This window comes from Lethenteron reissneri, chromosome 51 (assembly GCF_015708825.2).
Source record: "Lethenteron reissneri isolate LAM-NWPU_2019-01 chromosome 51, ASM1570882v1, whole genome shotgun sequence".
Lineage (NCBI taxonomy): Eukaryota > Metazoa > Chordata > Hyperoartia > Petromyzontiformes > Petromyzontidae > Lethenteron > Lethenteron reissneri.
In genome coordinates this window covers 10,056,875-10,167,907 of record NC_083829.1, presented here as the reverse complement: position 1 = coordinate 10,167,907, position 111,033 = coordinate 10,056,875, and the positions used below count along the sequence as shown (strand labels likewise).

General features: G+C 47.8%; 1 protein-coding gene across 1 annotated transcript; it reads right to left on the bottom strand.

Annotated features, from left to right (window-relative positions):
• Nucleotides 1-28,840: 28,840 nt before the first annotated feature.
• Nucleotides 28,841-102,724, bottom strand: LOC133355583 (caM kinase-like vesicle-associated protein). The gene is made up of 10 exons (XM_061572928.1): nucleotides 102,585-102,724; nucleotides 58,207-58,338; nucleotides 57,156-57,230; nucleotides 51,012-51,150; nucleotides 50,276-50,396; nucleotides 39,450-39,525; nucleotides 38,366-38,502; nucleotides 33,910-33,988; nucleotides 30,583-30,670; nucleotides 28,841-29,443 (listed from the first exon to the last, which is right to left on the bottom strand). Exons 1-10 carry the CDS (start codon nucleotides 102,674-102,676, stop codon nucleotides 28,961-28,963), a joined length of 1,422 nt encoding a protein of 473 aa, XP_061428912.1. The 5' UTR covers nucleotides 102,677-102,724; the 3' UTR covers nucleotides 28,841-28,960.
• Nucleotides 102,725-111,033: the final 8,309 nt, after the last annotated feature.

Below are 111,033 nucleotides of genomic sequence, written 5' to 3'. Positions count from 1 at the left end.
AATGCAGGACCTCCTTGAAAAATAATCCTACGGCTTTAGTGTGGCTTTCCTGGATATATAAATCATTACTATTTATTCGTGATACCCAATAACCCATAGAGACCCATAGAGTCTTATATAGATGCAGAGAGACCCATATACATACAAAGATATGCATAGAGACCCATAGATGTAAATTAAAGACAAGCCACATGTGCGATTGTGGCCATGTAACCAAAAGTAAACCACTTGTCTGAGCTCCTTCAAGCGAGAAGGAATTATAAAACTACATGAACTCTTTTTGTTTTCACTTGATACAGCTTTCGTGCTGTGACGGTTCCACCTGAAGACGGAAGCTTGTGTTGCCTCCGAAACGTCCTGATTTTTTTTTTATTTTTTATTTAACTTTTATTAATTTAAATTTTTTATCTACGTGACTTTACCGAAAAAACCTAAGAATATACATGAACTCTGGTCGTCCTGCGGATAGACTCGCCCCTGCCATAGGAACGTGGACTTTCCACCCCTGGCTCAGGGCTGTAAACAGGAGATGACCACATTCTTTAATACTCACTTGAGCCAGATGTCACTTTAATTTTTAATCGGCCTTGTGCCTTCTCGGCCAATGTTTTTGCGGCAACATTTGCTTGTGCATGCAAACTCTGGGCCGGTTTCAATGCTGTGACTCTCATTAAGCAGGGAATGCTATGTGGAACAAATGGTACTGGATTTTCAGTCGCCTTCTTGTTAATAAGACTCAGAATGTCAGCGAGACAAGTCTGGAAGGTTGCCTGCTAAAGCAACACGCTGTTTGTCGATAGTGATTGAGAATGCCCCATAAGCCGATTGCCTTGATTGTGTTATTTTTCAGTAATAATGTTGCTCTATAATCAGGGACTATAAAACGGTCCCGGTCAAAATTCACACCACTAGTTTGGGGCTACCAGTGGAGATGAGCAGCCTCTGACATTCAGCATTTGGGCACAGAGACACCATTCAACTTTTTTTGTCCACTTCATAAAGCCCGCTGAGCTATATTGCTCAGCGAAGTGGCTTATTACGTGGATATTTATAGCAGTAAAAAATACTCTAAACGCGTGTTTATAAACGTGGAGGGAAAAACCGGAGGATCGGGAGAAAAATCCACATGACCACGGGAAGAGAAACACGCAAACTCCAAATATACAGCAGGCGTCAGGGTCGGGATCGAACCCACGACCTCCTGTATACCGGGCGAGGTAGTTAACATCTCGCCAACATCGAACTGCAGTCCTCACCCGCTTCTGTGGTTAAAACTTTTTTGGAAAATCAATATGATGGATAAAACATACTTCCCTTAAATATGTACCCCCAGTGAAGACCAAAACGTACACGTCCTGAATGTTATTATGTAAATAATTCATTACGAATTATTTATAGAAACGGACGATGCGGTGTGTAGATTATTAATTTTATCAACGAAGGGTCTTTATTCTTTAAAAGGAGTAATTTGTATCAAACAATTTAAGTACTTATATGTAAATGCTGTTGAAGTTTTTTCATACTCCTGAGCCAGTACAAATTAGAGACACTGATCCAGTACAAATTCCGCATTCCGAAGTTGGGTAGTAGTATGACTCCAAAACAACCACTGTTGACTTTCCAAAAAATGGTATCTATTTTATCGACCCCATGAGTATGATTGGCTGAATCAATCCCCAACCAGTAATGATTGAACTCACATCCTTCTGACTGTGGGTCCCGGCGCTTAAACCGTGGCGCCATTGTCGCGAATTGCATTTGCTCCAAAACCAATCTTGTAGGGTGATGGTGAAACAGCGGTCATCTGCTGATGCGGTGGGTCCTGTTGATGGGTCATATTTTCCATGTCTATCTGAACACATTTCTTCTCCGTAATAGAGCGTTTTTTTGGGTTAGATCGCGTAAATATGAATGTGTCGTTAAACCCGCCACCGACTGACACAGCCAATTAGTAAAGGTTTCTCACGTAAACAAAACATGACAATTCGTTACTCGTTCAGCACACCGGTGTGTTGGAGAGTAAACCCACAACATTCATGTTTAACGCGATCTAACTAAAATAAACCTCTATTATGGATAATATTGGTCGCAAAAGCCGACGTGTTAAACAGTTAAACTATCATTTCTGCTGTTATCCACAGATGAACCGAGATAATAGGATCATTGTACGACACTTCTGCAACTTCTGTTATCTGCGAATTTAGCATGGATAATTGGATCAACTTTGCACACCTTTTGGGTTACTGACTCCTCTTAATTCATGAATGAACACGTGTAACTAAATCAAACTGGGGCACCCAACAGATCGCTTCCAAATTACTTCCCTGATTAATTCTAGATTTGAAGCTTTCGTGACTGCAAGGATTCATATTCTTAGGTTTTTTCGGTAAAGTCACGTAGGTAAAAATAATTAAAATTTAAATTAATAAAGTAAAATAAAAATAAAATAAAATAAAAAATATAAATCATTCATTTTATTTTTTATTTTATTTTTATTTTACTTTTATTACTTTTTTTACCTACGTGACTTTACCGAATAAACCTAAGAATATACTTCCCTGATTGGCGGATACAAGCAAATGGGATTAATTTTACACCACTTCCAGGAGACCCCTCTTACCAACAAAGAGGTGTGGGTCAGTCACGTGCGGTCAGGGGAGGCAGGGGAGCCTCACCTGTAATACTCCAATGAAAATAGCTGTTACGGAAAGTAAAAAAAAAACATTCAGCTTTTTCCACTGATCTGTCTAATAAATGTCATCTCTGTATGATTCCAATAATTTTTATAGTCAAAATCGCCAAATTTGTGGAGCTCCGCTGCAAATACAGGGAGAGGCGAGAGGTGAGCCTGTGGGTAATATAATTTTCTATGGGCACGGATAATAAGACGAGCTGATAATAGAGGCATGGAAACGAGGAGTGTCACTTTATGGAACTATAGTTTAGTAACGATGGATAACGGGGGGAGGGAGCGGTGACGCGGTGATTAGCGGCACTGCGCTTTGAACCAAGCGATTCGAGTTGAATTACTGTCTGCGGATGAGATCAGCGGCGATTGATATTTGAGCAGGTCCCGGAAGACTTTCTCCTTAATGAAGCCACACAGACCAGCGTGCGTGGTGAATGCTGTTCAAACAACCCCGATGCCTGACGTGACATTCCGAAAGGCTGTGATCCAGCGGTTGATTGACAAGTCGCCTTAAAATATCTATCGATCATTACTACATAATAACTAACGATGACGAGAAACATTATGTTTGCCAGGCTTTGGCTACGTATACGAGACGTGTGCCAAAATGGATAGGCGGCATACATCAAACAGACGCTGATTGATTAACGTGTAGGCATGGCACGCTGCCAAGTGGCAAATCGCCAATGCTCGTACATCGAGCGGGTCGGGGGAAGATCTACAAAAAAAATGAGGACAGCAAATTGTGGCCCCACTGGGACGTGCCCAGTGCGTTGGAGTTGGGCTGCCCACGGGAGATAATTATTATTATTGCGGCATGAATCCCGGGCAGGCCACGTGCCCCTGGGTGTCAGTGGGTTCACTGCACTCTCACAATAACGGTTTAGACTAGCACCCGCCACAGGAATGTGGAATGTGTCCCCACTGGCTGAGAACCACCAACAGAGATCACTACCACCCTGTTGGTTATTTGAGCAATATTGTATACGTATATATATATATTTTAGTTTTTATTAAGTACTAGCTTTACTAGCTGGCTTCGTCCGGGACTTGGATTCACCACACACCAGTTACTCGTGTGAGGCTGAGTCGACCTAGGGGAGGCCCAGAACCGGTTCAGACAATCGTCACCGGTGGTGGTCGTGAGCGGGAATCGAACTCGGGTCGCCGGGTTCGTAGCGCAGCGCGCTACCCACTACACTACAATGCGTTACGCTTCCACGTACGCGGGTCACGTGACAGATTTGACGTCACAGCTCATTTGCCGTGCAAAAAAATCTATGCATTATTGAGCTCCCCCCCACAAGAAAAAATAAACAAAAGTGTATTTTTATAAATTTTGCATGGTGTAAAGTCTGGAAAGTACCCACATGGCAAATTTGCAGTTTGTTGCATGTCGGGAAGTACGCTAAACATTTTGAACAGACACATACTCACAACTTTGCCTTATATATGGAGATTAGTTTTATTATGTATATACATTTCCAATACTCTTTACTTCTTTCGGTAAAGTCTATTTTTTCCGCCTGAGGACGACCGCTTGTGTTGCGATCGAAACATCGTGATTTAATTTATTTTCTACCTACGTGACTTTACCGAAAGAACCAAAGAGTATTGATTCCTGCAGTCACGAAAGCTTCAAATCAAGATGTACATTTGCTGTTCTTTAGTTGTATCGTGAGAGCTGTCGGTGTGGAGTTCTGGATTTAGGCTGCCGAGTAATCTCACATTCGATGAAACAGCCGGGACGCATGGAGTTTAGGGTTCAACTCCTGCAGCCCGTTATGTCATGTCGAGGAGAAATTGCCAATTCTTGTGTCGCGTGAACGCTCCAGACTTCGGGAACATAACTTATAACTGCAGGTCATTATGAGTGTCTATTATTAAAATTCCCAACAAATATACCATAATATACTCCATGACCATTCTTACATCTTTGATATGTGTCATTTATAACCGCTGGGTTTTTCATACAATATTGCGTGCATTTAAATTACTTGTTAACTTTGATGAATGCCACTGCATGACTGTGTTATATAAAGAACGCTGGCGTTTTTGAATCTTAACTTAGAGCTTTTGTGACTGCAGGAATTCATATTGTTGGGTCTTTCGGTAAAGTCACGTAAATAACATAATTATTTTATTATGTTTTATTTATTTTATTTCATTATTTCCATTCTACGTTACTTTACCGAAAGAACCAAGAAGATGAATCCCTGCAGTCACGAAAGCTTTAAATCAAAATGTTATTTTTGGTTATTTTCTTTGAACCTATCTTCGTGACTTTACCGAAAGACCCAAGAATATGACTGGCGTTTTTGTGAAAAGAAACAAAGCATGCTTCAAGTGAAAGTGAACTGCTGATGATGAGGATTTAGTACAGCCGATGAAGATCAACCGATAGAGATACCACCCGCCTTTTGGCGTCATCTGGTCCAACACCAATGGAGACTAGGCTCTAAGAAGAGCTGTCTCGGGTGTGGACCAATCAACTTCAAGAACAGTGCACACATTATCATTATCAGAGTTGTTTCTTTTGGTTTGCATTTTGACTGCTTGTGTTGTGGTTATTGCAAACATGATCCGTTGTATAAAGGTGTCAGTTTTTGTACCAGTTGAAAGGGTAAACACCTATTACTATATGTTAGAGATACAGTTGTAAGTGATTTAGCCATCCAATGGCTTTGTCTGAGAGTTGGTGGTGAATTGCAGATACACTCGCCCACCCACTCAACTATTCACTCACACTCACACACCCACCGCCTTCCATTTTATATTTGGGGGAGTGCGACATCACGTGATTCACGTCTTGGTGTTCGTAGCCTCAGTCGCACACAGGGGAGAGAATTCTTCTTTATTTTCCACTCGTGCATTGGGTATCCACGTGTTCTGTGGTTTGTGTGGATCCGGTAAAACACTGCCCGTTGTGTCCGTGGAAAATGAAAGCCAGGTGGTGTGGTGGTGGGCTCGCTGATGAGCTGCGTGTAGAAGAAGCTGTGGCAGTGTGGTGGTGGGCTCGCTGATGAGCTGCGTGTAGAGGAAGCTGTGGCAGTGTGGTGGTGGGCTCGCTGATGAGCTGTGTGTAGAGGAAGCTGTGACAGTGTGGTGGTGGGCTCGCTGATGAGCTGCGTGTAGAGGAAGCTGTGGCAGTGTGGTGGTTGGCTTGCTGATGAGCTGTGTGTAGAGGAAGCTGTGGCAGTGTGGTGGTGGGCTCGCTGATGAGCTGTGTGTAGAGGAAGCTGTGGCAGTGTGGTGGTTGGCTCGCTGATGAGCTGTGTGTAGAGGAAGCTGTGGCAGTGTAGTGGTGGGCTCGCTGATGAGCTGTGTGTAGAGGAAGCTGTGGCAGTGTGGTGGTGGGCTCGCTAATGAGCTGTGTGTAGAAGAAGCTGTGGCAGTGTGGTGGTTGGCTCGCTGATGAGCTGTGTGTAGAGGAAGCTGTGGCAGTGTGGTGGTTGGCTTGCTGATGAGCTGTGTGTAGAGGAAGCTGTGGCAGTGTGGTGGTGGGCTCGCTGATGAGCTGTGTGTAGAGGAAGCTATGACAGTGTGGTGGTGGGATCGCTGATGAGCTGTGTGTAGAGGAAGCTGTGGCAGTGTGGTGGTGAGATCGCTGATGAGCTGTGTGTAGAGGAAGCTGGGGAGTGTGGTGGTGGGCTCGCTGATGAGCTGTGTGAAGAGGAAGCTGTGGCAGTGTGGTGGTGGGCTCGCTGATGAGCTGGGTGTGGAGGAAACTTGGTAGTGTAGGGGTGAGGTGCAATGATCAGCTGAGTTTGTTGGGTACGTTGTTTAAATCCAAGGAATCGGTCCATGCCGTTTTGATGCTGACATCTGCATCACACAGAGTTCGTGCCACGTGTTTCCAAACCGACTGAGTTCTGTATCTCAGCTGTGGATGTGGGGCCGCTGGTCAGATCATCGTTGACCGGCGGGAGGTTTTGGTCGACTTCAGCTCGGCGAAGCGTTGCAGCGTCTCCGCAAAATATCTGGCGGCGCGATATTTGACAGCGAAGGAAGGTCGAGGCAACGGCGTAGGCTTTTATTTCAGCTCCTACGAAAGTCGGCGTCGCGATGTTCAGTTGGGTTGTCTGTGAGTCAAGTGCGGCAGCTTCATGCCCTAATGGGGCGCAGTAGACTCTGCGGTTATGTACGCCACATGTCCAAAAGCACAGAGGCATCTTGCCCTTCACCGTGTGACTGGATCATTATTGAATGAGGTTCCCCCTTCGTTTTTTCAAGTCGACTGACAAAACGTTCAACGCTGAAACGACGTCGGGCACGCGCACATTTTCCCGAACGAGCATCCAACGCAATTTTGTGAAATATATAAATAGTTTTTTTACGTAAAATAAAATATCGCCATAAATTGCATTAATATTATGGTTTAAGGGATGTTTGTTAATAATGTATGCGCCACGCTGTGGAAGAAGTCATCAACTGCGCTAATTAAATTTGCAGCATTTTGGCTCAATGGCCACGCCGCTTGAAAAATGTGATCATTATCGCGCAGGAGCGAGCACGCGCGCTTGTCAAGAGCATCTGCTGCTCTCAACGGAGACAAGATGAGGCTTGGCAAATCTGTGCAACGGGGGATGGCGAGAAAAAAGAAAACAGCATCAGACGAGCACCCAATTAGTGGTAGGGGAAGATGTGCCCATTTGTGAAAGTATGATATCTCTCTCATTCATGAGTGGCACAGTCAGCAAAAGAATATATTCTTAGGTTTTTTCGGTAAAGTCACGTAGGTAAAAATTTTTAATTAATAAAAGTAAAATAAAACATAAGATAAAAATCACGACGTTTCTCTCACTTGATACAGCTATCGTGCTGTGACTGTTCCACCTGAAGATGGAAGCTTGTGTTGCCTCCGAAATGTCGTGATTTTTATTTTATTTTTATTTTACTTTTATTAATTCTAATTTTTTACCTACGTGACTTTACCGAAAAAACCTAAGAATATGAATCCTTGCAGTCACGAAAGCTTCAAATCTAGAACAAAATATAGTCCAGTAAGAGGGAATTTTCTGTCAAAGTAGCCAGGAGGCACAGTGGGTTTTGGCGAATTAGGAACTGCAGTCGGAAAGGTTACACGTTTGGGCTTGTCTGCCCTCCTGCGCCAGTCAAATTGGTACATTGCCACTTAGTGAGAGGTCAGCTGTGGCCATCTAATATAAAAACTGGTCTCTCCCATGGCAAGATGGAAATTTCCTCCACTCGCTCATTGCATCAGGAAAATACGCGAGCCAAAAACGTCGCTCGTTTGGGCAGCAAGGTGGCACGTTGTCTTTTATATTGTTTCTACCTCAGGTGCTTTGTGTTTTGCAAAACATAATTCGTTGCTTCAGTACTCTCACCCGATTACAAACTAAAATGCTCTCACTGACTTGAATAAAACTCCTCGGGAAAATAATTTACCAAATGCTCAAACGTCGTTTTGAGTGACTTTGAGCATCGGGGCTTTGGGACCGAGCCAGGAGCTGCCAAGCTCCAGTCAGCAAAGCTCCACGAACTATCGAAGCCACCAATGAAAATGCAGCACCGTGATCTGAGACCATGGCTTGCGATGAGAAGCATAAGTTTGTTGTCCTTCCCCTGCACTTCCGATGAGCATGATTGGACACGTAGGGTGCCAAAGAAGTTCAACATACATGCAGACGTACAAGCTAAATTGGCCGTCAGGAGTCTACTGAAATCTTTCATCAATCAGAGCTCAATAAAATTAGTATCTTCTTGGTTCTTTCGGTAAAGTCACGTAGAAGGGAAGTAATACAATAATAAAAATAAAACATGATAAAATAATTCTCACGACGTCGTGACGTAGAAGGGAAGTAATAACGACGTCGTGAGAATTATTTTATTATGTTTTATTTTTACTATTTTATTACTTCCCTTCTATGTGACTTTACCGAAAGAACCAAGAAGATGAATCCCTGCAGTCACGAAAGCTTTAAATCGAAAATTAGTATCGCCTTGCGAAAAACTACAATAATGGGCGTTGTGTGGATAGACCTTCCCCCTGCCATAAGAATGCGGAATGTAAATCATTTTCTGAGAGCCACAAACAAAACAGTGAGAACCATCCCATACTTGTTTGGGAAACCACTTTTGTTTTTATTACCTCGGAAAACACAAATGATATTACCCAAATTAGGTCCACCGTTGAGTTCATTTAGAATCCCAGAGGCATATCCAAATCTTCAAAATGATCCTTGTGAAACGAAACGTGGCAAGTGAAAACACAATACGAGATATTTAATTTGCAACTTGGCGTTGATAACAACAAAAAGCGACGGGGCATATACAAGATGCGCGATCTGGTGATGCACATAGCGTGAGATAAAGCACACTTGTGTGCGTGACCGCATTGCATGCCGTAGAAAATTGAAATTTATTTTCATCATATGTTGGCTGCTCTCATGATGTGAGCAGCGAATAAAAATTAAACAGGGCAGCGTGTCCATAAGATGTTTTTTTTGGGGTTAGATCGCGTAAATATAAACGTGTCGTTAAACCCGCCACCACCCGACACAGCCAATTAGTAAGAGTTTGTTTGTCGCGTTAACAAAACATGCCAATTCGTTACTAGTAAACCCGCAACATTGACAATTCCAAAGCATGTTATGCCAGGAGGTTTCCATTGAGGCTGTGCAGCTGGTAGTGTGTCCCCCTGTTTCAGTTCAGACCCCAGCAGATGCCATCATCAAAGTACTTTCGAATTAACGTCTATATTTATCAGAAACTTTAATATTCCCCCCAATCCACACAAGGGGGTGACCCCTCTTAATGACCTCCAACGAGTGTTAATTGCACGTCGATCACATGCTTAGGTCTCAGACCTGGAATAAGCTGAATTAAGTGAAACTCCAAATGTAATATCATGTTTTGATGGAGTCGTTGGTGACCAGGCCTAGACCATCAACTCATTGCAGCTGACAGGCCTAGTTTTCTCAAAGGAACCTGATACGCGTGTTCAAACTCTATGGTGCTGGCCCTGACAGAAGATGTATATTTTACAGGTAGGAACAACAGTTCCATACTGCCCACCAGGGAACACGTTCCTTCAGAGTGGGCAGGTAGCAACTTGGTTGGACAGCGCATTCGTGCACGACAGAAAGCTCGCGGTCACGTGACGCACTTCAACCAATCCGGGAGCGTATATGTTTGGGAGGGGCTATGCACGACAGACAAATAATCCCTGGTGGGCAGTGTGGAACTGTTGTTCCTACCTGTAATATTTGTCTGTCGTGCATAGCCTCCTCCCAAACATGTAGTACGCTCCCGGATTGGTTTAAGTGCGTCACGTGACCACGAGCTTTCTGACGTGCACGAATACGCTGTCCAACCAAGTTGCTACCTGCCCACTCCGAAGGGACGTGTTACGCACACACGCGCAAGTGTGTTTTTGTATATATTCTGCTCAGAAATTAAGTGATCTATTTCCAAATGGGCCTGGGTGCAATGCTCATTCCCATCCATGGCCAAGAGCTAACAGTTGCAAATTCAACATTCCAAATCGCAGCAGCCATTCCCACAAAGTGATGTTCATTTTATCGACCCTGGCAGGAAGTTGAGATGAGTTTACCCCTGACCAGGATTTGAATTCATAACCTTTCCACCGGTGAGTCGCGTGCCCCATCCACAGCTTCACCCAGCAGGATTTGATTGTCACCAACGTCGCATTTTAATTGTGCCGTGCACTCTGCCGCTTCACCGCTCGACGTGCACGTGTGCTCACGGCTTCACGCGAGGTCATCGCTCTCGTTCCGTCTCCTTGGTACCTGCCCCCAGGCTTCGGATGCTCGGCAGAATTCAGGCCGACCCCCCGTTGCGTCGTTCAACGTACATTTCAGGCCTTCGGCGATGACATTTGATCACATGTGTTTCGCTAGTCGGCACGCGCAGTAACAAGCTGTTAAGGGAAAGCGCTGCTGCCTACGGGCCTGAGTTATCATGGCAACGCTTTCACCACGGCAACCCATCTCACCAACGCTGCAGTTGCCCAATCATTGCCGACAATTCAGTCCGAGGAATTTGAATGCTCCGATGCGGTGCCTTTGGGTCAATTGCTCCTCGAGAGGATGAATTTTGCGCTCCGAATTGTATTGAAATGGTAATGACCCTCCATTATGTAACCCTGTATAATGCGATGTAGAATACGAGAGGCATGACAGCCGAGCTTATGTAACATCAAAGCCTCTGAATGATGTGGTTATTTATGTGGAAGGGAAAATGTACGCTCTGGTTTTTGTTCGACAAGTCGTGATTTTGGGTTTCCATCAGGCGTCAACTCTTACCAAAGGCCATCATTCCGGGCGTGGTAAATTGAGTACCAGTTTAACACCTCGGCTTTTGCGACCAATATTATCTACGAGTCGTTTGTTTGGGTTAGATCATGTAAATATTGATGTGTCGTTAAAACCGCTACCACCCGGCACAGCCAATTAGTAAGGTTTGTTACGTAAACAAAACATGGCAATTCGTTATTAGTTCAGCACACCTGTGTGTTGGAGAGTAATTGTACATTTTGTGGGTAAACTCTCGAACGCACCGGTATGCTGGACTAGTCACAAATTGGCAGGAAACAAGTTAGGCGGTGCACATAAAACTGGGGCTTGAAAGAGATTTGGCATATATCTTGCAAACTTTTATATTCATAGACGTGTTTGATTACCAACGATGTATGGCTTCTATTTTCACGTGTTTGAGAATCAAGCAGAGGTGGGACAAAGTCATTGTTATGCAAGTCCAAGTCGAGTCTGAAGTCATCAAATTCATGACTCGAGTCTGACTCGAGTCCAAGTCACATGACTCGAGTCCACACCTCAGAGGTGGGACAAAGTCATTGTTATGCAAGTCCAAGTCGAGTCTGAAGTCATCAAATTCATGACTCGAGTCTGACTCGAGTCCAAGTCACATGACTCGAGTCCACACCTCTGGAATCAAGGTTGACTGAAGTCTTCAACAGTAGGCTTTGTTTTGCTGGAGTTGAGGGTAAAAGCACAAGTCCCTGTGGGTGCCTTTGTGAACCAAAGTACATGCTCAGGCTGGGGAACATGAGACCATTTTAGTATTTTTTGAAGTTTAGTGGCCGGAATCTCAGCTCCAGGGAACTGTGTTTAATGCCGCTTCTGTGAGTGAGTCCAAGTCAGATATTTGTTTTAAGTCATGTCACCCAGACTTGTATTACTCAGCCGCTGGCTCTCCAGGATTTAACGATGCATTTGTTCTGTCATGGCTGGTGAAGAAAAAAATGGTTCTGTCGCATGGACAGTGTGAGCTTGCATAGGATTGATATTCTTGGGTTTTTTCGGTAAAGTAAAAAAAATCCCAAGAATATGAATCATAGCAGTCACGAAAGCTTCAAATCTAGAATTGCATAGGATTCTAATAAAATACTGAAATAACTCATTGGTGGATCCAGGATGTATATCATCTTATTTTAATGTTTCCAGTAAGTTCAAATTTGCAAAGATGATACACTTCAAACAGATGCTTTGAACACTGGAGCGGTTGCTCACCGCATTCAACTCGCTACGGTTGGGAAAGTGGCATTAACTGCCAAAAACCTTGCGAAGTGGGCCCATGTCCTGGCCTTCAACTGGTTGTAGGAGTGTGACTTTTAAAAAGTAATCCGCCTCTCATTTGCTAATTACTTGAGATGTTTTTTTACATCACGATGTAATCAATTTTCTTTAATTTTCGATTTAAAGCTTTCGTGACTGCAGGGATTCATCTTCTTGGTTCATTCGGTAAAGTCACGTAGAAGGGAAATAATAAAATAATAAAAATAAAACATAATAAAATAATTCTCACGACGTTTCGGCCACAACGCAAGCAGCCGTCCTCAGGTGAAGACCAGGTCTGTCGGGGAGACTGAATTATTTCCCTTCTACGTGACTTTACCGAAAGAACCAAGAAGAACAATTTTCTTTAAGTTACGCAAACGGATTGAATCGTGTTTACGACCATTTGGTTTTCATGAACGTATCAGCACAAACACAAAAAATGAACCCTTCGTCCTCAACACTACGTTTAAGAAGACTCCCGTTTCAGACAATGGGCATTCAAATTATTGTATTGTTTTTAATTTGTTCAAACGTGAAAAGATGGTACACTTTAGCAGATGGTTCGTTGGCTGCTGAATCCACTAGAATGCGATCGGAAGTGGCATTACCTTGTACAGCTACCAACACAGCGCCTTACATTTAAATGAAAACACGTTATGTTGCCTTTAACATCAGTAGGAACAGCCCAAAATACTGCGATCGTAGCCTTTTTTATCCTCATATTAACCCGAAACTGCGAGACAAATCATTTACTTAATCCCAATTGTTCATGGCATTATTTTCAAACGTATAAAAATGAAAGAATCACGAAAAAAAGTCATCCGGGATGTTATATACAACTACATCTGAATGCACATGCAGCAGTAAAACATGACAAGTGGTACCTGACTTACAAAAAACACATTACTTCGTTAACATATTACTCTCTAACGCTATTTAAACGCCACCCTCCTGAATTAGACTTCAAGCCACAAAGAGGCGTTGTTGGTGGTCCCCTTGACAGTGAATACAGCACATGCATCTCGAAGCAGACGAGTGATTCGTTAAAGGTACGGTCAATTGTGCTTTGCATTCACAGACGAACGAAGACCCATTTTCCGCCCCCCCATAAAAAATATACCTCTAGCAATGGTCTCGCGTCGTCGCATTCAATAAGGGGGGTTATAAAATGTACAGAATCGCGTGCAAAGCACAAAAGCATTCCCAAAGCGTTGCAGTCTATTTAAATTACACAACAAACAAAAAAAACCACCACGGGCTTTCAATCCAAATGGCATGACACCCGTGGTTTTAAAGTACACGCAATGTGAACTCACTAAATCTCTAACAACACGAAACCAGTGCCGATCATGAACCTTGCCTTGAGTAAGACAACATGTGTGGTGGGTGGTGGGGGAGGGGAGGCTTTCGAATCAAAATTGGAAAGTTGTGGAGGTCAAATCGTGGTCGGATATCTGTTCAACCTACCATCATCTCTCCAGGGGTCATTCAAATTTCGCAAAGCTTCGTTGTATTTAAGGACTTGTCTCTAGGAATTTTGCCTCACTTTATGCAGTAATTCATCTTCTTGGTTCTTTCGGTAAAGTCACGTAGAAGGGAAGTAATAAAATAAAAAGAATATTTATTTTATTATTTAATTTTATTATTTTTCCTATTTTTATTATTTTATTACTTCCCTTCTACGTGACTTTACCGAAAGAACCAAGAAGATGAATCCCTGCAGTCACGAAAGCTTTAAATCGAAATTTATGCAGTAAATATAGCTGCGACGGTCCCACCTGATGACGGAGACTTGTGTTGCCTCCGAAATTTATTATTTTATTTCAATTATTACTTCTATTATTTTATTATTTATTTTTATTTTTACCTACGTGACTTTACCGAAAATAAAAAAAAACTAAGAGTATACTTCGTGGCAAGAATAAGCAACGTTTCCAAGTGAGAAACTGGAGTGCAACTTGCCTGCTGAAACTTGCTTTGCCACGACGACTTCAGGGCAACCAATGATGGCAGGGAAAGCAGCGCCCTGCGCTAATTTGAGTGATCATACTTTAACGGAGGCCTTGAAAGCACCGAGACATTTGGAGACGGTTTAAATGCAAAGTATAATGTTGGCGTACGTCGATTAGTAAAGCGTTATATCGTGCAATGCAACCAGGGCAATTTGCCGCATTAAGACTATTTAAAACTGCAAATAGGGAATTCGTGCAAATCGTGTACCTTTTAAGGATTTTAATTCGTCAATTTCCTCCTTGTTATCCAAAAAAAAAAATCTGCCAATATAAAACGGCTTATAAATCAGCAGCACCCAAAACTTTCCTGTATTTTCCAATGCCATGCAATAGTTTTGAGCGAGTGGCTACCTGCAGTCCAACCTCAAGACGCTGAGGTTACACCCAGCGGCCCGTCGTCTCCCTGTGGTGTTTGCAAGCGAGTACCAACTTCGTTTTGTTGCACCTCAACAGAGGGCATGTGATTGAAGAAAGTGACCCACACTCACGGGAATCTGCAAATTCCACGAAAAGGGCTTCGCGGCTGCCGACAGCGACAATGAACGTTGCGGTTTATCTCACGTGAGCGGGGGGTGGGGGGCACTGCGACACGGTCAAACGCTGTCTCCCATCTGACCAAAAAATTAACCCGTAAAAACAAAGTTTTTCACTATAAATCCTTTATATGCGTGGCGGCTAAAATCCTCTCGTCCTCTGGCTTGAGATGGCTGCCACCTATGGGTCAGATGATTGCCTGCCACCATTAAGCAATTGGTAGTTAAATATAAAAAAAAAATCCTAAAAAGTGTAAAGTTATGGAAACAAATTTTCACGAAAATAAATTGTCACGCACAACGAGTCTGTGTGCAAAATGTCAGCTCGATTGGATCACGGGAAGTGGGTTAAAAAACGACCGAAAGATTTGCACGGTCGTAAGCGCGCAAGCAAGCAAGCAAGTGAACTTAATATAAAGGATTTAAAAGGACAGTCTGCCTGCGATCTCAACGATCGCTGCCTCGTTTCGGGATGGCGGTGAAGCGGTGTTTTCTGGGCAGTGCTTGAAACCGCCCACTGTATGTGAATGAAGCCCCCCCCCCCTTTCAGCCTTTTCCCCTCCGTTGCGCATCGGCACTCGGCATCACAATAAAAGGGGGGGGGGGTGTCTCGGGTCGATGTCACAGAATATGAAACAACCTCGAGGGTAGCGCGAGGCATTTACCACGCGCCGACTCCAGTTTACCGCAACACGCATTCCGACTTTTCCAACCGGATATTTCTCGCAGTAAGCGACAATATTTTTCGAAACGAATACCGTGCAATGCGTTTACTGAAAGTGTTTTCGCTCTCTCTCTCTCGCTCTCATCACCAAGGTTGGCAGAATCTTGACAGGACAGTAGTTGATACATTTCCATCGCATTCATAGAGAGAAACCCGTGGACAAAGTGGCAGCGTTTGGCTGTGCTCACCTCACAACCAACACAATGTGTGGTGAGCACGCCCGCTCCGGAAACATCAGTGCTGCCGTACAATTGTTATTTCACACCCTGAAGATGTTGAACGGAGACGTTCACTGCCATCGCAGCGCTTTCAGATGCCCTTCTGTGGCCGTCTGGAACGCTCTTCCTTCCGATATTAGGAAGCCACTGGAGCTATGCAATTTATCATCATCTAGATTAAAAACTAATTTCTTTCGAAGTGTTGTTTGTGTTGTCCTTCTCGCACACCTCCGATTATCACGATTGGATGTGTACGGTGCGAAAGAAGTTCAACACACACACATACATGTACACACACCCACACATATACAAAAGACCCCCCATATAGCGTTAACAGACTGTAGGGGCAAGTGCTGTTAGCGAGCACCTATGAAGGCCGGAACGGTACACGAGGGGGTGGGTGGCCAGCACCACGCCTGACCGCCTTTGTCTCCCCAGTGGCGATGTTTACACACCGCACCAGGTACTCATTTGAGGCGGAGTCGACCTAGGGGAGGCCCAGGACCAGTTCAGATAATCGTCACTGGTGTTGGCCGTGAGCGGGAATCGAACTCGGGTCGCCGGGTTCATAGCGCAGCGCGCTAACCGCTACACTACCGCTCCACACACACACACTTACACACACACACAGTCACACACACACAGTGACACACACACACACACTTACACACACATACATGCACATACACACATACATATACACACACACACATGCACACATACATACTAGTACGCGTGGCAGAGCTCAGCATAGCTCCGCTTAGCGACAGGCAATATTTTGTTCGTTTTATTCCAGACAGTTCTGCTTGCGATGAAAGGTGCAAAACTTAAGCTTCGTGCTTTGCCCGTGGTTTAAATATTTTTTTTATTATCTTCGGACCATTAACTGCCAAGTGCAATTTTACAATGCTCGCGAGAGATTCCAGGGCAGTTAAGTGTCCAGAGGGAAATGTCCTAATGCGCGCGTTGGCTGAAGCAACACAATCAATCCTGCAGACGAAAACAACAATTGGATGTTTTCATACGATGACGCCAACTCATTTCAGCACGGGGGTTGGAAAATTTGCCGAGGTCATGCAAATGTGATGCTAATGTTGTTCTCTCCCTGTCGGCAAGCCCCTGTAGTCATGCCGTGACTCCGTTCACTTAGGAAGTCTCCCGGAGCACGGTAACACTTTGTACGGCGAGTCAAAAGTGCTCCCCTGGCTCGTGACGATGAACGTGGAGCCGGCGGGCTGAAGTTCACAGTGAGAGAGGACTGAGACCACTCAAAGGAATGTCGACGCCCTGCCACGTGGTCGTCGCCCCCTCCTCCCCCCCCCCCCCCCCCCGGTGATCCGTGGATCAAACAAATCACTCGAACGCTGACGCAAGAGGTCACACATTTTGGCGCAGCGGTCCTTTTGCCGACTTAGCGCGGCAAATGAATGAACATCGTGGGGTCAGACTTATCTTCGCTCGCCACGAAGTGGTACCTGTTTGCATTGACCCTCCCCCCCCCCCCTCCCTCGAGAGACGACGAGTTGATTCGAGATGTTTTCTTGTTCATGTTTTAGTTTTTTTGTTTGTTGCGGTTGCACTCGATTCAAGAGCCGAATGGCTCACAGGGCTATACCTAATAAATGAACTTTGAACTTTGAACCCTCTCCCCCCGCCCGGGATTTGAACTCGCGGCGATCCGATTGTGAACCCAGAAGAAGTCTGGGCTGAAATGCTACGCAAATTGGAGCTAAGCGTTCAAAGTAACAGCCATCCCACAGTAGCCGCCTTCTCGTCCAGGGTGCAGCTGCGAGGAGTTCTACAAGAACCCCATGGGCCCAAAGAGGCATTTCACATTCATCCATTCATACAAAGGCCCCACAAACATTTGTGTTTGAAATCCTATACAGAGCTCTAAGTGTTGTAAAGGCCCCTCACTTAGAAAATGATGTCTGTCCACAGGGAGGCAGCATGCGGGTCTCTGAAAGAAGAACCTTCTGCAGTATTAAAGGGCAAAGAGAGATGCGCTTTCGTGATGCACTTACAAAGCTCCCCATCGTGTGTGAACATCTACCACTGCAAAACGACGTGACGCATGCGGGTCTGGGATACAGGGGGAACTCTGGCTCAACACTGAACGCTTAATACGGGAACCGTTAGGCGAAACATCTAAAACGTCTCCATAGTAAACCAGGACGTACACCGCTCATGAATAGAAATACTTTTACAACAACAACAACGACGAAAGTCAAAGTGAGCTCGGTACTCAAGCGAGCATTGGAGGGCAGTGGTGGAAATTCCACATTTCTATGGCAGCAAACAAAAAAAATCTCTCCATCGTACAATCACAAAAGTTTACCTTCCCCACAAAGCAGGACTTGTGTTTTAGTGGGCACAGGTGATAATTGTACGGGGTGAATATATGTACACGCATAACTTGCTTTAACCCCGCACTCGTTATGGCATTAATCTGATGTGCTTTTTGTGCAAGAGACGTCAGTATTTTGACAACGGAACGAACATGTTACGGCCATTCACTGCGATTTTTAACGATATTTTTTCTTCTCGAACAAAGTGTGGGTTTCATCCCCGGTCGCAAACGCTTTGTAAAATCAAACACAAGAGTGCATACGAAAATCTAACAAACTTCCAAATAAGACCCAACTCAAATTACCAGAACACTCAGTTGTACATTGAGATGTTTTATATATATATATTTGGGTCACACTGAATGAGAAATGTCTGCTCTTTATCAGACTCAGAATCTTTATTTATCCTAGGGGAGGAATCTGATGAGCTATTAAGCTCTTTTTCACAGATGCCCAGGAGGGGAGGCTCAACACGTCACACCAACACGTGTAATTGCAACCCCAGTGCATCATAGTGGCAGTGGGAGACTCTCTTAACAGGCCATTAGATTGATGCACATGCCCAACATGTATCGTGTTGCAGTGTTGCGAACATTAACATCGCTGTACATTTCGATTTAAAGCTTTCGTGACTGCAGGGATTCATCTTCTTTGGTTCTTTCAGTAAAGTCACGTAGAAGGGAAATTAAAAAAAACATAATAAAATAAAACAAAATATTATTTTAATATGTTCTTATGTGTTATTTTTTATTATTTTATTATTTCCCTTCCACGTGACTTTACCGAAAGAACCAAGAAGATGAATCGCTGTACATGTTCTATTAGCACGCGGGTTTTGGATGTTTTCAAAGCCGTCTTAGTGTGAGCTTACTAAGTAATGCACTTTACTGTTGACAAAACATTTGACTCTTTGTATTTGAAGCCCTCAATATGTTTATGGACAGAAATGCTAAATTGAAAGTCAATTGGTACCAGTATTCGTGCTCAAAGGATTGTTGAGGTGGTGGACCATCTCTGTTGAGGATCTTAAGCCGGCTGTGGAAATTCCACATTGCTATGGCCATGATTAGTCTATCTACAAACCCCGAAGGGATGATAGGTTGAAGCAACCCCCCTTCTGAGTGAGAGTCAAATGCTTTACCAATCGTGCCACCGAATGAAAATGATACTTTGTGTTTGTTGATCATAAATTATGAATATCAGTGTTCTGTGTAAACATTGGTATTTTATCATGAAACAGAGTGATGCAATCTTCACGTAGAATCTGAGGATTCGTATTGACAGGTTGGATTTTGCTGTGCTTTGTCATGGTTTGAAGAATCTCCAGGCGAGACAGTGTTCTTGACCAAACCGTCATTCATAATTGTCAAAATTATTGGAAAAACGACAGCCAAGGTGGATCGGTGGCACAGTGGATAGTACACTGCGCTCATAACCCAGTCGGCGGAGTTTCGATCCCAGCCACAGCCAACATTGGCGAGTCGAGAGCGATTTCTTGAACTGCTCCTTTACAGCCTTCTTCGCAAGCCCGCACTGACCAGCGTGGTGAAGTATGGTTAAGGAACCCCCCCCCCCCCCCCCATTATAAAAATACCTCGTAAATACACAGAGCAGTGCACTATTAGGCTTGAGTAAAGAGTTTTAGAATTCACATTCCGAATGGGATGCATAAAGCAGGCGTTCGTATCATCCGAGCAAAAAACCGTCCGTTAAAATATTTCTATGGCAACTTGAATCCCAGTATAGTAGTCGGTTTTTACCCTTTAAACTGGTACAAAACTGACACCTTTATGCAAGGCATCATGTTTGCAATAACCGCAACACAAGCAGTCATATGCAAACAAAAAGAAACAACTCTGATAATGGTAATGATATGCACTGTCCTTGAAGTTGATTGGTCCACACCCGAGACAGCTTTCCTTAGAGCCTAGTCTCCATTGGTGTTGGACCCGATGACGCCAAAAGGCGTACAACTCAAAAACAGCGCACTATCAGAGTATTGAGAGCTCGGGGTAAGCATTTACACTATGAGACAACTTGAATCCCATGCAGTGTTATGTAATTTCGATGGACAGCGACACACGGATGTTCCAAAGACGGCCAAAACCCAAGAGACCTCCAACGCAAGGTCTACCACGACATTGCACAACGCTGCAACAGCACAGATTCAGAAACAGCCAGGCGGCGTTTAACAAACCGAAAAGTTTCGATTTAAAGCTTTCGTGACTGCAGGGATTCATCTTCTTGGATCTTTCGGTAAGCTGGGTTGGAGGGGGAAGAGCGTCTCAACCCAGCTTAAATATACGCTCCAAGCCTGGGGTGTTTCATTCAGACGCTGTCTTCCCGACAGACCTGTTCTTCACCTGAGGACGGCTGCTTGCGTTGTGGCCGAAACGTCGTGAGAATTATCTTATAATGTTTTATTTGTATTATTTCCCTTCTACGTGACTCTACCGAAAGAACCAAGAAGATGAAACCAAAGAGTGCTTCGGCCACTGAAATTCCCGTTTGTCACGCACCACATGCTAAGTGTCTGCAAACGCAGAGGCAGCGGTGTACACGTCTCAAGCGTGTGCGCGTGTGTGTGTGTTCGACCTGATGGGAAAGACGAGAATTCATTGATTTATTAATAATAAAGAACCGGACGGTGCGTGCGTCGTTGCGGCAGAGTTTGCCCCTGAGTCCGAATCTATCGTCGCATGCAATCGTATCCCGGCGGTCGAAAACCTTGCATACGCACGGCAACACACGAAGAATCCACGACGTCTACCCACGAGCACGAAGAACTTGAAAAGAACCGCGGTTTTACGTGAGCGAACAGCGGCTGAAACAGGAACGCTAGAAGCTAGTGCATCAGAGGGCTCCGTGTTTTTATTTTTTACGTGTGTGTGTGCGTGTTTTTTTTGTGTGTGTAAATAAATAAACTCGTACATTTTTACACGTCGGCTTTCGCGAGAAAAAACATTTGCGATTCACGATCGGGTTAGATCGCCGTACGCGTGCGTCGGTGTTAAACGAGGCGACTTCCACCATCCCCGACAGAGGCAATCAAAGCGAGTTGTGTAACGGGTTGGGGGTAGGATGCGTGCCACATTCTGCTTAGCTCTACCACGTCGCCTTTTTGCGCTAACAGGATAAAAATCGGCACGTTTTAGCCCCGAGTGACAACTTGCTTTGCGTGGGTTTCGTCAGGTGGTGGGAAGCTAAAATGCTCAAATCGTACGCGTGCGTGTGTGTGTATGTTGAACCTCTTTCGCGCACCGTACTTAGCCAATCGCTGCTAATCGGAGGTGCGGGGGAAGGACAACAAACTAAACACAGGAAACAAAATAACCTCGTACTTGTACGATCTAGCCCCCCCCCCCAAAAATGCATGTAAATCTACAATAAGGCTCACTTGCCTCGATATGACACAGGACACATTAATATCCTCCAATGTTAACCGCATCCATTGGGTACAATTGTCCGACGTCAACTTCCTTGCATCGATACAATGTGCCTTGTGATGCGACCCATCGGCGCGTAGGAAAATCCAAACGAAAAGTGACAACTTCCACGTGGTGCATGCACAACGCGGGTTCACAGCACGTGACTAGGAGGGTGACGATGCCCGTGAGACGGTGCAATGTAATGCTGATATCCACGTGTTCGTCCTTCAAACGTCTGCGTGATGCGAACACGTATCGAACGGCTCTCACACAAAACTCGCTATCGTTTCACTAAATACGCACGTTCGGAGTGACGTTTTGCTATTCACTAGGAGACACACACACACAGACACAGACAGTATAACGTACATACACACAACGGCTAAAAATATATGAAAGTATTTGTCTCTTCTATGTACACGTTTAAAATTCATTCAGGTCTGTCCGTCACAGTTCATCTGACCGGAGTTGAGCGGCGTGCTAGAGAAAAAAAAACAGCAAAGTGGCTATCACCGTCATCCGCACGACTTATTTGCACCACGCAACACGCCTGGCTCAACGCAGCAGACCAACTCCCCGGGCGCACATCGCGTCCACCGTTTCATTGTCGCAAACTAAAAAAATCTACAAATCGCCACGGAGATCACCGACGCGTATGGGGATCTCCGACGAGGCCGGCATCGCCATGCAAGCCGAGGCTTTGCATTGCAAAGATGCCGTTTACAATTTTTTTTTAACCCACTTTGACCCCTGAATTACTCGACGCCTTCCAAAATTAGCGCGACCGCGACGAACACGCGTGCGTGTGTTTGGACGTCGAACGCCTTTCGCGAACCGTATGTGGCCAACCGTGCTTAACGGAGGTGCAGGTGGAAGGACAAGAGACTAAGCACAGAAAATAAAAATAGCACTCGTACTTACACACACTGATGTGTTTTCAAATGACTCATATTCACTTTAAGATGTTTTTTGTTCGTGTTTTTTGTTTGTTGCGGTTGCACCCGATTCAAGAGCCGAATGGCTCACAGGGCTATGCCAAATAAATTAACTTGAACTTGAATGAGGACGATAGTCCGACAATAATGTCGTGTGGATCTGACGAAAACTTGGGACCAATTTTAGCGGTCTTCGGTCGGACGAGTCCCGAGCAGCAACGCAGCTTTTTTGTTGACTAAAGTTCGGTTCGTGTTGGATCACCTCCGCGTGACTTATCGTGGCCGACCCGTCACGAGAAGAGGACCAGGGCTAAATGCGTTAACCATTGTTGGAAAGCGTAAAAAAAACCATCCCCCGGGGTCTCATTCGTACAAAGAAAACGGAGATCAAAGCAGTATTTCGTTTTCGTGCCGCGCTCAGCTCAGAGTTGAACTCGAGGCGAGCGCGCTCCGCGCTCCAGAAAACTCAAGAGCTGCCGTAAGATTGTTATTTCACAGCCTGGAGATGCTATGAGACATCTCCTTTACCAGTGGCAAAATATAGTGATAGGTTTTTACCCTTTCAACTGGTACAAAAACTGACACCTTTATACAAGGCATCATGTTTGCAATAACCACAACACAAGCAGTCAAAATGCAAACAAAAAGAAACAACTCTGTTTGCATTTTGACTGCTTGTGTTGTGGTTATTGCAAACATGATGTCTTGTATAAAGGTGTCAGTTTTTGTACCAGTTGAAAGGGTAAAAACCTATCAATATAGCCTGGAGATAGTTCCATCGAACGCACAACAACCACACACCGCTACACGTGGTTACTGGCTTGCACAGCTCCGATTAGCGGCAATGTTTTGCCCGAAACACTCCACGCAGTTCCGCTTGCGATGGAAAAGGCGCGGAACTTAAAACGTCGTGCATGGGCGTAGGTTTTTTTTCTATTACAATTTTTTGGGGGGGAATCCAAAGATACAAAAAAGTATCCATTGGGGCATGCACTCAGTTACACTGGGGGCGGGGGTGGAGGACGGAGGGGGTCTGTGGGGTCCTCAACCAAGCGGTGAAGAAACTTTGTAGAGTGCAACCGTTGATGTTGACTCCCCTCCGCACGGTGACACTGAATTTGAACGACCCTGCCCCACCCCCCCTCCAAAATAATTTCTCGGCTCGGTCGATCCACTCCCCCGGCCCTCCTCTCAGCGAGTCTCTAATTCTTTTGCTAACAAAATGCTGCTGCCTATCGAACTCGGGGCCCAATGATTATGGACGTGGCATCGGGCGGCCGTGGGTCAGGCGAGGTCGCGATGACCCACGGCTACTCAGCTCATCGATCACACGCGGTCGTGGTGGAGGAATCTGTTGTTAGCTACGGGCGCTAATTATCATGATTGTTGGCGGACTCACGGCCCTCGCGCGAATGGTTTGCGTGCGCGCGCAAGTGCAATCGTTTCTCCGCTATTTCATTTCAGCGAGTGCTTTGTATAGAGGATTTTAATTGGCTGTTTTTGTGTTGTTGTTTGTTAATATTGTAATATATATTGCGCCAGTGATTACATTTTCCCAGGAGGCACAGCTGGAGATTATCCACTTTCCTGGGCGGGGGGTTGTTTTCTTCTCTGCGTGCACACATTAGCTGGAGGTTGTCCTTACAATAAAAAGAGTCAATGAGGGCAACAAAAATAAAAATACGTCAACGTAATCGACCGCAACAGCCGTTAATTGGCCGATAACGCCTTCATATGTAGGGGACCGCAGAGCTTGGGAGTTTGTTGGCGCCGTCACGTCACCCACGGCGCCTCTTTCGAGTCGTTCTCTCTGTTCGCGAGCGAGAGAGCGAGCGCCGTGTGGCTGCGGCGCATTGCAAGTTGATGTCATCGTCATCGTCGTTATGATGATGATGACTGCGATCACATCGGCAGCATCGCCCTGCGGCAGAAACACTGAGGCCTGCTGCTGCCCGACGGCGAGGCATGCGAGTGGGGCGCTAAACAAACGAGGTTCCTAATAAAATTATAATAACAGGGCTTTTCCCCTTTTTTCTGGCAACAAAACTGAAACCTTTTGACAAGGATTCATGTCTGCATTAATCACAATACTTGCAGTCAAAATGCAAACAAAAACACACTATGGTAATATATGCATTGTCCTTGAAACTGATTAGTCCATACCAAGGGACGGCTTTCTTTCGAGCCTCGACCCAATTGGTGCTCGACCAGAGGACGCCAAAAAGCGCACAGCTCAAAGACAACGCACCATCAAAGTAATGAGGGCTCGGGGTGAGCATCTACATCATTAGACCTCCTTTGCCAGTACCAAATCCTAATAATAGGGCTTTTCCCCTTTTTTCTGGCAACAAAACTGAAACCTTTTTACGAGGATTCATGTCTGCATTAACCACAATACTTGCAGTCAAAATGCAAACAAAGCTGTCCCTTTGTGTGGACCAATCAGTTTGAAGGACAATGCATATATTATCATAGTGTGTTTTTTGTTTGCATTTTGACTGCAAGTATTGTGGTTAACGCAGACATGAATCCTTGTAAAAAGGTTTCAGTTTTGTTGCCAGAAAAAAAGAGGAAAAGCCCTGTTATTATATTTTGCTACTGGCAAAGAAGGTCTAATGATGAAACGAGGCTCCGTTCGTTGTGGTTAGAATCCACGTGCACGTGACCCAACACGATTGCGACGATGACAGCCCGAACCCGCCGCATTTTCATCGCAGTCGCCCTCATTTTGGAAGGTGGCTTAGTTTGAGTGAACATCATGCACAAGTGCGTTTACAAAATAACACGGTATACCTTGGTATGTACACACATCTCACGTTCTCGAAAGCTACCTCTAGATACGATACGCTCTATAATACACTCACTACGCTGAAACATCGTGTGCATGCCTTCTGAAATTAGCTGCTTAAAATATATATATATAAAAGAAGTATAATCAGGCTATTGTGTTGGCATTTTGTTCTTACGACGTAAAAAAAGTGAATTTTAAACGTACAGTTTTACGGTTAGTCACTTTCAAACGTAATCAGTCTGCAATTACCGATTTACCAAGGTTTTTAGAAGTAGCGTAACCCTCTATTTGGTGTCTTCACAGGAGCGTCATACAGTCACTTGACTACTCTTGAATACGTGCTTCATTTAACGTACAGATGGGGTGGAGTGGTGGCGCAGCGGTTAGCGCGCTGAACTACAAACCCAGCGACCTAATATTCCATTCGTGGTCATGGCCAACATCACCACCCCCTTCACCGACCCACACTCACAAGTGTGGTGAAGTATGGTCAAATAACCCCAAGGACGCTCAAGCATTGGCAAGATCACCATCCATCAATGTCAATTATCTTAACCTCGTGATCTTTAGCGCCATGCTTTGACTGTATGATCTTTAACGAATATCTACGTTCATGGGCTGCTACTGCTGCTGCTGCTGCTCTGTTAGCTTCAAGCCCGTGCCAGTGACACGACTGAGTGATTGTAAAAAGAGTAACCAGCCGGTGATCGCCACGTACAAGGTGACTTGACTTGTTTACACGCTGAAAATGGAGTTTCATGCAGGATTACCGATATACGCGATACTTTCTTCATCCAATTGCAGGAACGGATACTTAGAAAACGTTGCCGCTAACAGTGCTTTGATATATGACCAGTTGCCTTTGTGTTAGAGGAACACCGATTTTGTACTGTCACGTGGTATAGCGTTATAAACATTGCTGGTTTTGATATATATACATACATATTTCCACGCCTTATCGCACACGGGTTAACATTTCCAAATGAGACAGAACGTAAACTCCCTCCTCTATTTTGTTCTAAGTACAGTGATTAATAATAACGATAATAATACATACTTAGACATGCTCTTTTGTAATAGGGTTAAATATAAGGTGGTCCCCGATCGGTGAATCTACAACCGCGCGTGTCAGTGCATTTACGTGGACAGGCAATCGTGTCTCTGTTAACATGAACGCTACGGTACACAATATCATTCCTTTATATTCTGCGCGAGTTTTGAACGGAGATTCACTTCCTTGCCATTGGCAACACGAGCAATTCCAGACGGGACTAGGAACACGCGTAACGTATTTTTTTTTAGGACGTACACATTTCAACCAAAAACAACTTTGTACAAGCGCCGCCGTTTAAATTTTGACGGATGCAATGATTCATCCCTAACCGAAAATGTAAAGAGTTACGGGTTCGGGATCATTTGAACACGTAGGCTTTCGAGACCAACATCATCCATAACACACGAGTTTTGGGTTAGATCGCGTACATACATAAATGTGTCTACGCCTCTATATAAGGAACGAAACAGGTGGACTTCTCCACAAATCTGGCTGTCGCCTGATGAAGCTGGTTGTAATTACTGGCGAAACGTCATAAATGTTGTGGCTTGGCTCTCCAACACACCGGTGTTGTACCGGCACGTTCTGTTTACGTGACAAACCTTACTAGTTGGCTGTGTCGGGTGGTGGCGGGTTTAACGGCACATTTATATACGGATTCGAGATCATGATTTCGGTCCCAAAAAACATCTGTTGTGTTTTTTTTCGGGCCGTAGACTCTACGGCGGGTACGATGTGTATCGAGCCAAGCTGTGGCATGCGGGAGACTTCAGGGCCAGATTCACCTGGTCACGTAGGCCGTCATTTCCTCCGGCTTTTGACAGAACGAGGGCTCCTTTTGATATCGCAGTTTTTTTTGGGGGGGTTTAGATCGCGTGAATATAAACGTGTCGGTAAACCCACCACCGCCCGACACAGCCAATGAGCAAGGTCTGTCACGTAAACAAAACGTGACAATCGGTGGCTACTTCAGCGCACACTTTCGCTGGAGACGACAACAAACAGTTCTAGATTTGAAGCTTTCGTGACTGCAAGGATTCAAATTCTTAGGTTTTTTCGGTAAAGTCACGTAGGTAAAAAATTAAAATTAATGAAAGTAAAATAAAATTAAAATAAAATAAAAATCACGACGTTTCGGAGGCAACACAAGCTTCCGTCTTCAGGTGGAACCGTCACAGCACGACTGCTGTATCAAGTGAGAGAAATTCCAAGAACACAGTATTTGTATATATACTGGTTGAGGGTGGAAGGAGCCAAGGTAGGCCCTGAATAGTATTATAACATCGTGATTTTTATTTTTATTTTATTTAACTTTTAGTAATTTTAATTTTTTTACCTACGTGACTTTACCGAGACAACGGCTTCGTCGTGCGATGAACCAGATTTGCGCACGGCCCTGGGAATAAGAATCCACGCGCGGTGGTGAACCCCGCCACCGCGTTGCGCAATCACGGAACGACCCGACGACGGGAGGGGAGAGGGAGGCTTCAGCTGGAGCCGACGGGGAGCGGAAAGTTCACGACGTGACGCAGGGAGCCGCGTCGCCTGGCGTGCGAGGGCGTGACACGTAGCAGAGCCCCGCTGTGTCAATAATGAAGAAGAAGAGGATTACATTTTGACTTAAAATTTTCGTGACTGCGGAGATTCATATTTTTTTCGGTAAAGTCACGTAGATAAAAAATTTTAAAAATGAAATTTAAATAAAAAATGTAAGAAAAAATTTTGAAAATAATTTTAGACGCAATTTTTTTTTTATCTACGTGACTTTACCGAAAGAACCAAGAATAAGAAGATGATTCTGCAACTTGTTTTCCCCACTCCTCTGGGCAATGTTTTGCTCTGGACTTTTCAGCGAGTGGCGGAATGAGGGCACGCGTGCACGTGAAGGAGACGAGATGATGGATACACAAATAAATATGAATGTCGTGGATTATAATAACGATGTTGTAGATACATTGCTGATTATTATGATGTTGCTGTTAACATTGCTGCTGCTGATGATGATGATGATCCAGAAGAGGTAGTGTTCCCAGGAAAGCCTCACTGTGCTGATCTTAATGCCAAGATTTCGTAAAAACAAGAAAACCCACTCGACATGAATGAGGGCCTTTGATGTCCCATTGGGTTCCTGCCTGGTGAAATTAAGTTGATAAAGTGTCAAACACTTCAAATATACAAACTGAAAAGAATCAATTGTTACGTGCAGGATTCAATACATGCTTCACAAGTTTACGAATCAAAGTCAGTTAATTGATTTGATGAATCATTACATCCGTACCAAATATAATCTGAAAATAAAACGCACGGCGTAAAAATGCAATTTCACATTTTCTGTGTGCATATATTTACTTACTCCAAAATATATATTTCTCAAACGTGCGTGGCCTTTTTCAAGAACGCGTGCCACTCTCTCATTTACATTTTAAGTTTTTTTTTTATTCTCCGAGTATTTATTTTCGCATCTCCCACACGCACCCTGTCCTCCGAGCGACAAGCAAAACATCCCAGACGTGACTTCAAACGCCGGTCGGGCTCGCCGCGAAACCAACCAACGAGACATCTCATCCGGCAATCACGGTGAGAAACCCCCCCTCCCTCTCCCACACGACCGCCCCCCCCCCCCATCACCAAAATCACGAAACGACGACAAAACCGACGGCGACTTTCCCTACATCTCGGACCGCAACTCGTTCCCTGCCTCGTCCGCTCCGTCGCCATCGCTCGCGTGAACGCAAATGACGATCGAATTTTCCGGCACAGCCGCAACCGCCGCTTCAGCTTCACCCTCGGCGGGCGCGGCAGCTCGCGGACCGGCCGAGTACGGCGACGGCTGCCCGCCGGGGCGCGACGACAACGCCGCCGCCACCGCCGGGCCCCTCGTCGGCGTCGGCGGGGACGCTCCGTCGGTGGCGCACGGCGGGCCGGCCTCGGAGTGCCGGGGCGAGGGGCGCGCCGAGCCGGGCTGCGGCGAGCGGCCGTTCGGGTCGGGCGCCCCCCCTCCTCCTTCGCCGCCGCCGTCGTCGTCGTCGCCGGCGGTGGCGGCGGCCTCCGTGGCGCCCGGTGGGCCGCCCATCGCCACCGCGGGAGACGGAGGCGCCGAGTGCTGCGTCGTCCGCAGGTGCTTCATCATGGCCGTGACGCGCACCGCCTTCTGTTGGGGGTGGCGCGCGCGGGGCGCAGGGGGAGCGGGGTGGTGGGTAGGTGGGTGAGCGGGGTGGTGGGTGGGTGAGCGGGGTGGTGGGTGGGTGAGCGGGGTGGTGGGTGGGTGAGCGGGGTGGTGGGTGGGTGGGTGAGCGGGGTGGTGGGTGGGTGAGCGGGGTGGTGGGTGGGTGGGTGAAGAGGTGGTGGGTGGGTGGGTGAGCGGGGTGGTGGGTGGGTGGTGGGTGGGTGAGGGGGGTGGTGGGTGGGTGGGTGAAGAGGTGGTGGGTGGGTGAAGAGGTGGTGGGTGGGTGGGTGAGCGGGGTGGTGGGTGGGTGAGGGGAGTGGTGGGTGGGTGGGTGGGTGAGGGGGGTGTTGGGTGGGTGGGTAGGTAGGAGGAGGCCCTCTTTCTACCTACGTGACTTTACCGAAAGAACCAAAGAGTATGGATTCCTGCAGTCACGAAAGCATTAAATCAAGATTGAGGCCCTCTAAGTTTTTTGAGTCGCTTGTGTCTCGTCGTGCCCCAGGCCTGATGATGAGCGTCGTGCCGCAGGCCGTGCCCGGCTCGTCAGCTGCGGCGTCGCCGCTCGTCACAGAGGCTCCGACCACTCGCCGCCGCAAACGGAGTTCGTGTCCCGGGCGTGGTCGACGCTTCCGGAGGTTCACGTTGCGGCAGCGGACGCCTCTAGCGGCGGCCCCTCTCGGGGGCCTCATGCGGGGGCCCCTCTCGGGGGCCTCTAGCGGGGGCCTCTAATGGGGGCCTCTAGCGGTAGCCTCTCTCGGGGGCCTCCAGCAAAAGCCTCTAGCAGCGGCCTCTCTCGGCGGCCTCTCTCGGGGGCCTCCAGCGGGGGCCTATAATTGGGGCCTCTAGCAGGGGCCTTCAACGGATAACTCCAGCGGGGGCCGTCATTGATACTGTGGGTTTAAGCAAGGGACAGCCGGGCTGGATGTACTTGCTGTGAGAAACGAACCCGTGCCTTTAGGAGGAGCCTTGCGTCATTAGCCGCCGCGAGAGAGAGAGAGAGCGAGCGAGTGAGCGAGAAAGCGAGCGAGAGAGTGAGCGAGCGAGTGAGCGAGAAAGTGAGCGAGAGAGTGAGCGAGAGATAGAGCGAGAGAGAGAGAGTGAGTGAGCGCTCGAACGGCACTCACCTTCCACTTGGTCTTCGCGAAGTTCTTCTCGATCTGAGCGCAGACGCCATCCTTGATGTTCTTGTCCGATGCCGCATTTCCGGACACCCTTGAGGGCACACACACACACACAGAGAGAGAGAAAGAGTGAGTGAGTGAGTGAGAGAGTGAGTGAGTGAGTGAGAGAGTGAGTGAGTGCAGCACACTCTTCTTTGCTTCTGGAGGGGCACTGGCGTGTGTGTACGGGTGGGTGTATACAAACACCACTTGCCCTAACGCTATGATACAGGCTACATGGGGGACCTTTGTCTTTGCCTGTGTGGGGGGCGCTGGTGTAACAACAGTTGGTGCGACAAACCTGGCGACCCGAATTCGCTTCCTGCTCAAGGCCGACGCGGGTGATGATAATCAGCCTTAAATGTTTTACTTGGTGCGGTGTGTAAACATCGCCACTAGGGAGACAAAGGTGGCTGAGCGTGGTGCTGGCCACACCACCCCTTCATGTGCCGTTACGGCCTTCATAGGTGCCCGCGAACAGCGCTTGCCCCAACAGTCTGTTGGGGCTACACATGAGATCTTTGTTTTTTGGGTTGCAAGACAGGCAGGTAATACGGACAAAGACGGAGAGAGACATTGAGGCAGAGAAAGGTAGAGTGAGATGAACATCCTGCAAATGCTTCATCCGGCACTCCAAATTCCTCACGCGCACAAAATATTAATTTTGGAACTGTCAAAACATCGCCGGCAGAACTCTCTAAAATGAAAAGCGTCTTGAGACGTGGGGCGAAACAACGTCGTGCTCTTCAGATTAGCACGGTTGGCAATGTACGGTGCAAAAGAGGTTCAACATGCACACACAAACAATAATTATCGCCATTGCGGAGAAGGCAAATAATTGAAATCAATCAAGATGAAAGGAGAGATTGTTTTACTCAACGCATCAGTCGCACAGCCTTCTGGGAATGCATTTTCTCAGCAGCATTGTGGGTTTTTTTCTCTTCTTATTCTTCTTCGAAAATACCAAACTCTTGTATTTAGTGTCTCGTCAGCAGAGCGTTATTGAGCAAAGGTTAGTTGGGTAAAGGAAAGGACACAATTCCACTATTGTCATCGTGTATTTTCATTGTTGATTTCATCAGCAGTCTTCACGTTTTATATATAGATGTATAAATAACAACTGACTTCAAATCCACAGATTTCAAGGTGAGAACAAATGAAACATTGATCCACAATGCTTTGTCTAACCCCTTGAACTGAACACATATTTTACCCGTGGTTTTGTTTGTAGTTTTTCCCTCTCTAAACTCATCGATCTGTCTTCTTTCTCCGAGCCGAACGACGCTGACGCGCCCCCGCTGTGGGCTGCGCGAACGCTAACACGACCGCAGGCATCACTTTGGCTTTGAAGGGCAACATTTCGTGCACACGTGTGCATGGCGCAGAGTGGTGGCGCAGCGGTTAGCACACTGCGATACGACCCCCCCCCACCCCCCGGCTCATGGTTACAAAGGAGGTTTTGAGGACTCGGCTATTGGAAGGTCGGGGAGTTCAAGTCCCATGCGGAAGTCGAACTTACTTATCAATCATCCGTCTGGGGTCAATATAAAATGAGCACCGCTTCAAGCGTTGGACAAGGGCGAGGTGTTAAAATTACCTCGCCTGGTGTGCAGGAGGTCGTGGGTTCGATCCCGACCCTGACGTGTGCTGTATATTTGGAGTTTGCGTCTCTCTCTCTCATCATCATCATGGTGGTGAGATGTTAACTACCTCGTCTGGTATGCAGGAGGTCGTGGGTTCGATCCCGACCCTGCCGCCTGCTGCTGTATATTTGGAGTTTGCGTCTCTCTCTCATCATCATCATCACGGTGGCTAGCAGATGTTAATGACCTCGCCTGGTGTGCAGGAGGTCGTGGGTTCGATCCCGACCGTGATGTTTGCTGTAGATTTGGAGTTTGTATGTCTCTCTCCCCGTGGTCACGTGGATTTTTCTCCGGGTCCTCCGGTTTTTCCCTCCACATTTAGAATCAAAGTGCGTTTAGAGTATTTGGCTGCTATAAATGTCCACGTGACAATAAGCCACTTCATTGAGCTATCATTTTGTGGCCAGGTCGCTTCTGAAAAAGAGCTACGTAGCTCAGTGGGGCCTTACCTGGGAAGAAAATAAAATAGTTTGGTAAATAAATAGTTTAGTTTTACATCAGTGACGGGAAATTAATTAGCTTCGTCTTGAGACCCCACTCGTTACCAATCCATCTTGGTCACAAATCCCTCATGGCTCGACACAGTGCGTGGTGGCCTTCATCCACAAAGTGTACCGATAAGCCAATGTATTGTGTATTATTATGGTAATTATTATTATTATAATAAAGCATATGCGTCGAGCCTATTCCTTCCCACAGCCCTCCCCCTGTACTGTGATTCCAACGAAGCCTGCGGAATGATGAATTACATTTGAGACCATCGCTCGCCCCGTGAATGCATGCAACCCCTGTGCAGCGCCTGCACCCCTGGTGTGTACGTGTGGTGTGTGTGGTTGCGCGTGGTGTGTGTGGTGCGTGTGATGCGTGTGGTGTGTGTGGTGCACGTGGTGCGTGTGGTGCGTGTGCTGCGTGTGTGGTGCGCGTGGCGCGTGTGGTGCGTGTGGAGTCACGGGGGGGGGTCGGGGGCTCTCCTGGGTGTGCTCTGCGGAGAGGAGACGCGAACCCAGGGGTGTTGTATCTGGGACACGACCTGGAAATGGGTGAACGTTTGCTATTTTAACACCGGCGCAAGGGGCGAGAAGGGGGGGAGGTGGGACGGGGGGCCATGGTGTTCACGGATGCATGCGCACCCTCTCGACACTCATTTGGGAGGCGGCGGTGGTAACATTCACAGCAAGAAGGACCCGGGTTTGATTCCTGACTCGGTCTCACTTCTGTGTGGAGTTTGTATGTTCTTCACCTGCTCTGCAGAGTGACAGTGTGAGTGGGCGAGTGTGTGCTTGTGAGAGTATTTGTTCGCGTGTGTGTGTGTGTGGAAGTTGTATATTCTTCCCCTGTTCTACCGACACACACTCACACCGTCAATCTGCTTGCGAATATCTGAACCGGTCCTGGGCCTCCCCTAGGTCGACTCAGCCTCAAACGAGTACCTGGTGCGGTGTGTCAACATCGCCACTCGGCAGACAAATTCGGGCGGGCGTGGTGCTGGCCACCCACCCCCTCGTGCGCCGTGCCGGCCTTCATAGGTGCTGCTCGCTAACAGCACTTGCCCCAACAGTCTGCTAGAGGCTACGGGGTGGGGGGGGGGGGGTATCTTTGTCTTTGTTGTCGCGGCGTCGTCGTTGCTGTGCGAGGACAAGTAACCTACCACGGGTGGGCGATGGCCTCCTGCGCAGTGATGCGCGTGTTCTGGTCCACGTCCATGAGCCTCGTCACCAGCTCCTTGGCTGCACGACACGCACACAGCCGCTCAGAGCCACAATGAGCAGAGCCGCTCAGAGCCACCATACCCACACAGCCGCTCAGAGACACAATGATCACACAGCCGTTCAGAGCCACCATGTCCACACAGCCGGTCAGAGCCACAATGAGCAGAGCCGCTCAGAGCCACCATGCCCACACAGCCGCTCAGAGCCACAATGATCACAGCTGGTCAGAGCCACCATGCCCACACAGCCGCTCAGAGCCACAATGATCACAGCCGCTCAGAGCCACAATGATCACACAGCCAGTCAGAGCCACCATGCCCACACAGCCGCTCAGAGCCACAATGAGCAGAGCCGCTCAGAGCCACCATGCCCACACAGCCGCTCCGAGCCACAATGAGCAAAGCCGCTCAGAGCCACCATGCCCACACAGCCGCTCAGAGCCACAATGAGCAAAGCCGCTCAGAGCCACCATGTCCACACAGCCGCTCAGAGCCACAATGTTCACAGCCGGCCACACAGCACCCAGACGGCTGTACATACACAGGACTGGTGTCAATCCACTGCTGAACTTCAATACACTCACCATGATGATGATGATGATTATCATTATAACGAGAATGCGATTCGTAACGCGCTGCGTGACATTTCGCGGACACAAATGACCGCGACTCTGAAGGGCGGGAGCCAAGCTTGGCGTCGTTCGAAGGCCAGGACCCCAAGAGGTGGGCCCTTTAAGAAAGAGGTGGGCCCTTTAAGAAAGAGGTGGGCCCTTTAAGAAAAAAATTAACCCGTAAAAACAAAGTTTTTCACTATAAATCCTTTATATGCGTGGCGGCTAGAGTCCTCTCGTCCTCTGGCTTGAGATGGCTGCCACCTATGGGTCAGATGATTGCCTGCGACCATTAAGCAATTGGTAATCAAATATAAAAAAAAATTCCTAAAAAGTGTAAAGTTATGGAAAACATTTTTCACGAAAATAAATTGTCACGCACAACGAGTCTGTGTGCAAAATGTCAGCTCGATTGGATCACGGGAAGTGGGTTAAAAAACGACCGAAAGATTTGCATGGTCGTAAGCGCGCAAGTAAGTGAACTTAATATAAAGGATTTAAAAAGAGGGGCTATTGCCATTACATTCAGCGATATACGGGAATTACGATTTACCAGTAACGTTAGTACAAGAAAACATTACGAAGGATTCTGTATGATCTGGTACGAGAGGAGGTCCATGGGGGGTGTGACCCCGTGAGTTACCGCACTGCGCGACACCAACCATAGTCACGCCACTGAGTACACTACCAATGAAATTCACCACAAAGTTACCGTTCACGAATAATTTATTGTACTCGACGGTGAAGCTCGCACGCTTCTTTGTGCGCGACACGAAAGTGGTTCGTGTCCAGGGTAGTAAGTGGGTGGTGGTGGTGGAGGTGGTGGTGGTGGTGGAGGCTGAGAGGTGACGAGAAAGCACAGACGATGACGACGATGACGATGACAGACGATGACTACGACCCTGACTGCGACGTGAGCGCGTTGTGGTGAGGTTGAGGCGACGCAGATCCAGGTGGGCGGTGTCCATCGCAAGGCGGCGAGGTGCTTGCGAAAACTCGTGGAGAGAAGTACATCGTGGGGTGTGCATTACCGTATCGCTCACATGGCAACTTCATCCCTGCGTGGTCCATCAACCCCACCTCTATACTCTGCTGGATTAGTCTCCGCTGTGTGCGGCCATTTTTACCCACCAACGGCTGGGTGAGGGGCCTCCCCCACAACGCTGCTGGTCATCGCCACTACTTGAACATTCCGTTGCTGAAGTAGGAGAGCATGAAAGTAAGTGGCAGCGTAGAATAGCGGTACAACCACGAATGCCGTGGCACTGCCACTGTGCCGCACACGGCGTAGAACGGGGCAGCAGCAGCCACCTCGGGCAGCCTGACCCTGCGTTGAGGTCACTCGTTCTGCTGGACGTCCGCGGAACGACTGGAGATCTGGGGGAAAGTGCTTTGTAGCTTGTCGGAGTCCCCCGGTGTGAATAAATATTCAGATTGTGATCCAGGCACTATCCAGGCGTAAATCTTCTGAGATTCGACAATATTGGACGACTTCCGAGCGATTTGGACATCGGCGGTCAAAACTCAAATGAAACCGAATTCAGGATCAAGGCACTCAAACGAGAAAGTCCTCATCTTGCGAGGTTCGTGGTGGAAATTGCACATTACCAAGGCGGGAGTCAATAAAAAATGTTTTTAAGGAAAACCTTAATTTTACTTCCCAATAATTGGCACTCATTTTTGCTGCCACAATAAGGATTATGATCTCAGCCAACCCACGACTGGGATTTGAATTCGAAACTTTGGAACTGTGAGTTGAATTGCTCTAAAAGTCTCTGAGCACTCTGAACAACCCACGGCATTACCGAAGAAATTGAAAACAGCGGTGCACAGACATAATCAATATTACATTAAATATTAAATCTATATTAAATTAACCTAAATGTAAGAACAGCAGGTCATCGCTGTACAATTTCCATATCGAGTTCCAGAGTGTCCCCGTGTGTAAGACGTTCTTCCCCCCCCCCCTTCCCCCCCATAGCGCAAATTCGCAAGTTACGGGAGTCATCTTCTTGGTTCTTTCGGTAAAGTCACGTAGAATGGAAATAATAAAATAATAAAAATACAAATAATAAAATATTTTATTACATTATTATTTTACTTTATTATGTTTAATTTTTATTTGTGTTTCTATTATTTTATTATTTCCCTTCTACGTGACTTTACCGAAAGAACCAAGAAGATGAATCCCTGCAGTCACGAAAGCTTGAAATCGAAATTTTTACGGGAGTCATCTTGTAGGAAGACACTTCACACGTACACTGCTATGCGCTTCACTCTTACGCGCTCAACAAAAAAAGAAAACGAGTGAAAGAAGATTTTTTTCGAAATGCAGGCAGTCCCCGGGTTACGGAAGGGTTAGGTTCCCGAGAACGATACGTAACCCGAATTTTCCGTATGTCAGAAACTTAACAATTTTCGTGATAGGGTTTTACCCTTTCAACTGGTACAAAAACTGACACCTTTATACAAGGCATCATGTTTGCAATAACCACAACACAAGCAGTCAAAATGCAAACAAAAATAAACAACTTTTAAGAAAAGCTGTCTCGGGTGTGGAACAATCAACTTCAAGGACAGTGCATATCATTATCATCAGAGTTGTTTCTTTTTGTTTGCATTTTGACTGCTTGTGTTGTGGTTATTGCAAACATGATGCCTTGTACAAAGGTGTCAGTTTTTGTACCAGTTGAAAGGGTAAAAACCTATCACTATATTTTGCCACTGCTAAAGGAGGTGTCTCATAGTGAACAATTTTCCTTTCCAAAAATCAAAGATAAATTCCATTTGCCTTACTCTTCGATTTAAGCCCGAACGCGGTTCAAGGCCGCTGCCCACCTTAGGCCTCCTCACCCCGCGGTATTCATCCGCGACCTCGCCGCGCCGCACTACTTGCGCTCACGTAACCGGCGCAAACATTTCCGCGCACTGGACTATTTTTTCGTGGACGCGATTCACGGGGAAGCATTTCCGTAAGGTCGGGTTTGCGTAAGTCGGGTCTTCCGCAATCCGGGGAGACTGTTTGTAACAAATACCTTTCTACGATAGCAATTAAAAGTAACAAAAACTATTTATATTTCTGATGGCATCCCCGCCCCGTCGTCAAGGCTACGCCACCGTAGAAGAAGCAGCGAACGGGAGCAGTTAAGAAGCCCTGAAGGTGCTCCTTATTAAGTAACCTTTGAAAGTATTAACCATTTGAATCTTATTCTTATTATTTGTGATGAAACTCCGGATTTAGCATTTTTTTGTAATGGTAATAATGTTATTATTAAGCATTGCATTGATACGTATTTTGTAAATGCAGCGCTAAAATAACATAGGGAGTGGTGGCGCAGTGGTTAGCGCGCTGCGCTAGGCACCCGAGTTCAATTCCCGCTCACGGCCACCAACACCGGTGACCAACTATCTGAAGCGGTCCTGGGCCTCCCCTAGGTCGACTCAGCCTCGAATGAGTACCTGGGTGCGATGTGCAAACATCGCCTCGAGGGAGACAAAGGCGGCCGGGCGTGGTGCTGGCCACCCACTTCTCCCTCATTTGCCACAGTTCCGGCCTTCATAGGTGCTACTCGCTAACAGCACTTGCCCCTACAGCCTGTGAAGGCTACATGGGGGAGCGGGGAATCTTTGTCTGTGTCAGTGAACGTCGCTTTGTGGAGCTTGGGGGTGCCGTGGATGCCAGAAAAAAAAAAAGAAACTCCGCAGATTTTAACAAAAATACCAAAAAAATTAACTAAACCTCCTTTTGGACCGCCGTGTAAAACCTGCCCACGGAGGTGACTCACCGGCATCGGAGATGTCGTCCCAGTACGGGGAGTCGAACTCGAACTCGGCGCTTAGGATCTTCCGAAAGAGGTTCTTGTCGTGGTTTTCGTAGTCTTCCTCGTCCTGGTCATCGTAGAAGGGTGGGTTCCCCGAGAGTCTGGGGGGTAAGGGAAGGGGGTCGGGGCAAGGGGGGTGGCGTTATCCGACGGGAGGCTTCGCGCACGGCACCGCACATCCACGTGGTTCCAATCACCTTCGTCACGTGACGCGACAGCGCACGTGACATTTGGGGGAGGGGCGAGGACCGGCAAACCGCAGCCAATGAGCGTTGAAGGAGGCAATTTGAGAGATGCGTGTTCGTGACTGCGAACGTAGCAGGTGTCGGATGTCGCCGTTACTTCAACAGCACGGAGCAATCGGTAAGGAGTTCCGTACGACTTGTCAGCAGTCAACTTGCCGGTAGTGAGTAGATGTGTGCGGGGGGTGGGGGAGGTGCAGGTGTGTGCAGGTGTGTGTAGGTGTGTGTAGGGGTGTGTAGGTGTGTGTGTAGGTGTGTGCAGGTGTGTGCAGGTGTGTGTGGGTGTGTAGGTGTGTGTGTAGGTGTGTGTAAGTGTGTGTAGGTGTGTGTAGGTGTGTGTGGGTAGGTGTGTGTGTAGGTATGTGTAGGTATGTGTGGGTGTGTAGGTGTGTGTGTGTAAGTGTGTGTAAGTGTGTGTAGGTGTGTGTAAGTGTGTAGGTGTGTGTGTGTGTAGGTGTGTGTGGGGAGCGATAGTGTAGCGGTTAGCGCGCTGCGCTATGAACCCGGCGACCCGAGTTCAATTCCCGCTCACGGCCAACACCAGTGACGATTATCTGAACCGGTCCCGGGCCTCCCCTAGGTCGACTCAGCCTAAAATGAGTACCTAGTGCGATGTGTAAACATCGCCGCTAGGGAGACAAAGGCGGTCGGGCGTGGTGTTGGCCACCCACCCTTTCATGTGCCGTGTTAGCCTTCATAGGTGCTCGCTAACAGCACTTGCCCCTACAGTCTGTTAAGGCTATACGGGGGATCTTTGTCTTTGTAGGTGTGTGTAGGTGTGTGTAGGTGTGTGTAGGTGTGCTCACAGGATGTAAATGACGACGCCGGTCGCCCACAGGTCCACAGGCCGCCCGTACCGCTGCCTCCCCACCATCTCCGGAGCTGCAGTGGGCAACAGCAGCAACAACAACAACAGCGTCAACAACAGCAACAACAGCAACAATAACAGCGACAACAGTAACAGCGGCAACAACAGAAACAACAGCAACAACAGCAACGACGACAACAACAACAGCGACAACAGCAACAACACCATTGGAACCTCCTTTGCCAGTAGCAAAATATGATAATTGTTTTTTTTACCCTTTTATCTGGCAACACAACTGACACCTTTTGTTACGAGGAGTCATGTTTGCATTGACCACAATACCTGCGGTCGGAATGCGATATTAGGGAGCCACTAAACGGCAAAACTCGTTTCTTCAGAGCCGCTATTTGTGTTTAGCTTGTTTCCCTTCCCCCTGCACCTCCGATCAGCACGGCTGGCTACGTACGGTGTGAAAGAAGTTCAACGTGCACACATACATACAGCAGGAAAGACCTGCTGGCTTCAATGGATCATGGGTTCAATTCCTAAGGTGCCTTTCTCTTGCATGCTATCCCCATCTCTGCCCCCCGGGTTTCTCCGCTTTCCTGCAACAGCTTGAACGAAAAAGAAACATGCCGTGAGACTGGGAATTGGCCAAACATCCCAAATGCTGGAAACCCACTCGCCGTTTTAACCTCATCGGGATCGCTCACAGCGGCAACGTTGCCCCCCCACTGAGAAAAACCTCCACTGGGCCCCTCCTGAAAACGAGTCTTCTATGTACGCGGATTTGTTCGTAGGTCCAACTTTACTGCTGTCGATTCCAAACACGCTGTACGGCATGGACACTAAACACGGGGAATGGCTTTACGAGTTGTATAATCTCCTTTAGACGTAGATGCCACTGGTTATCCATGTTCTGCAGATGTAGATGCCACTGGTTCTTCACGTTCTGCATATGTAGATGCCACTGGTTCTTCACGTTCTGCAGATGTAGATGCCACTGGTTCTTCATGTTCTACAGATGTAGATGCCACTGGTTCTTCGTGTTCTGTAGATGTAGATGCCACTGGTTCTTCATGTTCTGTAGATGTAGATACCACTGGTTCGTCACGTTCTGTAGATGTAGATACCACTGGTTCGTCACGTTCTGCAGATGTAGATGCCACTGGTTCTTCATGTTCTACAGATGTAGATGCCACTGGTTCTTCATGTTCTGCAGATGTAGATGCCACTGGTTCTTCATGTTCTACAGATGTAGATGCCACTGATTCTTCACGTTCTGCAGATGTAGATGCCACTGGTTCTTCACGTTCTGCAGACGTAGATGCCACCACCGCCATCTATTGCACGGCGGTTGAACTTACGACTCTCGGTCCGAGCAGGCAACTGGACATACGGACAGGGTTTGTTCGTATCTTTGAACGTTTGTAAGTCGAATGTTCGTAAGTAGAGGCGTATGTTGAATTTATTTCCCACAGCACATAGCGATCCATGCTAATCGGAGGTTTGAGGCTCAGCGAGGCTTAAGGAATCATAATCCTACAAACTCACAATAACAGTAAATACAGGGCATTAACATCATTATTATTGCTCTCAATTGGAGCCGAGATAAATTGTCCCTTCGAGAAAAAGGAGGTCGTGACATGTATCGCAGCAGCAGGAGACGGGTTTATTTTTTTCCTAGGCTACGTAAAATCACTCGCTCAGAGCGGAGGTCAACTCGAGCATTAAAGGACGGACGTTTGGGGGGAGGAGTAATGCCTGCGTTTCATTTGAGAGGTCAAAGAGCCGGACTTCAACGAAGCAACTACAAAAGATCCTTCTGACCCTTTCGAGTGCAAAAAGTGTTCACGGACGCGATGAGGTGGTCAGAAACTCGCCCGTGCTACTCCAGCGGAGGCGGTGTTAGCAACGCGCTGACACGAACTCTCTCTCTCTCTATCTCTCTCCTGAAGGCCCCCCTCTCTCTTCGCGGCCAGCACGCCTCCATGTTGGCATTCAGTTCCCCGGACACCACGATGTGAGTGACAGTAGAATAGCGGTAACTCTAGTTTGAGACCGGAATGTCGCGACCGGCGTCGTTGTTGCGATGCGGCAGGAAGATGAGGTCCGCGGTGAGCGAGACGTGTGGTGTGCACGGTGGAGGAGGACAGGTCACCGAGACGGCCATTGGAGTGACACCCAGAGGTCAGTGACGAAGGAGATGACCCAAAGCCACACGGTGGTGGTGGTGGTGGTAGCGGCGGTGGTGGTAACCTTCTTCCTTCGTAAGGCTGTTGACGTAGCTGCAGAGCAACAACTACAATCTCACATTCAGGTGGTCAGGCCCAGACCACCGCGTGATGACCAGCGGAGTAGTGTATCGTCGCCTTCGTAGTTGTGGATCGGGCATTGAAGTCGTGCTACGTTGTACGGTCTGTTCTGGATGACCACAGCCGCGCACCGCTGGAGAGCTTTTATTTATATTTTCCACGTGCGCATCAGGTATCCGCGTCTGCTGCCACGGTTTGTGCAGTGGATGCGGTTTAGGGTGGAACCGTGAGCAGCTCCGTGGAAGATCAGAACCCAGCGAGTGGTCACGGGACCGTCAGAGTGGGCCACGGAGAATGGGAATTGAGCCATGCGCAACAAAAGCGTTTTATTTCGATTTAAATCTTTCGTGACTGCAGGGATTCATCTTCTTGGTTCTTTCGGTAAAGTCACGTAGAATGGAAATAATAAAATAATAAAAATAAAACATAATAAAATAATTATCACGACGTTTCGGCCACAACGTAAGCAGCCGTTCTCAGGTGGAGAACCGGTCTGTCGAGAAGACAGAGTCTAACTCTGTCTTCTGACTCTGTCTTCTCGACAGACCTGTTCTCCACCTGAGGACGGTTGCTTGCGTTGTGGCCGAAACGTCGTGAGAATTATTTTATTATGTTTTATTTATATTATTTTATTATTTCCATTCTACGTGACTTTACCGAAAGAACCAAGAAGAAAAAAAGTTTTGCAGATGAAAGTGACGAGCAAAGCTCCGCTGACACCGACGGCCCTCGGCCACGATGACCTCCTGAGAGGCGAGGAGATGATGGTGTTGTCGAGATGAAGTGCAGAAGCCAACTGCGGTGGGCTGGAGAGTCATCGTAGCTCCTGTGACGGAAGCGCAGAGCCAGCCCCGTCGAGGCTTGCCGTTATTTTACATGCGGCTCGAAATTTGTCAAAGTGATAAAAAAAAAACTTTTAGGAATTTAACGACTGATTTGCATTCAAGAGAGAAACACATTGTTTTGGGATTATAATAAAGGTTTAACAGCTTTTAGCTTATTTAAATTTAATGGCCCCATTTTTTTTTTGTTCTGATATATTTAATGCATTAAATGTTTTATGAAAAGATCATAACCGTAACAATTTAAGTTTTCAGGACTCGGCTATTAGAAGGTCGGGGAGTTTAAGTCATCGGTCTGGGGTCAATGTAAAACGAGCACCGCTTGAAGCATTGGACGGGGTGACTTACCCCCCCCCCCCCCAAACCATGGAAATGTGGAATTGCAACAACTGGTTCAGTGCTACTCAACTGAGATGAACATCACAACATTTAGGGGAGCGATGGAGGCGAGATGTTAACTACCTCGCCTGGTGTACAGGAGGTCGTGGGTTCGATCCCGACCCTGACGCCTGCTGCTGTATATTTGGAGTTTGCGTGTCTCTCACCCTGTGGTTGCGTGGATTTTTCTCCGGGTCCTCCGGTTTTTCCCTCCACGTTTAGAATCACCATCACGCTTTTTAGAATATTTGGCTGCTATTAATTTCCACCTGATCATAAGCCACTTCGTTGAGCTATCATTTGTGATCGCCACGTCGCTTCAGTGGGTGTTACCTGGTAAAATAAAAAAATAGTTTTCGTTTTTAATAATATTGCCCACTTGACAATTACCGTGCATTGCATTCAAAGATAATTCACCACGCTTATATTTACATTATTCATTAATCAACATAATATCTCCAACGAGGAAGGGAACATTTTCCCGTAATATCACCTATTAATCGGAACGTAAGAACGTCTCCTTTACAAGGCCACACGTGTTGATATTGACGAACGTGTTGGGTTCGTTATTAACTGTGTCAACGCAGCAGGAGGAGCAGCATCATTTTGTTTTCTCACAGCGCGTTGCGGGCAGCTTTTGCCTTCTGTGCCCACATTGCACGTACGGTGTTCGACATAGTCGCACGGTTGCCCCTTGCTTCTCGTTCGGTGCGATGCTTTATTTTTCGGACCGTCAGACAGCGTTCGCGAGTGGACGGTGCGAAGAGGGAAAGACATGACGCACCATTTGTTCAAGAGAGCAAACGACAAGCGATGATGTTGGGAGAGAGCCCAGGGGATCGGCAGCCTGTGGCTGCAGACCCGCATGCGGGGTGGATCTTCAAGGAACCAAGTTCAAATTCGTGTATTAGGTGTAGCCCTGTGAGCCATTCGGCTCTTGAATCGGGTGCAACCGCAACAAACAAAAAACTAAAACATGAACAAAAACATCTTAAAGTGAATATGTGACTGAGTGCAAACAGAAAATCCAAGAAAAGACGGCAAAATATTGCAGAAAATGCACCGTACACCAACGCTGTGTGCAAAAATCCCAGTGGGATGCAAGTCAAACAACAACAACCACAAGACAACTTAGATTAAGGCCATCAGTCTAACTCCGTACTACAACAAACAAACATGGCCAAAGCAAAACACTTTTCGAAAATCACCAAAAAAAGCCATGAAAGTGATCATAGGAATCGCTGCTTTGTGACCGTTATTGTATCAAGGACTGCCACCGTCTCGTATTGAGGTTTTTTTTTAAGAATAAAAAAAGTATCTTCCTTATTATTTTGGTTGCCGACCCCCTGGGACAGAGGATGTAGATGTCAACGCTTAATAAGATGATGATGATGATATCGTGATGATGCTGCTGCTGCTGACAATGAAGATGCTCGTATAATGATGCTGAACTCTGGCGGGCAACTGTCCCCAAAGCCCCGATGTATGATGACATTTTCCTTCGTCAGACATGGCCTCGCTGGCTTGCGCACATCATGATTTCGCAGACGCATGGACCATTAGGGGCGATCGTTACTGTGCAGCCGGGGACTTTAATGGGCCCAGAAGCGATTCCTATAGGAATCAATAGCAAATTCTTACAAGGTCAGAAATGTGTCTTCCTGACATTTTGCCCAATGGGCTCGCTCACACGCTTGTACAACAAGATAATATGAGGGCATGTGCATGCAGTGTATGTACTGGGGTGTACGTATGTAACGTATGTGCTTGTGAATGTGCGTGCGTGCGTATGTGGGGAGTGGTTGGGGCTACTGCTGCGCTACGAATCCGGCGACCCGGGTTCGATTCTCGTTCACGGACACCAACACCAGTGACGATTATCTGAACCGTTTCTGGGCCTCCCCTAGGTCGACTCGGCCTCAAATGAGTACCCGGTACGATGTGCAAACATCGCCACTGGGGAGACAAAGGCGGCCGGGCGTGGTTCTAGCCACCCACCTCCTCGTGTGCCGTGCCGGCCTTCGTAGGTGCTCGCTACCAGCACTTGCCCCCAGAGTCTGTTAAGGCTACACGGGGGAGTCTTTGTTTGTTTGTACGTATTTCTGTTCGCATTTAGTCTATCGACGTAATTACCTGGCTGCATGTCGCTGTGCGCATCCTTTGCTCACGGTGCAAAGGATGCGGATTTGAATCCTGAACGGGGTTCACTCAAAATCAAAACTAGGCCCGAATTGATCCACCCTTGCAGCGAATCAAGTCATTGGTTCGGATGTGCGGCCACGCATCGATTCTATTTTTTTTCGATTTAAAGCTTTCGTGACTGCAGGGATTCATCTTCTTGGTTCTTTCGGTAAAGTCACGTAGAAGGAAAATAATAAAAATAAAACATCATTAAATAATTCTCACGACGTTTCGGCCACAACGCAAGCAGCCGTCTTCAGGTCTGTCAAGTAGACAGAGTCTGAATGACTGTCTACTTGACAGACCTGTTCTGCACCTGAAGACGACTGCTTGCGTTGTGGAGAACAGGTCTGTCAAGTAGACAGAGTCATTCAGACTCTGTCGACTTGACAGACCTGAAGACGGCTGCTTGCGTTGTGGCCGAAACGTCGTGAGAATTATTTTATCATGTTTTATTTTTATTATTTTATTATTTTCCTTCTACGTGACTTTACCGAAAGAACCAAGAAGACAATTCTGTTTTGTCTCATTTTTACGTTGCCGTTTGCGCTTTGCTTGCATTTTCCTCGTCCCTTGCCTCTTTAAAATGTATCCACCCCATGAGCTCTGCCCGGCGTTGCTGGCTACGCTGCACAGCGAGGCTGGCTGCCTGTAACCCAGCACTGCGGAGGCTGCACAGAGGGTTGGGTGGATTGCCGCACAGACGCTCTGAATCTCCCTTCCCGCGGGCGTCGAGGGGCACCCTCTCGTGCCGTGGCTCACGAGGAGAGGGCAGTAGGGGATCGAGCGTTGCCCTCTCGCACGTGCGTGAGCTTTCTCTGGGCGCCGTCACGGGTGAACGCTCATTAGTTGGCACGCAACAACCTTCGTATGTAGGGCACTGCAGAGCTGGGGGGGAGGGTTGGGGTCGGGAAGGCGGTACGTTAATAAACTAAACTAGAATATTCCTGGTTCTTTCGGTAAAGTCACGTAGAAGGGAAATAATAAAATAATAAAAATAAAACATAATAAAAATATTATTTTATTATGTTTTAAAATAAAACATAATACAATTAAATTCGTATTTTTACAATAAAACATAATAAAATAAAATTATTATTTTATTATGTTTTATTTTTTATTATTTGATTATTTCCCTTCTACGTGACTTTACCGAAAGGACCAAGAATATGAATCCCTGCAAGTCACGTAAGCTTTCAATCGAAATTTAAACTAAAATATTTCATTTTACCAGGTATGGCTCACTGAGCTATGTAGCTCTATTTCAGAAACGACCTGGCCACAAATAATAGCGCAACGAAGTGGCTTATCACGTGGACATGTATAGCGGCCAAATACTCTAAACGCGTGCTGATTGTCAGTGTGGAGGGGAAAACCGGAGGACCCAGAGAAAAATTCACGCGACCACGGGGAGAGAGACACGCAGACTCCACATATACAGCAGCAGGCGTCAGGGTCGGGATCGAATCCACGACCTCCTGCCCGCCAGGTGAGTGTCTCATCAGGTCACCAATGCTGGTGACCTGCCAGATTTGTTTTTTATCGGCAAAGGACCCTCTCCGCTTAGGTGTGAGTCCGAGTTTGATGATGAGAAACCCCTACGAGACGTAGCTCAAGAGAATCTGGCAGATTCAATTTCCTTCTGCCGAGTATTGGGAGCATTGCGCTGTGCTATCCGCAGCCCATCCGTGCATTTTAGCTCGCACATATCCCGAGCAACCAAGAAAAACCCCGAACGCCATCAAGTAGGGACGCGATAATCTTCCATTACCCTTGATGCGCACGCACAAATATTCACGAACATAAAGCAGTGCGCTATTACCCAGAGACTCGTGCTTGAACTTCGAGCACAGCGTGTGCCCGACAGGACGGAAGGGAAGTTATTTAGAGTTTGCAATTAAAAAATAATAGAAACCACGTGCTCGGACATTTAAAAAAAAGTCTTAAAAAAATTAACTCTCGATAAGTTATTGCGCTAAAATATTCTAATAGCAAAAGCGTGTGTCTATTAATTATGCAAATATATCCACGGTGCGTTAAATAATACACTGACGGACTGACATTCTCCAATAACATTTCTATTCAAAGCGCTGAACAACAAAGGGAGATGAACCTTTCAAGGCGCATTGTTGCCACATTACTTAGCGGAGAATTACCGGCTTGTGGAATCTATCGATATTTTGTATGAAATGCAAGAGAGAAGCACTGAAAGTAATGATCTATTTTTCAAAGGAGAGACCCGAGAAACGGCAGCTACAAATCAGTGCTCTTTGTTTTTTTCGGTAAAGTCACGTAGGTTCCACCTGAAGACGGAGGCTTGTGTTGCCTCCGAAACGTGATTTAATGTATTTAAATTTTATACCTACATGACTTTACCGAAAAAAACAAAGAGTATGAATCCTTGCAGTCACGAAAACTTCAAATCTACAAATCAGCGGTTGTCTTCTTTTTGTTTGAACCCCCCCCCCCCCCCAATTGCACAACAGTCGCAACCTTGCCCGAGCCATGCCACGCGATGAAGAAAAATACCCTTCCCAGAATGCCCACTGTCACCAAAGCATCGCGTGTCACAAAATGCCCCCAGAAGAAGATTCCGCAGAGCTAGTTCTGGTGACGTGGTCCAACTTGTTGCAAAAGATTTGAAGCTTTCGTGACTACAAGGATTCATACTCTTAGTTCTTTCGGTAAAGTCACGTAGGTAAGAAAATGAAATTAAAATGAATAGAAATAAAATAATAAAATGACGACGTTTCGGAGGCAACACAAGTCTCCGTCATCAGGTGGGACCGTCACAGCCAGATTTGTATGTTCTCCACCTGTTCTGGATGGGTTCCCTCCAGGTTCTAAAATCTGTTCCTGTAGCGCAAAACACCACGAACAATGTGACTGCTTTTGGTCAAACAGCCCAATCCTGAAACAAATATGCAGCGATTGGCGGTGTAAGTGGTGAGTGCACTTCACTGCAAAACACAGCAACCACGAATCCGATTCAGTGGCGATTATCTGAACCGGTCCTGGGCCTTCCCTAGGTCGACTCAGCCTTAAATGAGTACCTGGTATGGTGTGTAAAAAAAACATCGCCACTTCCTGGCAAGACTATGGGGGGGGGGGGTGTTAGGATGAGAGATGTTCGTCTTGTCATTTCGTTTGCAGATCTCAGGAGCCTTACATGCTAATGATAATTTTATTCAAACAAACCTCGCCGTATGAAAGGCCATGTCTGCAGGCTTTGTGGGCCCTATTTTTACCGGCACTCCCTCAGAGGGGCTGTCTCTGTTCGACTGCCCTTGTTCCACTACGCGTTACATTCGAGCCGTGTTCTGTCTAGCGCAGCGGTCGGGAACCTTTTTGACTGGGAGAGCCATAAAAGCCAAATATTTCTAAATATATTTCATTGACAGCCATATGGTATTTTTAACGTATAATAAATTAAATATGTCTTACTTTTAATGCGACTTCTGGTCACGGGACCCGTGACCCGAGAAATTTTATCTTCAAAACTAATTTCTGTTTACTTTAAAATGACACAGTAGTATTAAGCAATATCACAAGTATTTTATTTTTATTTTATTATTATTATTTTTTTCAACTCAAAATTGTCTGGGAGCCATATGCCGTCACCGGACGAGCCATATATGGCTCGCGAGCCATAGGTTCCCGACCGCTGGTCTAGCGGGAGCAGGGATGGTGGAGGTATGTGTGTGTGTGGGGGGGAGGGGTAATGCTTTATTCCCCTCACTGCTAATGCTGCAGGAAAATGGCAATCTCGGCCACGGCTCTTTTCAGATTGTGTTTTTGCCCCACTTATTTCGAATGAGAAAAGCACAAAAGGTTCCAACGCCGGCGTTCTGCAGCCCATTTGTGACTTGTGTTGTAAGCTGTCCTCTCTTCGGCGCCGTACTCGCACTGCGTGCGTGCGCATTCACCCGCTTTCACGGCCATCGCCAGTGACGATTATCTGAACCGGCCCTGGGCCTCCCCTCGGTCGACTCAGCCTCAAATGAACACCCCGGTGCCATGTGTAAACATCGCAACTGGGGAGACAAAGGTGGTTCTGGCCACCCACCCACCCCCTCCTGTGCCGTGCCGGCCTTCATAGGTGCTCGCTAACAGCACTTGCCACAACAGTCTCAGAATCAGAATGTGCATTTCTACTGGAGGAATCCGATGAGCCAAGAAGCCCTTTATCACAGATGTCCAGTCAGGCTGTATGGATGATCATTGTCTTTGTTTCTGTTGTACATCCTGCGTGCGGGCTTTTGTGCTGGTTTATTGTTCGCGGGATAGTTTAGTAAATACAGAAGTTGCTCCTCGATTGACCCGGCAACAGCTCTGCTCAGCCTTCGGACCCTTCTTTTGGAATACCTCCGCAGTAGAGTCGTTTGTTTTGCCTTTTTTTACGAGTATCTTGCACGTGGCGTTACAAAGAGAAAAAAAACTCCAGAGAAAAATCAACAAACGTGAGGCGGTAATGCTCGTGACACCGCCGGCACAGAGGGGGTTGACGGCCCAATGAGTGCACTGCGATGCAGTGACGAGTCAAAGCCGCTGCGAGGATGACCGAAGTTTGCGTGATGGCTTGCACCCCTCGATTGCGAGTAGGCACATCAGCAATCATCCCCCCCGACTGCCAGACGAATGCCGACTCGCATGCCAGGTGCCCAAGTCGCCTTGCGCCGCACCGAGACAGCTGCTGCTGCTGCTGCTGCCACTCGGGATGCCGCTTTTCAAATGTGCTGACATGAGATGTGACGATTGCGAGCACCCCGCTGACCTCGTCGAGGAGGGCAGATCACCGTCACGCCAACTCCGCTCACCCTCGCAGCGGCGGCAGCGGCTGCGAGGGTCACCGCATCGCGCGGCGCTCTCAGATGCCGTCTGGAACGTTCTTCCTTCTCATACGAGGAAGCCGTTGGGAGCTGTGCACTTTTAAATCATCGTCTAGATCGATGACTCATTCATTCGGAGCTTATTTTTGCGTTTAGTTTGTTGTCCTGCCCCCCCCCCGCACCTCCGTTTAGCACGGCTGACGATGTACGGCGCGAAAGAAGTTCAACACACATACGGCGTTCCTAAACCGACGCTCACCACGGCCGCTATTCACTCACCCAGGTACTCGGGCGTGCCGCAGGGCTCCTTGATGAGGCCGTCCTCCGCGCGTGCCAGGTGGAAGTCGCTGATGACGATCTTGGAGTGCTTCAGGCGGTTGTAGTAGACGATGTTCTCGAGCTGCGTGAGACGACGACATCATCGGGGCGACACGAACGGGGCAACCTCGGCGCGGCACGGAGGTCGCGACGAACAGAGTCCATTGGGCACGAAACTCTCTAGCCCAGTGGCCAGCTTCAGTCGGACGCGTTTCTCGCTCGGCGCACGGTCTCGCTGTCAAAACACTGCACGGGATATTGCGGTGGTGATGATGATGATGAGAGCTTGAACTTGTCAAGCGGATCCAGCCCACGGCGGGGGCTAGGAGATGTTAACTACCTCGTCTGGTGTACAGGAGGTCGTGGGTTCGATCCCGACCCTGACGCCTGCCGTATATTTGGAGTGAAGAGCGATGCAAAGCGCTCCGTGCAGCGGGGAAAACGCAACTCACTCACACGACGGCGACATCGGCGACATCGCGAGCCGGTCCACAGCCGGACGGGTGACTGTTCAGCGGCGCGCCGGTGCCGGATCTCATTCAAAAAAATCTACTGCCACCCCAAGGCAGACGCCAATTCCCCCGATTGCACCGTGTGTGCGCTGAACTTCTTTCGCGCCGTACGTAGCCAACCGCGTGAATTCGGGAGGTGACGGCGGCGCTGGTCCCGCCACCCTGGCCGCAGGGCGGACACGCACCTTGAGGTTGCGATGGACGATGCCCAGCGAGTGCAGGTAGGCCACGGCCTCCAGCACCTGCTTGATGACCAGGCTGGCGTCCTTCTCCGAGTAGTAGCCCTGGTCCAGGATCCAGTCGAACACCTCCCGGCCTGTCGCCCTGCAACCCAAACGCACGCCCGGCCCGCACACATCACCACCACCGCCGCCACCACCCAGAGGGCACACGGTGAGGGTGAGCGACGACCTCTGGGACGACGTCTCTCGGAGTCTGCACTTGCGATTGACCTTTCACCGTTGAATGAGCCGGTCAATTGCCAACAGGTTGCTGTGTGAGCCGTTCGTCAAAGGCCAGCTTGACCACTGTAACTCGCGCCTCTATAAAAGACAAAGGCGCAGCCTGCAACTGCTCACTCGTGCCACTGCTGGTGGAATGGGCCTCGACTGGAGGGAGCCCTAGACAGCCCCCCTCGCGAGCGTATTTGGCCTACTCTTCCATGCGAGTCGGACAACTTCAAAGGGGTGGGAGTACCCACACTTTACCCTACCACACGCGGTCTTCACAACATGGCACTCTTCCCCAGGTGGACATCTGCTTTCCTTTCGTCCACATGCATTCATCCGTTTGTTATTTGTCCACCTTACGTGACCCCCCAACTCCTGTGCGAACCACAACCTTCGCCGTGAGACGCTTGGCAAAAGTGAAACTCTCCATTGCACTGAATTGTAAAAATGGCAATGGTGTAGTCGGTGGGCAACTAGGTGGGGGGGGGGGGGGGGGCGAGGGGGGGTGGGGGCTTTTTGCCGGCGGCATTACCGCGTTAAAGACACAAAGCCACAATGCCGCTGAGATTCTGGATGGGAATTCAAAGGCATTGTGATCACTCGGAAACGAATGGGCTTCCCGTGCACAGCGCACGTTCCCGTCACAGATTGACTTTAAATCCCGGCCGGGTTTCATCCGCCAAATGCCTTCCTTGGCGCGCGGCCCGTTCAGGACACAAAGCGCGCTTGCGACCCCCGCTTGGATTGGAGGTTTGGGGTCAGCGTCTCCCTGCGAGGCGTCCACCGGCGCGCGGTGCGATGAGAGCTGCCAGGCGAGTGGGAAGCGGAGCAAACAGGCGCTCAAACCTCCACGGGTTGCGATTTCAACGTCGTCCTTCCCAGCCGGTGGGTTTCCGTCGTTCGCTCGAATTTCCAACAGGCGCTGTTAAGCTAAAAAAAAATTAACCCGTAAAAACAAAGTTTTTCACTCTAAATCCTTTATATGCGTGCCATCGGTTTTATTTTATTATTCATTTCTGTTTTTCTTGAGTAAGAGTTTCATTTTTATCACATTGGTATTTTAAATTAAATATGAAATGTTTTTTTTCCTAAAAAGTGGAAAATTTTGGAAAAAATGTTCACGACAATAAATTGTCACGCACAACGAGTCTGTGTGCAACATGTCAGCTCGATTGGATCACGGGAAGTGGGTTAAAAAAGGACCGAAAGATTTCCACGGTCGTAAGCGCGCAAGCAAGCAAGCAAGTGAACTTAATATAAAGGATTTAAAAACGACCCAACCGTTGCGAGCAGGACCCTCCTGACGAGCCTCGTGAAAAGTGTCGCCCCCCCCCCCCGCCCCCCCCAGCTAAAATGAGCACGGGAAGAAGGCACCGATTCTCGGCTTACGGCCCCCCTAAGCCAACGGAGGTGACTCACCATTGACGCAGCAGGGGGAAACCGCCGAGGTTCAGGACGCTGTGTTTATTGGGCGCGTTGCTGCATCCTCGGGCGGGTGTTTAAACACGGGCATTCGTATTTCACGCAGAAAACACCATCGCCCACAAAAAACTACGACAATTGGTGGCTTACAATGGTTCGAACACATTTCAAGAGCAGACTTTTTTTGCGGAGGGGGCAATGAAGGCTGTTTACATTTAATTGCACCCTTTAAAAATGTTAGTGGTAGAAAATAAATTAATAGACAAACAACAATTTCCGTCTGTTATATACTTTGAACCACACTTCTTGACATTATGTGGGTGTCACACCTGGTGTGCCATGTAATTGCATTGCTATTTTTTGCCAGTGCAACCCATGCAATTAACTTTCACCGGCAAATCAGAAGCAAGATGTCCTCATAATTACAAAGCAAGCTAAAACATACCCAATTAAGGTTCTACATTTAAAAAGAATTGGGGGGGGAAATACGCGTTAGGTGGCTTCGGGTGGCTCGGGGCACGGACGATGGCTCTCCCGTCAGTCACGGAGCCATCGCCGATGGGGGAGCGTGGGTTCTGAATCTGGATTTGTGCCACCCACGATTAAACCCAGTTTGCCCAAGTCAGTTGACTGCCTCATCCCCGTGCTCAGGAACCCATGGAACTGCACTTTGATAGCAGCCTTTCAGGCGGGTGGTGGAAATTGTGCATTCCTATGGTAGAACTCAGTCTGTGAAGCGCTCTGTGACAATTTGATCGTGAAGGGTGCTACAAGAGATGACGTTCGATCGATGAATACGCATATAGAAGTCGCCGCCGACTTACAACAAAGCAGCACCTCATTTAACGGGGATGATTGGCTCGGTGGACCACAACCAGGATTTAAACCCGCAACCTTCAGAACGTTGGAAAAAAAATTCCCCCACAGAACAACGGGGAGGAGAGAGGAGGGAGGGGGAGGATGATTGAGCTGGGAGGCACAGCCGTGGCTCAGAACGGCATTAAACGACTCAGCGACAAAAGTCCACCTTGTCCGTCGTGATCACCAATATCGCGGGCCGTGTAATACTCGGGGCTATCCGTAGATTCACTCACGTCTCGGGGAAAAAAGAGGCAACGGGTCGGGAAATCAAAAGTCGAGCAGCGCGTGTACGTATACAGCGCGGTAGGGGTTCGTGCGCTGCGCTACGAACCCGGTGACCCGCATTCAATTCACGGCCAACGCCAGGAATAATTATCTGAGCCGGTGCTGGGCTTGCCCTAGGTCGACTCAGCCTCAAATGAGTACCTGGTGCGGTGTGTAAAAGCATCGCCAACTGGGGAGGCAAAGGCGGTCGGGCGTGGTGTTGGCCATCCATCCCGTCGTGTGCCGTGTTGGCCTTCATTGGTGCTACTTACTAACAGCACTTGCCCCAACAGTTTGTTAAAGGCTATACGGAAGGTACGTTCCCTTTGTCTATATGAGCGGTTGTCAAGAGCATGGTCCCTGGAACCACGAGTTGTCCATGATACTCCTCCAGATGGTTTGTCGGGCGGTGATCCAAATGCAGGGTTTATCCGCAAATAATGACTAACGCTCATACCTTTTTGTTTCGAACATTAATTCATATTTTACTCATTTAATTATAAAATGACGTTAGGTCAATTACCCCGATTAAACGACTCTAACCCTACAATCTAAAAGCCTTTATAGCTGCGTCAAAAAAAGGGAGAAAAGAATCTGTTGCGGAAAATATGAATGAATCATTTTGTACGAGTGGGTATTTTTAGCCGGAGATGAGCGAATGTGTGTTTGTCGCCAGGGAAGGGGAGGGGGACACTGGGTGATCCACGTAAAATGTTTACATCGGCAGAGTGGCCTGCGGGCCTAAGAAGAGTTTGACAAACACTGCTCTGTATGAATTGCTTATTTGCCCCTCCCGTGATGTGCAGCATGCCACCGACTGTTTTGTACAGTCTTGGGATGTGCTTGAGGGTGTACACTATAAACACACCGTGCTGTTGTTGTTTTTGTTGTTGCTGTTGTGTTCACATGACAGAGTTGTTTTGGGTTAGATTGCGTACGTATATAAATGTGTCGTTAAAACCCGCCACCACCCGACACAGCCAACTAGTAAGGGTTGTCACGTAAACAGAACGTGGCCAATTCGTCACTAGTACAGCACTAACCGGTGTGTTGGAGTGCCAAGCCACCACATTTACAATCTGAGTACGACGTTTCGCCAGTAATTACAACCAGCTTCATCAGGTGACAGCCAGATTTGTGTTCACACTTACGTTTCTTCACAGTGAGCGGGATTGGAGAGCCGGCTACATTTTGCGTCGATCTTCCGCACAATTGCAGCAAAGTGGAACATTTTAACATGGAGGAGGAGGATGCTTTCGCGACCAATATCACATCCATAATACAAGGTATTTTTTTTGGGGGGTTACATCACGTAAATATATAAATGTTGTGCCGTTAAACCAACCACCACCCGACACAGCCAATTAGTAAGGTTTGTCAAGTAAACAGAACGTGCCAATTCGTTACTAGTACAGCACCATCGGTGTGTTGGAGAGCAAATACACAACATTTACAATCTGAGAGCATAGCAAACCTTACTAATTGGCTATGGCGGGTTTAACGACACGTATATTTACGCGATCTAACCCAAAAAAAAAACCTATATTATAAAGGGAAACACCCCGAAACACCGACAGATAACATCGCGTTCCTGGATATTAAACACTTTTTTTGAGAAGTAAATATATTGATGTGTCTCTTTTTATCTCTCTCCCCCTCTTAAACACAATGTTCCGTAGCTTCGACAGTTAAAAAAAAAAACTCTTCATGAAACAAGTCCACGAAGTCCAAACTCAATGTGCGCGATGGAGTCAGTAAGAGTTGTGAGCAGGTCGGTGGTTCGTCGTTCATTGTGAAAATTCGGTCACAGTTCCTATGAGCACTGTTTCGTTGCTTTTATGGCTTTATTTTGGTGATTTTCGAAAAGTTTTTTGGTTTGGCCATGTTTGTTTGTTGTAGTACAGAGTTAGACTGATGGCCTTAATCTAAGTTGTCTTGTGGTTGTTGTTGTTTGATTTGCATCTCACTGGGATATTTGCACAGCGTTGGTGTACGGTGCTTTTTCTGCAATATTTTGCTGTCTTTTCTTGGATTTTCTGTTTGCACTCAGTCACATAGTCACTTTAAGATGTTTTCTTGTTCATGTTTTTGTTTTTTGTTTGTTGCGGTTGCACCCGATTCAAGAGCCGAATGGTTCACAGGGCTATACCTAATAAATTAACTTTGAACTTAAAAAAAAAATCCAAGCGCCACCCATCAAGCATAAATGAGAGCGTCACCAGAATTCTGTCTGCAACACATCTCTCTCTCTGCGTCATCCTCCCTCGCCCTGCTCCACTTGGGAATTCCCTCCCATCGTCTCTTTTACCCCAAGCTCTCATGATAATAATGACGACGACGACGATGATAACTGAGCAATTCAAGAAACGCGTTAACTTTCATCTGTTAAATACTTTGAACGTGCTGTTTGTTGCCGGCCACTTGGCATTTCGGGCCTTTAGGCCTGTGCTCAGCCACTGTGATTTTTTTTAAGTGCCCCTTAAGTTGATTTGACAATAACATGTGTACCTGGTGCAGTGTGTGAACATTGGCATTCGGCGGAAGGCCAAGGTGGCCGGGCATGGCCCTATCCATAACATCTGAAGTGCGCCACGCCGACACTTGCAACCTGTGGCCTGGAAAGGCTTAGCCTTAGGGATGCTGTCCGCGCTTATCGTTGTCAGCGCGTACGCACAGATACCGCCCATGGCAATGAGAGATCGCTAAACATCCCCAGGGTTGCGACTGCAAACATCTGGAGCCCGTCCTGTTGCTTTCACGGCTCCTACCCACGATGTGAACTACCTTTCTCGCCGGAAAAGGGGGACCGCAATGACCATCAAAAGTTTTTAAAAATTACTTTAAATATTAACCTATTCAGCCCGGCATTCACAGATGAAAACTAAATGAACCCTTTCCCATTCCGATGACGTAAAGTAACTTCATGTCGGAAGACGTATCGAGGCTTCCACAAGGCCATGCGGGAGGGCGTGGCACAATTTGGCACCAGCTATCATAGAGAGCGGTCGTGTCGCTACTACGCCTCTCTAAAAAACATTAACGCTAACCGCTTGCATGTTCAGAGATTCAGCGGTGTACGAGACACCCACCCTGCAACTTGCAGACGTATCTGAGCAGGAAAGCGGTTAATGTCACAAAATGTACGGCTGCAGATTGACGTAATTATTTTAATGGCACAGTTTTTCCCCCCCCCCCGGTTTAAACGGAGGATAATACATTATGCACAACGAGAGGCCTTGCTTTTAAGGACGATGGCGCATTTGATGAACTCAAAGTTTGAGTGTCTGCTTGTAATCGACGGGCGAGCGAGGTGGTGCCGGGTGACGGACTCACAGTTCCAGAAACACGTAGTGCTCCTTGCGAGTCTCAAAAGCCTCGACCATCTGCAGGATGTTGGTGTGCTTGACCCTGGAACGCAACGGGGCACGGGACGCGTCGCACACATGTTATTGCTGCTGCCGCTGATTATTATTATATTGATGATGATAATGATGATGCTGCTGCAGCTGTCGATGATGGTGATGATTATCAAGATGATGAAGTCGGTGCTGATACTCTTAATAACGATGATGATCCTGCTGCTGCTGATGATGATGATTATAACTGATGATGGTTCTGCTGTACGTATGATTAACGTCTTTCGCACTGTACGTAGCCAACGATGCTAATTGTGGTGCTGTTATATATGATGACGTTGGTGACGCTTCTGCTGTTGATGATGAAGATGCTGCTGCTCATCATGATGATGATAGTCTCCGCTGTTGACTATGAAGCCCCTTTTGCTGATGATGATGATAATGGCAATGATGATTATACTTTTGCTCTCGATTATGAAGCTGCTGATGATGCTTCTGCGATCGATGATGACGATGACGCTTCTGCTGTTGATGATGAAGATGCTGCTGCTCATCATGATGATGATAGCTTCCGCTGTTGACTATGAAGCCCCTTTTGCTGCTGCTGATGATGATGATGGCAATGATGATGATGCTCTTGCTCTCGATTATGAAGCTGCTGCTGATGATGCTTCTGCGATCGATGATGACGATGACGCTGTTGAGGCTCAAGCCGCTGCTGCTTTTGATACTGACAATTGTTATTGTGATTTCACAATCGATTATCATTCTCATTATTACAACAATGAAATATTAACGACAGAAAAGCCTTCTAGATTTGAAGCTTTCGTGACTTCAAGGATTCATACTCTTAGGGTTTTTTCGGTAAAGTCACGTAGGTAAAAAATAAATAATAAAATAAAATAATAGAAATAGTAATAATAATTTTATTTCTATTTATATTATTTTATTTTGATTATTTACCGAAAAAAAACCCAAGAGTAGAAAAGCCTTCACTGAAGCCGGCGCGCGGCGTCTTCAACACTCACATCTTGAGGATTGTGATCTCGTTGTTGGCGATCTTGCGAACTCTGCGTCCGTCCTTCTTTATGAACTTCTTGCAGGCGTAGACCTTTCCCGTCGACTTGTCCTTCGCCCGGTAGATCTCGCAGTATTCCTCTCTGCGGTAAACGGGCCGGCGGAACACAGCGAGTCGTCGCAACTACAACCCGCGTCCGACAAGCTTACAATCCCCGACTGCACAGTACAGGATGAACCGCAAAGCGAAATCGGCTGCGAGGGATATGGTGAAACGTCTAAGTCTACACCGTATGTATATGTGGTTGTATATATGGATCAGAGTATGAGAGCTCGGGGCAAGCATCTGATGGTGCATTGTCCTTGAGTTGTGCGCCTTTTGGCGTCATCTGGTCCAACCCATATGAGACTAGGCTCGAAGGAAAGCTGTCTCGGGTGTGGACCAATCAACTTCAAGGACAGTGCACATTATCAGAGTTATGTTCTTTTGTTTGTATTATGACTGCAGGTATTGCGGTCTATGCAAACATGACTCCTTGCAAAAAGGTGTCAGTTTTGTTGCCAGATAGAAGGGTAAAGAACCAATTATCATATTTTTACTGGCAAATGAGGTCCCCATAGTGTAGATGCTTGCCCCGAGCTCTCATACTCTGATGGTGCATTGTCCTTGAGTTGTGCGCCTTTTGGCGTCATCTGGTCCAACCCATACGAGACTAGGCTCGAAGGAAAGCTGTCTCGGGTGTGGACCAATCAACTTCAAGGACAGTGCACATTATCAGAGTTATGTTCTTTTGTTTGTATTATGACTGCAGGTATTGCGGTCTATGCAAACATGACTCCTTGCAAAAAGGTGTCAGTTTTGTTGCCAGATAGAAGGGTAAAGAACCAATTATCATATTTTTACTGGCAAATGAGGTCCCCATAGAGGAGGCGTCTTCTTGGTTCTTTCGGTAAAGTCACGTAGAAGGGAAATAATAAAATAATACAAATAAAACATAATAAAATACAATTATATTTTATTATGTTTTATGCAAAAAAACACACTATGATAATATTTGCATTGTCCTTGAAACTGATTGGTCCACACCAAGGGACGGCTTTCTTTTGAGCCTCGACAAGGACAATGCATATATTATCAGTGTGTTTTTGTTTGCATTTGACTGCAAGTATTGTGGTTAATGCAGACATGAATCCTTGTAAAAAGGTTTCAGTTTTATTGCCAGAAAAAAGGGAGAAAACCCTATTATTTTATTTTGGTACTGGCAAAAGAGGTCTAATGATGAAATACACAAAGTCACCAGCAAACAAATGAAAATAAACGCTACAAATGCACGCGCTGTGGCGCTAAAAGCACCGCGCACAACACGAAATAAAAGTCACGTGGTTGTGGTGGTCATCGCGCCACGCCAAGCGATGTCGCATCCACCACGAAGCACAGCAAATAACACGCTAATTAGTAACTGCGAGGCACGTATGGGCACTGCCATTTCAGACTCTGCCAATACAACCGATGTCGAATTAATAATTAACATTGCACCTTTGTTCACTGCTGGACGCAGCCCAAGAGGCAATCCGAATCTGGTGGGATTTCAATGACACACAAGCCCACAGTTGAACATGCATCTCAGACCGTATGGCCCACCAGATGGCCAATCCTGTGCACGGCAACCTTAAACCATCATTTGCGCTGTTATTTCAGAAACGTTTCAATCGAGCCGGGCGGCAACGCGGAGCACTCGGCTTCACGATTGGGTCGTGAGTTCAAATCCCGAGATGTTTCGTCAGCCCACCGAAGAAATGAGTAACCTCGTCGGGAAGTAGACATTGGTCGTCCAATGGATAGACAGCGGACTGACCCTTGACCTCAGCAACATCGACTTCTCGCCACGTTGCTTGCGGCCACCAATCGAGATGACCCCCCCATAAAAAGAGTGATTTACGTATTGCGTCGATGACTTATCAGGTCACCGTACTCGGGGTTCGTCCGTTGGGCAGAGTGCTCCAGAGGGCTTTCTTATGGGACTGACCCCATTAGCGAACGTTATGGGAAGCTGCGCCCTCATTGGCCGAGCGGGCCACGTCGTGACGTCACACCGTTCAGAATCAGAATCTTGTATTGACACTGCAGGAGGAAATCCGATGAGCTATGAAGCTCTATTCCACAGACGTCCAGTCGGGACGTTACAACAACAAACAGTGCAAAAACACAAGGGTGCAAAGTACATGAAAGGTAAACAAATCATCCAAACACGTAGACATAAAACTAAACCACCCCCATCATACCGGGCAACGCTCCCAGAGGTTCATCTTCTTGGTTCTTTCGGTAAAGTCACGTAGAAGGGAAATAATAAAATAATAAAAATAAAACATAAAATAATTCTCACGACGTTTCGGCCACAACGCAAGCAGCCGTCCTCAGGTGAAGACCAGGTCTGTCGGGGAGACAGCGTCTGAATGAAACACCACCACGCTTGGAGCATATATTTAAGCTGGGTTGGAAGGGGAAGAGCGCCTTGACAAAATAATTTGCATATCAAGAGGAATTTAGCATATTTATGGGAAATGCAAATATGTGATTAGTACTACTTGTGAAATGCGTAGGAGGTGGGCGGGGGATTTTCAAAGTCATATTATGCCCGTGCATTATGCAGGATTAACTTATTTTTCAGAAGCGACCTGGCAATCACAGATGATAGCTCAGCACAGTGGCCCATCATTTGGACAATTATAGCAGCAAAACAATCGAAGTGGTTCAGTAGGAGCCAAAGTCCCACCTCGTAGCAGCGCCACGCTATCTGAGAGCCATGTTCAAACCCAGGATGTCAATGGGACCGGCTCGGTGGCTGTGACTGACACGTTATGAATGTCTTAGATCCTCACTTAATTAGGGCCCGTTTGGAATCCCTGGTCTCTGTCACAGGAATGTGAATTGTCCACCACTGGCCCAGGACAAACAAACAGGCAACAGAGCTAAGCCCTGCCCAATGCTTGCTTGAGTAGGGAGAATTTTTTTTAACTCACTTAATGGACTGGCTTGGCCCACGTTTTGATATTCACAGGGCCCATTGCCTAAGGATGCTGACCATAAGGCGCTAGGGCATGACAGCCACCATCGGATGTCCTGGGGCTTTGAGCACCAACTGAGCTCCTTTAAAATAAAATAAAACCAGCAGGGCGCCTGAACGTGGACTAAGGGGGTCACCGCAGCCTTGCACGCACGCGGACTCCGGTTGCTCAGCACGGACCTAATCAGAATTCACACTTCATCCTCGACTTTCCAACTCTGCGGGTAACACAAATAATTCAGGCTGCTTTTGCACGCGATGCACACTACTCACGGACCCGTCGGCTCATTCGCGTCCCTAACATGGCAGCTACAAAAACATCAAATTAAATAATTTTCACGACCAGGAACGCATCGGCTAGCGTACCGCGTTCCTGTAATCAGATTACCAACGGTAGCAGTAACACCGGATGATTGCTCTGTTTTCGAAATCGTGTTATACGTTGCATCAGCCGGTTTATTGCTCTCTGTGATCCGTGGTGGTTCAGAGGTCAGAGCATTGAGTCAGCGCTGCTGAGATCCTGGGTTTGTGCATGGGCTTGTCACCCACAATTAAACCAGGCCATCAAAAGTGATGAGTTTGTGGTCACGGCCTGGGTCAGCGACGACTGTACACCAATGATATCACGTAAAACGTAGGTTTGTTTGTTCTTTGCCCAGATAATATTATAATTCGTAATAGATGTTTGCGGTTAGGCCACGTGATCATCTAATTGCAAAATTCGGTTGTGAGGATTAATATGCAGCTTTACCGGTGAGCTGAACTAATAATACTAATAATTATTGGGGCGTTAAATGCTCGCACACGTGACAATAATTGTTTATTGGGCTGTGTCGGGTAGTGAAAGATTGCAGGTTTATTCAAACCACTACGCGGCCTAACTCAAAAAAAAATGATCGCGGATCACGTGAATAATTAAAACAAAAATCTGACACCGGGAGTCATAATGCACGTCTGACTCTCATACGAGGAACACCGATCTCACAGGAGAGTATATGGGGAAGTCTGCCGCCCTCCCCCCCCCCCCCCCCCCCATTGTGTCAAACTAAAAGACCACTTTTGAAGTTGTTCTTTTCAGCAGAAATGCTGTGACAATCTCGAGAACGGCTGTTCTCGAGAACGCAAGACTTTTCGAATGGATTATTGTCGGGACAACACACCCAGAGCACAGTTGCCTTGAGGAATATCTCACGAATAGAATTCAAGTTCAAAACCGCCGGGGGGGAGGGGTTAATCATTATTATTATAGAAACACATTATCACACGTGCTGCTTGGGATAATAAAAGCGTACAAGAGCAGTCGTGTGCATACAGATCATGGATCTAGACCTGCCAATACAGCAGCATACTTGAATCTCAGAGGCTGTATCAGCCTGGACGCAAGATAATCATTCAAGGGGCATGACCGCAAACAGCATCAAGTGAGGCAGATTACATTACTTTCAGCATTCCGGCAATGTTGGAATTAGATTACTCCACATTATTTCTGCAACCTCGCGTAATTAAGCGATCAAGCTGGATTACCTTTTAATGAAAGTAACCCTCTCAACAACCAACACCAACCGCTCAAGCCTCCTGTTCGGGTCAGTGGCCCAGTAACGACATTATCAGCTCAGGATCGGTCAGGAGGGGGGCCCCAAAATTGGATTTGTCTCCCACGCTCGCACACAAGCTATTCGACATCGCGGCTGCTCTAGCCTCATCGCGTCAATGCGTTTAATCCGAGTTTTTCAATCTCTTGATATGCAAATTATTTTGTCAAGGCGCCCTTCCCCCCCTCCATCCCAGCTTAAATAGTCGCTCCAAGCCTGGAGTGTGTCATTCAGACTCTGTCTATTCGACAGACCTGCTCTCCACCTGAGGACGGCTGCTTGCGTTGTGGCCGAAACGTCGTGAGAATTATTTTATTATGTTTTATTTTTATTCTTTTATTATTTCCATTCTACGTGACTTAACACTGTTGTTCAAAACACATCTCGTGGTGCTTGTCAATGGAGCCACAACTACCAACCCCCCCTCCCCGCTCCTGTCTATTTTAAAGACAATTTCAGATCTTTTCAGAGATGTTCAGAACATTGACACTTTGTGGGCATGCAAAATGTCTCCGTGCTAACAATATTGACCTTTCTTGGACGTTGCGCTCCGATCGTGTTTTTTCTGTTGATTGTTTGCCGTCGTGACGTTCTTACGCCTGTGAAAAAGAGCTTTATAGCTCACAAGATTCCCCCTGCAGTATAAATATTCTGATTCTGATCAGCGGATGCCACGTGACACCGCATTTGGCGGGAAAACATGCGGAAGGTGGTATCGTTGCACGTGGTTGCCATTTCGGGTTTTCGGATACAGTAGATCAATGGTGATGCCACGTTACTGATTCTTCCTCAACGGTGTCCTGACTAAAGCCACACCGCGCATCAGCCCCACTCCCCTTGCCCCTGGCTTGGCCACAGAGCCAGATGTCTCCTTGCGAAACCACCGTATCACCGTCTGGCTCAGGGCACGGCACGGCACATAGCTAGCCGTCTACTTGTGCTTTTGTGTGGCTGATGTGGATACAGAGCGATCAGCTACAGTGAGATCAGCTACAGTGAACACATTGAGGTGGTCAAGCCAGACAAGCGCGTGACGAGTAGCAGAGTGTGCAATGATACTAGCCGGTGGGAAGCCGTTACCCACATCTTATGTGGCCCTGCGCTGGCTCGGATGTGCCAGTGGAAAAGAGGTGTAAGGATACAAAGCAGGCCACCCAGCACAGCAAGTGTAAATACAGACTTGAATAATAGTCAATACTCTGTTAATATTACGCATGTATGTTGAACTTCTTTCGAACCGTACGTAGCCAACCGTGCTAATCACAGGTGCGGGGTAAGGGCGACAAACTAAACACGAAAAGCAGTCCCTAGCTCCAGTGGCTTCCTAATATTGGAAGGAAGAACATTCCAGATGGCCGCAGGAGCGCGTCTGAAAGCGCACGGCGCGGTGGCCACCTTCTTTGTTCGACAGCTGCGCCAAACGCCGCCGCTGCGAGGATGAACCGGAGTTGGCGTGATGATGGTTCAAGCTCCTTGACGAAATCAGCAAGGCATTGTGGTTCATTTGTTGCAAGTACTCTGTGTGTGTGTGTAATGCGTGCGACCGTATGTATACGTTCAGCAGCAAGGAAACCAATGCAGCTCGGCGAGCGCTGGACGGACACGGTGGGACCTTGCAGCACCCGTCACGACACGTGCCTAGTACTAATATACACGCTGCAGCTTGGTAAAACATTTGCCAGACGTCCCGTAGAGGAGCGAGTTGCAACAATCGAGCCTTGTCAATGCACTACGCTGCGCGCCACCGTGTTGGCTACGTCACGACTCGATCGTGATCGACTGCGTCGCAGAGCCCTGATATGACATATTCTTAGGTTTTTTCGGTAAAGTCACGTAGGTAAAACATAAAAATTAATAAAAGTAAAATAAAATAAAAATCACGACGTTTCGGAGGCAACACAAGCTTCCGTCTTCCACCTTATTTTACTTTTATTAATTTGAATGTTTTACCTACGTGACTTTACCGAAAAAACCTAAGAATATGAATCCTTGCAGTCACGAAAGCTTCAAATCCTGATATGACAATTGCAGTGGTGACCAAATGAGAGATTCTGGTCGAGTATGGTGCCGAGGCTCTTTAGATACGTGTAGAAAGCTGCGTCACATAGTCTACGACTGCCACGCCTGATCCTTCCACAAATTGTTTTTGCTTTTTCCCGAGCCTGAGTGCCAAACGGCAGAACATCCGATCTTTCTGTAATCAGCAGAAACATGAAGCGTGTTTTATTAGTATTGCGAGACTTTGGTGATATGCATGAATAGATATTAATAACATCACTCTTGGTAGTGAGGCAGTGTTGCATATACTCTCACGATCCCAGGTGCAACGCATGATAATTCATGAATATTTATCGTGACCAAATGCAGTGCTGAAATTGTCTTAAACGCTCCATAAAACATGAAAGTGAGGCAAGGTGGAGCCTGAAACTTAATTTTCAACACGGGTCCTTCTCCGTAACAAAATAAAAAAACGCGCATTTGCTAAAGCTGTGCAGGAGAAGCGAAGAGCCCGGATTAGGCCGAATCCCCACACCCAACAGCGTGGCAGCTCCGTGTTGAAGTTGAAAGCCAGCGAGCTGCACATGTCAAGGTGGTGGGGTGTGTGAGTGTGCGTGCGTGTGCGCGATTGTTGGGGTACGTGAGCAGCTTCTGTGTGGCCGGATAGAGAGAGAGAGAAGGGGCTAAACGGGCACGACACGGGGCTGGAGAAGAGATGGAGCTGATGGGGTATGGGAGGACGTGGAGTTGGGTGGACTTGCCTAAGACTCCCCGACTGTCCCGAGTCAGCCCAGCGTGGGGCACTGATGTGGCTTTGACGTGGCACGGGAATTGAGAAATCTCACGACTCAAGATGCACAGCTCATGAACAGGCCGAAATGAACATCGGATGTTGTGCATCTGAGGAATGGCTGTAATAAAACGTCTTTGCCCATAGCAGGCCCAAACTTCCATGTTTACTGAGAGGTGACCACGCGCACACGCACCAATGTGATAATACTCAACTTGAGTGACCAACGGCTCACATCAGAGCAATGCGGATGTCTATTTCGTGCGTGTTACACAATCGCTGATTTTTTTATTTAAAAACATCAACTGATTAATGCATTCTGGGAAACCCCTTGCTTTGCGCTAGACTGGCTTACACAAGTCATTAGCACGCGATCCACCCCACCGAGGCATTTGCTCTGACACTGACGATTTAAATGACAGGCATTAACCTATCAGCCGACGGGGCCCTATCAAGGCATCTGATGCGGGCCTGTGGGCTGCGGTGGCAGCCCATGTAATTAACGTCCTGTCCGCGCGCACCAAAGCCACCGTTCTTTATCAAAGCGGAAAATAACAGGGCTCGCATAGCGGCAAATAACAGGGCACGCGAGACGCAGACAAGCGCCAATGTGAAGCTATAATATCGGGCACTATAAAGGATGCCTCAATTAAACATTTACTCTTCGACGGGATAATGCGCTGGGCTGCCAGTCAGGTGCCACGGCGTTTGGCTTATTAAAAAAAAAGGTCCGTGTCGAGCCAAAGTCGAGTCGTCTCCCAGCGCGTGCGAGCAACAGTTGTGGAGGCGCGTTATGCAACTGACGCCATTTCGTGTTCTTATTCTTGGGTCTTTCGGTTAAAGTCACGTAGATAGGTTCAAATATATTAACAAAAAACGAACGTTTCGTGGTGGGGCTTTTTAAATCCTTTATATTAAGTTCACCTGCTTGCTTGCTTGCGCGCTTACGACCGTGCAAATCTTTCGGTCGTTTTTTAACCCACTTCCCGTGAGCCAATCGAGCTGACGTTTTGCACACAGACTCGTTGTGCGTGACAATTTATTTTCGTGAAAACGTTTTTCCAAAATTTTCCACTTTTTAGGAAAAAATAAATTATATTAAATTACCAATTACTTAATGGTGGCAGGCAATCATCTGACCCATAGGTGGCAGCCATCTCAAGCCAGAGGACGAGAGGACTCTAGCCGCCACGCATATAAAGGATTTATAGTGAAAAACTTTGTTTTTACGGGTAATTTTTTTTAGATGTGCCAGTGAGTTTGGGGTCAGTGAGACGGCGATGACAGCAAGCGGCTCGCTCAGATCTTGCAGGGACTTGAAGGCTTTTCGCACTGCGTTGTGAGTCTCTGAAAAGCTCCCCACATTGGCTACGACGTTTCAAATCTCTCTGATCACCTGACATCCTGCTGAAAGAGGGTTGAGATTCCGTGATTATATGATATAGATTTATAAATATATGGATGCGGAGCTTGAACCTCTGTCAGAGCGCTGTGAGTTCAAATCCTCGTTGGGCTGACAAAGTCCATCATCCCGCTGGTGTTGATAAAAAAAAGTAAAGTACAGAGGGCCTCTTTAATAAAAACTCACCGTCATCATGTGCCGCATAGCCCCAATGCTCAATCAGCATTTGGGGGGTTTGTATCATGTACCTCATGTGCGTACGTATGTTGAACTTCTTTCACACCGTACATCTCCAAACGTGCTAATCGGAAGTGCGGGAGAGAGAATTTGACGAATATTTCTCGCGCATTTTTGTTGATTGGTGCTTTTTGTTTTAGAGGCAATTCTCCTGAACAAAAAAAAAGGTTTAACTTCTGCTCTCAGTGTAGCGAATAGATTATGTAAAATTGCCTGCACAATGCGCGATGAAATATTTACGACCACATCCCAGCGAGCTTAGGGCAACGTACGTTTGCAGACGCTTCAACGAGTCGGTCCAAACAAACTCGTACACACGAGCCCATTTGCTCCATCTCCGCAGAGGTTTTCCTTGCAACTTGCAAAGCACACCTTTACTGGGATGCCTCAATTTGTTTTTATCTCCCTCTCCTTGAATAAGTGCGTCCGTCTTGTTTTACGTCAGTGTGAAAGGTTCAGCATATCACGAGCCTCGATCTTCTTCTTGGTTCTTTCGGTAAAGTCACGTAGAATGGAAATAATAAAGTCATCATGGCTTGGCTTCGCGAACGAAGATCTAGGAAGGACATCCACGTCTTCTGCAGGCACGCTGGTGGCTGAAGAGGCCTATGCGGGACAAGCAGGTCCTGCCACAACAGCTGCAAGTATAGGTCTCATCTGGGATGGGTGCTGAAATAATAAAGTAATAAGAATAATAAAGTAATAAAATAAAACATAATAAAATAATTCTCACGACGTTTCGGCCACAATGCAAGCAGCCGTCCTCAGGTGGAGAACAGGTCTGTCGAGGAGCCTCGATCTATCCGATGACGGATGAGGGTCCCGTACGTGATTGTTTAGCCTCAAGTATCAAGCCTGCGAATGAAATTCAAGGACTTTGAAAAAAACCTTTATGAGATAATTTCTTTACGATTTTTTGCATTTGCATAATCAATGCGGTAGTCAGTGCACACACGCACACCTGCGCATCGCAGCACCAGGATCAGAGCACTGAATACCCATATAAGTAGCCCTGAACAGACCATGAGTAACCTCAGCCATGAGTAGCCGTAACTTTGTAATGTGAGTGTAGGGAAACTTGGGATTTGGGTGATGGGCGACGCACATGAGTACAGGCGTAAACAAAGGCAAAGCTCTCCCGTATAGCCTTCAAGGATTTTTGGGCCAAGTGCTGTGAGTGAACACCTATGAAGGCCGGCACAGCGCACGAGAGGGTGGGTGACCAGCAACACGCCCAGCGATGTTTACACACCACACCAGGTGCTCATTTTGAGGCTGAGTCGACGTAGGGGAGACCCAGTACCGGTTCAGATAATGGTCACTGGTCTTGGCCATGAGCGAGAATCGAACTCGTGTGGCTGGGTTTACAGCATAGGGCGCTAACCACTGCACCGCCGCTCCCCACACACGCATAAAAAGACACGTACACACGTTGGTAAACGCAACACGTACATGTATATATGTAAACGTACACATGCACACGTGTGTAAATATGTAAACGCAGTGCAGGGACAAAGATCCCCCCGTATAGTTTTTAACAGACTGTTGGGGCCGACACGTGCGGCCGGGTAGCCAACTTAATTTCCCGGCCGCCTTTGTCTCCCCAGTGCCGATGTTTTACGCACAGCACGAGGTGCTCACTTAGGGCCGAGTCGACCCAGGGGAGGGCCGAGGAACCAGGTTCGAACATTCGCCACTGGCGCCGGTCGCGAGCGGGAATCGAACTCGGGTCGCCGGGTTCGTAAAGCAGCGTAGCGCTAACCACCGCGCGCACGCGCACAAACGCACGCGCGCGCGTGTGCACGTGCGCGCGTGCACGTACGCGAACGCACGCGCGTACAGAATAGAACGAGCTATGAAGAGGCATTCGTTGAGCGGCGTTCAATTTAAATTGCCCGCACGGAGCAAAAGCTGCTCGAGTCCTCTTTTTTTCTGAAACCCGTGGCGGTTGTCAGCTCCATTTATTAAAAAATCAAAAGGTAAACACGGCGATGGAAGGCCAAAACGACGGCACATCTGCAGGAAGCAGGGCTGCTTTGTTAAATGGAATTATCGGTCGACGCTGGCCATAGTTTAAAGTCTTCAGTCCCTCTAAGAACGGAGCACAGATTACCCAACGCGATGATCAAGAGGGTACTGGAGTATTTGAAAGAGGCCTATCACCAAACTGTTTCGCTCGAGGGCCGTGCATATAATTCTTGGATTGGATTCAAAATCACGTATTGCAGGCATTTTGCATAAACAACGAGGCTGTTTTAAACATCCTAACGGGAACTCTGAACAATTCTGTCAGCTGTGTCAGTGCAACATTTGTAGAGAGAAAAACTTGCAAAGTGAATTTTCGCCGAGGTCCTGAATGTCCCGTTCTATAAATTCAAACTGTGCGAGCGACAAGACTTGTTTCGTACTCGCGTCGTCGCGCGCTCGTTCCGCAAGTGTCAATTGAGTGTACATAAGTACACTTACAGATGAACACGTGTCCACGTGTACACTTACACTTGTACACGTGAGGAGCGGCGGGTCAGTGGTTAGCGCACTGCGATGCAAACCCGGCGACCCGAGTCCCCGCTCGCGGCCAACATCGGTGACGAAAATCTAAACCGGTTCTGGGCCTCCCCTAGATCGACTCAGCCTCCAAACGAGGTCGTGATATTCTGCGTAAACATCGCCATCGGGGAGACAAAGGCGGCCGGGCGTGGCGCTATCCACCCCACCTCGTCGTGTGCTGTTGTTGGACTTCACAGGGCGCTTTCCCCCAAACAGGCTCTGCGGGGGGAACCTTTCGTCTAAGAGCATTCCACGTGCGAGTATTCCACGTGCGAGCATTCCATGTGCGCGCGCTCGTGGCGGCGGCGGCGGCGTTCCACGCTCGTCAAATAACGCGCGGCGCTGCGGCCCACGAAAACCCGGGGTGGTGGTGGTGTCCCGAGTCCTCCTGTCAATGAGCCTTCGCCCCTAGCCACGAGCTCCACGAGCTCAGAATAAATGAGGCTGGGCGCCGAGAGGGCCACGCGCGGTGCCACCGCTGGCCCCGGCGAAAATTGTCATCGATGTCGGAGAAGAGAAAGCGGTGGGCGGCAAGCGGCGAGGAAGTTGAGCGGCGCGGTGGCGGGGTTGGGTGGGGTGTGAAGGACGAGGCGAAGCGCTTCGCGCTGCGGGGGGACACACAATTCACAGGGCGGCGACATCAACAGGGGAGGACACATCGCGAGCCGGTCCACAGACGGAGAGACGGGGCGGGCGGAATAATGCGAGGGACTTCAGAAGAGCCATGGTCCCAGGAGCTTGGAGCGGAAGAGGCAGAGCGAGGTGACAGAAGGGCAAGACAGAGAGAGAGGCGGGCAGGCAGGCAGCGCCAGACCATCAATAATGTAAACGGAATTTTGATTAGATTCCATAATGTGCAATTCTAAAACGAGTTCAAATCCCAGCCAGGTGCCAACTCAAGCCAGTATCCATCCAGGGATGATGACATCATCGTTGTTGTCATCATCCCTCGAGAGATTATCGAGGCTATAATCCCTGATCTGGGCTATTATTCATGAGTACCACTTCGCGGAAAGTCAGCAGTGACTGCCTTTAAGGTGGCCTCGCCATACGAACGTGGAATTTCCACTCCTACCACAGGGATTGTAATGAGGACATGATCACCGTCCTAACGAGTGGGTGAAATTACTTTCAATGTTTTTTTTTTATTCACTAAAGAGAGCACCCGCTCCTTTCAACCATAATTAATGTGTGATGTTCAGTTTTTCATCACAGAGAGGAGGGCCCTTGCCTGGACACATCTGGCAGCTCACGAGCTTCAGTTGAAGAAAGCCCAAATCTGCTGATGAGGCAGTGAATGACAAAACCTGTCGAGAAGGCCCAGAAGGCCGTGTGGCTGATTGATGGGATGTGTAAAAAAAAATACTTGCATTTTTATATATCTATACGTGGAAAGGAGATGGTATTGTCTGTTTATATATTTTGTCGCTTAAATCATAGCTGCACTGTCGTGCCAGGCTGCGGTGGGGCTATGATTACCCGATAAGCATTTGAGCGTAGGTGCCAGGGCACAAGAACAAGTCCCAAGCTCTCCTGCACAATATCACAAAATGCAAACAGATGACCTGCCATGGATATACAACCAAGAATAATTGTCTACAAATCCAACATCCAAGGAAGAGACGGGGTGAGAGAGAGAGAAAAAACATTTAATTAAAATCATTTATTGTGGCCGAGTGAAAAACTGCGCCATGTAGTGAACGTTCATAGGGAACTGCCGTGTAGGTTATTGAAATAATTCATCACTATTCAAATATTCCGAGCAAAAACTCTTGATTTCCCGCGAGATATAGATTCCATCATTAAGTCCCTTTGCAGATCTGAAGAGCGGCATCCAATCACTCCGTGATCTTGCCGTACAATCCATTACAAATGTCCAGTGAGGGTTGAACTGTAAGATATGTTCGAAGGGTTCAATAGAGAAGACGGCTGAAACGTTTGGCTCGGGATACACATTTTTTATTAATTTTAGCAGCTAATTTTAACAGCTAATGCCTGTTGAGTTATCAGCTATTTTTTCAGGGACGGCCTGGCCACACTCGATAGCTCAACGAAGTGGCTGAAATCATCACACGTGAGAATTTATAGTAGCGGCCAACTAATCTGAACCCATGTTTGTAAAATGTGGAGGGCAAAACCAGAGAAACAACAGAGAACAATCCGCACGGCCACCACGGGGGAGAGAGAGAGAACTCGCGAACTCCAAATATACAGTTTAACACGTAGCAGGCTTTCGCAACCAATATTATTCATAATCAACGTTTTTTGGTTATATCGCGTTACTTATAAATGTGTCGTAACCCTCCACCACCCGACACGGCCAATCAGCAAAAAAAATGTCACGTTGAGAAAAGACAAATAGTTCACTACTTTAGCCCACCGGTGTGTTGAAGCGTGAAACCACAACACCATTCTGGCGAATTTCCCGATGATGCTGGATGCAATTACCAGCGAAACGTCGTACCCAAAAATTGTAAATGTTGTGGTTTCACGCTTCAACACACCGGTGGGCTAAAGCAGTGCACTATTTGTCTTTTGTCAACGTGACACTTTTTTTTGCTGATTGGCCGTGTCGGGTGGTGGAGGGTTACGACACATTTATAAGTAACGCGATCTAACCCAAAAACGTTGATTATGAATCCAAATATACAGCAGGCATCGCCAGGCTCTGGGATCGAACCCACAACCTCTTGCGCACCAAGAGAGATAAATAACATCTCCACGCAGCCTGAACCGTGGTACAGCTCCTGAACGCTACTGTCGTTGTGAACGTGCTGTGCTACGAACCACGTGACCCGAGTTTGAAATCCCACTCATGTCCGACACCTTTGCGAGGTCAACGCAACCTCGAATTAGTAGCCTGGTGCGCTGTATAAGCATTGGCATTGGGGAGACAAAGGCGGGCGGGCGGGCGGGCGGGCGGACCTGGTTGTTGGCCGCCCAACCCCTTACGACTTTTGGACATCTGTGAAAACTACTGGACATGTGTGAAACAGAGCTTAATAGCTCATCGGATTTCTCCAGGATAAATAAAGATTCAGATTCTGATCATGTGCCGCGCCGGCCTTCATGGGTGCTCGCTCACAGCACTTGCCCCGACAGTTTGTTAGCGCTACGCGGGTGATCTTTGTCTTTTCTCATTTAAAGCAGATGGGAATCGTCCCCAAGATACCTGCCGATCGATCGTGGAAGGATCGATTGGTTGGACGCATCGCAGGGTATATTAGTCGCCACCGCTAATTACGCATGTGATGATTCACGCTCATTCAGCACCGTGATCCTACTTAAAAGTGCATTCCATATCTGCTGGTGTCGTTCTCACCGTCTCGTTTGTATTGTTTTTCGAAGTATCTTTCACCGTGGGTTCAGTTTGATGGTACATGTAACAGGATGTAGCCTAGATTTCGATTTAAAGCTAAATCCCTCTTGATATACAAATTATTTTGTCAAGGCGCTCTTCTTCCCCCTCCAGCTTAAATATACGCTCCAAGCTTGGTGACGTTTCATTCTTCACCTGAGGACGGCTGCTTGCGTTGTAGCCGAAACGTCGTGAGAATTATTTTATTATGTTTTATTTTTATTATTTTATTATTTTCCTTCTACGTGACTTTACCGAAAGAACTAGGAAGAGAATGTAGCCTAACTGGCGGCGTGAAACACTGGTGCTGGTGGCGGTGTCCATGAGCGGTAATCGAACTCGGGTGGCCGGGGTTCGTGTTGAAGCGCCCTGACCACTGCACCACCGCTCCCCACCGCGTCACCGTCACGCGCTCACACGGCCACAGAAGCGCGTCTGAAAGCGCTCGGTGCGGTGGCCGCCGCCATCCTATAACATACCATCCTATAACATACAATCCCATAACAGATCATCCTATAACCTACAATCCCATAACAGACCATCCTATAACATACCATCCTATAACATACCATCCTATAACCTACCATCCCGTAACATACCATCCTATAACCTACCATCCTATAACATACCATCTTATAACATACCATCCTATAACCTACCATCCTATAACATACAATCCCATAACAGACCATCCTATAACCTACAATCCCATAACAGACCATGCTATAACATACCATCCTATAACATACCATCCTATAACCACCATCCCGTAACATACCATCCTATAACCTACCATCCTATAACATACCATCTTATAACAGACCATCCTATAACATACCATCCTATAACAGACCATCCTATAACAGACCATCCTATAACATACCATCCTAAAACAGACCATCCTATAACATACCGTCCTATAACATACAATCCCATAACATACAATCCCATAACATACCATCCCATAACAGACCATCCTATAACATACAATCCTTTAACATACCATCCCATAACATACCATACTATAACATACCATCCTATAACATACCATCCTATAACATACCATCCTATAACATACCATCCTATAACATACCGTCCTATAACATACCGTCCTATAACAGACCATCCTATAACATACCATCCTATAACAGACCATCCTATAAAATACCATCCTATAACATACTATCCTATAACATACAATCCCATAACATACCATCCTATAACAGACCATCCTATAACATACATTCCTTTAACATACCATCCCATAACATACCATCCTATAACAGACCATCCTATAACATACAATCCTTTAACATACAATCCCATAACATACCATCCTATAACATACATCCCGTAACACACCATCCTATAACAGACCATCCTATAACAGACCATCCTATAACATACAATCCTATAACATACCATCCTATAACATACCATCCTATAACATATCCTATAACAGACCATCCTATAACAGACCATCCTATAACAGACCATCCTATAACATACAATCCTATAACATACCATCCTATAACATACCATCCTATAACATAAAAGCCTATCCATAAGAGGTTTTTTGGGGTTATCTCACGCTATCTAACCCAAAACAAACTCTATTTTGGTAAATATTGGTCGTGGAAGTCCACGTGTTAGACATACCAACATATTCCATCCAGTGTGTCCAAGGGGACATTAGATTGCCGTGGTGAATGTAGCAAAGATACAAAGGATGGTTTCAAAATGACATCAATATTTTGCGAGCATTCAAATAAAAATATAAGCAGGTGAACTGTGTTCTTGGAATCGGGGGTTTAAGCCGTCCGTGATCAAATCAAGTTCTCAAGTGCGCCGAGGTGATTATGTCGGCCCGGTCACGAATGGCTTAACAACAAAAAAACACATCAGATTGAGTGTGTTTTTTTCATTGAATTTGATTAAATTCCAGCCTTGAGAATATAATACATTGGGTTTGACTGCCATGTGATGAATATTTCTCCGCAGCAGCGTGTCCTCTTGTGCATATCTGTCCCACCACATCAATATAAACGCAATGGTTGTGTTTTTTGTTTGTTTACCCCCCATAGCAGCAGCAGCATCAGCAGCACTGGGTTAACAACATGCAAACCCTCAGACCCTACTCTTTGATTCTTTCGGTAAAGTCACGTGGATGAAAATAAAAAAATAAAAATAAACAATAAGAATGGAGGCTTGTTTTGCTTCCAAAACGTCGTGATTTAATTTAGTTATTTATATTTTATTCTTTATTTTTATTTTTTATTTTCATTTTTTATTTTCATCTACGTGACTTTACCGAAAGAACCAAAGTATGGATCCTTGCAGTGACGAAAACTTCAAATCTAGAACCCTCAGACCCATTTCGACTGAGAAAAAATAATGTTCCCAGAAGGCCGTGCGGCCGATGGAATGTATTTCCTTTCTTTTTACGTGGACAGACAAGTTCGTGAAGGATGCGTTTTTTCAACTTGGCAACGTTTGCTCCGTGAATTTCTCCACGACGCGAAGGGTTATTTTGCGTGAAATATCAAGCCAGAGAATGCAATTCAAGGTCTCATCAGCCAACAAAAATAAAGTTTACAAGATTATTTAAAGCAATGTTGATGAACTGCAAGATGTCCATTGCCATGAACCCCCCCCCCCCCACCTCTCTGTCAGACATGGTTCCGAGTTTGACCCAAAGCTATATATTACACACAAAACTGAATCATCTAAATTTCGAATTTTTAAAGGGATCTCAGAAGTAGTTTTGTGAATTCTACTTCCCGCGGGGCATTCTCTCTCTCACACAAACACACGGGGTGACGAATAGCATTGTCCCGTGATAGGATGGCGAGAGACCAACAGAAAGAATAGAATTGTGGGGGGGGTGAGGGGAGGAAAATGCATTTAAAATAACGGATTGTATCGGCAGAACACCTACCACCCACGAATGGAAATAAACGCACACTCCCTCTTGTTTTTTTTCTCTAGCACTGCCACAAAAGAGAAAACATGCATTGCCATAATAGCCCGTTTCAGGCTATGATTGTTTCCCAAGGAGAACCACTTTGCCTGCACCCGAAGCCTGCTATATTTAGTATTTCTCCGCTGTGAGGTTGTGCGGCGATGAGCGTTTGACGCGACACGCGGTTTGGTGGTGCACGTGCACCCTCAGCATCACTGGGTGCGAAGTAGCTGCGATATGCCGCCTGCCTGGGTTCGACTCCTAAGCCGCGTCCAAATTCGGCAGTGAAGCGATGGAGTGATGCATCCCGTCATGTCGTGGGCCCCCTGGGTGAGCTGAGCCTTAAATGAGTGCCTGATGCATTGCGCAGGACTTCGAGTGCTGAGCAGAGGAAAGACATCTGGGGGGGGAGATGGCTCGTAACGACAACGATGACAATAAAACCCTCTCGCGTGTCGCTCCGCCCTGAACAGATGACTTGCAAACAGACATTTCCCATTGAGCTTCTGAGGTCAAGCAGAAGATCGTCGTCATTATCATCATCATCATCCTCCTCGTCGTCGTGTGTCTGCGTGTGAGAGTGTGTGCATGTGTCTGTGTGCGTCTGTGTGTGCGTGTGTGTCTGTGTGTGTGTGTGGGGAGCGGTGGTGTAGCGGTTAGCACGCTCCGCTATGAACCCGGCGACCCGAGGTCGATTCCCGCTCACGGCCAACACCAGTGACGATTATTGGAACCGGTCCTGGGCCTCCCCTAGGTCGACTCAGCCTCAAATGAGTATCTGGTGCGGTGTGTAAACATCACCACTAGGGAGACAAAGGCGGTCGGGCATGGTGCTGGCCACCCACCCCCTCATGTACTGTTCCAGCCTGTGCATAGGTGCTCGCAAACAGCACTTGCCCCTACAGTGCGCAAAGGCTACATGGGGAGGGGGGTTCTTTGTCTTTGTGTGTAATGTGTTTTGATGCGTTCTTCGTGTGCACACTCGCCAAAGCTCGGAGCAGAACAACGAGGAATGGCCAAAGGCGAGTGCCGTGAGCGATAACAATCCCACAACGCACCCTCGGCACGCGGAGCCATTGGGCTGAGAGTCACTCTTGCACACAACAAAGACAAAGATCCCCCCCCCCGTGGTAGCCTTCACAGACGTCGGGGGCAAGTGCTGTTAGCGAGCAGCAGCACCGACGAAGGCCGGCAACCACGCTCCGTCCCGCCCGCCTTTGTCTCCCCCCAGTGGCGATGTTCACGCACCGTACCTTTTGAGGCTGAGTCGACCTAGCGGAGGCCCAGCACTGGTTCGGACATTTGTCACGGATGGTTGGCCGCGAGCGGGAACGGAACCCGGGTTCATCGTGCAGTGCGCTAAGGGGCCGTCCATAAATGACGTCACGCGATTTTGGGCGATTTCCACCCCCCCCCCCCTAGTCACACGGCGTCACGAAAAGTCAGACCCCCCCTCAAATATGACGTCACAAAGCTCTGCCCCCCCCCCCCCCAAAAAAAAACCATGCTTCAAATCGCTTTAAATTATTGTCATTGTAGAGCGTATTGAATGTGCCGCTGCACTCTGATGTTGTAGGAGTAAACATTTATTTACAAGTATATATATTTAATTAAGTAGAACGTGTCGTCTATATTTATTTAAAGTTGCGCATTTTGATGTGACGTCACATTTCTCAAACACCCCCCCCCCCGCCCCCTCGTCACACATCGTCACAAATGTCTGACCCCGCCCCCCCCCCCAGGTGCGTGACGTCATTTATGGACGCCCCCAAAACCGCTGCGCTCACCTCCTCTGTGTAGGCGCGCAGCTGAGCGGTACGATGCAGTATGCGGAATGAAACGTTGCGTGGCGACGTTGCCTCATCTCAGAGCTCTCAGTCCTGCCACGGGATGACCGCAGGCTAAATTTGACATCGCAAATGTGATTCGGCGTCTGCGGAAACTCCCTCGCCTTCAACGCGGTTTTTGTTGTTTTTGGTCCGCTGAACGCGGCACTTTTCTAGAACGCATCTACTACCGCGCTGAACGAGGGCTTGTGCTGTGCACGGCGGTTTGTGCACGGGATCGCAATGCATCTGCCACAGTTCCAAGGCATTGTGGGACCCCGCTGTGCCCGCGGGTGGCGGGCTGGGAACCCGTGGTGCCAGAGGCGGCTGTGTTCACCTGCAATGTGAAATTAAAATTGGTGCCAAAGATGTTCACTGCCGCGCCTGGTGTACAGGAGGTCGTTCGATCCCGACCCTGACGCCTGCTGTATATTTGGAGTTTGCGTGTCTCTCTCTCTCATCATCATCATCAAGGTGGCTAGGAGATGTTAACTACCTCGCCTGGTGCACAGGAGATCGTGGGATCGATCCCGACCTTGACGCCTGCTGCTGAATATTTGGAGTTTGCGTGTCTCTCTCTCTCTCATCATCACGGTGGCTAGGAGATGTTAACTACCTCGCCTGGTGTACAGGAGGTCGTGGGTTCGATCCCGACCTTGACGTCTGCTGCTGAATATTTGGAGTTTGCGTGTCTCTCCCTCTCTCTCTCATCATCATCATCATCACGTGGCTAGGAGATGTTAATTACCTCGCCTGGTATACAGGAGGTCGTGGGTTCGATCCCGACCTTGACGTCTGCTGCTGTATATTTGAAGTTTGCGTGTCTCTCTCTCTCATCATCATCACGGTGGCTAGGAGATGTTAACTACCTCGCCTGGTCTACAGGAGATCGTGGGATCGATCCCGACCTTGACGCCTGCTGCTGAATATTTGGAGTTTGCGTGTCTCTCTCTCTCTCATCATCACGGTGGCTAGGAGATGTTAACTACCTCGCCTGGTGTACAGGAGGTCGTGGGTTCGATCCCGACCTTGACGTCTGCTGCTGAATATTTGGAGTTTGCGTGTCTCTCTCTCTCTCTCTCATCATCATCATCATCACGTGGCTAGGAGATGTTAATTACCTCGCCTGGTATACAGGAGGTCGTGGGTTCGATCCCGACCTTGACGTCTGCTGCTGTATATTTGAAGTTTGCGTGTCTCTCTCTCTCATCATCATCATCACGGTGGCTAGGAGATGTTAACTACCTCGCCTGGTCTACAGGAGGTCGTGGGTTCGATCCCGACCCTGACGCCTGCTGCTGTATATTTCGAGTTTGCGTGTCTCTCTCATCATCATCACAGTGGCTAGGAGATGTTAACTACCTCGCCTGGTGTACAGGAGGTCGTGGGTTCGATCCCGACCTTGACGTCTGCTGCTGTATATTCGGAGTTTGCGTGTCTCTCTCTCTCATCATCATCATCAAGGTGGCTAGGAGATGTTAACTACCTCGCCTGGTGTACAGGAGGTCGTGGGTTCGATCCCGACCTTGACGTCTGCTGCTGTATATTTGGAGTTTGCGTGTCTCTCTCTCATCATCACGGTGGCTATAAGATGTTAACTACCTCGCCTGGTGTGCAGGAGATCGTGGGTTCGATCCCGACCTTGACATCTGCTGCTGAACATTTGGAGTTTGCGTGTCTCTCTCTCTCTTTCATCATCACAGTGGCTCGGGGATGTTAACTTCCTCGCCTGGTCTACAGGAGGTCGTGGGTTCGATCCCGACCCTGACGTCTGCTGCTGAATATTTGGAGTTTGCGTGTCTCTCTCTCTCTCTCATCATCACAGTGGCTCGGGGATGTTAACTTCCTCGCCTGGTCTACAGGAGGTCGTGGGTTCGATCCCGACCCTGACGTCTGCTGCTGAATATTTGGAGTTTGCGTGTCTCTCTCTCTCTCTCATCATCACAGTGGCTCGGGGATGTTAACTTCCTCGCCTGGTCTACAGGAGGTCGTGGGTTCGATCCCGACCCTGACGTCTGCTGCTGAATATTTGGAGTTTGCGTTTTGTCTCCCTCTGGTCTCGTGGATTTTTCTCCGGGTGCTCCGGGTTTTCTTTCCCTCCACATTTAGAATCACCGTGCGCTTACAGCATTTGGCTGCTATAAATGTCACTTCGCTTGCGAAAAACAGGCACATAGCTCAGTGAGCCTCACGTGTGTAGTTTTTTTTTTAGTTTAACAAAAATATTCATCAGCAAACGTGAGCTGTGGCCATTCACTCTGATGAGTTGGGATGAGCTGTAACAGTGGCAGAGTGGAGTGGCGTGAGGGAGTTGCTTCAATCGGTACCTCTACACTGCAGACATTGCCTGCAGAATACAAGGCCCAAGCTTAGCAATGCACGGCTTACGCTTCACACGGCTAACATTTTTAAGCGGCAGTCTTTAAGCTGGTTCCCTCATGATTTTTTTTTCTCCCGGCTGTACCTAAGCCACCCCTTCGTGCTCGATTTGAGACTTTTTTAAGCAGCTGTGGAAGTTGCCACGACCTTGAATCCCTATTTAATGCAGCCCCACACACACACACACCACAGGACCGATTCTTGCAGCTGTGTTTCTTAGCCCGCCGTTAATTTGCCACTTTTTTTTACCACCGTTTTGCCCATTTTCACACGAAATGGCGGAAAATGCCACATCACGTAATTCACGTGCGGCCCTATAAACTATTAACTATTTTTATGTTTTACCAGGTAAGGCCCACTGAGCCATACAGCTCGTTTTCAGAAGCGTCCTGGCCACAAATGACAGCTCAACAAAGTGGCTAATCGCGTGTAAATGTATAGCAACCAAACATTCTAAACGCACGATTCTGAACGTGGAGACAAAACGAACATACACACTCAGAATATACAGCAGGCGACAGGGATCGGGGAGAAGGAGGGAGGAGGAAGGATGAGGGGGAGGGAGGAGGAGGGAGGAGGAGGAGGGGGAAGGGAGGAGGGAGGAGGAGGAGGGGAGGAGGAGGAGGGAGGAGGAGGAGGGAGGATGTGGAGGTTAGAGGGGGAGGAGGGAGGAGGAGGAGAAGGGAGGAGGGGGAGGAGGAAGGAGGAGGGGGAGGAGGAGGAGGAGGAGGAAGAAGGAGGAGGAGAATGAGGAGGGAGGATGTGGAGGTTAGAGGGGGAGGAGGGAGGAGGAGGGGGAGAGGAGGAGGAGGAAGAGGAGGAGGAGGAGGAAGAGGAGGAGGGAGGAGGAGGAGAAATGAGGAAAGAGGAGGGGAGGGAGGAAGAGGAGGAGGAGGGAGGAGGAGGAGGAGGAGGAAGAGGAAGAGGAGGAGGAGGGGGAGGAGGGAGGAGGAGGGGGAGGAGGGAGGATGTGGAGGTTAGAGGGGGAGGAGGGAGGAGGAGGGAGGAGGAGAAGGGAGTAGGGAGGAGGGGGAGGGAGGAAGGAGGAGGGGAGGAGGAGGAGGAGGAAGAGGAGGAGGAGAATGAGGAGGGAGGATGTGGAGGTTAGAGGGGGAGGAGGGAGGAGGAGGGGGAGAGGAGGAGGAGGAAGAGGAGGAGGAGGAAGAGGAGGAGGGAGGAGGAGGAGAAATGAGGAAAGAGGAGGGGAGGGAGGAAGAGGAGGAGGAGGAGGGAGGAGGAGGAGGAAGAGGAAGAGGAGGAGGAGGGGGAGGAGGGTGGAGGAGGAGGAGGGAGGAGGAGCAGGGAGAAAGGAGGAGGATGAGGGGGAAGGGAGGAGGAGGTTAGCGGGGGAGGAGGGAGGAGGAGGGGGTGAGGAGGAGGGGCAGGAGGGAGGAGGAGGGGGGAGTGGGGGACGACGACGAGGAGGAAGAGGGAGAAGAAGGAGGGAGGAGGAGGACACTGCAAACCGCATGGGAGCATGAGGTGCCAGAGCAAGTAAGCTCGATGGTTTATATTTTTGTGAATATTATTAATATTTTTATTCACGTGTTTGTACTAATGTCACCGAGCGGAGGCTCCAGTCCTCACAGCTGCCTGGGGAAGCGGCTGGAAACGCTTCAAGGAAGACGTTAAGAAAAGGCCACTGCTTGCCTCTATTATGATGCTAATTATTACTTAACTGAACATTTTTATTTATTTAACTACGTGAAGCTCACTGAGCTGGCTGTACGGCATTTTTTCAGAAGGAGACGTGGTCACAAATTATCGCAAACCGAAGTGGCTTACCATCGTGCTGACATTCATAGCAGCAGCCAAACACTGGACGTTGATTCTAAATGTGACAGGGAGAAAAAAGCGGAGGACCCGGAGAAAAATCCACGCGACCACGGGGAGAGAGAGAGAGACACGCAAACTCCAAATATACAGCAGCAGGCGTCAGGGTCGGGATCGAACCCCCGACCTCCTGTACACCAGGCGAGGTAGTTAACATCTCCTAGCCACCGTGATGATGATGAGAGAGAGAGAGACACGCAAACTCCAAATATACAGCAGCAGGCGTCAGGGTCGGGATCGAACCCACGATCTCCTGTACACCAGGCGAAGTAGTTAACATCTCCTAGCCACCGTGATGATGATGATAGAGAGACACACGCAAACTCCAAATATACAGCAGCATGCCAGGCGAGGTAGTTAACATCTTTCAACCATGGCACCCCAATTAAGATAAATGAAATATCACCCATGGTAATGGTGGAAGCAATTAAAGTGGCTCCATTTATCATAAACTGTATTAATAAAAAAAAAAGTTTGACACAAACGAACAAATTGGATCCACGCTCAAACAAGACATTGTGCAGGGCGCATCCTCCGCTGACAAAGGCCGGGTCAGTGGTGGCAATTCCATTGTTGCCATGACAGGAGCCGACAGCGGAAAGATGTTTTATTTCCCACAAAGATTGTAAATGTTTCGATTTAAAGCTTTCGTGACTGCAGGGATTCACTTTCTTGGTTCTTTCGGTAAAGTCACGTAGAATGGAAATATTTTTTTTTATTTGTTTTCCCATTCTATGCGACTTTACCGAAAGAACCAAGAAGATTTTAAATGTTGTGGGTTGGCTCTCCAACACACCGGTGTGCTGTGCTCGTGACGAATTGGCACGTTCTGTTTAAGTGACAACCCTTACTAGTTGGCTGTGTCGAGTGGTGGTGGGTTTAACGACACATTTATATATTTATGCGATCTAACCCCCCAAAAAAACCTCTATTATGGATGATATTGGTCGCGAAAGCCTCTTACGTGTTAAACTTCCCACGAAGTGGTACTCGTTTTAAGCAGTGGAAACCTGAGGACCCGGAGAATATATAATTTAGGTTTGAGTGAGGCTTTTCCTGGGTAAATGAAGGGCATTATTGCCATTGGAGCAATGTTCAATTTCCACCACTGGCTAAGGCCCATAAACAGAGATCATTAGCACTCAGAATACTTTTAATAATAACAATGATAAATTCTAGATTTGAAGCTTTCGTGACTGCAAGGATTCATATTCTTAGGTTTTTTCGGTAAAGTCACGTAGGTAAAACATCAAAATTAATGAAAATAAAATAAAATAAAACAAAAATCACGACGTGCCTCCGAAACGTCGTGATTTTTGTTTATTTTATTTTCATTAATTTTGATGTTTTACCTACGTGACTTTACCGAAATAATGATAAAAGCAACTTCTCTCGTGCTGTCGCGTGGCCAACCATTGCAAGGGCTCTGACATCACGGGAGGTGCAGGCGGTGACTGACAATTACTCAAGTGTCTACGTACGGTGCGAAAGAAGTGCAACACACGTGCACTTGAGATTACGCACAGCACTAATTGTCGCCCCCTGCTGGCAGACAAATGCCCCAGGTCACTCTTGCAAATGAGACACATCCTGGTCACCTGAGTCTTTAACCTGATTAAACAGACATGAACTTAAAAGTTAAAACAGAAGCACACCTGCATATTATCTAAGCTAAACATTCGACACCTGCCGTGGTTTTGTTCATCGTTATGACAATTACATTACAAAGACAAAGGTGCCCCGTATAGCCTTTGAAGCGCCTATGAAGGCAGGCACGGTACGCATGAGGGTGGGGTGGCCAACACCACGCCTACCCACCTTTGCCTCAGCAGTGCTGATGTTTACACAATGCACCAGGTACTCATTTTAGGCCGAACCGACCTACGGGAGGCCCAGGACCACTTCAGATATGTCACTGTTTTTTTGGCTGTGAGCGGGAATAGAATTTGGGTCGCAGGGTTCGTAGCGCGGTTCGCTAAACCCTTTAATACCGCTTCTCACAATTATATACAATGTGTATATGTATATGCACAGGGGTGCCACGGTGGTGAGATTCTAACTACCTCGCCTGGTGTACAGGAGGTTGTGGGCTCGATTCGGGACCCTGACACCTGCTGTATATTAGGAGTTTGCGTGTCTCTCTCCCCGTGGTCGGGTGTTTTTTTCTCTGGGTCCTCTGGAATTTCCCTCCACATTTAGAATCAACGTCACTCGTTTAGAGTATTTGGCTGCTATACTCTTCCACGTGATAAGCCACTTCGTTGAACTATCATTTGTGGCCACGCTACTTCTTAAATGGAGCTATAAAATAGTTGGTAGTTTTTATACACATATGCACAAGGGCCAAAATAACTTTGGCCATTTATTTTAATTAGACAATCAACTTTAACGATCTATATTTATATTTCCCAACGAAGATATCTCAACAGACGCGGCAATGCGAACAGATCGTGTTACTGCACTGCCGTTACAAAACCAACATTTGAGAGAGAGAATAAAACAAAATTCAACACGCAAACGTTTTGTTGCCTCGCCCGAGGAAGGTTTGCATGATTGCGACTCTTAAAATATGCAGACACAAGTCATTTTGTGCCCCTTCAAGTGTGCCCCATTCCCGCTCCGAACGTGGCATTTCACCGTGAATGCTAATCATCGCAGGTGGCATTAAACATGCATGGCGGGCCCCTTGCATGCCTATAGATTGAACGGAATTCACCAACACAACTTGACATTTTCTCTTCCTCTCTCTATATATACATGTAAAATAACAGGAAGACATCTCCTTGGCTTAAACGAGCATTTGAGAAGGTGCTCTTTATATTACACACAAGGAGTGCTCGCCACAAATGACCCACAATGCATTGCTGATCTCGTCAAGGAGCATGAGATCATCACGTGAACTCCGATCATCCTCGCAACGGCTTTTGGCTGCAAGCCATCGAACAAAGTTCAAAGTTAATTTATTAGGTAGAGCCCTGTGAGCCATTTGGCTCTTGAATCGGGTGCAACCGCAACAAACAAAAAACAAAAACATGAACAAGAAAACATCTTAAAGTGAATATGTGACTGAGTGCAAACAGAAAATCCAAGAAAGACAGCAAAATATTGCAGAAAAAAGCACCGTACACCAACGCTGTGTGCAAAAATCCCAGTGGGATGCAAGTCAAACAACAGCCACAAGACAACTTAGATTAAGGCCATCAGTCTAACTCTGTACTACAACAAACCAACATGGCCAAACCAAATTTTTTTTCGAAAATCACCAAAATAAAGCCATAAAAGCAATGAAACAGTGCTCATAGGAACTGTGACCGAATTTTCACAATAAACGACGTTAACAACATGTACTACCAAACTCTGCAGCCATAGCTGGCTGCATGAGTCACTCCACAACAGTAGGAGCATCAGTCGGAGTATCAACATTTTTCAATGCACCTTTAAGATCAGCGCACTAAATCAAAACACAGGTGGTCACCGCATCGCGCGCTTTCAGATGCGCATCTGCGGCCGTCTGGAACGCTCCTTGTTCCAATATTAGGAAGCCATTGCAGCTACGCAATTTTAAATCATCCAGGTTGAAAACCCATTTCTGTAGAACTGCTTTTCATGTTTAGTCTTGTGTCCTCCCGCCACACCTCCAATGAGGGCGGTTGACTGCTTACGGTACAAAAGAAGTTTATTACACGTACACACATCTGTCGTTATCTCTACAGCGTGCATGGTCCCTTCTCGTTTTCGTGACGCCCTACACTCAATCCTGATGTTCCCGCACGAACTCTACGTAAAAAAAAAAACACATCCTGCAATGCTAACAGTATTCTAAACGAAACTAAACTTTATTTTTTAGATTTTTATTTTACCAGGTGAGTGCCAACTGAGCGACAAAACAGCTTCTTTTCAGCAGCGACCTGGGCCACAAATGAAAGCCCAACGTTTGTGGCTCATCACGCAACAACAGCGGGCAGCTCGTGGGGGCACTGCGGCAAAACAACAACAAAAAATACCGCTTCAGCAACTGCCCCCTTGAGGCCAGCAAGGAGACACGCAACTACCGAGTGGTAACATCAGCGCCACCTTGTTTTATTTCCAGGCACCAGTGCCGGATTAAGCTCGTACGGGGCCTGTAGCATGTGTTATAAAGGGGCCGTATATTAAAAAAAACACAAATCTAAAGCAATTGTATTTGCTATACAGCCAGATAATATGACAAATCGCTAACCTTAAACACGCAGTCGTTCATAAAAGTTGAAGGCGGTATAGTGCTATAGTACTAGAGCAAGTGCAGAATCACTGAACCGGAATTGATAGCTTTAAAGCATTAAGCGCGGGGCCCTTGAAAGTGCGGCGACCGTAGCTACATATGTAGCTACTTTTGCTACCAGAATAATCCTGCACTGCCAGGCACTCGCTTTTATGACCCACGCCACCCAAGGGCCACGTTTTGTCGCGGTATGAATTGTTCCAGTTTTAGCGATTTGCGTGTCTCGGAAATGAGAATCGAAATGAGCAGAGTGCCCACTCCTATGCAGGCAGACGCCGATCGCGTAGGTGCACGGACAACGCAACGGATACAACAACAATAATAACAATTGCATTTATAAAGCGGATTTTCATCAATTATCTCAAAGCGCTGTACCAGGCCACAGCAGCTGCAGCAGCAGACACTCAGAATAAAATATAATGACATTATAATTATTTTTATTTTAAATGCATTTACTAAATGAACAAAAATTTTCAATCAAACCACGCACGCGGGTCCTCGGGTTTCAGCAATCTCGCGCGTCGCAACAACCAGCGTTCGATTAATTTTGCCGGGTACTCGTAACTTGCTGTGACTGGCCCTCTCATTTTGCCCGTCCATTTAAATCTAAAAAAAGCCACGTGCAAATGAGGTTGTCGCGCGCGTGTCGCGTGCGCGTGCTAATGGGATCCCGCCCCCAGGGAAAAAGGTCGCGTTGAGCGATTCGTGCGAACTTGACATCGATTTCTCTACACGGTGGCGAGGAGATGTCAACTACCTCGCCTGGTACACAGGAGGTCGTGGGTTCGATCCCGACCCTGACGCCTGCTGCTGTATATCTGGAGTTTGCGTGCCTCTCTCTCCCTCATCATCATCATCATCACGGTGGCGAGGAGATGTCAACTACCTCGCCTGGTACACAGGAGGTCGTGGGTTCGATCCCGACCCTGACGCCTGCTGCTGTATATCTGGAGTTTGCGTGCCTCTCTCTCTCTCATCATCATCATCACGGTGGCTAGGAAATGTTAACTACCACACCTGGTATACATGATTCGTGGGTTCGATCCAGACCCTGACGCCTGCTGTGTATTTGGAGTTTGCGTGTCTCTCTTTCTCATCATCATCGTTACGGTGGCTAGGAGATGTTAACGACCTCGCCTGATCTGCAGGAAGTCTTGGGTTCGATCCCGACCCTGACGCCTGCTGTATATTTGGAGTTTGCGTGTCTCTCTCTCTCATCATCATCACGGTGGCTAGGATATGTTAACTACATCGCCTGGTACACAGGAGGTCGTGGGTTCGATCCCGACCCTGACGCCTGCTACTATATATTTGGAGTTTGCGTCTCTCTCTCTCTCTCTCCCCGTGGTCAAATGGCTTTTTCTCCAGGTCCTCCGGTCTTTCCCTCAACATTTAGGAACAAGCATTTAAAGTATTTGGCTACTACTATACATTTACACGCGATAAGCCACTTCGTTGAGCGATCATTTGTGGCCAGGTCGCTTCTGAAAAATATCTCAGTGGGCCTTGCCTGGTAAAATAAAAAATAATGTCGTTTCATAAAGAGTTTATTTTGTTGCTCGCTAGAGACTTGTGTTTTCTCTGCCCGACGTGCGTGTTCTGCATGGGGCTCGTGTGCAATAAAAAAATGTCACAACAATTTAAAATAAAGTCATTAACAAGATGTTTCATTACATGGCGCGGCCGCCTCCCATCGCCGACATTGTCCCAGCATCGCACCGCGAACCCGTGCCCCGCGCGACACATGGCCATGTTGACAGCCGTGCCATGCCCGTTACGATATTTGCTCAAAGTCGTGCCAATGCTTCAACAACTAATACGTCCCAGGTGGCTCTGCGGCTGGAAGCGAGCGAGCGAATGCCCCGGCTGACTCAGGGGCCGTAACCAGGAGATGAGTCCAGCTCTTCGACGCTAATTTGAACAGGAACAAACAAAAAACACTCCGATTTTTTAATCCTTTATATTAAGTTCACTTGCTTGCGCGCTTACGACCGTGCAAATCTTTCGGTCGTTTTTTAACCCATTTCCCGTGATCCAATCGAGCTGACATTTTGCACACATACTCGTTGTGCGTGACAATTTATTTTCGTGAAAATGTTTTTCCAAAATTTTACAATTTTTAGGAAAAAATTAATTATATGTAATTACCAATTGCTTAATGGTGGCAGGCAATCATCTGACCCATAGGTGGCAGCCATCTCAAGCCAGAGGACGAGAGGACTCTAGCCGCCACGCATATAAAGGATTTATAGTGAAAAACTTTGTTTTTACGGGTTAATTTTTATTTGACTGAAACAACCCTCTTGCGATATTCTCATTTTCCATTGGTGGCTCTCGGCCAGCGGATGACAATTCCACATTCCAATGGCAGGGACCAGTCTGTCCACCGGATGACAATTGTTGACTTCCCACAAAAGCGGGACTTCCTCGCTTTATCCAACCCCATGAAGGGATGATGATGAGCCGAGTCACGCTACGATCCTGGTGAGCCTGTCTCTGTGTTGAAGGCGCGGCCATGACTCACAACAACGAACGCGTATCGCAATCTGTCTTAGGAAACCTCCGAGGTTGACCCAGCATGAAGTACTGTACTTGGTGCCGTGTGTTCAATATCGGCACTGAAAGGATAACGTCTTGTTGCTTAATCACACCACAACATCCAAAACGTTCAACAGCACGATCAGACATGTAACAGAGAGATAAGAGTGAGGAATTATGTTTAGATTAACGGATATCCGGGCCAAAGGGCTACCACGTGTACCAAGGCAGCCGGAGCCGAGGCTCGCTGAGAGCACGAGCCACCGCATCTCCGTATTGCTTCATGAATGGCTGTGTGTCTTTACATATATGAGCGGTGGCGCAGTGGTTAGCACGCTGCGTTACAAACCCGGCGCCCCGAGTTCGCTTGCCGCTCACGATCAGTAATCGTTGTGAATCTCTTGTCACCGATCCTGCGCCTCTACGAGCCTTGAACTAGGACCCGGTGTGGTGTGTGAAGATCAGCGGTGCTGGCCACCCACACCCTCGTGTGCCGTGCCGGCCTTCGTAGGTGCTCGCTAACAGCACTTGCCCCAACAGTCTGGTAAAGCCTCTCTCGTATGTATGTTCAACTCCATTCGCACACTAAGTAGCCCAGCCGTGATAATTGTAGGTGCGAGGGATCTTTGTCTTCGTGTCTACGTGCGTAGACGCTAATAGACTCAAACAGCCTGTTCAAGGCTATACGGGAAGATCTATGGCTGCGTCTCCGTATATGTGTGTGCTGTTTAATTCAAATCATTAAAATGAATTGCCAATTGTGCAAACCCAATTTAACACAATTGAGGCAATAGGAAAAATGAATTAACTGGTTTTCTTGTAATTATGCGACATTTGCATGAAACGCATTGCACAATCTTCTATTGACATTGCATTTGATGTTTTTAATAAATTTCACATTTGCAATGCAAATGCGATATAAGAAGACCAATTTCTGATCCAGGGATGAGCACATGTTGATTAATCTCAGCTGTGATTAGTTTAATGAACAGAGGCAAAGTCAACAAAGACAAAGATGCCCCATAAAGCCTTCGGAAGGCTGTTGTGGCAAGTGCTGTTCGCAAGCAACTCGGAAGGCCGTCTCCCCAATGCTGATGTTTACTACACACCGCACCAGACACTCATTTAAGGCTGAGTCGCCCTAGAGGGAGGCGCAGGACCGGTTCAAATATTCCAGACTGTTATTGGTCTTGAGCTGGAATTTGATCTCGGGTCGCCGGATTTCGCGGCGCAGTGCGCTGACCGCCATGCCACCGCTCCCCATAACCACGCACGCACACAACACGCAACGGTCCATTGCCCACGGATTACGTGGCGGCGATGTCACTGCGTCGGTTGTGCCAAGGCAGCCCGCAAAGAGTGTAGAATGCTCGCTGGAGCAAGGTCAAGGGAAGAGACCCAGGTGGCCGTGGGTCGACTGACTGGGGTGACTTGGCAGATGACACCACCTGTGGTCTTCACCGTGTCACCTCGTTGTCGCGCTTTAGCCACCCGACGGCGCACTCGTTGTTGTGAGCGTCGCTCCTCCACCCTCCCGTTGTGGCTGGAGGACGGCCGATCTCCAGCCGTACGGCAACATCGAGTCACCTCCATACGAAGCCAATCTTAACACCGCTGCAGCCAGCCATAAACCAAGTCCGTTTAGCTCCAACTCCTCGGCCCATCTGTTCTCCAGCCCACGCCGTGTCCATCTTGGCCCTCTTTATTTGGGCAATAACAGCCACACGGGCATGCGGCGGCTAAGCATGTGGGCAACGTTATGCCTCCTCACCAGCGAGAGCAGCGAAGTAATCTTGTGTTAACCTCCCGCAATGGTCCGACAGACGCAGAGGATGGATCCAAAGCAGTGCGGCCAGAGTGTTTCACGTGAGTGGCACGTGTTCATTTAACAGTGGGGTGGATGAAAGAAATAAAAAATGGGCGCGGGTGCTGCACAGACATTACGTTCGCCGGGATGTGCCCTGCTTGTAGTATTCATGAGCGAGATGTATGCATTACTTTGTAGAGCCATGTGCCATAGCGGCAGGGTAATTCCACGGGGCTTACATTTCTTGTATTTTCCACGTGAAAATTACACATTAGGGTTGCTCACAATGGTGAAGCGTCGTCGTGATCCGCAGTAGAACACGAGCATGTATTTACCGCGAGAATTAATGCCGATGGAAGGAAATGAAAAATACAAAAAACAATCCCTAGCACGGTATTGCCCCCATCACATCAAATATTGACCTGAATTGACAAGTGAATATTAGGGCTTACATTATGTAGGCTAAGCCACGTGCATATTGTGCTACACAGTGGTAATCATGTTTTGTGGCCAGGTTTGAAAATGTACTTGACATACAAAACAACTGCATGAAATGTATTTTTTTTAATCACGTAAGATACAATGAGCATTTAGAAAAAAAAGACGAAACCCTTTGCCAATCTACTGCTGGATTAACGCATATCTACATTTTGCCGGTCATGGGGCGTTGTTCGACCATACTTCACCACGCCGGTCAGTGCGGATCGGACGGGTTCAACTCTGGCCAACCACGGTGCCACCGCTCTCCATTACGCAATAATATCAACGATAAAGGCGCAGCCATGCAACTGTTTTCTCACGACACTGCTGCAGGAAGGGCCTCCTCTAGATGGGAGCTCTGGAAAGCCCCACTCGAGGGTGTTTGGCCTACTCTTCCACGCCAGTCATATGCAGAGCGGGCGAGAAAGCACTGCCCCCTTCCTTGTGTGAACCAATCGGTCGTTTTAAATGTATCTCAGAAGTAGTTCTTTGATATCCACTTCCGTGGGCTATTCTCTAATGCGCTGCCCTGTGGGATATCCGAATGGATTTCCCGTCTCATGCCGTGACGCCGATAGCACAATTGCAACAAAACTGGATGAAAATTACAACAACAAAATCAACAGTGGTCGGAAGAGAACGGATTGCTCGGCAGAGGAACGTGGAGCTTCCAAACCTCCGTCTCAACGCCACCAACAGAGATGAGCGATACTTCCTTTGCTTGTGTGAACGGTGAGGCGCTTTGAGATTTGTAGCCTAAAAAGAAGCACGTAAAAGTGATTTATCCAAAGAGCCTGGCCACATAAAGACCATTGATTGAACGCTACCATAATTAGCGTGACAAAGTGGTTATATTCTGCATTAGGGAGCGAAACAAGGCAGATTTCATCACGTTCACTGCACTGGATAATCGTCGAAACGGCGCGGCTTTTGCAAGTGAACGCGTTGCAATTATCAATTTAAAGTGCCTCATTTGATCACGCGTTACAACTGTTGCAGCCTTGGGGCCATCTGGAGGTTGCATCGTTCGTGACAATCACGCATCATCTTAGCCGATGATTGAAAAAATAATTTCAATTTTAATCCGGATACAATAGCTCCGCACGTGTTGGCCCAGCGTGGACAAATTAATGAATGGTAATTACACGTGGTTAAAAAAGAAAAAAAGAAATAGATTACACACGCGCACGCACAAACCCCCGTCAAACGCGTGTTACCTGTCACGTGTCTGCCGCGTGCAAAGTGTCTTCACATTAATACATCTTCTATCTCGCGTCGTTTATGCAAAACTGCGTCTCACAACGCTGCACAAGACCACAGAAAACAATCACTGCATATATATATTGTGTATTTATATCTATACATTGTATATCTCTTCATAATATAGGTTTTTGGGTCAGATCGCGTTATTTATAAATGTGTCATAACCCTCCACCACCCGACACGGCCAAACAGTAAAAAAATGTGTCACGTTTTCAAAGGACAAATTAATTGACTTGTGACACATTTTTTACTGTTTTGCCGTGTCGGGTGGTGGAGGGTTACGACACATTTATATATAACGCGATCTAACCCAAAAACCTTTATTATGAATAATATTGGTCGCGAAAGCCTACGTGTTAAATTGACATTGTATATCTATTGCCCAGCGCACTAACAACAAAAAACATAGCACACCCAAACCAAGGTTCAACTCAATTATAGGCCACAGAAAACAAAGCGTTGTTTTTGTTTGTCTTCAATGGGGATTTAAATCGAGGAAGAAACTGAAATTGACGAACACGGAGTGGGAGCTGCAGTTTCGACGGCGAAACGCCCCACCCAGAGTCTCGTGTGTAGCTCCAGGCTGGAGGAGCTTGCTCCAGGCTGGAGGAGATTGCTCCAGGCTTGACGAGGCTTGGGCTGCATTGATGGAGGTAGATGGATAGATGGATAGGCCGGGGCAAGTCCCATCGTGAGGGCACCTGTCACCAGCCCAGGTGACGCTGTGGTTGTAAGACATCGAACTCATCGTCGGAATTCGTGACGAGTTGAAATCCTGGCCTTGAGAGGACTCGGACCATCATCACTCTCGAGGGTCGGTAAAATGAGTTACCGCTGTGTGAAGACGTCCATTGGTGGTTGTTCAGTGGAGTGTCCAGCCCCTGCCGTGTGAACGCGGAATTTCCATCACTGGCTCAGGTGGTCAAGCCGGAGGCTGCATTGGAGGCTCACGCGGGCCGCCCAAGACGTCAATGATTGTTTTTTTGTTGTGTGTGTGTGGCGTTCGTTACGACCGCAGGTGGCTGTACAGCAGCAAAATTATTTTCACACACTGGCTTCCTGCTTTAAGTTTTACCCACCCAGCAACATTGCAAAGGGCTGTTTCTTCCTGACCTCCTTTTCTGTTTCTACCATCTACATAACAAAGGCTCAGTCCCATTTGCAGCAGCCGCACCTTAACAACTCTGGCACCTCCCAGTTCAACCAGTCTACACAACAAAGGCTCAGTCCTAGCAGCAGCCTCAGCCGCACCAACCTCACAACAATAATCCAAAACTCCGATCCAGGTGCCTACCTTGGCTCCCCCCCCCTCAACCAGTATATATACAAGGTCGGGTCTCTTAGAATTTCTCTTTACTTGATACAGTAGTTGTGCTGTGACGGTTCCACCTAAAGACGGAAGCTTGTGTTGCCTCCGAAACGTCGTGAATTTTTATTTAACTTTAATTAATTAAAAAAAATTTACCTACGTGACTTTACCGACAAAACCTAAGAGTATAAGGACCCAGAACTTCGAGGCGTTATGACGACGACGATGACGGCTGGAGGAGGAACAGCGTGAGCGGCCGACGCCGCTCACGAGATATCATCTTCGCCTGGGCTCGTTATCGCCTGGTAAAATCATCGCCTGGGCCTATCCCCGGGCCAATCATCACCTGGGCCAGTCCCTCAGATATATTATCACCTGAGCCAATCATCGCCTGGGCCAATCCCCGGGCCAATCATCACCTGGGCCAATCCCTCAGAGATATCATCATCATCCCCCTGGGCCGATCCACAGTCGAGATCTGAACTCGAAGCGCCGACACAATCGCTCGACCACAGCGCAAATCGGCCCTCGCAGGAAGCGAAGCGACGAATTCAGACTCTTGTTTCGTGCAGCAGCAGAAACTCAATTCAAAACGCAAACGGCAAAACGATGGCTCATGACCACGTGAGACGAAGACCAACAAGCACATCCTGCCTTCAGTCAATAAATGCCGGGGGGGGGGGGGGGCTGGGGAACAAAGCACCGCTTAAGCACGGCCAATTGTAGATCCATTTTCCAAATGGAGGCACTCAAAGATAAGGCGGCACGGCACCCACGCTAACCGGGGTGGGTTTTTTTTTGTCCGTTGCTTTTACGAATGCAACACCGAGTGTATCAGCGTAATCAGCACGAACGAATCCCCGGGCCCCAGTCAGTGGAGTTGCAGTGAAGCGGCAGCAGTTGCCTCGTCGTTCTAACTCAGCACCGCGGCGAGTGTTGTTTTTGCACCACTGATGGCGGTTACTGTGAAATTCGCCAAGCGTCCTCCTCCATGCCGATAGCCACTCATTCGCTCATTTGCATGGCCCTGCTTGCTCACTGACAACGTCCCAAGGCATTTGAAGAGATAATAAAACATATACATGAAAAGAACGTGGGCCATTTCTATACAGCGGCGGTCATTCACGCTAATCGCATTTCAAAACGCCACGGTAAAATGAGCGCCGCGCAGATTTCGCTACAGAGGCGTGCTGGAAGCCAGAGACAAGCGATGAAAGCAAGCCAGAAGCGGCACTTATCAACAATTGTCCACGCGCAGTGCTCCTATATTGGAATGTTTGGCCCAGTCCATTCGTGAGCAGATTGCATCTACGACGGGTCTCCAAGCCGATCGCGACCACGGCGAGAGAGGACACGCCGACTTCAAAACACACAGGGCATCAGGGTCGTCGGGATCGGACTCACAACCACCTGCGTACCAGGCGAGGTCGTTAACATCTCGCCGCTGACTTAATGTGAGAGCGTCAAGAACCGGGGGGCGGGGGGGGGGGCTGCAGAGCTGTTTATTCTTTTCACTCACGGGATGAATATTGCAAACGACCACATGTCCGTTTGTTGATGCGGCGGGCGCTGGGAGAAGTCTTCTTCAATCGGGAGTGAACTACGGGTGGGATCGAGCGTAGTGCTCAGAGCTCCTATCGTACGACTTCTGTGCAGCACATCAATTAGAGTAAACAAATCAATCATCAATCACAAGCAGCACATCAATCACAGTAACTTTCTAACCCCGGCCCCTTACTGGACATTTGTGAAAAGGAGCTGTGTGGCTCATCGGATTCCTACAGTTTTAATAAATATTCAGATTACGATTCAATCGTCGGAGTTGCCAAGTTATAATCCACCCAGAGAGACAACGTTTTGCCAACTTCGCTGCCAGCGTGTGCTGAAAGGCAACGTTCCTGTTTGATTATTTAAAATCGACCACCGCCGATTTCCCTGCCACAATACAGGCAGGGGATTAATTATAGATTTGAAGCTTTCGTGACCGCAAAGATTCATATTCTTAGGTTTTTTCGGTAAAGTCACGTAGGTAAAAAATGAAAATTAATAAAAGTAACAGCGAGCTTCAGCCGCACCGAACCTCACAAAATACTATTCAGGGCTTACCTTGGCTCCTCCCACCCTCAACCAGTATATATACAAATACTGTGTTCTTGGTATTTCTCTCACTTGATACAGCTATCGTGCTGTGACGGTTCCACCTGAAGACGGAAGCTTGTGTTGCCTCCGAAACGTCGTGATTTTTTTATTTTATTTTACTTTTATTAATTTTAATTTTTTACCTACGTGACTTTACCGAAAAAAAACTAAGAATAGGCAGGGGATTGCCCTGCACGTGACCGAATATGACTTCTCCGGCTGTCGTGGGCGTATTTATTTAATTGGTCACAAGTCTTCGGCGGTCCAGCGGCACGGGGCGGCTGGTGCCGAGGCTGCGCCCGCAAATTATCGCCGTTACATTTTTGATTTAAAACTTTCGTGACTGCAGGGATTCATATTCTTGGTTCTTTCGGTAAAGTCACATAAAAGGGAAATAATAAAATAATGAAAATATTAAACAATACAAATTCTCACGACGTTTCGACTGCAACACAAGCAATCATCATCAGGTGTGAAATCCAAATTTTCTTGCTGTGGATTTCACACCTGATGATGATTGCTTGTGTTGAAGTCGAAGCGTCGTGAGAATTTTTATTGTTTCATATTTTTATTATTTTATTATTTCCCTTCTACGTGACTTTACCGAAAGAACCAACAATATGATCGCTCTTACGTTGTTTTTATCGCTTCATTTTGGTGATTTCGAAAGCGTTTTGGTTTAGCCATGTTTGTTTGTTGTAGTATATATTTAGCCTGATAACTTTAATCGAAATTGTCTTATGGTTGTTATTGTTTGATTTGCATCCCACCGGGATTTTTGCACACAGCGTTGATGTACGGTGCTTTTTCTGTAATACTTTGCTGTTTTTTCCTGGATTTTTCTGTTGCGCGTAGTCACTTTAAGATGTTTCCTTGTTCATGTTTTTGTTTGTTGCGGTTGCATCCGAGTCAAGAGCCGCGTGGCTCACAGGGCTAAACCCAATAAATGAAACTGAAAACTGAAAGACAGTTTTGATTTGAAGCTTTCGTGACTGCAGGAATCCATACATGTGAAAGGCAGTTACCATATTCTTAGGTTTTTTTCGGTAAAGTCACGTTGGTAAAAAAATAAAATAAAAATTAATAAAAGTAAAATAAAAAATCACGACGTTTCGGAGGCAACACAAGCTTCTGTCTTCAGGTGGAACCGTCACAGCACGCTTGCTGTATCAAGTACGCTTGCTGTATCAAGTACGCTTGCTGTATCAAGTAAATAATTTACTTGATACAGCAAGTGTGCTGTGACGGTTCCACCTGAAGACGGAAGCTTGTGTTGCCTCCGAAACGTCGTGATTTTTATTTTATTTTATTTTTATTTTATTAATTATAATTTTTATTTTTTACCTACGTGACTTTACCGAAAACACCTAAGAATATGAATCCTTGCAGTCACGAAAGCTTCAAATCTAGACAGTTACCACGTGACAAGAAGTGGCAAGGGCCTCCGACATCCTGACTCCGGCGCCGCTGCGAGCAGATCGTAGCAGGGTAAGGAGGAAGACACTTCAGAAGAACGACCTTGCCCAACTCATACTTAATTTGGAGCTTTCGTGACTGCAGGAATTACTCTTTGGTTCTTTCGGTAAAGTCACGTATAAAGAAAAAATAATAAATTAAATACTCGCATACGACGTTTCGATTGCAATACAAGCAATCATCATCAGGTATAAATGAAATAGAAACACAAATCTAGTATACTTAGAAATGTAATGTGATACAACAGAGAGTTGGATAACATAACAGTCAACACCCTACCTGGTTGATTACGTTCTTCCTGAGAATGCTAAATTTGAGAGAGAGATAAAACACAGAACAAGAGACATATAGACAGACATATAAGCAGAGACAGATATCACAGAGACACATAGAGAGAGAGACGTACATAGGCACACAACTCGCTCATTTAAATTTCGATTTAAAGCTTTCGTGACTGCAGGGATTCATCTTCTTGGTTCTTGCGGTAAAATCACGTAGAAGGGAAATAATAAAATAATAAAAATAAAACATAATAAAATAATTCTCACGACGTTTCGGCCACAACGCAAGCAGCCGTCCTCAGGTGAAGACCAGGTCTGTCGGGGAGACGGCTGCTTGCGTTGTGGCCGAAACGTCGTGATGATTATTTTATTATGTTTCATTTTTATTATTGTATTATAACTCGCACATTGTAATGACGAGATGGAAACAGCCGTCGCGTTCATCATTCCAGCAACGAAATAACGGAATGTCATTGCATGACGACGCCCAATCTGTAAGCCGGGGGACTCATTGAGAGGCACTTTTATGAATCCCCATGAACGGAATTCGTAATTCCCTTTTCACCGAAGTAATTGCCTTTGCCTGAGCATGCCGCAAAAGTGTTTGTGAGTCTACGAGCGCGGGTGCTTGTAATAAGCAGCGGATTATGAATTCGTCTTGGAATTGGCTTCTTTTTATGAGAGCCACGCATGAAATCAATTAATCCATGGCTTGTTCTTCCATGCTGTCTGCTGCTCTGTCATGCTGAATGCATCACGTGTTCCTTGTTGGTGACTCGATGTTTTGAGAAAGAGAGACATATTTGGGGCGGTGACCGGGCCCAGCGGTGGTGCCCGGAGAAAAACACCACGCGACCACGGGAGAGACACGCAAACTCCAAATACACAGCAGCAGGCATCGTCAGGGTGGGGATCGAACCCACGATCTCCTGTACACCAGGCGAGTGAGTTAACATCTCCCAGCCACCGTGATGATGACGAGAGAGAGAGAGACACGAAAACTCCCAAATATACAGCAGGCATTGTCAGGGTGGGGATTGAACCCACGACCTCCTGTATATCAGGCGAGGGAGTTAACATCTCCAAGCCACCGTGATGATAACGAGAGAGAGACACGAAAACTCCCAAATATACAGCAGGCATCGTCAGGCTCGGGATCGAACCCACGACCTCCTGCACACCAGGCGAGGGAGTTAACATCTCATCGCCACCTTGATGATGATGAGAGAGAGAGAGAGACACGCAAACTCCCAAATATACAGCAGCAGGCGTCAGGTTCGGGATCGAACCCACGACCTCCTGCACACCAGGCGAGGGAGTTAACATCTCCCAGCCACCGTGATGATGACGAGAGAGAGAGAGACACGAAAACTCCCAAATATACAGCAGGCATTGTCAGGCTCGGGATCGAACCCACGACCTCCTGTACACCAGGCGAGGGAGTTAACATCTCCCAGCCACCGTGATGATGACGAGAGAGAGAGAGAGAGACACGAAAACTCCCAAATATACAGCAGGCATTGTCAGGCTCGGGATCGAACCCACGACCTCCTGCACACCAGGCGAGGGAGTTAACATCTCCCGTCACCGATTGCGACGAGGATAGCGGCTAAATGCGTGCGCAGTTTGATGAGCACACGCGGTGGCGTTCAAGCAAATGCGTGGACATGAGTCGAGTATACGAACAGGAGAGGAGAGGAGGGGTGGGGGCACGGAATAAATAAATAAATACAAACACATGCATGGGCGCACCGTTAGAAACAAATGACCGGAGAGACTAAGCAAGTGATTGCAAATCATCTCTTAATGACCGCGCCGAAGGATATGAAAGCAACTTCCTTCACACGCCCCCCCCCACTCCACTCTCTGATTGAGTGACGACTGCTGTGTGGTCATCTCGGCGTGGTCTGGGACTCGTTTTGTCGTCGCTTTTGCCGCCTTGCCCAATCTTGATCAGATGGAACATATGTATATAATGAATGTACTTATCATTTATTCATATTCAGTGACTTAGCTTTCCCTGTATTTTGCACACTGATCGTGTTTGTTTTTTAATTGTTTGGCTGCTGCAACTCGCTGACCCGCCCCTACTGGACATGTGCGATTAAAGAGCTTCACTGCTCATCGGATTCCTCCTGAAGTCTAAAATTAACGATTCTGATTCCGACTCTCTCCCAACACACCTCCCCCTCTCTCCCTCTCACCACCCTCGCCCAAGCCCCACCACGTAACAAACCTTCCCCGCCAACGTCGCTTGGTCGGTAGCTCACCGTGGTCACGACCACTGCTGCCAAGCCCCACGACCTCGTTGTTGTTCGGTCGCGAAGCGTCGCCACGAAGATGAAGAAAACTAGATGTGAAGCTTTCGTGACTGCAAGGATTCATATTCTTAGGTTTTTTCGGTAAAGTCACGTAGGTAAACAATTTAAAATTAATACAAGTAAAATAAAATAAAAATCACGACGTTTCGGAGGCAACACAAGCTTCCATCTTCAGGTGGAACCGTCACAGCACGATAGCTGTATCAAGTAATTTTAATTTTTTACCTACGTGACTTTACCGAAAAAACCTGAGAATATGAATACAACTATAGTAATAGGTTTTTACCCTTTTATCTGGCACCAAAACTGGCACCTTTATACAAGGGATCATGTTTGCAATAACCACAACACAAGCAGTCAAAATTAGACAACTCTGATAATGATATGCACTGTCCTTGAAATTGATTGGTCCACACCCGAGACGGCTTTTCTTAGAGCCTAGTCTCCACTGGTGTTGGACCAGATGACGCCAAAAGGCGTACAACTCAAAAACAGCGAACTATCAAAGTATTGAGAGCACGGGGTAAGCATTTACATTACGAGACCTCCTTTGCATTTTGACTGCTTGTGTTGTGGTTATTGCAAACATGATCCCTTGTATAAAGGTGTCAGTTTTTGTGCCAGATAAAAGGGTAAAAACCTATGACTATATCTTGCTACTGGCAAAGGAGGTCTCAGAATGTAAAGGAAGAAAACCACCCGGCCAACGCGAGGAACCTTTTTACAATCGCGTCGCCACCGTTGTGGCTTCGTGCGTCTATCCGCCTCGGTCGCAGGCCTCTTGAGAGGGGAGCCACCTACGAATTCCCTCCACACCGCTGCACGCTGCTTCCCCGCGCGTGCCCATCACAACCTCCTGGCTCCGGTCTCCAAATTGGGGCGCCGTTCTGTGCGGAGTTTCTGAGTTCTCCCCCCCCCCCCCCCTGGTCCGCATGGGCATCGGCGGTCGGCAAACCGACATGGCAAGAGGAGTCGTTAATTTTGCGGTGGGGTGGCGTGGAATTCGGTCAAAACTAAAAGAAAAACTCAATAAATTTCGATTTAAAGCTTTCGTGACTGCAGGGATTCATCTTGTTGGTTCTTTCGGTAAAGTCACGTAGAAGGGAAGTAATAAAATAATAAAAATAAAACATAATAAAATACAATTCTCACGACGTTTCGGCCACAACGCAAGCAGCCGTCCTCAGGTGAAGAACAGGTCTCTCATCATTCAGACGCTGTCTTTCCGACAGACCTGTTCTTCACCTGAGGACGGCTGCTTGCGTTGTGGCCGAAACGTCGTGAGAATTATTTTATTATGTTTTATTTTTATTATTTTATTATTTCCCTTCTACGTGACTTTACCGAAAGAACCAAGAAGAAACAAACTCAATATTTTAAGAGCCGCAACGCGCTGTGGTGAATACGAGAGGTGCGGCTTTGACGATCCTGAATAAATAACAGCGCGGAGAGGCTCCTTGCAGAGCCACGTGCAGCTGTGGAGCCACGGGTTGCCCACCCCTGTGCATGGGTGTCGTGTGAGTTCTGCGCTTTCCTCCCATCGCCGAGACAAACGCGCACACACACAGTACAGGGACGTGCGGTCAGGGGACGTAGGTATAGGCACAGCCTCACCTGTCATACTCCAGCGAAAATAGCTGTTGCGAAAAGTCAAAAATAATAAAATAAAAATTACGATACTCTAAGATTTTTTTGGTAAAGTCACGTAGGTAAAAAAACTGAAAGAAATTAAATCACGACGTTTCGGGCGCAACACAAGCGTCCTTCTTCAGGTGGGGACAACTTAGCGAAAGCACAACCGTTTAAGTAAAAAAAATATACGATGTTTTTTTCTCCACTGATCTGTGTTATGTCATTTCTGCAGAGCTCCGCTGTGAGGCAGCGACGAGCTCAGCCTCCCCTCTGATTGCGCAACCCCTCGGAAACTGGATGTAGCGCGGGCAATAAGCGGGTGCCCGTTACTATCTCTCTGTAATGATCAGAATCATACAGAAGTGACATTTATAACGCAGATCAGTGGGAGAAAAATTAAAAAAAATCTAAATTTGTATTTTATTATTTTTTTACTTTTCGTAACAGCTATTTTCATAGGAGTATGACAGAGGAGGCTGTGCCTCCCCTGCCTCCCCTGACCGCACGTCCCTGTCACACCGTGCAACTGCTATTGGCCAAACATTAACAACGCTCAAAAAAATCTACTCAATTGGGAAAACTTTTGGCAGGGCCCTCCTGACGCTCACTCACACGGAGACTCGGTGCGGCGTTCCTGGATAAAGCACGCGGGGAAAATGCCCCTACGTGACCGAATGTCGGTTACTCCGCTCACCGCAAGAGTTGTTAGCAAGTGCCTCTCCCTCGTGCCTTGGCGTGCCCTCTGCTCCTTGTGACCTCGCGCAAACTGCACAGGTGATAGATGGAACGCGCGCTTTCTCTACGCGTGCGACGCTCCTGGGTTGGCGAGCGCGTCACGATTAAATTAACACAAATTTTTTTTTTATCTCAGAGAGAGAGAGACAGAGACTCACGATTTGATGAGCTGGCCAATCTCGTACTTGAGGGTGACATCGCTCAGTTTGCTGTAGACCTTCTGGCTGGAAAAGACGCAGCTGAACGGCATCTTGCGGCTTCTCCTCCGCCTCCTCCTCCTGCCGCCTCAGCACAATGGATCTGGAACCGGCAAGAGAAGACCACCCCATGTGACAGCGGCTCTCCACGTCAGCGGGGAGCAGTGCCGCCACCCTGCAGCTCCTGCAGAGCATGTCATGTCACTGCGACTTGAGCCACTCCGACTTGACCCGCGCACTCCCATTTCGAAAACATGTTCACGCTGCTATTAAACAAAACAAAAAAAACTTGACGCAAATGAAAAATAAAGCGGCCCGTTTTCCCGTCGCCTACGGCATCGAAGCCTCCCCCCCCATCCCCCCCCCCCCCCCCCCACTTGTATTGGCCGCGGCGAAGGCGCAGCCCCTGCAATTTCTTCGCTGCTAGTGGGAGGGCCTCCGCTCGAGGGAGCTCCGGAGAGCACCCTCGAGACTGCACGTTGACGTCTTGGAAGAGGCGCTCGAGGGTACGCACACTTGACCCCACTTGACCCCAGCGTACGCGACCTGCCAATGTCATGAGCCGCCCGGTGGCCAGGAGCACCGTAGAGTCAAATGCCTTGCCGGGAGATCGAACTGCCGACGTCTGGATCACAAGTCCATTGCGATATAACCATAACAGCACGGCAAGCTCCCCACGACCACTGTGATGATTAATCAGGCACCTGGCAGGCGATCGATTGCCATGAGCGACTTGTCTGAACTCAACTATAAACTAAACTATTTTTATATTACCAAGTAAGGACCACTGAACTATGTAGCTCTTTTACAGATGCGATCTGGCCACAAATGAGAGCTCAATGAAGTGGGTTATCATCGTGTGGAAATTTAAAGCGGCCAAATACTCTAAATGCACGTTTATTCTAAATGTGGAGGGGAAACCGGAATACACGGAGACAAATCCACGCGACCACGGGGAGAGAGACACGCAAACTCCAAATATGCAGGCGTCGGGATCGGACCCACGACTTCCTGCATACCAGGCGAGGTAGCTAACATCTCACCTGTCAACGATTCGATTCTTAGCGTTGATCGTTCTCTGAACGTTGGGGCGAATGTAAGCGGCCACCAATGGCCACACGTGAACCCATCCGTCACAACGTGTAGAGAAACACGAGCAAATGCACGCACACCACACGTGGCCAGCGCCTCCAGTTTAACAGGCGAGTCGAATCGGTGCGTGGCTGTTGGGTGGACGGGTAGGATCTGTTGCAAGATAGTAAGAATTCACCGCCCCCACCCCCACGCGACTCCGGCGATGGACTCGGGGGGTGAGGGCAGCAGATTCAAATCGCGAGTCGTTTAATCCCAGTGGCCACCGCTCCATGTGTAAGAAGTCCCGCCGAGTCATTTGCAGGCGATTTTCAAATTTTGGAGAGAAAAAAAAGATTGGAGCCATGACGCCTACAACACGATGGCCTCACTGGAATCTGTGACGTCCTACTTGTGAAGCAGACAGTGCCAATACACCGGCAGTATTAACTGGGGCGGCCCGTCGAATTCGCACCACGAACCTCGGCAACAAACGGCGAACGCTGCGCCGCTGGGTAACGTCAGGACTGACGGTGCATCGATTCATCGATTGAAATCGATTCTTAATCTCGCGATACGTACGTACATACATACATGCGTAAGAATCAATGATTTTGGTTTCAAAACCTGTTGCATGTCATTGGTTCACGTAATGCTGGCAGCCACTCGTGGCTGGTACATTCACGACAACGTTAAACAATTCACAAGGTCACGAGGGATAGGAGGTAGGTGGAAGGTTTAATTGCCACCCCTCTACTGAGTTTGTGCACTGGCAGGTAAACATACAGGTGAGTGAGCATTGGATTTAATTTCGTTGAATATTGGACGCTTTGATTTGTTGGTCCAATTACATGAACGAAAGATTTCGGATTTAAATTCATAACCATTAAGAAACTTACACTGTTTATGCAATACATTTAAATGCTATTTATCATAAACCTAAGTGAGTGACGCAATCATTTTAATACTAATCTCTTTTTCATGTAACAAAAATGTAACAAAAAGCTACACCCTGCATCAGCGATAAAGTCACGTGGCGGTGAGGTTACGGTGAGGTCACAGTGAGGTCATGTGGCTGTGAGGTCACGGTGTCGTCCCGGTGAGGTCACAGTAAGGCCACGGTGAGGTCACAGTGAGGTCACGGTGAGGCCATGTGGCGGTGAGGTCACGGTGAGGTCATGTGGCGGTGAGGTCACGTGGTGGTGAGGTCACGTAGCGGATACTTTCGTCAGGAAAGGCACAGATGGCCACACCGCGGTGTGATGTCAATTTAAAGCTTTCGTGACTGCAGGGATTCATCTTCTTGGTTCTTTCGGTAAAGTCACGTAGAAGGGAAGTAATCAAATAATAAAAATAAAACATAATAAAACAATTCTCACGACGTTTCGGCCACAACGTTGGCTGCTTGCGTTGTGGCCGAAACGTCGTGAGAATTGTTTTATTATGTTTTATTTTTATTATTTTATTACTTCCCTTCTACGTGACTTTACCGAAAGAACCAAGAAAGTGTGATGTCACTTGCTGTGATGTCACGTGACAACACATTTCTCAGATAAAATCCGACAAAGAAAAAAAATCGGACCCTTATTTTTATATCCAGTCCAAATTGTCTGATTTGCTTTTCCCAAATCAATCCGTCGGTCGACAACACATGAACACTAATCCTCGCGGGATGCATGGATAGATTTCCGATAAACCACGAGGAGATGAGCCCAATTAGACACAATTCCGCTGCCAGGCTGCGTACACAAGCCACACGTGCGTCGTTTGTTCGCACTCACAACTCCGCTCTGGGAAACTTAAAAAACCAAAGTGCGCAACAACGACACAGGCTGGCAGGCATCAACGGCGTACAACACAAACGCACGCAAAAAAATATACATACCTAGTTCGCGAGAGGATGGCAAGATGTAATCATCCATTACGCTGCACCGAGCATCAAGCGGCGTGTTTTGATAGTTGATGGTGAAGCCAATTAGCCATAATTACATTCAATAATTCAATTTCTTAATATTCGCCTTTGTAATACAACTCCCGAAGCACAGTGTGTAAGCGAGGCGGTCCCCGCGGGGAGCCGGGCCGACGGGGTGATGGGGGGGAAGACACGGGGATAATGTCGGGGGGGTGGGGGGGGTCGCATCCTCGATATGCAAATTGTCTCCGCTGAACGCGCAGGAGATCTGCGTGTCGGCATTGACCGCGGTCGATCCACTGCTGGATGAAGGCCTCCCCCAATCCGCCACCGTCTCCCGCTTTCTAACAACGCGCCCGGCAAACCCCCACGCCAGCTGATGAAGCTGTCTTTCATAAATCTCTTTTCAGCATCTTTTAACACATTTTTAACGGCTCATGCCATTTATCGTTTCGTGCGTCTCAAATGTCATCGCCGCACTGTGCACGCGTGCGGAGGCTCAGCGACGATGCCGTCGTTAAGCGCGCCTCGTTCAATTAATGTCCGTTGCTTTCATCGCTCCATCACGTCGGATGGACGCAACCCTCGGGCCAATTACATTTGCAGTGGTAATGATGGAGACGCAGTCTTCTGCTGGAGGCAACGCGTTTATTTAACAGTAACGACTATAACGCGAGGTCGCTAGCACGAAGGGGTATCGGCCCCTCCACCCGATACCCTGGGGAGGTATAGCCTCCGAGCTAGTGTATCCTACTCACTGGGACCACTTCCTCTATATATCTGTAGTGTTGTAAAGGACGGACTTCTAAACTTCTTTATGGCACACACTGTTGATTATCTTAATACACAGCCCCTATCACACTAAGGGGGTATATGGTCCCCTCACCCGTTACCCTGAGGAGGATCAGCCTCCGGACCTTGCAGGCTATCTAATCTCCCTGCTCTCCCAGCGTCCTCTGGCTGGACCTAGGGGATCTCTCCCCGACCACTGGTTACTCTGAGCCCTAGCCCTGACGAGGGCTGGAGGGCTTGGTCCAGGGTCCTAGATGTCTTCGGCCGACTTGGGTCTTCGTGTAGCAGAACTGGCCAAGAGCTCTCAGCGCTCCGGCTTTTATACCTGTTCGTGGCCGGGTTGTCCAATCCCCGGCCACCTCGTGGACCCCTCCGATTGGTCCTTCCCAATCTGGCGTTTGGATCCTACCTCACCCCATTTGACCCTAACCGTTTGATTGAGCGGGAAAACCTTGTTTACTAACTGCTCTCTCACAGCTTGCGAACAGCGAGTAGTTATCACCACTACATATATATCAGCCCTCGGGCTAGCGGGACCTAGGGGAGGCTAGCTGACCCGACCCAGCCAAAGGTCATCGGGTCCAGGCCACTGCCCCGCTCGGTCCCGGCCCTGAGAAGGCCGTCAAGTCCGGGGGTTCCCAGGGTCCAATTCTAGACTGGCTCTTCGGGTCTTCAGCCTGACGACGACTGGCAAACCCGCCGCCACACTCCGCTTGGCAATCGACCGTCGTCCCTTGCTGCCCAAGCCCCCACGTGATGTTCGTCACAGGTGAGATGACGTCACTAGACATGCGCGTATTCTCGACGACTCCGTTGTGTTTCCCCTTTTCTCTTGGGGCGCCACGGTGGCTAGGAGATGTTTACTACCTCGCCTGATGTGCAGGAAGTCGTGGGTTCGATCCAGACCCTGACGCCTGCTGCTGTGTATTTGGAGTTTGCGTGTCTCTCTCTCTCTCATCATTATTACGGTGGCTAGGAGATGTTAACTACCTCGCCTGATGTGCAGGAATTCGTGAGTTCGATCCCGACCCTGACGCCTGCTGTATATTTGGAGTTTGCGTGTCTCTCTCTCTCTCTCATCATCATCATCACGGTGGCTAGGAGATGTTAACTACCTCGCCTGATGTGCAGGAAGTCGTTGGTTCGATCCCGACCCTGACGCCTGCTGTGTATTTGGAGTTTGCGTGTCTCTCTCTCTCATCATCATCATCATCACGGTGGCTAGGAGATGTTAACTACCTCGCCTGATGTGCAGGAAGCCGTGGGTTCGATCCCGACCCTGACGCCTGCTGTATATTTGGAGTTTGCGTGTCTCTCTCATCATCATCATCATCACGGTGGCTAGGGGATGTTAACTACCTCGCTTGATGTGCAGGAATTCGTGAGTTCGATCCCGACCCTGACGCCTGCTGTATATTTGGAATTTGCGTCTCTCTCTCTCATCATCATCACGGTGGCTGGGAGATGTTGACTACCTCGCCTGCTGTACAGGAAGTCGTGGGTTCGATCCTGACCCTGACGCCTGCTGTATATTTTGAGTTTGCGTGTCTCTCTCTCATCATCATCACGGTGGCTGGGAGATGTTGACTACCTTGCCTGCTGTACAGGAAGTCGTGGGTTCGATCCCGACCCTGACGCCTGCTGCTGTATATTTTGAGTTTGTGGTGTTTATATCTCTCCGTGGTCGCGTGGATTTTTCTCCGGGTCCTCCGGGTTTATCTCTCCACATTTTGAAACGTGCGTGAAGAGTATTGGGCTGCTATAAATTCCCACGTGACCAGGATGATGATAAACCACTTCGTTGAGCTATCATTTGTGGCCAGGTCGCTTCTGAACAAAAAATATATAGTTCAGTGAGCCTTACCTGGTTAAATAAAAAAAAGTAGTTATCTCTCTAGAAGTGTCCTTTTCAGCGTGCATCTCTCCACGCTACTTTGTGCACTTTCCAACGTTCCGCTGCTTATTGTTAGCGGCCATGTGTCCGAACCATATGGTCATAAGAGGCAGTGCGCACTGAGTAACAGTATTCGCAGCCTCGGTTCTTTTTGTTTTGATGATGAAATCCCAGCACGCGGACAAAGTGGGTGAGTGAACTGCATCATCGAGATCTCCATGACAGGGAGAGAGGGAAAGAGCGAGAGAAGGGGAGGGGTCATCACGATGGGAGATTGACAGCTAAGGAGAGAGGAAAATAAATGTGGTCAGCTGAACTACAGGACCAGGTCACGGTCTCCTCCCTATCGAAATTCTTGAGGTCCCAGCCCAAGATTTAAACAACGCCCACGCCACCCTCCGCCAGTCAACCTTTGCCCTGCCATGGCAACATGGAATTTCCACCGCCACTTTCGGAGTGCCTACACAAGCAAGCGCTGCGTTACGCTCGCTTAGAAGGGGGCGACATCTCTTACTCCCGGCGTTAACGTTTGGGCCAATCTCGGGGAACGAGGTCACTCATTCTCCTTTGCTGATCACGTGGTGTGCACCTCTGCCTTTCCCAAGACGTCCATGCTGTTGATTCCCTGCCCCCTGGTCAAGGCCAGGCTCAGGACCTCGGCGATGATGGTGACGATGATGATAATGGTGATAATGGTGATAATGATGATTATGATGATGGTAATGAAGGTGATAATGGGGATGATGGTGATGATGGTGATAATGATGATGTTGGGGATGTTGGTGATGATGGTCATGATGGTGATGATGGTGATGATGGTGATGATGGTGATAATGGTGATGTTGGTGATGGTGGTCATGATGGTGATAATGGTGATGATGGTGATGAAGATGGTGATGACGATGTTGATGCGGGTGATGATGATGATGGCGATGATTGCTACCACGTCCCCGTTCAGTGTGAACGGGTGAGAATCTGGATGGGTGAAAGCAAGAACAGGTGAGAGCTTGGTCAGGTAAGAGTCTTGAGCTGCTATTGGAAGGTGGATGATGGCGCTTGGATGCTGCTGCTGCTGCTGCTACTGCTGCTGTGAGCACGCAGCAGTGGAAGAGAGAGAGCGTTCCAGACGGCCGCTGCCTGTGCAGCTATGGAGAAACGGCGCTCAACCGGCACGGCCGTGGTGGTGCTGGGTTGCGATGAGCCGGTTGTTCGCTGAACTCGGAAGTTCACCCAACGGTGCGGTGGTCATTAGAGTGAGACGAGTGGAGAGGTGCGGGGTGGGAGTGGAAGCACACGATAATGATAACCCTGGGACAATTGTACCTCTATTCTCGGATCTGCCGGTGTTGTTACAGGGAAATGTGAAGAGAGAGAAAGAGAGAGACGGGGGTGGGGGGGGGGGGGGGGGGAATTCCGATCTTTTAGCGAAGGGACTGATGGCCGATCCGATCAACGATCCGTGGGTTGGGTGCCAATCGCAGCCCGCTTCACCAAAACTACGGCGAGAACTTGGCCGAGACGGCGCCCCGGGGATTAATCTTCAACCTCGCTCCACGGACTCGCTCCACGGACTCGCTCCACGGACTCGCTCCACGGACTCGCTCCACGGACTCGCTCCACGGACTCGCTCCACGGACTCGCTCCACGGACTCGCTCCACGGACTCGCTCCACGGACTCGCTCCACGGACTCGCTCCAGCGAAGGGTTCCGCAAGGGGGCTACCGAATGACAATCCCTGCGCCGGAAACCACTCCGGTCTTTGTGACCGAGAATGACGAAAAGAACGGTGTCGACTTGTCGTCGTTGTTGTTGTTGTCGAAACGTTATTGTTGTCGTGCGTGCGCACGAGTTCTCGCTTTGTACATTGCGAGGGCAATAAAGCTGTACACGGGCGACGAGTCGCCGACGATTGAGTCGCGGAGAGTATTCGGCTCGGTGGTTTCGCCGGAATGTCGCTGTGACTTGAAATGGATGTTCACAAACCACGCGCAAAGGAAAAAGTTCTGCAATGCTGCTGCTAAGCTCTGCTCCATCGACTGGACGGGTCTTTAATGGCACGCGGCGTGTAACTGCTCACGCGTAGACACGACGACGGACAGGATCGGACATGCATGTTCATTGGCTTTAATGTCCGGGTGGCAAACCAGTAACCGATGTATTTTCTACGCTGATGATAAAAAGAAAGCAAAATACAACGACCCGCAACGTAACACGCGGACCATCTGGCAGCCAATATTATTATTCCCAACGGATTGTTGGGACGCGCCACGTCATGATTTGGCCAAATTTCCGTTGTAAGATCTTCCACCTGCCGACACTGCCAAACAAATTGAACCGTCACGTGGTGCGCAGGCGTTTAACAACGCGCAAAACGTCGTTGAAGCTCACCGGTAAGTTGTAGAGAAATTTAGCAAATCGTAAACACGATGTTCCTCTCGGAGCTGCGGCAAAATAATGTTCAGGACAAGGTTCCAGGATGTCGTTATCACCTGACCGGGCTTCTCAAACGGGTGTCGTGACATCAAAGGAAGAACCCATCGTTAATTGGCGCATTACCGAATGCCTGCACACACGTGGCAATTTAATTCGTTTGGCTGTTTCGGGTTGCCAGATCAGAACGTAGCGGCCGAACATGAATCTAAATCGGTGACGGATTAACAACGCTAGTTTTGAATACCCGTGAACCGCACGAGAGAAGAATATGCAACCCTTGGCTTTTTCCTTACACTCGATGGCATCAG

Excerpts from the sequence above, each read along its gene's own strand:
- LOC133355583 (XM_061572928.1), bottom strand. The coding sequence starts at position 102,676 with ATGCCGTTCAGCTGCGTCTTTTCCAGCCAGAAGGTCTACAGCAAACTG. Across the intron at positions 51,151-57,155 it reads CACTACGTGTTTCTGGAACT|GGCGACAGGCCGGGAGGTGT; the intron begins GTGAGTCCGTCA and ends TTTGGGTTGCAG. Across the intron at positions 38,503-39,449 it reads GGCGTCGTCATTTACATCCT|ACTCTCGGGGAACCCACCCT; the intron begins GTGAGCACACCT and ends CTTACCCCCCAG.